The 137,394-nt window shown below is 44.3% G+C and overlaps 2 protein-coding genes and 1 long non-coding RNA gene across 5 annotated transcripts; all 3 read left to right on the top strand.

Annotated features, from left to right (window-relative positions):
- Nucleotides 1–18,581: 18,581 nt before the first annotated feature.
- CASP10 (caspase 10) lies at nucleotides 18,582–80,855 on the top strand. 2 transcript variants are annotated; one of them, XM_075284335.1, is made up of 11 exons: nucleotides 18,582–18,757; nucleotides 31,059–31,393; nucleotides 33,023–33,119; nucleotides 35,563–35,698; nucleotides 37,022–37,092; nucleotides 39,267–39,288; nucleotides 39,664–39,708; nucleotides 73,917–73,978; nucleotides 76,859–76,958; nucleotides 78,569–79,010; nucleotides 80,652–80,855. In XM_075284335.1, exons 2-11 carry the CDS (start codon nucleotides 31,098–31,100, stop codon nucleotides 80,836–80,838), a joined length of 1,458 nt encoding a protein of 485 aa, XP_075140436.1. In that variant the 5' UTR covers nucleotides 18,582–18,757; nucleotides 31,059–31,097; the 3' UTR covers nucleotides 80,839–80,855. The 2 variants fall into 2 exon arrangements, with proteins under 2 accessions (XP_075140436.1, XP_075140435.1); XM_075284334.1 differs by lacking the exons at nucleotides 73,917–73,978; nucleotides 76,859–76,958; nucleotides 78,569–79,010; nucleotides 80,652–80,855 and adding exons at nucleotides 42,974–43,035; nucleotides 44,185–44,284; nucleotides 45,947–46,433; nucleotides 46,953–48,613.
- On the top strand, nucleotides 66,874–72,925 carry LOC142216505 (uncharacterized). Its single transcript, XR_012717347.1, has 3 exons — nucleotides 66,874–66,941; nucleotides 70,286–70,391; nucleotides 72,809–72,925. It is a non-coding gene; the product is annotated as an uncharacterized LOC142216505 (long non-coding RNA).
- A 27,726-nt stretch (nucleotides 80,856–108,581) lies between the features above and the next one.
- LOC142216471 (caspase-3-like) lies at nucleotides 108,582–129,450 on the top strand. 2 transcript variants are annotated; one of them, XM_075284336.1, is made up of 9 exons: nucleotides 108,582–108,655; nucleotides 113,171–113,494; nucleotides 115,770–115,872; nucleotides 117,691–117,823; nucleotides 119,403–119,458; nucleotides 122,737–122,811; nucleotides 124,126–124,255; nucleotides 125,416–125,908; nucleotides 128,687–129,450. In XM_075284336.1, the coding sequence occupies exons 2-9, from the start codon at nucleotides 113,190–113,192 to the stop codon at nucleotides 128,853–128,855; spliced, it is 1,464 nt and encodes a 487-aa protein (XP_075140437.1). In that variant the 5' UTR covers nucleotides 108,582–108,655; nucleotides 113,171–113,189; the 3' UTR covers nucleotides 128,856–129,450. The 2 variants fall into 2 exon arrangements, with proteins under 2 accessions (XP_075140437.1, XP_075140438.1); XM_075284337.1 differs by lacking the exon at nucleotides 122,737–122,811.
- The last annotated feature ends 7,944 nt before the right edge of the window (nucleotides 129,451–137,394 follow it).

Here is a 137,394-nt window from a genome sequence, read left to right as displayed (position 1 = left end):
CTTGGTTGCCAATGGATAGTCCGAGAATAAAAGCTCCAGTATCTGTTGTCAGAATCCAGCCCTAAGGCCTTATTGTGGACAGGAGATCAGTCATGGGCACTACATGTATGAGAAGATAAACTTGACAGCCAGGTCTGGAAGAGCTCTGGTTGTCCCAAACTTCTTACATTTAATGTTTATGGAGGTCACTGTGCTCTTTGGAACCTCGAGTGCTGCAGAAATACTTTTGTAACCTTGGTGAGATCCATGCCTTGCCACAATTCTGTTTCTGAGCTCCTTGGGCAGTTCCTTTGACCTCATAATTCTCATTTACTGACATGCACTGTGAGCTGTAAAGTCTTATATAGGTGTGTGTCCTAATGAACTGTGTTTAATTAAACTAACTGGACTTGGAGTCCAATGAAGGAGTAGAATAATCTCAAGGAGGATTAGAAGGAAATGGACAGCATGTAAGTTAAATATGAGTGTCACAGCAAAGGGTCTGAATACCTATAATCGTGATATTTAAGATTTTTTTAAAAAAAATTTTTTCAAGTTTGTAAAAATATCTACATTTCTGGGGTTTTTTCCTCTGTCAAGATGGAACTTTTTTTTTTAAGCAAATGGCTGCAATGAAACGGTGAAAAAATAGTTTCCATACCTACTGTACCATGGGCTATACTGAGGACATGGGACTTGTATGTATTCCCTCCAGGGCCATATACTCTGGAGTCCCTGTACATTGTGTCTTGGTCTAAGGCAAAAAAAGTTGACAGTGGTCAGTTTCACAAATTGGTCATGGAAGGATTGTACATGGAGTAGTAGAAATGGAAGTGTCATGTTGTCTTTGGCAAGCTGGAGTAAGGCAGAGCTTTCACAGCAGTGTAATACTGTGTGAATTGATTTTGCTACAAGCAATGCTTCCTTATGCTCAGACCATGTCTGGAGGTATAATACACCTCAATCTGTCACTGTATACAACAGTTGGCATACAGAGGTACAGTAGAGGCCTTATGATCCTCCATAGAAGGCCTATTATGACTCCACATGAAGCTTTAATATGGTGTGTATGAGCCCCAAAGTGTAACCTCCTATAGGAGATCAGCTCTTGGTGTTACTCTATCTTTAAAGGGAGTCTATCATTTGTGTCGGTGGTTTTGAGATAAAGATATGCCTGAATAGCCTTTAAAAAGGCTATTATACTACTACCTTCTCTCTAGATTCTCCCTGCTGTTCTGTTGTCATCCTGGTTAATAACTTATGTAAATGAGCCCATGAAGCACCAGGGCATTCCCCAGGACCTCCAAACACCCCATGTGTCATGCCTTTCATTCTGCCCCCTCCAGTTTTTTTGCCTTCCTGAAGAATAGAGATGAGCGAGTACTGTTCGGATCAGCCGATCCGAACAGCACGCACACATTGAAATGAATAGATGTAGCCGGCACGCAGGGGGTTAAGCGGCCGGTCGGCGTCAAAGCGGAAGTACCAGGTGCTTCCATTCATCTCAATGCGTGCATGCTGTTCGGATCGGCTGATCCGAACAGTACTCGCTCATCTCTACTGAAGAACAATATTCATCTCCCACCAGCCCAGGAAGACTGGCATAGGTTGGCACACATGGACTGCCCATCACCACTCCCCTGAGCTGGTGAAGAAAGAAAAATTTTGACTGTAAATTCAACAAATTGTAACCGTAACAGTCTGTGACCTAAAATGAATCTGTAGTCTTGAGGAAACCTTTGAGCCCCAAACCCCCTGTATGTGGAATAGGGTTGTAGAGGACCTCCACATCTAGAACTGGTTAGAATTGTTTGATCTGCTACTTGGCTATTCTACAGTCTTTTCAGGATGTCAATTATCAAGTGTCTAGAGACACAGTGGTAGTCTTGATCGACAAACAAGGAATAATAGGCCAAAATTGGCAATAGAAAGTTAATCTTAACATGAATTCCCAATAGAAGACTACCTGTATACATCACTACAAAAAAGTGGCTGGTTTAAAGTGTTATAAATGATATGGCTTTGATATATTTAATGCAAAGGGTTTATTCAGATAAATGGGCTATAATATACAATATGCAGGGTACCTGGTGGTTGCCATGTGAAAGACTCTATCAATGAACTCCTAACTGAAGTCTCCTTAACTGAAGTACTGCATGATATAGAACAAATAATCCTATAAAAAAGATGAGGGTAACACAGTACATGATGGCAACCTCTTCTCTTGGGTCAGAATAGATACAGGCAAATAAAGAAAAGCATCCTAAGTCTGCTAGGAGGTGTCTACTGCCAGTCTATGATGTACTCTAGAAATTAAGGTTTCTATTCTTGCTGGTCCGTGTAAAGTAAAAGCTCCTACCTCCGGCTGGAAGGTAAGGCAGGGTTCACACTAGTGTCGGTGTCCGATGCTAATGTCCACGCAAAATCTTGTGCGGACATTAGCATCAGACACTTCCTGTGTCCGTTATATTTTGCATTGATTAATGGGACATGTAGGTTTTTTGCTGTCCGCTTGAAAAATCGGACATCTTTATGAACACTTAAGGATAGACACGGACTATAAAAGAATGCACAAGATGTCCCATTAAATCAATGCAAAATGTAACTGACACAGCTAGTGTCCGATGCTAATGTCCGCGCGATTTTGCGTGGACATTAGCATCGGACACTAGCTGTCGGAAACCGACGCTAGTGTGAACGCCCCCTAATAAAACAGTGGCTGCCTTCTATGGTTTTAGGACCTGCAACTCCATGAAGATGGGTCCCTGAAACCCTTAAGCAGTTGCCTTTAGTCAAATTTTTATGGCGAACTCCTGTCTTGTGGAGGGATGGAAAGTCACCACCTGGAATAGAGGGTTAGGACTATAACGTTAGGGTGGGGAGGATTGGGGTGTTCCTCTTCATCATGGTTCAGCACGGATGTACTCCAGAATCTTGTGTGGTATTGCAGGTACAATATAGAGGTATGCAGCTGTGGATTCTGGATTGTATCAGGTCTCAACCGGTTAGTGACATTGTAATGATGGACTTCACACTAAACCGTGCAAATGATATTTTTATTCATCACAAGTGTGTGCGTAGTAGAACAAAACGTTTCAGTTTACACAATTTAGACCTTCTTCATACTGTACGTAAAACACAAAATAGGTGGCATTACAATTAGTGTGATATGTGTAATACATGTATGTACATACAGAATAGGGTCATTATAGTTGTGGAATACAGGCAATACAACCTCTTCTCCTGTACAGTACAGTTATAAGATGAATAAGATGTATGATGTGCATGCAGTTGTGCTGTGCATCTAGTTGTATGATAGGCTGTGTAATTTGCAAGCAGCTAAAGGGATTCTATCATTAGAATCCCTTTATTAACGAAGCACACATCAGAATAGCCTTAAAGTCTATTCTTCTCTACTTTTTTTTTTTTTTTTTTTTCCTGATCCACGCCGCCGTTCCTGAGAAATTTCTTATTTCTTCCATATGTAAATGAGCTGAGAATGCCCTCTTAGAAATCATCCGTGTACTTACTGTCTGGTGCATTGACTTGGTACACACATGATGATTCCATTACTGGCCAACAATGGGAACTATTTAAATCTATATTGTGAGTTTCAATCAAAACTTCCTGAATTTTAATTTCCAAAAATACGGAAAATAAAAACGTAAATTTTTTTTTTAATAAACTGCAATTTACATTAATAAAAATTGACATCTTCCCCATAACAGCTTCCTTTTGCTGCTATTGTCAAAATCAATATAATTCACATTAAAAACACTTTTATTCAAACTATTACCTGTCCAACCACTGGGGCGAGTCTGCAGCATTAAACAGTCAGAGAATTAATCATATCTATCGTTGTATAGCTGACATGGCACAGAAGATCTCACTTCAGAAGAACAGCATCCGAAATCTCACACTAGTACACCTGGCTTTACTATGTATCGGGCAGTGTTCCTCTTAAGTGAGATCTATCACCAAGGCAATCGAGCAACAATGGGTGCACTTAAAGCTCTGACTAGAGATGAGCACATTTATTAACAGACATAATTTGTTATAAATCTCCCCAAAAGTTTGGATTCTACATATTGATGACATCACTGCTGAGGTCTGTGCTTGGTCTCATTCATCACGTGGGGGGAAATGCTCATCATGCTCTGAAACACCAGCATCATCACATCAACAGAAAGGTGCAGGAGTTTTGGGGCAAGATGATGGGCATTTCTCCCCATGTTACCATTGTGAGAGTCAAATCCTCTAATCTTGTATTTTGGCAGCCATCTTGATACGCTTTCACATATAAACTGTATAAGTATGTATTTTTCTGCTTAAGTCAAGGAGGCCCCTTGTTAGACTTTAACCCCTTCCCGCCGATGGCATTTTTTTATTTTCGTTTTTGACTTCCCTCCTTCTAAACCCCATAACTTTTTTTTTTTTTTTTTTTTTTTTTTTTTTCTCCGCTCCCAGAGCCATATGAGGTCTTAATTTTTGCGGGACAAATTTTTCTTCATGAGGCTACCATTAATTATTCTATATAATGTACTGGGAAGCAGGAAAAAATTCAGAATGGGGTGGATTTGAAGAAAAAATGCATTTCTGCGACTTTCTTACGGGCTTTGGTTTTACGGCGTTCACTGTGCAGCCAAAATGACATGTCCCCTATATTCTGTGTTTCGGTATGGTTCCAGGGATACCAAATTTATATGGTTTTATTTACATTTTGACCCCTAAAAAAAATTCCAAAACGGTGTTAAATTTTTTTTTTCTAAAAGTCGCCATATTCCGACGGCCGTAACTTTTTTTATATGTAAGTGTACGGGGATGCATAGGGCGTCTTTTTTTTGCGGGATCGGGTGTACTTTTTAGTTCTACCATTTTCGGGAAATGTTATTGCTTTGATCACTTTTTATTCAAATTTTTATCAGAATCAAAACAGTGAAAAAATGGCGGTTTGGCACTTTCGACTATTTTTCCCGCTACGGTGTTTACCGAACAGGAAAAATATTTTTATAGATTTGTAGAGCGGGCGATTTCGGACGCAGGGATAACTAACATGTATATTTCACAGTTTTTAACTACTTTTATATGTGTTCTAGGGAAAGGGGGGTGATTTGAACTTTTTATTTTTTTATATAACTTTTTTTTTTTTTTGCATTTATTAGACCCCCTAGGGGTGTTGAACCCCAGGGGGTCTGATCACTAATGCAATGCATTACAATGCTAATGCATTGCAAAAAAGCATCCTTTCTTTTGCAGGCTGCATAGACCAGCCTGCAAAAGAGGATTTGCAGACTAGCCTGGGAGCCTGTACAAGGCTCCCGGCTGTCATGGCAACGGGACATCAGCCCTGGAGCATGCTCCAGGAGCCGGCAATCCTGGCCAAAATGGCGGCGCCCATGTGCCGCCGGGAAAATGGTGCCTCCGGCGCCTTTGACCGCAGCGCCGGAGGGGTTAATGCCTCCGATCGGTCCGGGGACCGATCGGAGGCATTAGAGCCGGTTGTCTACTGCATAAAGCAGTAGACACCCGGCGGCTATGGCGGTCGCCATAGTTACAGACCCGACATGCGCTGTACTATTACGGTGCATGTCGGGAAGGGGTTAAGGAATGTGATAATGAACGTTAATGCATAGGTTGCTAATCCTTATCTCTCAAGGGCCTCATTTTGAGAAGATGCAGCTGACTTTGTATATCTCATCTCCTTTACATGATGTATGGACACATAACCAACAAAAGTATTAATCTTGTGGTATCTGGGCACTCTGTCATATTTTATGGTATATGAAGGTCACGTAGAGTGTGTATAGACACAGAGTCTATGTAGCTTATTGTTAATGAGGTTGAAGCATGTCATCTTATATCTTTTGCCATGATATATACATATAGACAGTCTGGGATGTTAGCTCACACAAGTATTTTGAATCCTTCTTTTTCATGGGAAAGTCCATCCCAGTGTGGAAAGCTATAATGAGATGCAGATTATAATGGGCCTCAGCCAATAGTCATGTGCCAGGCTTGTCTTATATCTCTATAACCAATCATGTTGTACTGATTAGAATAGCCAAGCCAGCTCTGTCTGTAATGTATTTAAACTACCTTTTTCTTACAATAAAATTAGAACTCTTTTGATACACCACCATCTTGTGTCTTAAAGGGGTTGTCCCACGTCGCATACTTACCGGTCTTCGTTTCTGTGAATTCTTCTGTCTTCCGGCTTTGTCTCGTCATTGGTGGGCGGGGTCACATATGCAAAGCCAAGCAGCGAGATGCTGCCAGCCCTGCGTGCGCGCTCATAGACCAGTCTAGCCTTGTGAAGGCTAGACTGGTGTATGAGCGCGTAAGCTTGGCTTTGCATGTGTGACCCCAAGCGGAATAACATCGCTTCTGCCGCTGCTGGCTTCATGCAGGACAGAAGCATAGCGATGTTGCTGGCTCACCTGTGCCGGCGTAGTCCCCAGCATCCGCCTCTCTATTACAGCGGATGCTGGGGAGTGTTAGACGCTGGCACAGGTGAAGCCAGCAACATCACTATGCTTCTGCCCTGCATGAAGCAAGCAGAAGCGATGCTGCTATTCCGCTCCTCCGCCCTGGAATAGCAGCATCGCTGCTTGCTTCATGCAGGGCAGAAGCATAGTGATGTTGCTGGCTTCACCTGTGCCAGCATCTAACAGTGTATCAGTGTATTGGCGGCCCCTTCCCCCAAAGAATAAACTACCCCCCCCCCTCCCCTCCAGGCTCGCTCCCGTGCACTTAGCCCCTCCTCCCTCCCCCCTGAGAGCAGGCAGACACATCACTTGACTCAGGAGCAGCTAGGTCAGGGCTGTGGACACAAAAAAATGAATAAAGTGATATAGTGCACAAACAAAGGAGTTTTGCTGAAGCAATGTATTTAGGAAAAGTCTTACATTCACATTTACAAGCAGTATAGATAGGATCCTTGTGACGGGACAACCCCTTTAATCAGTTCTCCAGGCCTAAAGAAGATGGCTGCAGTCCATCTAGGCCTGTTAATTATTTAATTAGGACCTCTACAACATACGGAGGGATCCATATGTCCCTATCATACCTGGCATCCCTGGGTGGGGCTTGAGAGATAAGGAGAAGGTTTGCTGATCTCCCGGACAACCAGTGATTACAGAAGTTCCTGGAACCGCAGATCTAAAAAGTCAGCAGCTGCAGGTAAGAACTTTTTTTTTTTTTTCTTACCAATCCGATCTGTGTTTCTAAGGACTTTGTACTCCTGTCAGAGTGAGGTAAAAACATATGTTCCTTATATAAATATCTCAAGCTTTTTGCAAGAACCTAAGAGCAGTATGTTGTATGAGTGTTAAGTAGATGGAAACTTGGGCTGAAATTGTTCTGCTGACTTGTTGTGGTTGTGCATTCATTGTATTCATTTGTGTTCTGTGGAAAGTAAGTAGTCACGTGACAAAGGGACATAGTGATCCCTAAAAACCCTCCATCTGACCTTAATTAGTCACTTTTGATTTAGATACAGCACACTATATATACTGTATCTTGGAAAAAAGGACAGGAGGGAATCCTCTAACTGATCTTTAAAGTCTCCATTGAATAAGATACTTTATATGTTGTACTGAGGAAATCTTATAGGAATTTGGGGCAGGATAAGACAGTGGGAAGGAGGAGAGAATTCACACAGAACAGAATGGGAGGGATACAGAGTCGGTCAGTTTGTAAATAAGCTCAAGAGATAGTAGAAGAAAGATAGTAGAAGAGATAGGCTGTAGCAAATTGTTGAAGTCAGAATGTGGTTGTACTGGACTTCTGAATAGTATTCATTGGTCAGGAACTGGCTCCACTCATGGATAGTTGGATAAAATTAAGTAAGGATGGTTTCAGAAATAAGGTATTGAGTGTTTGTATATTTTCCTTAGTATAAGGGAATGCATAGTGAGCACCCACTCAGTCCAGCTAAAGGGTTAATGTGGTCTGCATTGTGGTGTTAGCAGCTATATATGAGTGGTAACTAGATAAAGATATAGGGAGAGTCCGCTGAAGTATATTGTGGCAGACCACTCACCAAGGTAGTAGATTCTGGGTGAAATCAGGTCTATAATGCTTTGAAAAACACCATGATTGTTGAAGCATTTATACAAGGAAAAAAGAACGTCTGGAAAGATCAGAAGCTCCTGTGTGTCTGAGGTCAGGATAATCCACAATGAATGTCAGGCCCCTCCCCCACCTCCTATTGTCCTCGGTATATCCACAGCAGAGGTATACAGTATATACAGGTTTGGTAGAAGTCAGCGGGAAGGGGGAGAGGAAGGGGAGACAGCAGGTGGCTAAGTTGTCAGCTATAAGTGAGATTGTAACCATGTAACACCATTGGTATAATGTATGGACAATTATGAATCTATGGTTTAATGTGTAACTGTATAGGGTAAGCTGTTTTTTTTGCAATGTCAGTGTTTGATCTGTAAAAGACTTGTGTAAGATTATTGTGATGTGTTACAGTGGTAAAAACTTTGATTGGAATCTTGTAAAGGAAAGTGTTAAAGTCTGGCAGTTTGGCCCTCAAGGCAAATCTCACATATAGTGTAAGAGGTTCTGAGCATCTGTGGTAATTAGATGAGTGAGGTTTGCCATGGAAATATTCAAAAACTGCACAAAAATATTAATATGTAATGTTGGTATCAGTATTGGCTGTTTAAATCATATTTAATGTCTTTAGAATTGGATTAATGGCATAAATTTTAGATAATCGTTTATTTTTCAGTGATGCACATTGATGAGAAGATGAAGCCATCTAATGACATGTTTTGTTTGTTTTTTCTTCAATATCCAGCTGTGCAGGAATTATAACTAACCCTGTGATTATTTGTAGGAAGAGACAATACGTGAGATCATTGTACAAAATGTATGAAAATCGACAAGTTCTCTATGATTTAATGGATGTGTGTTGTCTGGAGCTCCAGTGTGATGTTTGCATGTATGTATGGAAGTGAATGGAACCATATGTGTTACATGTATTTGCTATATGCACATGCTCTGTTTGCCTATGTCTGTATTGTTACATTTTCAGTCTCCACAGGTAGCAGATGAAGGGGTGTGTGTGTGTGTGTGTGTGTGTGTGTGTGTGTGTGTGTGTGTCTGTGTCAAGTATATCACATAGGCTTTATACTGGTAATATAAATATTGGTTATGGGTTTATACTATAAATCCATGAATGTTAACAATCGGGAATTATTTTGAGAAAAAAGTTGAATCTAATACTTGTACAATGTTATTGGTCATTGTTATTCAGATGATCCTTCTGGTATGGGATCAGGCAATACATGTGAACTTTCTTACCACAAGGGGCACAGAACACTCCTAACATGTACACGCAGGTAAAGATAAATTGAAGTTCTGTAAAACTAAGGTGGTGTTTCTGGAACATTGTTTGTGATAAGGTGCTAGATAGCTGTCTAAGTAAATCAGAAGTCACTCACATATCTGCTCTGTAATGTTTTTTTTGTGTATAAATTTTTGATGATTGGGGGGATAGACTTGATCCCTTATTTAAAGCCTCTGCCTTCTCTGCTGATATATTTTGAGCATTTACTTACATTACTGAATTTTGTAAGTCTGGAGTATTTTGAAGTTTTAGAGAACTGAATTTATTTGGGATTGTATAATAAGCTGCTGTGATATGTAGTACTACAGCTATGAGAAGTTTGGGGAGAGCCAGCGCAGCTGCTTCCACAATAAGACGCTGTTTGCAAGGGGTAATAAATCTTGCATTGCAAACAAAAATGACAATGGCTGGATATCTCAGATTGCAGTGTGTCTTTATTTACGTTTTCTAATGTAAGCTTTGCATTCCGTGCTGCACTACAAGTCCCATCTAAACCTGTTAACAATAGTTTCAGGGGAGGGAAAGTCAGATAACTTAAAATTAATTTTATTTTTTGCTGATTTGGTTATGTAAATGATGAATCTATTAACTCAGAGTTCTTTTATTTTAGATGATTCTCGATTTGGGAATGATGGTGGATTCTGCACCAGATATGTCATGGTCACTGAATATGAGGTAAACCAAGGGTAAAACCAAGCACAAGTAGAACCATTATGGAACTGTATGGGTCTCAGCTCATGAAGCTGAACTAGAAGCCATCACTGAGACAGGGTACAAGGCCTGAGGGTAGGTGTTTGATATAGTGGGACTATGGTCCAATCTGGAGAGCGAGAGCTTTCTGTAGGGTTAATGTTAAGCCTAAAAGGATTTTCAGGCTGTTCAGATAGTGATGGACCCTGCTGCTGCCTCCACACAGGTGGGTATAGTCAGAAGTCAAGGCACACACCAAGGCTGATATGAGAGAAAGTAGAGGTAACTTGTGGGCAGACACTGCTACTAACCCAGCTGCAAAGGCCTAGGGGATATGCTTTACTGATAATTGGTCATTATACTAGACCCAAACCTTTTAGCTCTCTTTTCAGGTTTTACGACACTGATGCACCGAAAAATGGTCCAGGAGGAAAGGAGACTTGGAAAGAGGATGTACAAGTCCTGGTGTCTGGTGGTAAGAGAGTATGTACTGAGAACATTGTCCCCATTTATGGCATAAGCAGCTTCTTACTAAGTGTACTGTTTAGGAGAAGCCATGTGTGACCTGGTGAGCGGAGGATGGGCAGCTGCAGGATTTAGCATCACTACAGTCAGAGATAATATATATATATATATCATGTGTTAGGCCAAAGAGTCAGGCCTGGAGCCCTTGTACCTGTTCCAGAGATTGCAGGTTAACTATATGATATACCGTCTCACCTTTAGTAATTACTAAAGTTATAGTTATAAGTACGTGCTTGTGTGTGTATAGTTGTTTCTCTTCAGGATGGCCTGGGGCATATCTGGTGAAGAAAGCCATCACAAGTGGGCTGCAGATAAACGGCTATTGAAAGAAGTAGTGTGTCACTTGTATTTGTATTTTCTGTAAGGTACCCTCCTGATAGAAGAATTGGTTTTAGCCCATATCAAACTTTCTTTGGGTCAGCCCCTAGGTTAGAGTTGTATTATGGTGTACTGACTATGTGATGTCTTGGCAAAAACATTTGACTAATGTATAGCTTTGAGTTTTCTCCTCCCTCTTAGATTTTAAGTTAGTGGACAGGACCTATTTGTTTGAGACAAGAGATTGATGGTGATGAAGAGACACATGAGAAAAACCTTGGACCCAAAAGTTGATGGTCCTTCCAAGTGCTGCTAATAACCAGTATTTCTATGAAACTTGAAGGAAAACCTAACTGTATCCATGCTTCACATTGCAAGGAAGTATCTACACAAAAAGCGATGAAGATTCTCCTGATGTTACTGTTACAGATGGTCCTGGCAATAAGCCTGCATAGAACATTTGACAATGAGTGGGACAACAAGTTTCTTAAACATCATACGATCTTGAAGGAAGATTTGAATGTGTCAGATTGTAGGATATGTACTCATAGCCCCATATTAGCCTCAGTCATGTTATATATAGCTGTTTTCATGACACAACAGGAAATGTTTGAAGTATGTAGTTAAGAAGATACCACCTTATATTTTAGGATTGATACATAGTATAAGCAAGTGAATGTCAGTAAAGTTGCAATAATAAGCTTATGTTTCTTTTGCTTGTTTAAACTATTACAATACTCATGCAACCAGATGACAAATACAAGACTTGAGAGGCCAGACCCCTAATAAGGATTTTTTTTTAGATAAAGGTTGAAATGCAGAAAAACACATGTAGGGAATCTGGGAAATCCGGCAGTGGACATTAGGTCACTGAAGTACTTACATGTTAATTTCTGTATTCAACCATCTCAAAATGGGGGAACTGTGAGTCAAATCCTCTAATCTTGTATTTTGGCAGCCATCTTGATACTTTCACATAAAACTGTATAAGTATGTATTTTTCTGCTTAAGTCAAGGAGGCCCCTTGTTAGACTTTAAGGAATGTGATAATGAACGTTAATGCATAGGTTGCTAAGCCTTATCTCTCAAGGGCCTCATTTTGAGAAGATGCATCTGACTTTGTATATCTCATCTCCTTTACATGATATATGGACACATAACCAACAAAAGTATTAATCTTATGGTATCTAGGCACTCTGTCATATTTTATGGTATATGAAGGTCACTTAGAGTGTGTATAGACAGTCTATGTAGCTTATTGTTAATGAGGTTGAAGCATGTCATCTTATATCTTTTGCCATGATATATACATATAGACAGTCTGGGATGTTAGCTCACACAAGTATTTTGAATCCTTCTTTGTTTCATGGGAAAGTCCATCCCAGTGTGGAAAGCTATAATGAGATGCAGATTATAATGAGCCTCAGCCAATAGTCATGTTCCAGGCTTGTCTTATATCTCTATAACCAATCATGTTGTACTGATTAGAATAGGCAAGCCAGCTCTTTGTCTGTAATGTATTTAAACTACCTTTTTCTTACAATAAAATTAGAACTCTTGATACACCACCATCTTGTGTCTTAATCAGTTCTCCAGGCCTAAAGAAGATGGCTGCAGTCCATCTAGGCCTGATAATTAATTATTTAATTAGGAACTCTACAACCTACGGAGGGATCCATATGTCCCTATCACCATCGAGACCAAACACAGAATTCAGCAATGATGTCAGCAATATGGTGGACAAAAGCAAGAGGGAATCAGAAGTTTGGTGACTGCTACAGCGGGAGCTAGAACTGGTGCCCTCAGTCTAATATAATTTGAGATCTAACCAGATCTCTATAACCATTATAAACTTTTCAGGGCACATTAGATTCAGATCAAATTTATTAGGTCCAAAACTAATTTTACACCTGAATCAAGTGAATCTGTACAGAACAAATATTCGCTTATCTCAAGCCCTTTGTCCCTTGGGTTTGACAATGGCATGAATATGAAGCTAATAAAGAACAATCTAGCAGGCTGGAGGAGGTTTACAATGTAAAATAGAAGTGTGCTGTCTAAGGTTTTTTCTTACAGATAAAGAAATTCACATAAATCATAATGTGACTAGATAGAAATATAGGATGAAGATGACCGTCTGTGGCTTTGGCTCGACTGCCCCTTTCTTTGAGTGGTCCCTCAATGTTTTGGAATCGGGCGGAGGACATTGTCTTCATTAGAATGGGCCCCATGAGGTGCTGAATATGCAGTTTGGAGTCTTCCACGACCTGAAGGTCTAGCGGAATGGTGATTTCCCTGACCCTAGACCCGGTGAGGACTCTGTGCTTTAGCACCTCATGGTGAACTGTATTTCTAAGTTTAGATTGTGAGCCCTAATGGGGACAAGGAGTAATGTGAATGATGATCTGTACAGTATTGCAAAATGTTGCTGAAATGTTTAGGCTGTATGTGAGTCAACAAGGGTTGGACCTTGATTGTGATTGACTTACAATGTAATTGTTTAAAAGTTGATACATTCTCAAAACTGTTTAAATCTTATTTTTGTCTGAGCTGTATGTGAGCACTTAATGTAGCTTGAATTAACACTACGCTCATTCTGCACCTGTTTGCTATAACACGAGGAACAGACCATCACTGCTATGTACTGAAAAACTATAGTTGAAGTTCTTCCACTTTCTATCTAGGATTGTGTCGTAACCCCTGAAAGGGGTATTCCCACAATAATTTTTAAATATGCAGACAATTCAAAGTTAAAGGTTTTTGCAAATAAAAGTAACAACATTTTGCAGAGTTTTAAAGACTTTCTCTAAATATCTTGTGGTCAGTCTGTCTTGTTCGGTTTCCAGTGGATACAACCATGAATGTAGGACTTTTCTAAGGTCAGAAAATCAGCCATGATTTCCTTATTGTGGCCAGGATATTTTCCTCATACATGTACTGTCTCTGCCTCATAACCCAGGTACAATAAGAAAATCATAGCTGGGTTCCTGACAAGTCCCAGACAACAAAGTTTCTGCATTTGTGGTCGTATCCATTGGCAACTGATTAAGACAACAGACTCTCACCACTAAGAAAGTTAGGGGGCGTTCACACTACCGTCGGTGTCCGACAGGTAGTGTCCGCTCAAAATCTGTCACGGACATTAGGAGCGGACACTAGCTGTGTCCGTGACACCTGTCATTTATTTAAATGGGATCGGGTGCGTTCTTTTGCACTCCGTGCCCGTCCTTCCCTGTCCGCAAGTGAAGATGTCCGACTTCTCAAGCGGACAGAAGAACCCTGCATGTCGGGCTCCTAATGTCCGTGCCAGATTTTGAGCGGACACTACATGTCAGACACTGACAGTAGTGTGAACGCTCCCTTAGAGAAAATCTTTATTACTGCATGCTTATATTTGCAAAAATTCTTAACTTTTAATGATCTACAAATATAGCTATGACTATGTACATGGAATACCCCTTTAATACATGCACGTTTGTACGCTACAGTTTTAAGTATAGGATAGTAGGTGCTCATGTTCCTTGGCGCTTAGTATGAGACATGGTAAACAGTCAAGAACATAAGATAGGGGGAACAAGAGAAGCTCAGAGGGAGAAGTGAAATGACTAGTGTTACTGAACAAAACTCTGACCTGTATAGTAGTAATAAAATAAATGCAGAAGTATGGTACTATTATAATGGTAGAAAATTCTTTATTAAAGGTGTTGTCCAGGCAAAAATGGACAACCCTTTTAACATTTGATTCAGCTAGGGGCAGTGGAAAAAATGCATACTCACCTGTCCCTGTTGCTCTGGTTCCTCCCTTGTCTTCCAATTCTTCTGCTCTGTTGCTTCTCTTCCAGAGATGTGCTGAAGCCAGTGATTGGCCTCAGCGGTCATGTGACGAAGGCCAATCAACAGCTTCAGAACAACTCTGGGTGAGCAGGAAACTGGAGCAACAGGGACAGGTGAGTATTAGAGATGAGCTTGTGTTGCTGTTGTTTTGTCGATTGTTTGATTTTATGTTAAGAAAAATTTGTTAATAAAAATATCTGATTTAAAAAAAAAAAGAGATGAGCGAACACTGTTCGGATCAGCCATTCCGAACAGTACGTTCCCATAGAAATGAATGGAAGCAGCTGGCACGTACACTGTGCTGGCGGCCGGTCATTTTGGCTGCACAGTGAACGCCGTAAAACCAAAGCCCGTAAGAAAGTCACGGAAATGCTTTTTTTTTTTTCTTCAAATCCACCCCATTCTGATTTTTTTTTTTTTTTTTTTTCCCTGCTTCCCAGTACATTATATAGAATAATTAATGGTGGCATCATGAAGAAAAATTTGTTCCACAAAAATCAAGACCTCATATGGCTCTGGGAGCAGAGAAATAAAAAAGTTATGGGGTTTAAAAGCAGGGGAGTCAAAAACGAAAATCAAAAAATGCCATTAGCGGGAAGGGGTTAATAAAGAGTTGACCCTATAAATATTGTTGGGTGAAGTGCGGTGATCATGGAAGAAATTCTCCTGGTCCTCCTTGGTTCCATTAGCAGCCTAAGGAAGGGGCATGTGGTGTGCAGTCCCCTTCCAAAAAACCGCTTATCCAAGACAAACATCTGTGAACAGGATGAGGCATCAGCAATCACATTCTAACAGCCTGGACATGTTTTGCTTTAAACCATATACTGTATTTTGATGGAGACAACCATGTCTAAGTAGCAACAAGACCTGTATTGCAGAAGATAACTGTCTAGTCACCACCTGCACTCAACATGTTGTCTGACCAAAAACATATGCGTTTTAGGTGATGGCCTAGGAGCCACAACAGCGAAGAAAAGTGCCCTTTCCCTAAATACTGTACTTCACTGTGTGCAAGATGAATCCAAGCATGCTCAATCCCTCTGTCTCCGCTAGATGGCCCTGCCACTCTGTAAAAATACTGGTCTGTTCATTCCCTTTGTCTCCACTAGATGGACAGACACTGTGTGGGGGATTTTGGGGGATCTTATTACAAGATGAGGACACTAAAAAGATCATTACTCCGTATCCTTCCATTACACACAGAAGAGGCAGAAATATAGCAGACTGGGTCACTAGGAGTCATCTACCACCAAACCCAGCAGATGAAACATGGCTCTCCAAAATGCAGGTTGTGGGTACTTTTAAATGCGGATCGTGCAGGGCCTGTGCGTACGTGAAGAAAAGCATGGAAGTACTGGCTCATGGTACCGGAAAAGTCTATCAAACCCGACAGTTTATTAATTGCCGAAGTGAAGGCATCATTTATGCAACTACATGCTCTTGCAAACTTAATTACGTAGGCAAAACCAAGCGGGAGTTCCGCCGATGCATATTGGAACACATTGGGGATATTGTGCATAGAAGGGATACCCCAGTGGCGAATCACATCTGGGCCAAACATGCAGGGGATCCTTTTTCGATAAAATTTCAAGGAATAGAAAGAGTACCCCGCTCAATTAGACGAGGTGATTGGGAGAATTTAATCCTTAAAAAAAGAGACTCAGTGGATTTTTAGATTTAGATCCCTTAGCCCTGGAGGCCTCAATGAGTCTCTATCCTTTTTGCCGTTCTTGTGAGAAAATACCCCATAGTATTCTGCTCGATAAGCACGCGTGAGTTGTTATACTGTTTCCACGGTGCTTGTGTTATCTAACCCACAATCAGTAATATAAGAAACTGTTCCCGTCCATATATATGTGGTTTGTTACTAATGACAGTACAGACTGAATGTGTTCCAATTTGGAGTTTCATCATACTCTCCAATATAGAGTGATCAGGGGGTGAAAGGGAGACTAATTCTGCATGTGAAGGTAGAACAGCGGATAGACATAGATGTTTATTGGGAAAAAAACATAGAGCATTGGAAACTTTGGATACTGTATTGCAGAATAAATGTGGGATGCTCTTGGTTTTTAATTCCTCCTGTTCCATACTTGTGACTTCCTTTTGATCTGTATTGTGACTAGGGTCAGAGCCGAGTGATGGTAAATGCACATATAAAAAGTCCATCCCCCATAGGTGCTCTGGATATAGTAGATGATAACTCCGTAGTAAGTGCTCCACAGGATTCCAGTGGGGACATCTGTCACTGTCAGCATCTACTTGGCTACAGCAATAACTGTCTCCGTCCAGCAAAGGCAGCTCTGTGTTTCATTAAGTTCTCGCGCGTGTGCGAGGTCCCGGACTCAGCCGTCCCATGCCATCAGCCAAGCCTTCAGAGAGGTTCATCTCCCATGCGCTCAGGGATTGGAGCGGGGAGAAAGGAGGCGTAGAAGGGAGAGGTGGAGACTCAGGCGTCTCTGACTATTTAGAGCCTGAGTGTGTCAGCGGGCAGCGTCGATCCATATAAAGTAACAGGGCCAACCCTCATGGTCCCGTGAACTGCGGTTTTCACCGCACAACTATCTTATTAGCTATTGTGCTTATTTACATATCGTGCCTCCTGATGAACCATTGGGGGAAACGCGTAGAGGTCTTGGTTATAGTGAGGAGGGGGGGTAGAGCAGTGTCTGTAGCCTTACAGTCTCTCCCTAGGGGATCGACGGGGTAGAGATTTATTGTTTACAAGCTGACAGACCAGTCGAGTCTCTCCAGTTTAACCCCCGCTTTACCTCCTCACTGCTTGTAGTAGGGTTGTGAGTGTGGATACTGTGTCACTTTAATTAGAACAGCTATATAGGAGCAGAAGTCTATGATATTAAGGACAGGGTGGGCTAGAAATATTTGAGAGGGTTACTGCCCACTGTCACTCAACTGCTCAGGAAAGCTGTATCACACTGCCTCACTTTATAAACCCTTTTGTTTTTTATTTGGGTCCATGTTTTTTATCTATAAAGAAATAAAAGTTATATTTTATTTTAGATAGGGAATTTTTTCAGTGTACTGAATTTACTCTAGTCCCTATACCCTGTGTATTATGTGCTAAGAATACTGGCCTGGTCATTCCCCTTGTCTCCACTAGATGGCCCTGCCACTGTATGTAAAAAGAAAAATTTGAGAAGTCTTCAGTAGTTGATGGGTTTTTTTTTTTTTTTTTTTATGGCTAACTAAAAATGACATATTGAGAGTTTTCGGGACTACTAAAAAGGTCCCTTCATCAGTGGTCTATTACAAAAGTGTCTGACCTCTGCATAAGCAATGCTGCCCCTGCTACCTCTTGTGTCACCCCCTCTACCTCATAGATTGTAAGCTCTTGTGAGCAGGGCCCTCAGTCCCATTGTGTGAAGTGACTATTTCTTTGTAATGTATCTTTCTGTCTGTATTTGAACCCTACAAATTGTACAGTGCTGCGGAATATGTTCGCACTGTATAAATAACATTTATTATTATTTTATAGGCCGGGTCATTCCCCTTGTCTCCACTGGATGGCCCTACCACTCTGTACGTAAGAATACTGGCCTGGTCATTGCCCTTGTCTCCACTAGATGGCACTGCCGGCATATTAATCTGGCTGCGCTCCCTCTGCAGAGCATCTCTCCCTCTCCGCTCCTCGGACATGGAGTTACTTGTAGCTGATCCCCGGACTGTCCAGTCTGACAGAGGACCTGCAGGCCCGAGCCTGAGGCGCCCCCTGCAGCCTGTCTCTCTTACTAGAAGTAATGCCCCGAGCTCCTGGCCTGACTGAGCCGCTCCTCCCAGTGCGCTGTATACACCATGCGTTATTTCCCTGTATGTTACTCTGGTTGCCGCCCCCTCCTGTCTTCCGCCCTCTTTCACACTGGGCGTCTCTTGTGCTTTGGGTTTCGCTTATGTCGGAAGTGAGTGCTCGGGGCGGCCTCGGCTCCTCCGCGGACTTTCCAGCAGTGACTGAGCCGGCAGTGGCGGTGTAATGGCCGCCGGGGACTTGTAGGAGGTGTCGCGGCTTCTCCAGCAGTTCACACTGTCATCTCTTCAGTAAGTACCGCAGGTTGTTCCTGAGGGAGCCGCACTGTAATGAGGAAGTACCGGGACATGTCTGTACAGGGCTCTGCCGCCGCCTGCTGTGGAAGGTGCGGTTATTACGGTAGATACCGCAGATAGGAGACGTCTCACGTAGTGACAGTTCAGACACTTCTGATGTGCGGTAATAGAGAAGTCTGTGGCGGCCGAGAGCCTGCGGTAGTGTGACTACTAGTGTGTATACTGCCTTATATAAGGAGACGCCCCTAGTGCTGGATGGCCCAACTTGTGTCCTGTCACACCAATGTCCCTGAGTACAGACAGGTGCCGGCCGGTGTCACAAGGGCTGACAGAGAAAGTGACAACCAGTGGTCTTAGGAAGCCCCAGCCACATGGTTATTCTTAGTAGTGCCCGCAGGACCGTACCTATAGGTAGTGCCCGTCAGTGGTCTCATAGGCACAGGCTGATCCGTACCTATAGATAGTGCCCAGCGGTGGTCTCATAAGTACCAGCTGCACCGTACGTACCTATAGATAGTGCCCGTCAGTGGTCTCATAGGCACAGGCTGATCCGTACCTATAGATAGTGCCCAGCGGTGGTCTCATTGGCACAGGCTGATCCGTACCTATAGGTAGTGCCCGTCAGTGGTCTCATAGGCACAGGCTGATCCGTACCTATAGGTAGTGCCCGTCAGTGGTCTCATAGGCACAGGCTGATCCGTACCTATAGATAGTGCCCAGCGGTGGTCTCATTGGCACAGGCTGATCCGTACCTATAGGTAGTGCCCGTCAGTGGTCTCATAGGCACAGGCTGATCCGTACCTATAGGTAGTGCCCGTCAGTGGTCTCATAGGCACAGGCTGATCCGTACCTATAGGTAGTGCCCGTCAGTGGTCTCATAGGCACAGGCTGATCCGTACCTATAGGTAGTGCCCGTCAGTGGTCTCATAGGCACAGGCTGCACCGTACTTATAGATAGTGCCCAGTGGTGGTCACCAGCTGCACCAAATGTACCTATAGATAGTGCCCAACAGTGGTCTCATAAGTACCAGCTGGACTGTACGTACCTATAGATAGATAGTGCCTGTCACGAATAGTGCCAGCTAGAGTGACCTCATGAATAGTGCCAGCTACAGTCGCCTCATGAATAGTGCCAGCTAGAGTGGCCTCATGAATAGTGCCAGCTACAGTGACCTCATGAATAGTGCCAGCTACAGTGACCTCATGAATAGTGCCAGCTACAGTGGCCTCATGAATAGTGCCAGCTACAGTGACCTCATGAATAGTGCCAGTTACAGTGGCCTCATGAATAGTGCCAGCTACAGTGACCTCATGAATAGTGCCAGCTACAGTGACCTCATGAATAGTGCCAGTTACAGTGACCTCATGGATAATGCCGTTTACAGTGGCCTCATGAATAGTGCCAGCTACAGTGGCCTCATGAATAGTGCCAGCTAGAGTGACCTCATGAATAGTGCCAGCTACAGTGACCTCATGAATAGTGCCAGCTACAGTCGCCTCATGAATAGTGCCAGTTACAGTGACCTCATGGATAATGCCAGCTACAGTGACCTCATGGATAATGCCAGCTACAGTGGCCTCATGAATAGTGCCAGCTACAGTGGCCTCATGAATAGTGCCAGCTACAGTGGCCTCATGAATAGTGCCAGCTAGAGTGACCTCATGAATAGCGCCAGCTACAGTGGCCTCATGAATAGTGCCAGCTACAGTGACCTCATGAATAGTGCCAGCTACAGTGGCCTCTTGAATAGTGCCAGCTAGAGTGACCTCATGAATAGTGCCAGCTACAGTGGCCTCATGAATAGTGCCAGCTAGAGTGGCCTCATGAATAGTGCCAGCTACAGGGACCTCATGAATAGTGCCAGCTACAGGGACCTCATGAATAGTGCCAGCTACAGTGGCCTCATGAATAGTGCCAGCTACAGGAACCTCATGAATAGTGCCAGCTACAGGGACCTCATGAATAGTGCCAGCTACAGTGACCTCATGAATAGTGCCAGCTACAGTCGCCTCATGAATAGTGCCAGTTACAGTGACCTCATGGATAATGCCAGCTACAGTGACCTCATGGATAATGCCAGCTACAGTGGCCTCATGAATAGTGCCAGCTACAGTGGCCTCATGAATAGTGCCAGCTACAGTGGCCTCATGAATAGTGCCAGCTAGAGTGACCTCATGAATAGCGCCAGCTACAGTGGCCTCATGAATAGCGCCAGCTACAGTGACCTCATGAATAGCGCCAGCTAACAGTGGCCTCATGAATAGTGCCAGCTAGAGTGACCTCATGAATAGTGCCAGCTACAGTGGCCTCATGAATAGTGCCAGCTACAGGGACCTCATGAATAGTGCCAGCTACAGTCACCTCATGAATAGTGCCAGCTATAGTGACCTCATGAATAGTGCCAGCTACAGTGACCTCATGAATAGTGCCAGCTAGAGTGGCCTCATGAATAGTGCCAGCTAGAGTGACCTCATGAATAGTGCCAGCTACAGTCGCCTCATGAATAGTGCCAGTTACAGTGACCTCATGGATAATGCCAGCTACAGTGACCTCATGGATAATGCCAGCTACAGTGGCCTCATGAATAGTGCCAGCTACAGTGGCCTCATGAATAGTGCCAGCTAGAGTGACCTCATGAATAGCGCCAGCTACAGTGGCCTCATGAATAGCGCCAGCTACAGTGGCCTCATGAATAGTGCCAGCTACAGTGACCTCATGAATAGTGCCAGCTACAGTGGCCTCATGAATAGTGCCAGCTAGAGTGACCTCATGAATAGCGCCAGCTAGAGTGACCTCATGAATAGTGCCAGCTACAGTGGCCTCATGAATAGTGCCAGCTACAGGGACCTCATGAATAGTGCCAGCTACAGGGACCTCATGAATAGTGCCAGCTACAGTGGCCTCATGAATAGTGCCAGCTACAGTGACCTCATGAATAGTGCCAGCTACAGGGACCTCATGAATAGTGCCAGCTACAGTGACCTCATGAATAGTGCCAGCTAGAGTGACCTCATGAATAGTGCCAGCTACAGGGACCTCATGAATAGTGCCAGCTACAGGGACCTCATGAATAGTGCCAGCTACAGTGACCTCATGAATAGTGCCAGCTAGAGTGACCTCATGAATAGTGCCAGCTACAGTGACCTCATGAATAGTGCCAGCTACAGGGACCTCATGAATAGTGCCAGCTACAGTGACCTCATGAATAGTGCCAGCTAGAGTGACCTCATGGATAATGCCAGCTACAGTGGCCTCATGAATAGTGCCAGCTACAGTGACCTCATGAATAGTGCCAGCTACAGTGGCCTCATGAATAGCGCCAGCTAGAGTGACCTCATGAATAGCGCCAGCTACAGTGGCCTCATGAATAGTGCCAGCTAGAGTGGCCTCATGAATAGTGCCAGCTACAGGGACCTCATGAATAGTGCCAGCTACAGGGACCTCATGAATAGTGCCAGCTACAGTGGCCTCATGAATAGTGCCAGCTAGAGTGACCTCATGAATAGCGCCAGCTACAGTGGCCTCATGAATAGTGCCAGCTACAGGGACCTCATGAATAGTGCCAGCTACAGGGACCTCATGAATAGTGCCAGCTACAGTGGCCTCATGAATAGTGCCAGCTAGAGTGGCCTCATGAATAGTGCCAGCTACAGTGGCCTCATGAATAGTGCCAGCTACAGTGACCTCATGAATAGTGCCAGCTACAGGGACCTCATGAATAGTGCCAGCTACAGTGACCTCATGAATAGTGCCAGCTAGAGTGACCTCATGGATAATGCCAGCTACAGTGGCCTCATGAATAGTGCCAGCTACAGTGACCTCATGAATAGTGCCAGCTAGAGTGACCTCATGAATAGTGCCAGCTACAGTCGCCTCATGAATAGTGCCAGCTAGAGTGGCCTCATGAATAGTGCCAGCTACAGTGACCTCATGAATAGTGCCAGCTAGAGTGACCTCATGGATAATGCCAGCTACAGTGGCCTCATGAATAGTGCCAGCTACAGTGACCTCATGAATAGTGCCAGCTAGAGTGACCTCATGAATAGTGCCAGCTACAGTCGCCTCATGAATAGTGCCAGCTAGAGTGGCCTCATGAATAGTGCCAGCTACAGTGACCTCATGAATAGTGCCAGCTACAGTGACCTCATGAATAGTGCCAGCTACAGTGGCCTCATGAATAGTGCCAGCTACAGTGACCTCATGAATAGTGCCAGTTACAGTGGCCTCATGAATAGTGCCAGCTACAGTGACCTCATGAATAGTGCCAGCTACAGTGACCTCATGAATAGTGCCAGTTACAGTGACCTCATGGATAATGCCGTTTACAGTGGCCTCATGAATAGTGCCAGCTACAGTGGCCTCATGAATAGTGCCAGCTAGAGTGACCTCATGAATAGTGCCAGCTACAGTGACCTCATGAATAGTGCCAGCTACAGTCGCCTCATGAATAGTGCCAGTTACAGTGACCTCATGGATAATGCCAGCTACAGTGACCTCATGGATAATGCCAGCTACAGTGGCCTCATGAATAGTGCCAGCTACAGTGGCCTCATGAATAGTGCCAGCTACAGTGGCCTCATGAATAGTGCCAGCTAGAGTGACCTCATGAATAGCGCCAGCTACAGTGGCCTCATGAATAGTGCCAGCTACAGTGACCTCATGAATAGTGCCAGCTACAGTGGCCTCTTGAATAGTGCCAGCTAGAGTGACCTCATGAATAGTGCCAGCTACAGTGGCCTCATGAATAGTGCCAGCTAGAGTGGCCTCATGAATAGTGCCAGCTACAGGGACCTCATGAATAGTGCCAGCTACAGGGACCTCATGAATAGTGCCAGCTACAGTGGCCTCATGAATAGTGCCAGCTACAGGAACCTCATGAATAGTGCCAGCTACAGGGACCTCATGAATAGTGCCAGCTACAGTGACCTCATGAATAGTGCCAGCTACAGTCGCCTCATGAATAGTGCCAGTTACAGTGACCTCATGGATAATGCCAGCTACAGTGACCTCATGGATAATGCCAGCTACAGTGGCCTCATGAATAGTGCCAGCTACAGTGGCCTCATGAATAGTGCCAGCTACAGTGGCCTCATGAATAGTGCCAGCTAGAGTGACCTCATGAATAGCGCCAGCTACAGTGACCTCATGAATAGTGCCAGCTACAGTGGCCTCATGAATAGTGCCAGCTAGAGTGACCTCATGAATAGTGCCAGCTACAGTGGCCTCATGAATAGTGCCAGCTACAGGGACCTCATGAATAGTGCCAGCTACAGTCACCTCATGAATAGTGCCAGCTATAGTGACCTCATGAATAGTGCCAGCTACAGTGACCTCATGAATAGTGCCAGCTAGAGTGGCCTCATGAATAGTGCCAGCTAGAGTGACCTCATGAATAGTGCCAGCTACAGTCGCCTCATGAATAGTGCCAGTTACAGTGACCTCATGGATAATGCCAGCTACAGTGACCTCATGGATAATGCCAGCTACAGTGGCCTCATGAATAGTGCCAGCTACAGTGGCCTCATGAATAGTGCCAGCTAGAGTGACCTCATGAATAGCGCCAGCTACAGTGGCCTCATGAATAGCGCCAGCTACAGTGGCCTCATGAATAGTGCCAGCTACAGTGACCTCATGAATAGTGCCAGCTACAGTGGCCTCATGAATAGTGCCAGCTAGAGTGACCTCATGAATAGCGCCAGCTAGAGTGACCTCATGAATAGTGCCAGCTACAGTGGCCTCATGAATAGTGCCAGCTACAGGGACCTCATGAATAGTGCCAGCTACAGGGACCTCATGAATAGTGCCAGCTACAGTGGCCTCATGAATAGTGCCAGCTACAGTGACCTCATGAATAGTGCCAGCTACAGGGACCTCATGAATAGTGCCAGCTACAGTGACCTCATGAATAGTGCCAGCTAGAGTGACCTCATGAATAGTGCCAGCTACAGGGACCTCATGAATAGTGCCAGCTACAGGGACCTCATGAATAGTGCCAGCTACAGTGACCTCATGAATAGTGCCAGCTAGAGTGACCTCATGAATAGTGCCAGCTACAGTGACCTCATGAATAGTGCCAGCTACAGGGACCTCATGAATAGTGCCAGCTACAGTGACCTCATGAATAGTGCCAGCTAGAGTGACCTCATGGATAATGCCAGCTACAGTGGCCTCATGAATAGTGCCAGCTACAGTGACCTCATGAATAGTGCCAGCTACAGTGGCCTCATGAATAGCGCCAGCTAGAGTGACCTCATGAATAGCGCCAGCTACAGTGGCCTCATGAATAGTGCCAGCTAGAGTGGCCTCATGAATAGTGCCAGCTACAGGGACCTCATGAATAGTGCCAGCTACAGGGACCTCATGAATAGTGCCAGCTACAGTGGCCTCATGAATAGTGCCAGCTAGAGTGACCTCATGAATAGCGCCAGCTACAGTGGCCTCATGAATAGTGCCAGCTACAGGGACCTCATGAATAGTGCCAGCTACAGGGACCTCATGAATAGTGCCAGCTACAGTGGCCTCATGAATAGTGCCAGCTAGAGTGGCCTCATGAATAGTGCCAGCTACAGTGGCCTCATGAATAGTGCCAGCTACAGTGACCTCATGAATAGTGCCAGCTACAGGGACCTCATGAATAGTGCCAGCTACAGTGACCTCATGAATAGTGCCAGCTAGAGTGACCTCATGGATAATGCCAGCTACAGTGGCCTCATGAATAGTGCCAGCTACAGTGACCTCATGAATAGTGCCAGCTAGAGTGACCTCATGAATAGTGCCAGCTACAGTCGCCTCATGGATAATGCCAGCTACAGTGACCTCATGGATAATGCCAGCTACAGTGACCTCATGGATAATGCCAGCTACAGTGGCCTCATGAATAGTGCCAGCTACAGTCGCCTCATGGATAATGCCAGCTACAGTGACCTCATGGATAATGCCAGCTACAGTGACCTCATGGATAATGCCAGCTACAGGGACCTCATGAATAGTGCCAGCTACAGGGACCTCATGAATAGTGCCAGCTACAGGGACCTCATGAATAGTGCCAGTCAGAGGGTTGTCATTAAGAGTTCTAGCTAGAAATACCTCATGAATAGTGCCAGCTAGTGTCCACATGACTAATGCCAGCTGGGGTGTGCGCGCAAATAGTGCCAGCCTGTGCCAACCAGAGCATCCTCATAGAATGCATGTAGTAGTAGTAGTAACCTCTCAGGTGTAAGGTGTATTAGATCTGTACAACCCCTTCAGCTCTTATATGTAAAGAGGAATGTTTCCAGAAATAAATACATTCTATTACACCACTTAGGGTATGTTCACACAGGGATATTTGTAATTAATATAAAAGTCATTTTGTTCCTCAAAAACTGCTCAAAATTGAGCCGGAAATCAGCCTTCATTCATGTCAGTGGGAGTCGGACACATGTTTTTTTCAGCCAGCGGAGATAAGTGCCATGTTTGATCTTCAGGTGGATTCTGGAGAACTCCCATTGAAATGAATTGGAGGTAGAATAATTCTAGCTAGTGGCTTCTGTGGCAATTCTGCCGTGGATTTGGTAAAGCAGATCACAGGTATTAACCCTTCTAATAAAACTGAGGCACCATCTTGGCACATGGGCGCCGGTATTTTGGCGTGGATTGCTGTCTCCCAGAATAAGAAGCAGGGGTGGCAATCCATTACTGTCAGAGCCGGGAACCTATTGAAGGCTTTCAGACTTGTCATTATTATAGTTTCTACTACAGGCGGCGCTAGACAGAGCATTGTATAAGTCATCAGACCCCTAGGGGATTTAAAAATATAAGTTAAGGAAAAAAGTATTAAAAAATATTTTTAAAAAATATATCAAAAGTTCAAATCACCCCCTTTCCCTAGGCCCCAATGTAAAACACATTGGATATCGCTGCAACTGAAAATGCCTCATCTACAAACTTATACAGATCCTTGTTCTGTATGGTGAGTGCTGTAGTGGGAGGAAAAATCCAAATCAAAGAACTGAACCGCCATATTTATGTGAATAAAAAGCCATTAAAACCTCGGATATTCCCCAAAATTGTGTACATGAAAATTACATATGGCCCCACAAATAAGACACCCTATGCAGCCCCATTTACAGAATTATAAAAAGGTTACTGATGTCAGAATACGGGGACTAAGATTTTTTTTTTTCAAAGTTTTGGATCTTGTTTAGAGATGAGCGAGTAGTGAAATATTCGAGATTCGTTTCGAGTAGAGCCTCAATATTCGACTACTCCATTGAATATTGAATCCCGTTATAGTCTATGGGGAAAAATGCTCGTTTCAGGGGACTAAAGGAGGGTCACCAAGTCCACGAGTAGCAGGAGGAGAGTGTTTAGGAGGAGCACTGTGCAGTCAAAGCGCACGGACTCCATTATAGTCTATAGGGTCCGTGCGCTTTAACTGCACAGCGCTTGCAGTTGCGCTGATAAAAAGTAAGCTCCCTCGTAACCGCAAGCTGTCAGCTCTCCTGACTAGCAAAGATGAACCTGCGGCCAATCAACACTGGTTCTGCAGCAGGCTCGTCCTTGCTAGGCAGGAGAGCTGGCAGCTTGCCGTTATGAGGGAGCTAACTCTCTTTCTCATAGGAATGTATTGACCAGCGTTGATTGGCCAGTGTACAGCATTCGGCCAATCAAAGCTGGTCCTGCCGGAGGCTCGTCTGTGAGGAGGCGGAGTCTAATATCGGACCACAATGGAGACTGCTGTGGTCCGATCTTAGACTCCGCCTGCTCACAGACGAGCCTCCGGCAGAACTAGCGTTGATTGGCCGAATGCTGTAAAGCCTGCGGCTTTCCCGTAGATATAATGGGAAGAGAAAGTCCGTGGAGGAAAACTCTGTGAACTTTCTCTTCAAAGCGCTGTGGAAAGAACCGCAATGCGATCACACAGCGGTTCTTCCCACAGCGCTTTATCACTGTGTTTACGACCTGTGGGGCCTTAGCCTGAAACAGAATCCCATTGATTTCAATAACTGCTGGTTTTGTGCGTGCTACCCATTGAAATCAATGGGAGGCTTTTAAACCCATTGATTTTAATATGTAGTGCTCATAAGACCGGCATCCACTGAAATCAATGGGATTCTGTTTTACAGCGGTCACTCTGACACGTGTTTATGTGTCTGAATGAGCGGAGCATTACTCCGTGTGCATGCACCCTAAGTCATCACAGTCAGAAATGAGAAAATTAGGGAAATTCCCATTGCCAGTACTTCACTGACTCCCTATTCTCCTATTGAACACTACTGATCCATATTTTAGCATCCATTATCTTATTTTGGGAAATACAGCTTATGCTTCGTTCACATTTGCGCTTGGTATCAGTCCGCCGTGAATCCATCTTAAGATCAGAAAAACTGTTTATTTAAAAACCCATTCCTTTCGATGGCTTTTTGAAACAATCCATAAGTGTACATTTTGAGCCTTTCCGCTGTGTATCCGCTTTTTTGAACGGAGATCAAAGTTGGATTTGCAGGACTTTGTGTCCATACAAAAAATAAATATATACAACAGACTCCCTCAAAACCATTTCATTGAGGTCTAGGGAAGGCGGATTAGAACAGATAACAATCTGTGTCTGTTTTGCAATCCGTTTTTCCCTCTGCATGCTCAGAAAGAGGAAGGAAAAAGAAAAAAATCGGATTGGTCAAAAGCTGACACAAATGGTTGGGGTTTTTTTGGAGGACACTCATTGACTATCCATCTGAAAAGACAGATTTGGGTATTCGCTGTGTAACTGTTTGGAATCCTGTTTTTACCAAACAGATTTTTTTATTTTTAAATGATGTGCAAGCAGAGGGATAGCAGGCGCAAGTGTGAACGGAGCATTAGTAATAGGATGTACCAGCACAATGTATGTTATTAGTATTCAGCGGGTTGTCAAGAAAGGTGAAAATGGTTTACATTCCTGGAGTACTTTTTCTGCTTATTCAGCTTTCTGGACTTATTAGATAAGAGATATATAAGCTACACAAGCCTCTAAAGAAATATAGTGGGCCCTTCAATATACTGTATATACTATGCAAACCTATACGGAAGGAATTCAAAACTGTGCAAAATGATACAGCACAGAATGAACAGTATTAACTCCCTAAGGCTGAGGCCGCACATTGCAGAAAAGCTGCTTTTTTTTTGTTGAAGGTGGTTCTTTGTTTTTTTGAGCCAAGAAGGAATTGCTTATACTTCAAAGTGTAATTCCCGTTTCATTTATTCATTTATATTTTATATTTTTTACTATTGTGTCGGGGGTGGGGGGAGCTTGGTGAACATTTTTGTAATATAATTTATTAATCTATCAAACTTCCTTTTAATAACAAACAAGCTGTAAAGTTCTCACGATACACAGTCCAGTCTCATTAATGTGACCACCTGTCAAAATCCAGAATAAACCCCCTTTTGACAAAGCGGACCGCTGCGAGACCTGCAGGAAGAGATGTTGTGATGACGTTCACTGGGATGTTAAGCCATGCCGACTCCAGTGCCGTGGCCAGTTGTTCTAGGCTACGCGGTTGATCATACATGGCGCGAGCAACCCAATCGAGGTGGTCCCACAGATTCACAATTGGGTTCAAGTTGGGGAATTTGCTGGCCAAGGTAATACGGTAAACTCATCCTGGTGCTCCTCCAACCACGCACGTACACTGCAAGCTTTATGGCACGTCGCAATGTCCTGCTGGTAGATGCCATCATCCTGAGGAAAAACATTTCACATGTAGGGGTGAACATGGTCCGCAAGGATAGATGCATACTTGTGTTGATCCATCGAGCCTTCCACAATGATGAGTGCACCCAGATGGCTGATGACACGTGCCTTCTGCGATTGGTTATTTAACATTGACGTCAAAAGTAGGCCGTGGTCACATTAATATGACTGGACTGTGTATAACCAAGCATTGCCAGGATACTCTGTCCATACACATGTACTCAATGTAGTACTTAGAGCTGAAGGGGGGATGGTCAATTCAAATGGCTGTGTCTCCGGTTTTATATCACCTAGAAAAATAGTTCTTGTATAATAAGAACCATTTTATATGGCTGCATATTAATTTCAAATTCACGACTGTGTTGTTCACTAGTGATGTCTCTAATTCTTCTACAGCTAGTACTTAGAGAGAATCTTAGCTTTCTTGTGATAGCAAAACCATTTTTCTAGGTGGTATAAAACCAGAGATACGGCCATTTGAAGGGACCATCCCCACTTTGGTAAATGCTTCAGCTCTGCTTATTCACAACCCAACTATGTACAGACCTAGTAACAGCTCAGTTAGAGGGACGCTAAGGAGAATGTTACAGACTATTATATATGAAAAACAAATTTAGACTTAGGGCAATAAACTATATTACAAAAATGGTCACCAAACACCCCCAACACAATATCGAAAATAAAAAATGGGAGTTACGGTACATTTTAACCTTTTGCTGAATCTACTCCTGGCTTTAGCTCAACAAAACCACAGCAAAGCCTGTAAAAAAATATCAGCTTTTCTACTTGTCACTTTTTTTCGCCTGCATATAAGGGGTTAAACAGCAAGTAGGCTTTCTGAATGATAATGGGGATGTGATATCATGGACATGGGGGCATGAGAATGAATAAAAAAAAAAAAATCCTTCTCTCCCTGTACTGTCAGCTACTTGTGTTCTCTTGCACAGGGTTAAAGTGAAAGTGCAAGTATATGCAACTCTGCTTTAACCAGTGATATCTCAAAATCTACAGTCCTACAGACATGAGTCTTGTCTTATAGCCAATATACTTCATTGGATTGTGACTACAGAGGTAAGGTTCTGCTTCTAAAATATCATACCTTGCGCTATTACCTCCCAGCGCAGTCCAGTCCGTTGTTCTCTTTTGGCGTAAGTCCCGCCGCAAGTGACTGCTGAGCCCAATCGGTGGCCTCAGTGAAGAGCATGTGACATCCCTACCTGTGACATTGTGGGATCTCTTCCTGAGGCTGCTCATTGGCCTCAGTGGTCAGTAATGGGCTTCAGTACATGTCTATAAGCCCTAAGGGTAACTTCACATGGGGTTTTTTGGATCGGAACCTGAGGCGGAAGCCGCCTCAGGTTCCGATCCAAGAACTGGGTAGCCGTAACTGAAAGCCTAAGATGTGCCTATTATCAGAAAGATACCACTAAAAAGGGTCATGATCAAGATGCCTATTAAGGATTTTACAAAGAGAGCATTATACACACACACATACAGTACACAGTATATATAGAGAGAGAGTATACTGCTAAAGCTGAATGATTGTATAGCATAAATATCTTTCTTCTTTTTTCATTTAGGAAGGATAGGCACGTGCAGTGCCCTCTACATTCTCAGCAATGGATTTTAACACCAGGCTTATTAGTATTGAGTCTGAACTTACCCAAGAAGATCTGGAGTCTCTAAAATTCCTTTGCTTGGATTTGGTTTCAAGCAAGAAACTCTTAGCAATAAGATCAAATCTAGATCTCTTCAAAGAACTCCAAAAGAACAGTCTACTCGATGAGGACCAGTATGAACTTCTAGCCGAGCTACTGTATATTATAGGTCAGCACAGTTTGCTAAAACACCTGGGCACCGACAAATGGACTATGCAAAACACTTTGAAAAGGAAGAGGACTGTGTCTTTGTATAGGTAAGGTTTTTAATATCTTAACACATTGTCCACACATGCCCACAAGTAAAATGTATTCCCTATCCAATGACTAGTAGATAAGTTGAGGATCTGTGGGGGGGGGCTCTCCACTGGGATCTACAAGAACAGAGGTCCCTTATTCCAGGGGCTGCCAGAAGGCTGAGCACACAGTTCAGATTCCTAAATCTCCTCTTTACTTACCCTGAGGCTGTTCTCTAGTTATATTTTGTCTTCCACTGTATGCCATTCGTGCACAAAGTTAGGACACATTCACACGACCAAGTTTAAGCTGTGACATTCGGTCTGTGTGTTGGCTTTATTTATCGGCCTGCCTCCTAGCGACATATATTCCAGTACCATAGTCACTAGTGGACATTATGGCGTTGGGAGGCAGGAACTCCTAACATCATAAATAAGTATACTGCTGGGAGTATCTCTTCTGCAAAAGGTTCAGGTCAGTAAATCCTGCCAACACACAGACCCAGTTTCACAGCTGACACTCAGTCGTGTGAGTGCTCCCTCATAGCAAGAGATTTTATTTGTAGACAAAATACTCACCAGTCCTACTTGTAGGATAGTTAGGTGGCACTAGATAGGCAGTTTTCCTTGTGAGCTAAACATGACCTTCACATGAATCTTTCAAACTTTTTTTTCCCTCTAAAAAAAAATTAAAAATCACAAGTAAATGTAAGTCATTAAAGGGGCTCTATCAGCAAAATTATGCTGTATGAGCCCCACATAGGCATAAATAACCTTTAAAAAGGCCATTCAGGCACCGATAATATTAATAATATTTTAAAATAATACCCTAAAAAGGAATATGCATATGATACTGACCGTGCACGGTGGGCAGTCATGCACTGTCCGATGTCATCTTGCTGTCACGCCTTCCTCTTCTTTCAGTGACGCCCTCCTGTCCTGGCTCTTCCACGCCTTGATCATGTGTTCTTCCGGAATGAAGAGTTTTGCGCAGTACGCTCAAGTAGTTTTAAGGGGAACTTAGAACTACTACAAAAATGGCCCCGAGCGTGCACAGTAGCACGCCGGAAGAACAGACGATCAAGACGGGGAAGAACCAGGACAGCAAGACGACGTCGGACAGTGCATGACCGCCCACCGTGCACGGTAAGTATATTTTGCATATTCGTTTTTAGGGTATTATTTTAAAATGGGTGAGGGGGTTAAAATAAGATTAGCAGTGCCTGAATAGCCTTTTTAAAGCCTATTCACGCGTATGTGGGGCTCATGATTTTGCTGATAGAGCCCCTTTAAATGTGCTCTTGGTTATAGTTGTATTGCTTTTGGTTATATATCTGAGCAAGTTCGCTGATCACCATGATTGTGACAAAAGCTGCTCTCACAGGAGTTGTCAGACAGCATTTCCATACTCCTATTTGCAATGCTGCAGTATGGTGGAAATATAGATACATATTTTGGGGGATAGCCAAGTGACAATCCTTAGTGTGTACTCTGTGTAACGTTACCGCTCAGGAATTCTACAAATATTGACGGTAATTTCCATATCGTCCATGTGGTGATACTATTATATTATGTTATTGTCTTGTTATAGATGTACCACATAGTAAATGTCGCTAATAATATCCTGTCTCCTTGGCTTTACTACTACAGGCGTATGCTGTTTGAACTTTATGAGAACATTTCCTCCGAAGACCTGAAAACTATATTATTCATATTAAATATTCCAAAGAAGTACGAGGAGAACAAGGTGGTAATTTTACAAGAATTTGTTTAGTTACCTCTTAAATATCATTTGTTATGTTTAACAGTCTTATTTTGCCAGGTTTTTTTTTTCTTGTGACTGAAAAATATCTACCTTTAATTTTTACAAAAAAAAAAAAAAAAAGGCTATACAAGTTAGGGTCCGTTCACATGGAGGAAAATGGCACTTTATTTGGCGCTGAATTTTCCACGCTGAAAAAAAGCCTCCCATTGACTTCAATTGGTGCTGCTAAAAATTTTTTCCAGCGTTCCAGATAGCAGAACCCATTGAAACCAATGGGAGGCGCTTTTTTTCAGCGTGGAAAATTCAGCTCCAAATAAAGTGCATTCACGCAATGTATTTTGGCTCGTAATCTGGCACGTCTACGCCACAGGAGCTTTTGGGAGCCGGGATCGTATACGCGGCGCTATTTTGCGGCCATTGAAATCAATGGGAGCGTATACGGCCCGCAAAAGCTCCAGCGGCGTAGACGTGCCAGATTACAAGCCAAAATACATCGTGTGAATGCACCCTAAGAAAGCAGTGGAACCGCACACTCATATTTCGGATTGAGGTGCAAGCAAAAAATGGGTCCTCCGACCCTGTCAGTATCCAAAAAAGAAATTATCTGCTGCACACTCTTGATTCAGTGATGAATAAACAAATACATTTATTGTGAAGGTAACATACACTCACCGGCCACTTTATTAGGTACACCTGTCCAACTGCTCGTTAACACTTAATTTCTAATCAGCCAATCACATGGCGGCAACTCAGTGCATTTAGGCATGTAGACATGGTCAAGACAATCTCCTGCAGTTCAAACCGAGCATCAGTATGGGGAAGAAAGGTGATTTGAGTGCCTTTGAACGTGGCATGGTTATTGGTGCCAGAAGGGTCGGTCTGAGTATTTCAGAAACTGCTGATCTACTGGGATTTTCACGCACAACCATCTCTAGGGTTTACAGAGAATGGTCCGAAAAAGAAAAAACATCCAGTGAGCGGCAGTTCTGTGGGCGGAAATGCGTTGTTGATGCCAAAGGTCAGAGGAGAATGGCCAGACTGGTTCGAGCTGATAGAAAGGCAACAGTGACTCAAATAGCCACCCGTTACAACCAAGGTAGCCAGAAGAGCATCTCTGAACGCCGCACAGTATGTCCAACTTTGAGGCAGATGGGCTACAGCAGCAGAAGACCACACCGGGTGCCACTCCTTTCAGCTAAGAACAGGAAACTGAGGCTATAATTTGCACAAGCTCATCGAAATTGGACAATTGAAGATTGGAAAAACGTTGCCTGGTCTGATGAGTCTCGATTTCTGCTGCGACATTCGGATGGTAGGGTCAGAATTTGGCGTCAACAACATGAAAGCATGGATCCATCCTGCCTTGTATCAACGGTTCAGGCAGGTGGTGGTGGTGTCATGGTGTGGGGAATATTTTCTTGGCACTCTTTGGGCCCCTTGGTACCAATTGAGCATCGTTGCAACGCCAAAGCCTACCTGAGTATTGTTGCTGACCATGTCCATCCCTTTATGACCACAATGTACCCAACATCTGATGGCTACTTTCAGCAGGATAATGCGCCATGTCATAAAGCTGGAATCATCTCAGACTGGTTTCTTGAACATGACAATGAGTTCACTGTACTCCAATGGCCTCCACAGTCACCAGATCTCAATCCAATAGAGCATCTTTGGGATGTGGTGGAACGGGAGATTCGCATCATGGATGTGCAGCCGACAAATCTGCGGCAACTGTGTGATGCCATCATGTCAATATGGACCAAAATCTCTGAGGAATGCTTCCAGCACCTTGTTGAATCTATGCCACGAAGAATTGAGGCAGTTCTGAAGGCAAAAGGGGGTCCAACCCGTTACTAGCATGGTGTACCTAATAAAGTGGCCGGTGAGTGTAGGTTGATGCGTCATGGAAAGAACAGTATATAGATATACATGAAAATTGGTCCAATGTTAAGCAGGGACGTTTCGGTCCAATGACCTTTATTATGCCAGATCAATGTGTGAAGTACAGTGAGCCTCCATGCGCAGTCGGCTTGCCCGAGGCCTAGAAGTTAGAAGACACTGCCGGAAGAAGACGCAGTGAAGACCTCGTTCCAGAAGAAGATGGAGGCAGCGCTGGAGAGTTCTCTGGCAGCATTGGGGACGCCCCCAGTGCTGTTTGAGCGCTGCGGCCCGCCCCCAATGCTGTGAGAGAACTCATTTACATACCGACAAAAAACGGAATATCAAGTGAATGGCGGCGCGGAGAAGACAACGAAAGGTAGGAGGAGAATAGCCTTTCTTAAGGCTATTCGGTGTTAATGAGAAAAAAGTGTGATTGAATGATAGGATCCCTTTAATTGTTTGACTTTTCAAGGTTAATGGTTCTGCATAATGGTTTTACTTTTTATTCCACAATTTTATCTAAACACTTACTGTATCTTTGCAGACGTTCCTTGAAGTTTTATATTACCTTGAAAAAAATGATCAGTTATCTGAAGACAAATTGGACGTGCTGGAAAAAGCAGTGGCCAAAGTGTCACCTGATCTTCTTAGGAAAATAAAGGATTACTCAAGGATAAGAGGTGGGCATTGGTATCTCTTTGAAGATAGTTTAAAGACAGTGTATAACCTGTGTTCTTTTTATTGATAAAGGATACTGAAGCATACCTTATTTTTCACTTTATAAGACGCACTTTTTTTTCCTTCCAAAGTGGAGGAGAAAAGTCAGTGTGTATTATAAAGCAAATGCGCCGAAAATCCATCTGGCACTATTGCTGGATCTGCAGTCTGAACAGTGGGTCATGCTGCCATAAAATTGTGTCATGGCGGAAAAATGACCACTAAGATCGAATCACGGGCCTCAGCGGTCTCTGATGTTATTCATGGCGTCTCTGGAAGATCGGTCCCGGAGCCCAGTGCAGGTGAGTAAGACTGTTTATTATGTTTAATCACCTCTGCTCGTTATTCTCTGGGGTTTGAAGATACTCCAGAGTATAATAATGGTTCTTGGGTGGCAAACCCCAAAAATCTGGGGGAAGGGTCACTATGGGACACTAAATAAATATGTAAAATGTGAGACATTATACTGTGTGGAGACCACTGTGAGACATTATACTGTGTGGAGGGGCTACTATAGGGCATTATAGTGTGGGGAGGGGTCACTATAGGGCATTATAGTGTGTGGAGGACCTACTATAGGACATTATACTGTATGGAGACCACTGTGAGACACAATACTGTGTGGAGGACCTACTATTTGACATTTATACTGTATGGAGGCCACTGTGAGAGATTATTCTGTATGGAGGCCACTGTGAGACCTAATACTATGTGGAGGACCTACCATGAGACATAATACTGTATAGAGGACCTACTATACAAAATTATACTGTGTGCAGGGCATTATAGTGCATATGGGGGTTTCACTATGGAACATTATACTGTATGGAGGGCCTACTGTGAGAGATTATACTGTGTGGAGTGCCCACTTTATGACATTGTACTGTATGGGGGCCACTGTGAGACATTATACTGTGCACACTGGAACATTATTCTTAACCCCTTCCCAACATCCCCCTTACTAGTACGGCAGATGCCGGGTGTTTAACTATGGCGGCTGCCATAGCCGCCTGTTGTCTCCTGTTTCATACAGCAGACACCATGCGCTAATGCCCCCGGTCGATGCCCGCATGGTCTGTGGCTGTCCCCTCAGAGCGGGGCGGGAATCTAGGTGACCCAGGGCAAGGATGCCTCATTCCACCAGACTTCTTGTAATTTACATCAGTCATGAGTTATACCACAAATCTGCAGGCATGGCCTGATTGCTGATACGCTGTCTTTCCTTATCTTTGCTGTCAGCGTCATTCCTGCAGTGGAAGTTATTCACATGTTTTTTTTTCCTTTAGACAAAGAAATACAAGAAGCAAGGCTGCAGTGTGAAGATGAGTATGATGATAAGACTCCGCTTTCCATAGAGGTAGACCATATATCATATAGGTTCTTAGAAGATCATTCATTGTATTGTATATAATTCACAGTATATATCAGCAGAATGCATTTTATAAGAAGTTGGCCACCTCCAAAATTGCTGTTATTCTGACAACATAAACTTACCTTAATAGGAATTTAGCTGTATGATGCATCCAGGGCATCTTGGCAACTCCCCTTGCCCCAAATGCACCCCAAAGTGTCTGACAGTTCCGGCATCACAGCTGTCTAAACTAACACACAGAAATGGTCAGCACCCTATCAGTATGAACTATACATGTAGGTGCACAGGACCATGGCTGCAAACATAAGAAGTTGCAACAGCTCTGCTGGCACCAAGAGCGTTACTACTACTACCTACTGTATATGAAAATTAAGTTCTTGGTTATACTTTTCATCCAATTGTATAAGCCTACCTGCAAGTGACAAGGTGACCTCTTTTCGATGGGTCCCTACACTATAATAGTTCACCCATCTCTAGTTCTTAGCCTCCAATGAATAACGTCAAGTATACATCAGGCATATTATGCATAGCCAGAGCTGGCTTTCAGGCTAGAATATCCTTTAAATGGGGCAGGGGTTCAATACATTGCTGTTGCTTTGTATCTAAATACCCTGGTTGCCATCATTTCCCCTCAGTTATGTCCCTGGCTCATCATACACCACAAAGTCTCCTCTCTCTGAACCTCTGAATGTATAATAGGGAAATGTAATTCAACCATATTAATACCAGCCATGTACACAACCAAAATGGAGTCCAAGGCTGATTTTCATTAGAGTTGAACTCCACATGGAACAGGGATAAATGAATAAAATGCAAGTTATACTGAACCATTTCCCACAAAACTATATATCAGAGTGATCAGCCCCGCCTAGTCTTTAACATACTGCCAGCAGATCTGATATTCTGTTCTACGTGACCGGTGTTCTACGTGATCATGGGAATAGCCATCTTGACTGAGCTACTACTCTAATTAGTTACAGCAGCCACGTGGATTTGGTATCTAGAGATCATTCAGTGATTTATGTAAAAGATTATAGTGTACATACTTTGCATTTTGCAGAGGCAGATCGTATGTTATCCTTCCTTGACTATACTGTATAATAGAGGTGTTAGGGTGGGTTCACACCAGCACCCGGGGTCTCCATTTTGCAGGTTTCTGTTTCCTGCCTGAGAAGCTGGACAGGAGACGGAAACCTGCAGGCAGTTTTCATACCCATTCATTTGAATAGGTTTGGAAAGTGTCCGGCTGTGAGCACCTGTGAGCGTTTTGTGCGCTTTGTGGCAAAACTGTTTGTTTTTTTTTAACCGGACACAAAGTCAGACATGCAGGACTCTGTGTCCAGTTAAAATAAAAACTATTTCACTGCGGAGAGCACAAAACGCTCATGGGCGCTCACGGCCGGACACTGTCTGCCAGGTTTCTGTCTTCTGTCGGCACAAGACGGAAACCTGAAAGCGGAGGTCGGGGCGCAGGTGTGAACCTGGCCTTACCTGTTATTTTAATCCTGCCAGCACCAGTAATGTGATGACTGCGTAAAAAGGACCTGTCAGGTTCACTAACCCATTGAGTGTTATATACCCTTATAAAGATGCTGCTCCACTGAATCCAACTCTTTGTAGCTGTAGCCAATTATTGGTTCAAGTATGTATTATCTATTCCTCACTGTCCAACAATGACACTGGACTGCAGAATATGATGGCGCTTTATAAGTAAGCATAATAAATAAATACATGTTATTTCTGTTAATCCCCACTTACAGCCTAGCACTTTCTTCAGACATCCCTATTATCTTAGGGTGTCTGAATTTTTGGTACTTTTTACTTTGCCATTTAACCCTTAAGAGTTTTCCTTTGTTCCCATTCATAGGGATCTCTGGGATCTGTCTAATAGGGAGATGGCCATATCTATATGGTGTCCATATACCGGACATTGCCCACTGACTGTTACTCATACGCTTTTCATTTTCAGTCTAATCAGTCCTAGGGCTGGGTTTTAATTCATGTTAATAAATGTTAAGTTTTCTTTATTTTTTTGAAGATACTCAATTTATTTCGTATTCATGGTACAGACCTAGTTTACACTCCCAATTGTCTCAATTGTTTTGTAACTGTAACTCGGGTTATAGATGGACACTTAATATGTCTTTCTTTTGATGCAGGCTCAAGAAGTTCCATCTGAAGGTGAGTCTTGTTTAAAAGGATTTGTCAGTTCCAAAATGCAGTGTTATGTCAGAGCCTTTAATAGGAGCAGACACATACATTGGTACCTATACACCAATATAGCAGTGTAGAAACAATCTTTTTTTTTTATAGAAATGCAAATAATTTTTTACGTTTGCTCATTGGAATGATATGGGTACAACATAGTGCATACCTCAATAAGTTGTACCTCAATAAGTTGTTTTATATATATATATATATATATATATATATATATATATATATATATATATATATAGGCATATACTTCTAATGTATCACAATCGTTGTGTAAGCATCTAATTTATTAAGTTGGTTGCATTTGTGGTGTCTTTACTTACAGTATATTTATTTTAGATGCAGAGATTGTTCAACATATATCTGAGACAGCCAATGAAAAAGGTAATGCATTTCCTATGCAAATTGTATACATTACTTGTACATAGCTGTTTTTTCACTGTAAAGACAAAGTATATATAGCCCATATGTAAGACATATTATATCCAGTGTGTTGTGTGTGTATATATATATTATATATAATTTTTTTTTTTTTTTAATTATTATTATTACATTAAGGCTGAGGCCTCATCCGGAAACGTAGCTTTTTTTTAGTTGCAGATTTTGCTGTGGTTTTTTGAGCCAAAGCCCGGAGTGGATTGAGCAGAAGGTAGAAGTATAAGAGCTTCCTGTATATTTCCCATTACTTTTGTGGCCATTCTTGGCTTTGGCTCAAAAAAAACTTAACGCAATCTGCAACAAAGGGTTTTCCAATAAATATAACCATTTAACCCCTTATCGCTCTGGTCAGTAATAGTACGTCCTGGCAAGTAGTACGTTCGCGCTCAGGTCAGTACTATTACTGACCAGTAATGGTGCCGGCACAGAAGCTGTGCCTGCGCCATTACACCCAGCACTCGGCTGCATTACACAGCCGAGGGCCTGGACCAGCGCCGCACCACCCATGAGGCGACCTGAAGTGACCGCTTAAGGGGCCCCGGGGAAGGGCGGCATTTTTGCTGACCTAAGCCAGTCCAGGACAGGCTTAGCATCACCGTCTCGGCAGCCCGGCACGGGAAGCAGTCCTCTCCCTGCCTGCTAACACCGCCCCCTCTGCTCCGCCCTGCCCCCTCCGCTTGGCCCCGCCCCTCCTCCCGGGGGGGGGGGGGGGGCTGCTTTCTGATGTCTGCCTCAGGCGGCACAAACCCTAGGTTCACCCCTGGCCTGGACGAGCTGCCCCAGTGAATTGCCGGTCGGAGCTCCGCTCCGATCGGCGGTATTAACCCTCCTGATGCCGCGGACGCATGTCCGCGACATCGGGAGTGTTTTCGGTCACATCACCCCCCCCGGGCACCCCCCGCGGCGAGATCGGAGGGTGCCCTGATGAATTTTATGTAGCCCAGGGTCTGGTTAGTGACCCCGGGCTGCTAGGACCCCTGCTTACCTGCTGGATCCTTGCTGTCGTGCCGTCCTGCCCGGAAGTGTGTCTCTGCGTCTGCAAAAAGTGTAAAAAATAAATAAATAAAGTGTGTGAAATAAATAAATAAATTAATAAAGCCCCCAAATTCCCTTTTTCTATAGCAAATGAGTTATTAAAAAAAAACACCTAAATAATTATAAAAACAATGCATATTTGGTATCGCCACGTCCGTAACAACCTGTACCATAAAACTAAAACATTATTTCACCTATATGGTAAATGTTGGGAAAAAAATGGAAAAAAACGCCGGAAATAATGTTTTTTTTGCCATCTCACCTTAAAAAATATGCTATAAAAAGTGATCAAAAAGTCGTATGTACACCAAAATAGTACCAATGAAAAGCACAGGTTGTCTCGCAAAAAATAAGCCCTCAACCAACTTGTCAATCGAAAAAGAAAAATGTTACGCATCTCAGAAGATGGCGATGCAAAAAACATTGATTTATGTCCCCAAATGGGTTTTTGTTCGGCAAAATTACTAATGCATAAAAAAACCTATAAATGAGGTATCGCCGTAACCGTACCGACCCGCAGAATACAGTTCACATGATACTTATGCTGTACACCATGTGGAAAAACATTTCAAAAGTAAAATGCAATGCCAGAATTGATTGATTTCTTTTTCTCCAGCAAAAAAAGAGTTAATAAAAAATAGCCAATAAGCTATAGGCACCCAAAAATGGTGTCATTACAAAATGCATCATATCCCAGAAAAATAAAAGCACTCATATGGCCACATCAACACAAAATAAAAAAAATATAGCTTGAATAATGTGAAGACAAAAAAAACCCAAAATCGCCAAATGTGTCAGAAGGGGAATATATAAGCAGTGCGAGCGTATATCAGGGTACAGACCAGTTTTGCAGCTTACAAGAGAAAAAACAATAGAAGAGACCCCCAAAGTGACCCCCCCCCCCAATCATAGGAGCTACTGGGACATAATAGGGAATTTGGTGCTCCCAATGTCCTCCTCACTACACCCCCTGATAAATTCTTTGAGGGCTGCAGTTTCCAAAATGGGGTCACTTTTGGAGGTTTCCCACTATTGTGGTACTTCTAGGGCTCTGTAAATGCAACATGGTATCTAAAAACCATCCTAATGAAATTGCTGCCCGAAATCCCTAAAGGTGCTCTTTGATTTCTGAGGACACGTATTGAGTCATGTTGCATAGTAGGGCCACATATGGGATATTTCTACAAACTGCAGAATCACAGAAATAAATATTATGGTATGTTTTGCTGTTAACCCCTTCATTGTTACGGAAAAATGTGGTTTGAAATGGAAAATGTGCATAAAAAAGTGACTTTTGGAAATTTCACCTTCATTTTGAATTAATTCCTGTGGAACACCTAAAGGGTTAATAAAGTTCCTATATACAATTTTGAATAGTTTGAAGACTACCGTTTAAAAAATGTGATATACGGTCCATGGTCATGTGATGGACACACAGGTGCCGCTCGTTACAGTCACAGCACAGTAATCAGACACCTGTCATGTAACTAGCTGTGCACCTGTGTGTTCAACACATCACCATGAACCGTATATCACATGACCATGGAACATATATCACATGACCATGAACCGTATATCACATGACCATGAACCGTATATCACATGACCATGGAACATATATCACATGACTATGAACCGTATATCACATGACCATGAACCGTATATCACACGACCATGGACTAATTTTTAGCAAATGGAATTAAGCAATGAATGACAAGAGAGCAGAGATCTAGAAAACCATGAGGAATTGATACCGAAAGTATATTAGAAAATTGTAGAACTTTAAGACCCCTTTAAAGCTGAGTTTGTTAAGAGCAAATAAGATCACGTTTTTTCATTTTCAGTTTTGACACTTTAGGCAAAATAGGTTAAAAATGTCAGATCACTTGTGGCTGCATTTCGGGGACTTTCAGATCACTAGAAGAGCATTCCCAAGCACCCCTATACTATACTACAGAGCATTTACCCTGTTGTTCTATTTAAAGTCCATGGAGCCAATGGAAACAACCAAGTGCCGCACTCTCCGGTTTCTGTCAATCCCATAGACTTTGAATGGACAGACACCGCAAATGTGAACTGGTGATGTCAGTCATAGGAAAAACACTTCAATGACAAACATCTAACTTAGATTCTTAGACTTAGTTTGAGCTTTACCATTCATTTATTTATTTTGCAGATCTTATGGATGAAAATACTGAAAACAGCATGGCTGAGCTAAGTCTTACTGAACAGCCAGAGGTTAGTCTAACATTAATATTGTGGAACTGAGAACTCTTTTAGATTATTCATATAATTATTTATATACAGTTAATGTCATTATTTTAAAGGGATTCTACCATTGAAATATTTTTTTTTGTGGATAAGACTTCGGAATAGCCTTTAGAAAGGCTATTTGTCTCTTACCTTTAGACATGGTCTCCGCCGCACCGTTCCTTAGAAATACTGTTTTTTACCGGTATGCAAATTAATTATCTTGCAGCGATGGGGGTGGTCCCCAGCGCTCAAACAGCGATGAAGGTGTCCCCACTGCTGCCAAAGAAGTGTCTCCAAACATCGCCTCCTTCTTCGTCCACCACATCATCTTCAATGTCTTCTTCCGGTGCAGGCTCGTAACTTCTAGCAAAGCAGAGCAGACTGCGCAGGTGCACAGGTCACGGGAAAATGGCCGCTTGCACAGTATTGATAGATACACTTCTCTGGCAGCGGTGGGGACACTCTCATCGCTGTTTGAGCGCTGGGGCCCGCCACCATCGCTGCGGGAGAACTCATTTGCATACCGGTAAAAACCAGTATTTCTGAGGAACGGTGCGGCGGAGACAACGTCTAAAGGTAAGAGACAAATAGCCTTTCTAAAGGCTATTCCGACGTCTTATCCACAAACAAAAAAGTTTTAATGGTAGAATCCCTTTAAATACAATTATTACTGAATTACATAGGTCACAACCCGAAAAAGAGTCAATGAGCATGTACTTGGCACACGCAAAGTCATTCTTACCATAAGCCCTTAGAAGGATCTTGTATACAGTAAATATAAGTGAGACAGAGTTGGAGAGAACAGTATATAGTTACACATTTTATTAAAACAATGTATCTACCATATAACATTAATTATTTTCATTCTATATTGAAATAGGGTAATTTTTTACACAGATATAATTTCTACATAAGCACAATGGGGCAGATTTATTATGCCTTGTTATGCCAGTTTTCTGCATTTCGCAAAAAAAAAAAAAAATTGCACCTTTTCTAATTCTATTAATAGTGCCAGTCTTTACAAATCCGCGCCATAGTTCATATAGAGATTTCACAGAGCAGCCATCTTAATGACCAGTTTATGAAGGATTGTAAAATATAAAATAATCCTCTTTCATTCTTGGTGTCCTACAGATGTATTCAATGAATCGCAAATACAGAGGCTACTGCTTGATTATAAATAATAAGGAATTCATGAAGAGTGATGCAAGAGTAGGGACCGAAAAAGATGCAGGTAAGGACTATTTTGACTGGATGTATTGCTTTATCTAAGTATTAGAGAATCTATAACTGGTCCCCTTCTGTTTTGTAGCTGTCAGTTTTATTTGCCATTTCATCCTATAGTTTTCTATAAGAGGGGTTTCTATTACTACTTTTAATTTTGTGATATAGCATAATTTACTAATGTCATGCTTGTTAATTAATATATAGTATACATAACAAAAAGGAAAACTATCTCCAGGGTCTTACTGAACAGTTTTTTCTCTGACAATATAAGCCTTCATACATGGTATACTAACAGTTTTTCTGCTGCTTATATCCCCATTATGGCTGCAGCACATTTTATATTTGTCTCTGAGGTGGGGGGTGTACAATAAGTAGTATTCTGCCTCCCCTATCCATTATAACTATTACTGGTTTGTGTACAAGTAAGTCTGACAGGAGTAACTGTACAATAGTCAAGAAAAGGCTGAGAAGAGTCTAAGTGAACAGATTATAGAAGATCCAGGAACACTGCACTGCACATATAGGGCAAATACATACAGGCATGATGCTGATGTGAACCCAGCCTGAGATGTATATTTGCATTAAAATACTTTAAACTAAGTCTATCCGGCCCAAAATGCCTCACAATAAGAGTGCCATATAGTGGTCTGTAATAGGAACAGAAACGTGTGGCTACAAACCAATGAAGCAGTGCAGAGATAATCTTGTTCTGGCTATGGAAATCAGTCTTTAATGCATTAAAATGTAGTCTAATTTTCCAGGAATGCTAAAAGGATGACTTGATGCAACAATTCCAGAAGAGAATTGGGGAATAAATATTTAATGTATCCATAAAATAGATTTTCTCTCCATTGCTTCAGCAGTATGTGGCCACAAATCAGTAGTGAGACCCAAGTGCAGGCACCCGGCAGCCATGGTGCAGACGGAACGTCACTACTATTCCTCCCTCCCTTCCCCCTCCCATCCTACTTGCCTATCTTCTTCCTGTGGGATGGCTCCTGCTCTTGTCATGTCTGCCTGCACTATAGACCCTGTGTTGCTCTGTGTTGCCGATAATCCACCTCTACTGCACAGGCATGGGAGCAGCATCAAAGACCTGCGCAGTAGAGGATCATCAACTAGAGAGCAGCACTGGGTCTAAAGCAGTCAGAAAAGAAGGATGGGTGTCCCGCAGGAGGAAGACTGGAAGGAAGAGGGGTAAGTATATAATGGGGTCGGAGGTTGAGCTATGTAGGTTGGAAAGGGCTAGTAGTTGTGAGCAGGATAGCTAGAAAGACAAGGAGAGGGAGTATGGGAGGGAAGGAGGGGGGGAGTGGGGTGAGAGGTAGCTAGCGTGGAAGTTACATAGCAGGAAGCTGAACCATTTAAACAAATGCAGATGATACCAGGCGCTCCCAGAGACACCCAGAAATCACTCAAAACACTGCTAAAGGTATATGTGTGCATTTACTAACCCATTAATAGCACTAACAGACCTTTTTTAAAAAATAAAATATTGCCTGAAAAATCCTTGAAGAATTCCCCTTAAATTTCCTTCAGTAGATGAAAGTTCTGAGAAGTCACCATCAAAAGAAACATCAGAACAGAAAAGATGGTTGATTTTGTTACATTTTCTTTGCCATATATTGTGTCATGTTTATTTATTTTGTTAACATTTGCTATGTCGCAGAGTTTCTGACTAATGTATTCACATGGCTGGGCATGGATGTGGAGATTCGCAACGAGCTGTCCACACAAGAAATCCAGGATTGCTTAACTGAGTTCAGTAAAAAGGATCATACAGAGAGAGACTGCTTTGTTTGCTGTATTTTGTCCCATGGAAAATCACGAGCAGTCTTGGGGACCGACAGTGAAATTATACCGATAAGTGAAATAATAGCATATTTCTCACCGAAAAACTGCACAACATTGGCTGGAAAACCTAAGCTGTTCTTCATACAGGCGTGTCAAGGAACAATTTCTCAGGGTGCACACACTATTGAACAAGATGCAGTTTCTTCTGTCGAAGAGAGGAAAGTTGCAATAACCATACCTGATGATGCAGATGTTTTGGTTGGAATGTCAACAGTGGATGGCTACTACTCATTTCGTGATACCCAAAAAGGGACATGGTACATCCAAGCTCTGTGTGAAAATTTGACGAAAATGGTTCCAAAGTAAGTCAATTTATGGAAACAAGAATGTATCTGTGCGTACAAGATGTGTTGAGAAATAATATGCTAACATACTGTTAAAAATATGCAAATCTATTCTCCAGGATGTAATTAGGAGAACAGTGCCTCTGTATGCTGCCCTCTAGGGACAGCCCCCTTGACATCATGCATGACTCAGTTAATAAGCCTACTGACATGATGCGGGGTTTATTGCCAAATTAGTATTTCTATTCCAAAAGTAACAGATTCCCAGCTATGGACAGCGCTGTTTCGGTCTTTTGCACCTCGTCAGCATAGCGCAGGGATACTAATTTGGCAGAGTGAGAGACTATAGACCAAGGTCAGGAGATGAGCTTGCCTAATATATCCTCCATTATTGTATTTAATTGGGTGTTGTTAATTTTTAAAGTACATTTAGTAAACTTAGTTTTCTAGTGTCTATATCAGGCAGATCTACATGGTATCTACTGACATCATTGTTTTATTGTGACCAGTGAATAATTTTGGCATTTTGCTTTACAGAGGAGAAGATATTTTATCCATTCTGACTAAAGTTAACAAAGATGTTAGTGAGAAGGAATACTTGAAGAATGGCAAGACCAATTTGAAGCAAATGCCACAGCCATCTTATACTTTCCGAAAAAAGCTTGTGTTCCCTAAACCTCCCACTCCATTCACACCACCTGGTCCGCAAACAAAATAAGGTCTGAGCCAACTCGTTCTGGATTTTATCAGGATGAAGAATACAGTGCAGTAACGGCCTTGTCATCCGGCCTGGTCCAGGTGTCCTCGACATTCAACACTGGATTCACCAAAAAAAGGAGAAGACAAGTTACCTGTTATCATCTGACTTGTATCCACTATTCAATATTAATGTGAGAATCAAAGGACAACATTTATTCTATCACCAGCATTTTATACAGTACCAGAAATTTCACAATGATCTTCAGGAGTTTACAAGAAAAAAATTTATCCAGACAAGTGTGCGTGCTTATCCAATGGTGTGACATATCTGATAATCTGGAATCCCAGCAGACCTGAGGGTGTTTTATTAATGCTCATCTCTTAGCTTTTTTTTATGTAGATTGTGAGCCCCATATAGGGATCACATTTTAAAAAAATTTTTTTCTTCCTATCAGTATGTCTTTGTAGAATGGGAGGAAATCCACGCAAACACGGGAAGATCATACAAACTCCTTGCACATGTTCCTGGTGGGATTCGAACCAAGAACTCCAGCGCTGCAAGGCTATAATGCTAACCACTGAGCCACCGTGTTGCCCCGTCTCTTAGCATTTGATTGTTCCTGGTCATATTGCTGAAAGCTGGCCATATACATTAGATATTAGACTGCTGAAGTGGCAGATTTTAGTCCATCTGCTGCTGGTTGGTTGTACATAAACTATGACGGACGGTCTGTCCTAGACCGACAACCATCAACTAAAGTTGGACAGAACCTCAGTATGTTGTGTTAGATCTTTTCTGCCGCCTGTCTGCTGTGATCTGATGTGTGTGGCCTAGACAGACAGACCTGTGGCATGTGTTTGTACTTCTAAGGCTAGGTTCACATCTGCATTGGAGTCTCCGTAGGACTTTTCTCTCTACCTGTTCCAGATTCAAACAAGTGGGTAAACCCGGCAGACCCCATTATAATCCCCGACCATAAGTCCCTGTTATGGTTTCCAGGTAACCGCTTTATAAGTGGAAAGGCTCTCTGTCTTTTGGGTTCCCATGTAGACCCGAACGCTGCTGTGAACCTAATGTAATACACCCACACAGTCTCCGTTATTTGCTGTTTTCAGCATTTCATTAGTATTGAACGACTTTCATCTACAAATTTTCCAAGTGTCTGGGGTTATGGAACGCTCATTGTAAGGTTTGTGGTTGTTCATGTTTTTGTGTCAGTTGGTCGTACGACCAACCAACCACAATTTATCTCAGACGAGCGATGGCAGTCCAAAATCTAATGTGTATGGCCATTTTAAGATTAGTCTATTCCTGTGAAAAATGCTATACATGTTAGGGGGCGTTCACACTACCGTCGGTGTCCGACAGGTAGTGTCCGCTCCTAGTGTCCGTTCAAAATCTCTCACGGACATTAGGAGCGGACACTAGCTGTGTCCGTGACACTTGTCATTTATTTAAATGGCGATTGGGTGCGTTCTTTTGCACTCCTTGCCCTTCCTTCACTGTCCACATGTAAAGATGTCCGACTTTTCAAGCGGACAGAAAAACCCGACATGTAGGTTTTTTCTGTCCGCTTGAAAAGTCAGAAATCTTTACAAGCGGACAGTGAAGGAAGGGCATGGAGTGCAAAAGAACGCACCCAATCGCCATTTAAATGAATGACAAGTGTCACGGACACAGCTAGTGTCTGCTCCTAATGTCCGTGCGAGATTTTGAACGGACACTAGGTGCGGACATTACCTGTCGGACACTGACGGTAGTGTGAACACCCCCTTAGTAAGTAATTTAAGATTTTTACAGTGTCAGTAAATTTAGAAAGATATTCACACATGGCAGATTTGCTGCTGAAATTTCTGCTATTACGAATCAGTTCTATCTCTTTGAATAGGGTTTTTTTCAGCATCAGACACGTGGATTACTGTAACCTCTATCTAAATGAATGGACCACTCGCAGAGATTTCCTCAGCAAATCTGCTACTGATGAATTCAACCTAGGGTTAAGGACACAGCGGGTGTTTTTAGCAGAATTTTTGTGCCATTTATTTTATGTAGCTAGATATGACCTTAAATTGTATAGCGTGTTATGAAATGCATTACGGACAAAGTGGGGATTTTAGGTGTTTTCGCGCCATCTGGCTGCGTCTAATATTTTTTTCTACCAAAAACACTTTGCTTGATATGTTTTTTTATACAACTATAAAGCCGCATGGTGTTTTTTTCAAGAGGAAAAGTGCCAAAATAAAAATATGTCTTAGGTGATGACCCCAAATAGCGAAACGCAGCTGTGGAAAAAAAACTGTGAAAACGGATTGCATTTTCTTCTGAAGGATTTTCCTCTGCATTCTTCTTCCCCTATTAACCCCTACACGTTGCGAATCTGGCTATTTACGTTGCTGTATCGGATGCTCCTCGCTGCAGTCACATTCATTAAAATCAAAGATCTGTGATTTACAACTGATCTCGTAGGAGTGATAAGTTCTGACATCTCCACGCTGTAGTTGCTGTCCTGGAGTTACACTGTGATAAGGGAAGCTTTTAGGACTTTTTTTCACGTTTATCAACAAAATTTAACCCTTTGTAGTGATCATAATAAAGTAAGCTTGCTCCCCTGCCAGCCCCCGCCATCACCGACTTCCCGTACATTTGCTCAGTCTCAGCAGGGAGCCTAGCTAGAGATAACACCAGCAGTTTACAGCCCTCTACTGTACTAAACTACTGCTTAATTTACACATGGACTACGGGTCCAGAAAATAAACCATGCTGGATATAAAATTTCATTTTTGTTGAAAAACTATATAAATGTGTATCCTATGTGATCAGAAGAACTATTATAAAGTCTAATTTTAATATGTTTATATGCAATAGTATATATAAAAACTATTTTGTTTTAGGTAAAAGGAGCAGAAAATTTTTTCACATTTTATAACATTCTTCCAAAAATTAAACTTGGTTAACAAATAATGACAATAATGTGTACACCACTGGCATCAGATTACATTATACTATATAATATATAAGCGATGATATCCAGTAAGGACAGATCTGCTGCCATTTGTTCTTTATTGGTTCAATAGCTAAAACTCCCAGTGATCAAGTAACATGGCAGCGTTGAAGCTGGGGGTAACCATGTATTTCGCCCGCCAGCGGCAAATGCAGAATTATGAGCAAAAACTACTCAGGTTTATGACATTAACCCATTCATTGCTGAAAACAGATCATGAGTTTTTTAGTTTTATATATTTTCATAAAATATCATAAAGATTTTTAAGGAGCAGTATTTTTTCACTTTCCAGCAATGTGGTGACATACAAATAAAGTCTTGTACCTGCATTTTTTATGCAATCTGTGATTCTTTCATTGTTTGAGCCATACTATACAGTCCTATGAAAAAGTTTGGGCACCCCTATTAATTTTAATCATTTTTCGTTCTAAATATTTTGGTGTTTGCAGCAGCTATTTCAGTTTGATATATCTAATAACTGATGGACACAGTAATATTTCAGGATTGAAATGAGGTTTATTGTACTAACAGAAAATGTGCAATATGCATTAAACCAAAATTTGACCGGTGCAAAAGTATGGGCACCTCAACAGAAAAGTGGCATTAATATTTAGTAGATCCTCCTTTTGCCTCTAGTCACTTCCTGTAGCTTTTAATCAGTTCCTGGATCCTGGATGAAGGTATTTTGGACCATTCCTCTTTACAAAACAATTCAAGTTCAGTTAAGTTTGATGGTCGCCGAGCATGGACAGCCTGCTCTCAAATGATCTGAAAACAAAGATTTTTCAACATAGTTGTTCAGGGGAAGCATACAAAAAGTTGTCTCAGAGATTTAACCTGTCAGTTTCCACTGTGAGGAACATAGTAAGGAAATGGAAGAGCACAGGGACAGTTCTTGTTAAGCCCAGAAGTGGCAGGCCAAGAAAAATATCAGAAAGGCAGAGAAGAAGAATGGTGAGAACAGTCAAGGACAATCCACAGACCACCTCCAAAGAGCTGCAGCATCATCTTGCTGCAGATGGTGTCACTGTGCATCGGTCAACAATACAGCGCACTTTGCACAAGGAGAAGCAGTATGGGAGATTGATGAGAAAGAAGCTGTTTCTGCAACCAGCATTCCAAGAAAAACACTTGCTACCCACTGTAAAATTTGGTGGAAGTTCCATCATGCTTTGGGGCTGTGTGGCCAATGCCGGCATCGGGAATCTTGGTAAAGTTGAGGGTCGCATGGATTCCACTCAGTATCAGCAGATTCTTGAGAATAATGTTCAAGAATAAGTGATGAAGTTGAAGTTACGCCGGGGATGGATATTTCAGGAAGACAATGATCCAAAACACCGCTCCAAATCGACTCAGGCATTCATGCAGAGGAACAATTACAATGTTTTGGAATGGCCATCCCAGTCCCCAGACCTGAATATCATTGAACATCTGGGGGATGATTTGAAGCAGGCTGTCCATGCTCGGCGACCATCTAACTTAACTGAACTTGAATTGTTTGTCCAAAATACCTTTATCCAGGATCCAGGAACTGATTAAAAGCTACAGGAAGCGACTAGAGGCTGTTATCTTTGCAAAAGGAGGATCTACTAAATATTATTGTCACTTTTCTGTTGAGGTGCCCATACTTTTGCACTGGTCAAATTTTGGTTTAATGCATATTGCACATTTTCTGTTAGTACAATAAACCTCATTTCAATCCTGAAATATTACTGTGTCCATCAGTTATTAGATATATCAAACTGAAATGGCTGTTGCAAACACCAAAATATTTAGAACTAAAAATGATTAAGATCAATAGGGGTGCCCAAACTTTTTCATAGGACTGTATGTGAGCTGGGTCATACTAGCCAAACCAGAGACACCCTTCTGTAGAGAGCACTGTGGCTAGATGTTTGTTTCCAAATGATGCCCCCTATCAGTACAGAAGGGGATTACTAGATGTCCGGATGAAATGCCTGCCTTTAGCCATATTAAAGGGGCTTTATCATTGGGAAAAGTCATTTTTAACTAAGCACATATATGCATAGCCTTTGGAAATGCTATTCCACACCTACCTTTTGTATGTAAATTGCTTCAGTGGTTTTTGAATAAACTGTTTTTATTCATATGCTAATGAGCTTCTAGCCAGCACAGGAAGTTTCCAGCAGCACTCCTATGTGTCTGTGCAAACAGGAAGTCATCAGCAGCAGCAGCAGCCTGTGCTGTATACATACATAGGAAAGAATAGCAGAGGGGGTGCACGATCAGACTTCCGGGGTGCACCAAGAGGGTAATTAACATATGAACGGGCTCATTCAAAAACCACTGAGGCTATTTACATACAAAAGGTAGGTGTGGAATAGCCTCTCTAAAGCCTATGCAAGAGTGTGCTTAGCTAAAAATGACTTTTCCCAATGATAGAGCCCCTTTAATAGCTGACAGAGCAGACAAGACGCCAATGGCGTTCAGCAGACTCTATAGACTTATAATAAGCTTTGCCTGGTTCTGCTGATAGAAGAATGGTGCTACATAAACAATGCTTCTAACGCAGATGTGAGCAAAGCCTTATTGTTGCAGGATACCATCTGTTGCAGGTATATAGAAGACCTAGGAAGTAAAATGGTGAGCTGACCTTATCAGGTGGGGGTCTCTGAGTGCCCCATGTGAATTGAGTGGTGGTGCTCATATGCCAGACCTCTGCTCTATTAACTCTTATGGGGCTTTCACACTAGTGCCGCTGTCCACCCTTTGTGAGTCTGTCAAAAAGTCAAGTAAAACTGCATATGGACGGCTTGCTGTTTTATTGTGCACGGGCATAAAGTTGGACATGCAAGACTTTATGGCCGTACCAAATAAACTTTTTCATGGCGGATAGGCTGCATACGGACACCGGCGGTTTGCTTTAAAAAGCCTATTGAAATGAATGGATTTTTAAACTGACCGCCAGCAAGTCGTCCCTAAGCAGTTTTGCCTGGCTTTTCAACGGACTCACAAATGGTGGACAGTGGCGCTAGTGTGAGCGTCCCCTTATGGAACTGACTAAAATTACTGTTTCAAAAGTCATACTGAAATCAAGAAGTCAAGCGCATACACCATTCCTCCAATCACATGGGGCAGTTACGATTCCCATTCTCATGATCACCATTGATAACGAAAATAGGACACGGATTTCCTATCTTATGAATAAGAAGTAAGTGTCATTAGTGGGAATATGCAGAAATTGTGGGTCAAGTCCTTACAACTGCATCAAGCCAGCAAAGCACTGGAAACCCATGATCAGTATATACTACATTTACAACACAATATTTACATGCAATAATACCAAAATGTCTTAGATGATCCTCTGGATCTGTGGTGAATGTCACTGAGAAGCAAAATAATGTAATTTTTTTATTGTCTTTGTGAACCTTGAATTATTTAATAAAATGCAATAAAATGTGTTTGGTGTTCTGGAGAAAAATCAATAGCAACTAAACCCTTGTGTGGATTCTCCACCTGGGATCAGGCCCGCTTCACATCTGCCTTCAGGCCATTGCGTTCTCCTGTCCACATAAAATATGCAGAGAGAAAAGTCCTGCAAGCAGAGCTTTTCTCTCAGCATTTTTTGGGCAGAAACCACATGGACCCCATTATAGTCTATGGGGTCTGTGGGTTTCCTTTGGTATCTGCTTTTTTATGCGGATAGGTTTCCATTCGGGGTCCCCAAGCGGATGTTAACTGGATCTTAAACGGGTTTATACATTTAATGTATACATTTTCCATCAAATTATCCTGCTGGGTACCAAAGAGGTAAGACAAAGGATGGAACGTTGTAGGGCATAAATGAATGCAAGGCTGCCTGAGAGCCTGCCATAAACAGATTCATAGTCCTTGCCACCAACCAAACTGACTGCACAGGGAATCTGAAGTCAGGCAAATGAAGTTACCTAAGCAGGCCATACCTATATCTATTGAATATCATGCAGTTATCCCATTTCTAAGAGACTTTATGATGGGGTTCCCTGACCTACTAGGCCCATGTGCAGCTGCACAGGTTGACCAGTATGTCCGCCCATTTATCACAGCTAGGGTTACTGCAAATCGATTGTATTTGCTCTGATATTACATTGTGACATTTTCTTTTATCTTACATTGTTTGAGGACATTTACACTGCACTTCACTTATAGGCTGGAATATGCTCAGTATAGCAGATACACATATGCGTGAGCATATCTCCACACACCTGAAAAGGTGGTCTCTCCCTAAGGATGGACGTTATCTCCATAATCTGGTCTCTCAGCCTCTCGCTTCTACCAAATCAATTCTCTCTAGGCTGCGCTGATGAAGTCCAACGAGACAGAAACGGCCGTCCGTAGCTGAGAAATTGATTTGGTTATAACCCCGCATTATGCAGTAAAGACTTCTGGGAAAGTCTGGCATGATGTTCAGGGTGCTTCCCATAGAGGGCAGCATAACAGAGGCACTGTCTCCCTGTTTACATCTTGGGAGACAGATTTGCATATTCCTCCCATGTTCCCTTGCAGTGGAGCAACTGTGGCTGTATAAGTCTCCATACACCTGAGAAGGTGGTCTCTCCCTAAGGATGGACGTTATCCCCATAATTTATAATATTAGTAAGGATATATACCGTATATACTCGAGTATAAGCCGACCCGAATATAAGCTGAGACCCCTAATTTTTACCACAAAAAAACTGGGAAAACTTATTGACTCGAGTATAAGCCGGGGGGGGGGGGGGGGGGGGGCGGAAGGGGGGAAATGCAGCAGCTACTGGAAAATTTTAAAAATTAAAATGGTTGTAGTTTTTGGGTGCAGTAGTTTCTGGGAAAGGGGAGGGGGTGTTTTGGTTGTCTGTCCGCCCCTTCCCTGAGCTTGAGGACTGGGGTTTTTTCTCCCCCCCCCCCCCCCCCTCCCCCACTTGGAATTCAGCCTGGCTGAATATAGGGTATCTGCGTTGCTCCTATTAACCCTCTCCTGACAGAACAGGAGCACTGCAGATCCCCTATATTCAGTAGATCGGGCACTGTCAGACACAGGGATACCTAATGTGTATGTGTTTCACAGTCATTCTCTACCTTTGCATATATTCTAGGGAAAGGAGGGATTTAGAACTTTTATTTTGTTTATCTTTTTTTTTACTTTTGTTTTATATTTGCACTATTTTATGGGAGATTCTATACATTGATATTGTGGCTTGTCATAGACACACCCCCCCCCCCCCCCCCCTAAAAGAAAAAAAAAAAATTTTATATATATAAGCCGAGGGGGGCTTTTTCAGCACAAAAACTGGGCTGAAAAAAATCGGCTTATACTCGAGTATATACATAATATGGAAATAGGAGATATGCCTCTTTACTTTGTACGTAAATGTCCATACCATCTCGGTCTGCCAGCACTATTAAAGGGAACAGGACGAGCAGTATTGGGACATTACACTAATAAATACACTCACCGGCCACTTTGTTAGGTACACCATGCTAGTAACGGGTTGGACCCCCTTTTGCCTTCAGAACTGCCTCAATTCTTCGTGGCATAGATTCAACAAGGTGCTGGAAGCATTCCTCAGAGATTTTGGTCCATATTGACATGATGGCATCACACAGTTGCCGCAGATTTGTCGGCTGCACATCCATGATGCGAATCTCCCGTTCCACCACATCCCAAAGATGCTCTATTGGATTGAGATCTGGTGACTGTGGAGGCCATTGGAGTACAGTGAACTCATTGTCATGTTCAAGAAACCAGTCTGAGATGATTCCAGCTTTATGACATGGCGCATTATCCTGCTGAAAGTAGCCATCAGATGTTGGGTACATTGTGGTCATAAAGGGATGGACATGGTCAGCAACAATACTCAGGTAGGCTTTGGCGTTGCAACGATGCTCAATTGGTACCAAGGGGCCCAAAGAGTGCCAAGAAAATATTCCCCACACCATGACACCACCACCACCAGCCTGAACCGTTGATACAAGGCAGGATGGATCCATGCTTTCATGTTGTTGACGCCAAATTCTGACCCTACCATCCGAATGTCACAGCAGAAATCGAGACTCATCAGACCAGGCAACGTTTTTCCAATCTTCAATTGTCCAATTTCGATGAGCTTGTGCAAATTGTAGCCTCAGTTTCCTGTTCTTAGCTGAAAGGAGTGGCACCCGGTGTGGTCTTCTGCTGCTGTAGCCCATCTACCTCAAAGTTCGACGTACTGTGCGTTCAGAGATGCTCTTCTGGCTACCTTGGTTGTAACGGGTGGCTATTTGAGTCACTGTTGCCTTTCTATCAGCTCGAACCAGTCTGGCCATTCTCCTCTGACCTCTGGCATCAACAACGCATTTCCGCCCACAGAACTGCCGCTCACTGGATGTTTTTTCTTTTTCGGACCATTCTCTGTAAACCCTAGAGATGGTTGTGCGTGAAAATCCCAGTAGATCAGCAGTTTCTGAAATACTCAGACCAGCCCTTCTGGCACCAACAACCATGCCACGTTCAAAGGCACTCAAATCACCTTTCTTCCCCATACTGATGCTCGGTTTGAACTGCAGGAGATTGTCTTGACCATGTCTACATGCCTAAATGCACTGAGTTGCCGCCATGTGATTGGCTGATTAGAAATTAAGTGTTAACGAGCAGTTGGACAGGTGTACCTAATAAAGTGGCCGGTGAGTGTATATGGAAAAGGTTAATAAAACAATGAAGATAAGGTTATTTTGTATCAGTATATTTGCATATGTTTGCAAGTTATATCATTGTTCGCACATGCTGTTACTTTTGCACACTGTTTTGTAGAATATGCATTTTCTTTCAGGACAGGCGAGAACTCTGTTTTCATCTGATAGGATTGTCTAGATTAGATAGAGTTGTATCAAACTTTCCATAACAGAGGCAGTGTGTATAGGCATTTAACCTATGAGTATAACCAAACACTAGCAATGACACAAACAGAGAACACTTAAGTACATTAAAACACTTTTTTTAGATCTTGTAGAATGATTTGGTTTACTATTTACACTAAACTATAAAACCTCTTTCGGGAAACATTTGTGAGTTATCATCTATGTGATTCTCCATCTTGTCTGGGTTATGTATTACAGAGCTCCTAGAAAATACTATGAAGGAAGGATGAAGAACAGACATCATTAGAAGAAGGGAGGAGACGGATGTGACCTGTGGGGGCGTAAACACTGATACACTTTCACATTGTGTACAGGAGTTACGAGTCAGGAAGAAATCCTTACACTTCTAGGAAAAGTTATAAAAGTAAGTAAAGTGAAATAATAATAATTGCGTTAAACCTTTGTCTCTATAGCTTATATCTGGTAATTGTACAAGGGTTCTATTATGTTTAAGTGGAAAAACAAAGCAATAGATAGTGAAACTTATAGTCTGACAGTTAGTGAACAGGTCACACTCTCCCTGTGCTACAAAGTGTAAGCTGTGTGCTCAGAGAAGACGACCCCTTTTCAGTGTAATTTTTGGTGGTCTCAAAGATTTTGCTGTGTTTTTTTTCTCTAGAAAAAGCCCAGAATGGCTACAAAACAAATGGGAAAAATGTAGGAAGTTCTTATATTTCTATGCTCTGCTCAATACACTCCTGACTTTGGTTAAAAAAAAAAAGCAGCAAAGAAAGCTGCATATTTTGCAACGTGGGGCCTCAATCTTAAGGGGATTCTACCATTGAAACCCCTTTTTTTTTTTTGTAGATAAGACGTTGGAATAGCTTTTAGGGTCAGTTCACACGTGAAAACCGCCTAGCTTATTTGTGCGAGGTAAAAAACCTCGGGGAGTTTTTTTGACGCTGTTTTTTGCATTCCACGCGGTTTTTGACGCGGTTTTTGACGCGGTTTTCGCTAGCGGTTTTCGCTAGTTTTTTTTTTTCCTATATGTGCTATAGAAACTGCAGGCGAAAACCGCGCGGTTTTTTGCAAAAAACCGCGCGGTTTTGTGTGCAAAAAACCGTGCGGTTTTTTACCGCGCGGTTTTCGCCTCCCATTCACTTCTATGCAATTCTTCAGGCGTTTTCGCCTGAAGAAAGGTCATGTCGCTTCTTCAGGCGGAAAACGCTAGGAGGAAAAAAAAAGCTAGTGGTCTACATAGACCACCATGTTAAAGGAGCGGTTTTTGAAGCGAATTCCGCTGTCAAAAACCTCCCCTTTGCCCACGTGTGAACTAGCCCTTAGAAAGGCTATTCGTCTCTTACCTTTAGATGTGATCTCCGCCGCGCTGTTCCTTAGAAATACCGTTTTTTACTGGTATGCTATCTTGCAGCGATGGGGGCAGGCCCCAGCGCTGGAAATGCGATGGAGACGTCCCCACTGCTGCTCGAGAACACGCTCCAGCGACGCCTCTGTCTTCTTCTGGATCCTCCCCTTCTTTCTTCGGGGTCACCTCCGACGCCTGCGTAGTTGGCTCTGCCAGTGAGACACTAGTAGAGCCGACTGCGCATGCATGCAATTGCGGCATCGGAACTATGGCCGCGGGCATGCGCAGTCTGCTCTACTAGTGTCTCACTTGCAGAGCCAACTGCATAGGCGTCGGAGGTGACGCCGAAGAAAGACGAAGAAAGAAGGGGAGGATCCAGCAGAAGATAGAGGCGTCGCTGAAGCCTGTTCTCGAGCAGCAGTGGGGACGCCCCCATTGCATTTCCAGCGCTGGGGCCCACCCCCATCGCTGCGAGATAACTAATTTGCATACTGGTAAAAACCGGTATTTCTAAGGAACAGCCTTTCTAAAGGCTATTCCGATGTCTTATCCACAAAAAAAAGGGTTTTAATAGTAGAATCCCTTTAAAGGGGTTGTCTGTCTGAAAATGATTGTCTCACAGTCAAATTGCTCTCTTTTTGGGAAGAGTTGGGAGCAGTGGCGTAACTACCGTGGTAGCAGCAGTAGCAGCTGCCACAGGGCCCGGGACATTGGGGGCCCGGTGGCAGCCGCTACCGCTGCGTTTTTTGTTTTTTTTTAATAGGCCGTTACCGGCTGGAGTTACTCCAGCCTCTAACGGGCCCTATATACTTACCGATCCTGGCAGGGGCCGGGATCGGTAAGTGACACTGCGGGCCCCACAAGCACTATTATACTCGGGGGTCTTTTCGGACCCCCGAGTATAATGATCGGAAGTGCAGGAGAGGTAACTGAACATAAAAAACTGTGTTCCTTACCTCTCCAGGCTTCGCGCAGGCTTCGGCCTACTTGTGTGACGTCTCAGACGTCACATGATCGGGGCCTGCGTCCTTATGCGTCGCGACGCAGGCTCCCGGTCACATGACGTCCCTGACGTCATTGAAGATGGCCGCCAGCGGGGAGTCGGGAGACAGGTAAGTTACAGTGGGTTTTTTTTTTTTTTTATGTTGTTCTTCCCCTGGGTCTCCGATTATTATACTCTGGGGTCTGAAAAGACCCCAGAGTATAATAATTGTTAATGGGTGTCCACAATGGGGCATAATAGTGGGTGAAGGGGCCACAATGGGGGATAATACTGTGTGTAGGGGCCACAATGGGGCATAATAGTGGGTGAAGGGGCCACAATGGGGCATAATACTGTGTGCAGGGCCACTATGGGGGATAATACTGTGTGCAGGGGCCACTATGGTGCATAATAGTGTGTGCAGGGGCCACTACGGGGTATAATACTGTGTGCAGGGGCCACTATAAGGTATAATAATGTGTGCAGGGGCCACTATGGGGTATAATAATGTGTGCAGGGGCCACTATGGGGTATAATAATGTGTGCAGGGGCCACTATGGGATATAATAATGTGTGCAGGGGCCACTATGGGGGATAATACTGTGTGCAGGGGCCACTATGGGGGATAATACTGTGTGCAGGGGCCACTATGGGGTATAATACTGTGTGCAGGGGCCACTATGGGGTATAATACTGTGTGCAGGGGCCACTATGGGGTATAATAATGTGTGCAGGGGCCACTATGGGGTATAATAATGTGTGCAGGGGCCACTATGGAGCGTAATAGTGTGCGTAGGAATGCGGGGGGTGGGGTCGTGCGGGGTTTTCGGCGTCAGCCGGGGGGGGGGGGGGCCATGTCAAAGGTTCGCCACGGGGCCCCGCCATTCCTAGTTACGCCACTGGTTGGGAGATTTGTTGCTGCTGAACTTGTTCCTCAAGCCGTGCCTATGATTGTTCTGGCATCTAAGCAGCTTGCTGGCACGCCATATAATGATTGTGTTGTTGGTGCAGATGCTTGAGGAGAACTCTGTGACTTCTGGCTTCCTTCATAACTCTCGATGTTTTAGAATTTTGCAACAAATTAGATTTTCTTTTTCCCGACATGTTTAAAAGTAGCAAAATGCCAATTTGGATTAACCCATTTATGTCTAGAGTTCCATTATTGGAACAGCAGCCTCATAGCACTCAACTCAAAAATTTCAACCTCTGGCATAAATGGGTTAAAGGTGTTTTCCCATCCAGTGTGTCACCATGTTGCCTGGAGCAGATCAGATAATATGTACTGCATGTACACAATGGACTGAGGGTTAGCTGAGTGTTCACGTACAGAGATAATAGACCTGGCTTTATTAGAACCTGAGAGCAGTGTAATATACTGTATAGTGTAACCTATGTGTTAATCAAGGTTACAATCTATCTATGTGCCAAATTTCGTTCAAATCCGTTCAGCCATTTCTGTGTGATTGAGTAACAAACACACAAACATCCAAACACACAAAATTTCACATTTAGAATATTAGTAGGATATGATGCACTGAGCCCTAACAGAAGGCCCCCTTGCTCTCCACACAAATCTGTTTCATTTAATTCTAATCCATAAATAAGATTTATTTTATTGGATTTTAACCCCTCAGTGATTTAACTAGTTTTATCCCTAAAAAAAGAACTAAAGCACGCACGGTGGGCGGGCAGTCAGGGTCCGACGTCATCTTCAGCCACGCCTCCTCTTCCAGCGATGTCCTCGGGTCCCGTCTTCCTCCGGCGCTCGCGAACTGCCATTGATAAAAAATGGCACAAGTGCATGCGCAGTAGCATGCTGCTACTACTGCCACTGCGCATGCACCCGCACCATTTTTTATCAATGGCAGTTCGTGAGCGCTGGAAGAAGACTGGACCCGAGGACATCGCTGGAAGAGGAGGCGTGGCTGAAGATGACGTCTGACCCTGAATGCCCGCCCACCGTGCACGATAGATAAGATTAATATTCTTTTTTAGGGTTTTATTTTAAAACGGGGTGGGGGGGTAGTTTAATATAACTTTAGCGGTGCCTGAATAGCCTTTTTATAGGCTATTCATGTATATGTGGGGCTCTATCAGCATAACTTTGTTCATAGAGCCCCTTTAATCCTTAGAGACAGGACCGCTAACTATCGCCCTATTGCCCTCCTGAACACCGACCTTAAGCTCTTTACCAAACTTTTAGCTACCAGACTTAGCGCTTTGCTTCCTTCTCTCGTCCTCAAGGAACAGGTGAGTTTCGTCTCCTGTCACCAGGGGGGAGATAACACCAGAAGGGCTATGGACTTTATTGATGTTATAACCACTCGGCTACCCCTGCATTACTTTCGATCGCCTCATTTGGACTTTCATGCTAGGGACTCTTGAGAAATTTGTATTCACTGGTGCTTTCCTTACCGCAATTAGGTCTCTGTACTCGACTCCCTCTGCAATTGTTAGACTCTCTAATGCATCTTATCACCCTTTTCCTAATCGTAATAGTACTCTTCAGGGCTGCGCTCTGTCCCCTCTCATATTTGCCCTCTCTATTAAGCTGCTAGCATCCAAGATTTAGGCTATCCTGGATATCTCTGGGGTCGCGGTTCATGACAGGGAGTTTAAAGTTTGTCTCTATGCGTATGATGTCCTTCTAACTCTCACTAATCCCCAAACTTTTCTGGTTATAAAGTTAATCCTATTAAGACTAGAGATGAGCGAACACTAAAATGTTCGAGGTTCGAAATTCGATTCGAACAGCCGCTCACTGTTCGAGTGTTCGAATGGGTTTCGAACCCCATTATAGTCTATGGGGAACATAAACTCGTTAAGGGGGAAACCCAAATTCGTGTCTGGAGGGTCACCAAGTCCACTATGACACCCCAGGAAATGATACCAACACCCTGGAATGACACTGGGACAGCAGGGGAAGCATGTCTGGGGGCATAAAAGTCACTTTATTTCATGGAAATCCCTGTCAGTTTGCGATTTTCGCAAGCTAACTTTTCCCCATAGAAATGCATTGGCCAGTGCTGATTGGCCAGAGTACGGAACTCGACCAATCAGCGCTGGCTCTGCTGGAGGAGGCGGAGTCTAAGATCGCTCCACACCAGTCTCCATTCAGGTCCGACCTTAGACTCCGCCTCCTCCGGCAGAGCCAGCGCTGATTGGCCGAATTCCGTACTCTGGCCAATCAGTGCTGGCCAATGCATTCTGTTGGCGTGATGAAGCAGTGCTGAATGTGTGTGTTTAGCTCAACTACACCGGTGGAGTAGTTGAGCTAAGCACACAGATTCAGCTCTGCTTCAATCAGCGCTGGCCAATGCATTCTATTAGCTTGATGAAGCAGAGTGTGCACAAGGGTTCAAGCGCACCCTCGGCTCTGATGTAGCAGAGCCGAGGCTGCACAAAGGTTCAAGCGCACCCTCGGCTCTGATGTAGCAGAGCCGAGGGTGCACTTGAACCCTTGTGCAGCCTCGGCTCTGCTACATCAGAGCCGAGGGTGCACTTGAACCCTTGTGCACCCTCGGCTCTGCTACATCAGAGCCGAGGGTGCGCTTGAGCCCTTGTGCAGCCTCGGCTCTGCTACATCAGAGCCGAGGGTGCGCTTGAACCCTTGTGCAGCCTCGGCTCTGCTACATCAGAGCCGAGGGTGCGCTTGAACCCTTGTGCACCCTCGGCTCTGCTACATCAGAGCCGAGGGTGCGCTTGAACCCTTGTGCACCCTCGGCTCTGCTACATCAGGAGGAGGCGGAGTCTAAGGTCGGACCTGAATGGAGACTGGTGTGGAGCGATCTTAGACTCCGCCTCCTCCAGCAGAGCCAGCGCTGATTGGTCGAGTTCCGTACTCTGGCCAATCAGCGCTGGCCAATGCATTCTATTAGCCCGATGAAGTAGAGCTGAATGTGTGTGCTTAGCACACACATTCAGCTCTACTTCATCGGGCTAATAGAATGCATTGGCCAATCAGCGCTGGCCAATGCATTCTATTAGCGTGAACTGAGTTTGCACAGGGGTTCTAGTGCACCCTCGGCTCTGCTACATCAGATTGCTACATCTGATGTAGCAGTGCCGAGTGTGCATCAGATGTGTAGTTGAGCAGAACTGGCTCAACACTGCTAAGTCTCTGCATTCGCATAGGAATGCATTGGCCAGCCTTCGGCCAATCAGCGCTGGCTCTGCCAGAGGAGGCGGAGTCTAAGGTCGGACCTGAATGGAGACTGGTGTGGAGCGATCTTAGACTCCGCCTCCTACAGCAGAGCCAGCGCTGATTGGCCGAATTCCGTACTCTGGCCAATCAGCACTGGCTAATGCATTGTATTGGCGTGATGAAGCAGTGCTGAATGTGTGTGCTTAGCACACATATTCAGCTCTACTTCATCGGGCTAATAGAATGCATTGGCCAATCAGCTCTGGCCAATGCATTCTATTAGCTTGATGAAGCAGAGTGTGCACAAGGGTTCAAGCGCACCCTCGGCTCTGATGTAGCAGAGCCGAGGGTGCACAAGGGTTCAAGTGCACCCTCGGCTCTCCTACATCAGAGCCGAGGGTGCGCTTGAACCCTTGTGCAGCCTCGGCTCTGCTACATCAGAGCCGAGGGTGCGCTTGAACCCTTGTGCACACTCTGCTTCATCAAGCTAATAGAATGCATTGGCCAGCGCTGATTGAAGCAGAGCTGAATCTGTGTGCTTAGCTCAACTACTCCACCGGTGTAGTTGAGCTAAACACACACATTCAGCACTGCTTCATCACGCCAATAGAATGCATTGGCCAGCACTGATTGGCCAGAGTACGGAATTCGGCCAATCAGAGCTGGCCAATGCATCCCTATGGGAAAAAGTTTATCTCACAAAAATCACAATTACACACCCGATAGAGCCGCAAAAAGTTATTTTTAATAACATTCCCCCCTAAATAAAGGTTATCCCTAGCTATCCCTGCCTGTACAGCTATCCCTGTCTCATAGTCACAAAGTTCACATTCTCATATGACCCGGATTTGAAATCCACTATTCGTCTAAAATGGAGGTCACCTGATTTCGGCAGCCAATGACTTTTTCCATTTTTTTTCAATGCCCCCGGTGTCGTAGTTCCTGTCCCATCTCCCCTGCGCTGTTATTGGTGCAAAAAAGGCGCCAGGGAAGGTGGGAGGGGAATCGAATTTTGGCGCACTTTACCACGCGGTGTTCGATTCGATTCGAACATGGCGAACACCCTGATATCCGATCGAACATGTGTTCGATAGAACACTGTTCGCTCATCTCTAATTAAGACTGAGGCCTTCCCCCTTTAATGTTCCAGACCCAACACGACAATTGCTCAAGGCCAACTATAATTTCCAGTGGAGGGACCACTCACTCTGCTACCTGGGTACCTACATTCTTACGTTTTGGGCATCGATCTTGGCTTACACTAAATGGGTCGAAATAGAGAAGCTCTGGCTGGCCCCTGCACACCTGAATGCTTTTCTATGGTCCCCCTTACCATGCGACCTGGGTCACTTGCTCTAAGCTATTTTCTCTAGCTTCTCAGGCCTCCTCCATGATTTCATTTCTATAGAACCCGCTCCTCCTGGGTGGACTCTCTTCTGTTATGGTGCAGGTTTGGCCTGTTCCAAATAGTGGACCTAATTAATCCCTTGAGCTGGGAGGGCATGAACACAGCCAGAGAAATAACTTGCCTACTAAAGAAACAGAAAATCTGACTTGTTTCCCATTTGAATAGAAATGTTAGAAACAGAGAAAGCCCCCCCACAGGTGTCTGACTCAGGGGTGAACCTGGGCTTTCTGCCGCCTGAAGCGGCGTCAGAAAGTCGCGCCCCCCCAAGGGGCGGGGCTGGGGCTGAGGGGCGGGGTCGCACAAAAGGGGCGGGCCGAGCGGAAAGGGGGCATGGCCTAGCGGAGCGAGCGGCGTTCGCAGGCAGAGAGCAGGCAGGGAGAAGACCTGCTCTCTGCCTGAGTGTGAAGGGTGGCCACTGGAGCAACGCAGCGTCCAGCAGGGCCGCCCCAATACACCGCTCGCTTCCCCTGTCGGGCTGCAGACATGGTGACACTAAGCCAATCCAGGACAGCTTGTCCTGGACTGGCTTAGGTCAGCAAAAGTGCCGCCCTCCCGAGGCCCTGGCATAGCGCCGCCTGAAGCGGTCGCTTCAGGTCGCCTCATGGGAGGTGCGGCGCTGGTCTGACTGAACTAACAGTGAATATGAGGATACGCAAAATGCAGAATAGAGAATAAATTTGAAACATAGCAATACTGACATTTGCAAAGGATAGAGTAAACTGAAATTAGCATCACAAAAAACCCTACAAAAACCACTCTCCTGCGTCAGACAATTTGCACGCAAAATGTCGTCCAGACATTCAGCATATGGAACTAACAAGCTGAGACTGTAAAGACCGGGTCATAACAATGCCCCTAAGAGCCTCAACCACTTTCAGATGAACCCTTCAAAATTTCTTCAACAAATATATTCGTGAGGTTCAGCCCACTGGTTCATTTCTGTGTTATCATTGTACTCTGGGGTCTCTTCACACCCCAAAATATAGTAAGTGGAGGCCCAGGAAAGGTGAGAGAAAATAAAAATCAGTTATACTTCCCTTGCCTCTCCTCTCCTGGGCATCCTCGCGTTGTTCATCTATCACTGGTGTTATGACTTATATCTCATATCTTCAGCAGTGACCCCAGGGTTGAGTGACACGAGCCACAGGCAAGAAAAGGCCAGAAGATGATGCTGGAGAGTGCCACATGTCAGAGAGGTGAGTGGAAATGTTTGATATTTTTATTTATCTCCCCTGGGCAGGCTTCTATTGGAAAGGGGCCCAGTAGCGCATGACACCGGGCCCCTTTGTCTTAGTGATGTGCTTACCTGAGAATTCTCAGATCCTCCAGTGGACCAGTAAAAGCATTCTACATGCTGGGAAGTGAAATAGCTAATCAGGTGCTACCTGCAGTGCGGTCTAGCAGCTGAAATGTGCTCCCGAATCCCGGAAAAAAGAAGCGAGATGCTCATTCTTCAGGCCGAGTTGCCTCAGCCTTAAGACACTCCCTCCTCCAGACTAGGCCCATTTATTAGACCTAATCTGGAACGGATTGCATGACTGGATACCGGTGCAGTGCATCGGCTTTCAGTCGCAGTTACCCGGCTTTTGGATCGGAAAAAATGGGGCTACAAAGGTAAATTACAGAGACATATTTGAAAACTGTAGAATTTCCTCTACAAGGTACTGGGGTTAGGTTTATAACCAATTTACTGCTTATAGAAACCTTATAATATAAAAAAAAAGGTTAAATAAGCATGATTTCTATAAAATGTTTAATCTTATATATGATTTTACTTTGCTATAGTATTATATTCACACCTGAAATGGATGAAGATTTCCATATAACTCTAGTGAACATCAGTAAGGAACTTGATTCAAAGAACTTATTGGCCATGATCTTTTTATGTGGACAGAAGTTAAGTGAAGAAGAAAAGGAGAGGATAGAGACAGGGTTGGATCTGTTTTCTATTCTAATTGAAAAAAACCTACTCTCAAAAGACAAGTTGATTTTTCTTAAAGAGCTTCTGAGTAGAATAAGCAGAAAAGATATCCTAATAGATGAACTGAAGATTACAGACACTGAAGTGGATGGCCTTGAGAAGTCTTTGCAGCATATTTCTCCATACAGGTAAAGCAAAGTTCAACATTATATGAAGGCATTAACCACAATGCAGATCAATAAAACCATTAAGGCTAGGTTCAAAGTTAGTATCGGAGTCTCTGGGTCCATTCACATGGAGGAAGTAGGCATGGATTGAGGCGTCATAATCTGCGCACAAAAATAAGGCTCCCATTAACTTCAGTGGGTTTCCGTTTTCTGCGAGGAACCCATTGAACTCAAAGGGAAAAAAAAGCCCCCCATTGATGTCAATGGCTTCCGCTAGGAAAACGGAACACATTGAAGTCAATGGGAGCCTTATTTTTCAGCACTGATTCTGACGTGGATTCCGTGCCAGAATCAGCATCGACTTCCTCCGTGTGAATGAACCCGCTGTGGAGCAACCAGCACGGGTGTGAACCTAGCCTAAGATTTCTCTGCAAGGTGACATGCACATGCACAACTGTGGGCAATTAATTATAATTAATAAAACATTCACCTGCAAGCACTAGAATAAAATATCTGATCTTTATTACCCTTTATAATGAGCAGGACATAAAGGTCATTTAAGATCATCTGATTTTTCATATTTTCCTTGCTTTTCTCCTGACAATGGAGGTCTGTGTCTCATAAATCTTCCCACTCCAACTTAGCAGAAGGCAGGATGATACAGTACATTTATGATATACAGGCTGCAGGGGGGTTGGGGGGGGGTCATACTTTGCCTAAATAGCATTTGGCATTCTATACAATGCCTAGGTATTCTATACAATGCTTAGGCAAAATATGTAACAATTCTACCATTTCATACATTGCCTAAAAACGCTGGTCATTGTATAGAATGCCTGCTTTTCATACATGGCCTATAACATATATGTGGTTTTGAAAGAAAAAAAAGTTTAATAGAGGGCATTGCCGCTGTTCCCTGCTTTACAATACAGCGGATAGTCGGTGGCCTTTTGCATTAAATGTATCCAAGGTAAAAATCTTCTTGTCCTGTTTCCGAGTCAAAATTCCCCTTGAATTCCACCAAGAAAGTGGATCAAAATTTGACACAAATATAATACTGTGACAATCATGGTGAATACAAAAGTATCTGGGAATATTTTTCAGCTTTGACAGTTCATTCTCCCACATACCTAGCTGAATTTCCAACATATGCATAATTGATTGTAAGGGTGATCTTGTATTCCTTGTTATCCCTAGATGACCCCTGAGAATGATACAGTGCCTTGCAAAAGTATTCATTCCCCTGAACATTTTCACGTTTTGTCCCCTTACAACCACAACCTTAAGTGTATTCTATTGAGATTGTAAGTGATAGAACAACACAAAGTAGCAGATAATTGTGAAGTGGAAGGAAAATGATACATGGTTTTAACATTTTAATCAAATAAAAGTGTGACGTGCAAAAGTATTCAACCCCCTGTATCAATAGTATGTAGAGCGACCTTTCGCTCCAATTACAGCTACATGTCTTTTGGGGTCTGTGTCTACCAGCTTTGCACTTATAGAGACTTTGCCCATTGTTCTTTACAAAATAGCTCAGGCTCAGCCAGATTGGATGGAGAGCGGCCATGAACAACAATTTTCATGTCTTGCCACAGATGCTCAATGGGATTTAGGTCTGGACTTTGATTAGATCATTCTAACACATCAATATTCTTTGATCTAAACCGTTCTCCTTCCCAGTCTCAAGTCTTTTTCAGACTCCAACAAGTTTTCTTCTAGGATTGCCTGGTATTTAGCTCCATCCATCTTCCCACCAACTCTGACCAGCTTCCCTGTCCCTCCTGAAGAAAACTATAATATCTGCTACTTTGTGTTGGTTATCAATTAAAAGCTCAATACAAAAACATTTAAGTTTGTGGTTGTAACGTGGCAAAATGTGAAAAAGGGGTATGGATACTTTTACTACCACTGTAACCCCTTAGTGTCTGTGAAATTATATAATAATAATCTCTCAGTGACTCCCACATAATACAATGTCCCCTCAAGTGGCCCCCAGATGACAGAATGTGCCCTGAAGTGGCCCCCACATAATTTGATGTCCCCTCAAGTGACCCTTGCATAATTTAATGTCCCTGCCAATAATTTATTTACATAATTTAGAGCCTCAAGTGGCCCCTACATCAAAATATTTTTTTGCTCAAGTGACCCCACTTCATTTAATGCCCCCTCATAATTCAGTGTTCCCTCAAGTAGCCCCATATCAAAGCTTGTCCTCTCAAAGCCTGAATGGTGGAGCACGGACCTGAGGGCTCTGTGCTCCATCTTCATATTTAACTTTATCAGTGCCCTTTCCGTTCCAACTTCCAGGAACAATAGGATAGCACCCAATATGTGGTACTGTGCCAACTGATCCACTGGGCCTTATGTGGAGTTTGTTAAGGGGAAATTAAATTATGTGGGGACGTCCCATGCAGCCCAGTTGCAGTCACAATTTGGGTAAAACACCCATGTTTTCAGCATCAGTAGGGGTCTCAGCCGTCAGACCCTTACCAATCAGCTATTTATCCTTGAACCTATGGATACAGGATAAATATGTTTCATTCTATAACACCTTTAAAGGGATTCTACCATTAAAACACATTTTTTTCTCGTTGACACATAGGAATAGCCTTAATAAAGACTATTCTTCTGCAACCTTTAGATGTCTTCTCCGCGCTGCCGTTCAGTATAAATCCTGTTTTTCCTCTGTATGCTCAAACAGCACTGGGGGCGTGCCCAATGCTGCGAGAGAACTCTCCAGCGACGCCTCCATCTTCTTCAGGAACGGCCTCTCTGTGCGTCTTCTTCCGGTGCTGGTGGTCAAACCTCTAGGCCTTGGGCACAGTTGACTGCGCATGCCCACAGGCCACAAGAAAATGGCTGCTTACTTACTGTGTAAGCAGCCATTTTTGTTGTGGCCATGGGCATGCGCAGTCGGCTCTGCCCAAGGTCTAGAAGTTTGACCGCCAGTGTCGGAAAAAGATGCATGAAGAGGACGTTCCTGAAGAAGATGGAGGTGGCGCTGGACAGTTCTCTCGCAGCTTGGGGATGCTCCCAGTGCTGTTTGAGTGCTGGGGCCCGCCCCCAGTGCTGCGAGAGAACTCATTTGCATACCGACGAAAACCAGGATTTATACTGAACAGCGGCGCGGAGAAGACATCTAAAGGTTGGAGAAGAATAGCCTTTCTTAAGGCTATTCCTACGTGTCAACAAGAAAAAAAATGTGTTTTAATGATAGGATCCCTTTAATTGTTGTGAAATGTTTCAATACAGCCCAGGGAACATGACTTAATATCCATACCTTTTACATTGATTTTTTTTCATTAAAGTTGTCATTCTAAATGTATTGAAAAGTGGTTAATCCTATTTTTGTTTACTCACAGGTCCCTGCTTTATGATATTTCTAGCAATATAGGCAAAAAAAGCGCTAAGGAACTTTTATTTCTCTTGAAAGTTGAGTTTACGAACCTTCCTGAATTGAATGAAACTGTAAGATATTTTGGATTTAAAAAGTTTTATATTCACATAAATGCAAACACATAGTAACTAGAAATGAGAGAATCGATTCTGCAGAAGTGGAATTCGATCCGAATTTCAGGAAATCTTCGAGTCGCCAAGAATCCGGATTTCTTCACACTTCCATGCATCGAATCGCATTTTTTAATAAAATGGCCACTGCACATGTCAGGACAAGGGGCAGGGACCTCTGGGAAAGTGGGATCACCCACAATGTCAATCGTGCAGCTAATCAGCAGCCAGCCGTGGGGCCTCATCCTCATCAGGCGTGCTGGAGGCCTGGTCTACCACGGCCATTTGGGAGAGAGAGGGGGAAGCAAGTTAGGAGCATCCCCTGGCCCCGGAAGCAGGTTAGTGACTTGTACCTGCTGCCAGTCTGCTCTGTGTGTAGAAGCTGCATCAGGAACCTGCCGAAACAGCTCTTCTACTGTTGCCATGAGGGTCAGTTGGCTAATAGGGAGCTTCTGGATGTGTTGTCTCTACCTCATAGTAACTGCCACTCTTCTTCCCAGGCTTTTCCTTATTCAGCACATTGTCGGCTTTCCAGCAGTATATAAAACCACATGTGCCCCAACTCAGCAAAGCTCCTCTTTAAAGGGATCCTGTCATTAAAAGTCATTTTTTTCTGGGCACCACATAGGAATAGCCTTAAGAAAGGCTATTCGTCTCCTACCTTTCGTCATCTGCTCCGCGCCCCCGTTCGCCTACAATCCCGGTTCTTGTCGGTATGCAAATGAGTTCTCTCGAAACATTGGGGGCGTCCTCCGCACTCAGACAACATTGGGGGTGGCCCCAGTGCTACGAAATAACTCGCTCCAGCGCCGCCTCCATCTTCGTCAAGAACGTCGTCTTCTTCCAGCTGGTTCAAAGCAAAACGCATGCGCAAGTTGGTTCTGTCCGCGGGGCACGAGCAGAGTCGACTTCACATGCAGGCGGCCATTTTTTTGGTGGCCAGCCGCATATGCGTGCATGTGCAGTACGCTCCTGTAGGTCTGTTCCAGAGACCTACAGGAGCGTACTGCGCATACGCGCATATGCGGAGGCCACCAAAAAAATGGCTGCCCACATGTGAAGTAGACTCTGCTCGCGCCCCGCAGGCAGAGCCAACTTGCGCATGCGTTTCACTTTGAACCAGCTGGAAGAAGACGGTGAAGACGGCGTTCCTGACGAAGATGGAGGTGGTGCTGGAGCGAGTTCTCTCGCAACATTGGGGCCACCCCCAATGTTGTCTGAGCACAGAGGACCGCCCCCAATGCTGTGAGAGAACTCATTTGCATACCGACAAGAACCGGGATTGTAGGCGAACGGAGGCACGGAGAAGACGACGAAAGGAAGGTGAATTGAAGATGAATTGCCTTTCTTAAGGCTATTCCTATGTGGTGCCCAGAAAAAAATGACTTTTAATGATAGGATCCCTTTAAGACCCAAAATAGGCTGCATCCCTAAGGGGTTAATAAATGGAGTGTTCCAGGTCTTTTTTTTTTAACCTCTTATGGAGGCTTAAAATAGTAAACACTATGGGGCAGACTGGCCTAAAGTGCAACTCTGTGCAGCAGAAATACACCAAGAACTTTTAAAGGGATTCAATCATTAAAATGGAATTTTTTTCTCCCTAACATGTAGGAATAGTCTTAAGAAAGGATACTCTTCTCCTACCTTTAGATGTCTTCTCCACGCCGCCATTCCGTAGATATCCTGGTTTTCTTCAGTATGCTAATGAGTTTTCTTGCAGCACTGGGGGGCGGTCTCCAGCGCTCGTACAGACTGGGGTGTCCCCAGTACTGTCAGAAAACTCTTCTTCGACAGCCTCAGTCTTCTTCTAGCACGCCCTCTTCATGACGTCTTCTGATCGCTTCTTCTGACTTTAAATGGAACACATGCGCAGTCGGCTGCGCATGTTTGTGGCCATTTTTATGTGGCTGTTTACACAATACGCTCATGAGCACCGCCACCAGTGCTGCGAGTAAACTCATTAGCGTACCGAAGAAAACCGGGATATCTATGGAACAGCTGTGCGGAGAAGACTTCTAATGGTAGGAGAAGAGTATCCTTTCTTAAGGCTATTCCTACATGTTAGGGAGAAAAAATTCCATTTAAATGATAGAATCCCTTTAAGGTAACTAAGAATATGCCAGATTTATCAAATACTGTGAGATATCTGGTGCAGTTTAAGACTAGTCTAGTGTGAGTTTGCACTGTTTAGCTTTTAAACAGTATTAGTAAATCTGCCCCAGTGTTTATGATTTAATACCTTGCTAGGAGGTAAAAAAAAACCCAACTTCTTTAATTTCTCAAGAACAAATTAATAAGAGTGTGCACAGGTCCTAGGTCTTAGCACATTCTTGAACTAACTTGCACATTTCTGTTCTCTCATTTGTCCTCTCACATAGAAATGCATGATGGCCGTCTTTTCAGAAATGGAAAAACAAAAAAACCCAGAAGATATTTTGCAAATACTGAAAAGATATTTGCGTAAAATTGGACGAGCAGATCTTGCTAAAAACATTGAGACATATGAAGAAGGTATGTATGATTTATGAGCATACATGTATCGATGCATGACATCATAAGAGATCCCACTGACAGTCATGATCAAAGTGAACCTTACAAGTAAATCATGGAGAGTTGGATTACATGTTCACCATTAAAGGGATCCTATCAGGAGATTTATGCTCCCCTAGTATAATGCACCACATTAGCCCCACACAATGTATTGTGCTCTCCAGAAGGCTCCCTAGTATAATGCTCCACTGTGGCCCCACACAGTATCATATTCTCTCCAGAGCCTCAAGCCATTTCAGGCGAATCCCTTGAAAATCATGAGTTTTGCCCGTTCATTTCAGTGCTATTATTATACTCTGGTGTATCTTCAGACCCCAGAGCATAATAATTGGAGGCCCAGGGGAGGTGAGGGAAAATAACAAACAGATATACTCACCTTGCCTTACTTCTCCTGCGCATCCTCACGCTGTTCCACGTAGGTCACATCCAGAACACATGATGTCATCTACGGGCTAGAAATGGATGACAACAAGCAGAGACCTAGAAAACCGTGAGGATTTGCTACAGAAAGTATAATAGAAAATTGTAGAACTGTACGACCCCTTTAAAGCTGAGTTTGTGAAGTGCAAATAAGATCCCATTTTTTCATTTTCAGAGTTTTGATACAGTTGACATTTATGACTTGTCTACAAAATAGGTTAAAAATGTCAGATCACTTGTGGCTGCATTTCGGGGACTTTCAGGTCACTAGAAGAGCATTCCCAAGCACCCCTATACTATACTACAGAGCATTTACCCTGTTGTTCTATTTAAAGTCCATGGAGCCAATGGAAACAACCAAGTGCCGCACTCTCCGGTTTCTGTCAATCCCATAGACTTTGAATGGACAGACACCGCAAATGTGAACTGGTGATGTCAGTCATAGGAAAAACACTTCGATGACAAACATCTGCCTTAGATTCTTAGACTTAGTTCATTCATTTATTTATTTTGCAGGTCTTATGGATGAAAATACTGAAATCAGCATGGCTGAGCTAAGTCTTACTGAACAGCCAGAGGTTAGTCTAACACTAAAGGGGCTCTATCCAGTGGCGGATCCAGGCTTTGCGGGGCCCTGGGCAATTGTCTTTGCGGGGCCCTAGTTACCGGGGGGTCTGTGGGGTATGGAATACTCCCCAGGGCAACGGGGGGTCTGGGGGTCCTCCCCCCGGATTTTTTGAAAAAATTAGCCCTAAAAATGCGTTTTTGAGGCTTTTTTTTACCCCCACCCCACTGTATTATATGCGCCTCAGTACGCCCTCACTGTATTATATACTCCTCAGTACGCCCTCACTGTATTATATACTCCTCAGTACCCCCTCACTGTATTATATACTCCTCAGTACCCCCCCACTGTATTATATACTCCAGTCCTCAGTACAACAAACACATCATACTGTCATACACTGACTTACCCATGTGAAGAGCCACAGGCCACAGCCGAGCGTCCTCCTCCTTCAGACTGCACTGCAGGACTGGAGCGATGACGTCATTGCGCCTGCGTCGGCCTGGCTACACTGACAGCTTTCAGTTCTATGTCTGTGCATAGAACTGAAAGCACAGCAGCGATCCGCTCACTATAGGGAATCGAATCGGATTCCCTGTTATTTAGTGAGCGATCCACACAGTGGCGTAACTAGGAATGGCGGGGCCCCGTGGCGAACTTTTGACATGGCCCCCCCCCCCCCGAAGATCTCGACCGAGTCCCTCCTACGCTTTCCTGCGCGCTCTATTATGTCCCATAGTGGCCCCTGCACACAGTATTATGCCCCATAGTGGCCCCTGCACACAGTATTATGTCCCACAGTGACCCCTGCACACCGTATTATACCCCATAGGGGCCCCTGCACACAGTATTATACCCCACAGTGGCCCCTGCACACAGTATTATGCCCCATAGTGACTGATGCACACAGTATTATGTCCCATAGTGGCCCCTGCACACAGTATTATCCTCCATAGTGGCCCCTGCACATAGTATAATGTCCCTTAGAGGCCCCTGCACACAGTATTATACCCAATAGTGACCCCTGCACACAGTATTATGCCCCATAGTGGTCCCTGCACACAGTATTATACCCCACAGTGGCCCCTGCACACAGTATTATGTCCCTTAGTGGCCCCTGCACACAGTATTATGCCCCATAGTGGCCCCTGCACACAGTATTATGCCCCATAGTGGCCCCTGCACACAGTATTATGCCCCATAGTGGCCCCTGCACACAGTATTATGTCCCATAGTGGCCCCTGAACACAGTATTATGCCCCATAGTGGTCCCTGCACACAGTATTATCCTCCATAGTGGCCCCTGCACATAGTATAATGTCCCTTAGAGGCCCCTGCACACACTATTATACCCAATAGTGACCCCTGCACACAGTATTATGTCCCATAGTGGCCCCTACACACAGTATTATGTCCCATAGTGGCCCCTGCACACAGTATTATGTCCCATAGTGGCCCCTACAGGACTAAATACTGTCACCTCACGCACTGACCGCTATACCAGGACAATTGTGGATAAAAAATCTGGTCCTGTGCATTACAATTTAGTAACTCCATGTGCCTCATATTAATAGCAGTTAACCCCATCATGTCCCTCACATTAACCCCCTTTGTGCCTCACCATAAGAGTTACTAATATGTGAGAGACATGGAGGTAATAATAAAGTATCTTCATTACTATTACCCCCATATGTCTCACATATCAGTAACTCTTATGGTGAGGCACACAGGGGTTAATGTAAGGGACATGATAGGGTTAACTGCTATTAATATGAGGCACATGGAGTTACTAAAACAAAAGTAATCACCCCAAATGCCTGATATTAATAAGTAACCCCAGAATGTATCTGTGGACCTGTTTTCTTTCTTCAGTTTCAGTTTCCTGGATCAGCTTCTTCCTCTCCTTCTCTTGCAGGATGGCAGGTGCTCGGCAGGGATAAGCCCCGCCTCCTCCTCTCATTGGTGGGCAGAGGACAGGCAGAGAAAGGGAGGAGGGGGGGAGAGAGGGGGAACATCCTGCAGCGCTGACAGGAGCCAGAGCTTCAGCTCCTGTGTGTCAGCCGTTGCTGCAGCTTCGGGGCCCCCTGTTGGTGGAAAGTATTCCACCAACAGGGGGCCCCGATCATTATACTCCCCCTGTACCACCTCCCCCCTCTCTAGGTATCGCTGCGCACATCAGATACTTGGAGCAGGCAGCGCTGATGAGCTGTCTGTCAGTGTCTGATGCCGCGGGGCCTCGGGCTGCGGAGGTGGAGGAGGGAGGGTGCAGGGCGCTTCAGGGCTGGCTCGGGCCCGGATCTCTTGAAGGCCGGCTCCAGCCTGTGCTTGGCTGAGGCCTGTCCGGCCTGTGTCATGCCTCGTATGGCGCGGGGCCCCGCTAGGCGCGGGGCCCCGGGCGGTTGCCCGGCTCGCCCAGCCCTGGATCCGCCCCTGGCTCTATCACTAGATTTTCATGTTTTTAGCTAAAGATATGCTTGAATAGCCTTTAAAAAGGCTATTCAGGTGCTGCTAATTGTTTGTAGAAACCCACCTTCCCTGTTTTTGTTAATAACCGTGGAAATCGATATGCAAACCATGCACGATGGGCGTCCCGTGCCCCCCTTGCGTCATACCTTCTGGACGCCCACCACTGCCTCCAAGCCCTCCTCCTCCTGCTTATTCACCGCCTCCATTATCAGCGGTTTCTATTGAAGTCACGTACTTGCACAGTAGCGCTCCCTCTGGCGCGCTACTGCACATGCTCCAGCGTCAGCTCACAATGTTCTCTACAGGAAAATGAAGAGAAAGTAGTGCGCATATTTATTTCCTGCCTTCTAAGAAGTCTCAGACAGAGTTTGAGAGCTGGTTATGAAGGATTGTGAAATAATTCTTTTTTATTCTTGGTATCCTACAGATATATTCAATGGATCGCAAACACAGAGGCTACTGCTTGATTATAAATAATTCAGTATTCGTGAAACATGTTGTAAGACTAGGGACTGAAAAAGATGCAGGTAAGGACTATTTTGATTGATTGTATCTAGTTGTTATCTACTCCAAGTACTAGAGAATCTGTAACTGGTCCCCTTCTGTTTTGTAGCTGTCAGTATAATTTCCCAACCTATACAATATGCGCCAACACTTAAAGGGGTTTTCCAGTTTTATAGAAATGTGTGGCAGGGGGCTGTAAATAACTGAAAAACAAGAGATTATACTCACCTCCAAGGATTCTCTGCAACTGCTGGCCTGACTCTGCCCAGTTCCCTGCTGCAGTCCACTTCCTACATGTCTTGGCACTGCAAGAAATGGCTGATATGGCCAAAAGTACCAATACCTGGTTTAATAACCACAGTATCACTGAGCTTGATTGGCCAGTAAACTCGCCTGATCTTAACCCCATAGAGAATCTATGGGGTATTGTCAAGAGGAAGATGTGAGACCCCAGACCCAACAATGCAGACCAGCTGAAGGCTGCTATCATACAAGCTGGCCTTTGATAACACCTCTACAGTGCCACAGGCTGATCCTTCCAAGCCACATTGCCGCACTGATACCGTCATTCATGCAAAAGGAGCAATTTCTCAACATTTACTCACATGTAGAGATGAGTGAACAGTAAAATGTTCGAGGTTCAATATTCGTTTCGAGTAGCCCCTCAATATTCAACTACTCGAATCGAATATCGAACCCTATTATAGTCTATGGGGGGAAAATGCTCGTTTCAGGGGTAGGCAACGTTCGATCAAATTATACTTACCAAGTCCGCGAGTGAGGGTCGGGCTGGATCCTCCGTGCAGTCTTCTCCTTGCGGTGTCTTCCGGCTCTTCATTCACTCCGACTGCCCACACTACAAGCAGACATGCGCAGTCAGCTCTGCCCAGGCCCGATGCCTGGCAGAGTGAATGAAGATTTGGAAGACGCCGCGGCAAAGCTGCACGGAGAAGACTTCTAAAGGTAGGAGAAGAACCAGCGTTGATTGGCCGACTGTATAGCATTCGGCCAATCAATGCTAGTTCTGCATCGAACTTTTACATTCGAACAGCGAGTGGTACTTGATTGAGTACGAGTATTTCGAATACTGTAGTATTCGATTGAATACCTACTCGATCGAGTACTACTCGCTCATCTCTACTCACATCCTTTCCACCAAACCTCCATCAGAATAGTATCCCCCAGATCTCTCTCCCATTTACGCAGATATGACATTTTACAAGAAGATTCAATTGTATTAAGAGCTTTATAAAGAATAGACACACCTTTAAAGAACAACAGAGATCCCAAAAGAAACAGAGAACAGATACCTTCCTTTCTTAGGAATCTGAAGCAATGAGGGTCAGAGAAGTAGGTCTCTCCAGATGTTGAGTGTGCAGACTAGTCGATAAAGGGCTAGGTGACCAATTAGATTTCAGGTACACTTGATAAATTATTCACAGATTATGGCAAAGTAGACTCCAGGAAAACCTTGTTTAAAAATTCCTCTTATAAATTTCCCCCAGTAGATGGAAGTTCTGAGAAGTTACCATCAAAAGAAACATCAGAACAGAAAAGTTGGTTGAATTTGTTACATTTTCTTTGCCATATATTGTCATGTTTGTTTATTTTGTTAACATTTGCTATCTCGCAGCGTTTCTGACTAATGTATTCACATGGCTGGGCATGGATGTGGAGATTCGCAACGAGCTGTCCGCACAAGAAATCCGAGATTGTTTAACTGAGTTCAGTAAAAAGGATCATACAGAGAGAGACTGCTTTGTTTGCTGTATTTTGACTCATGGAAAATCACGAGCAATCTTGGGGACTGACGATGAAGTTATACCGATAAGTGAAATAATAGCATATTTCTCACCAAAAAACTGCACAACATTGGCTGGAAAACCTAAGCTGTTCTTCATACAGGCGTGTCAATATTCTAGTTGTGCTGAACGAGGAGCATCACCCATGCCTAATGATGCAGATGTTTTGGTTGGAATGTCAGCAATGGATGGCCACTACTCAATTCGTCATAGCCTAAAAGGGACATGGTACATCCAAGCTCTGTGCGAAAATTTGGTGAAAATGGTTCCAAAGTAAGTCACTTCATGAAAACAAGAATGTATCTGTGGATACAAGATGAGTTGAGAAATTATATGCTAACACATTGTTAGGTTACGTTCACACATTGGAAAATGAGGAGGAACTAATTTTATGCGGCCACCATCTAGCCGTGATGGGAGGCCGATGCAGATCATCGACATTCCGCTGATGATTATGGGAGAGAGTCTCGAGCCGTGGAAACCGAGGCTAGATCGAGCAGGCTGCTTATGGGTTTTGTCAGCATCCTGCGATGGTCTCTTACTTCCATTAAAAACAATGAAGGGCAGAATCTGGGTGGAATCTACCGTGGAATCAAGGGCAGAATCCACCCCTCAAATCCATGGCAAAATTCTACATGGGAATGTACCTTCAGACTATACTTTACACTTGATATCCAATCAGCTTATATTAGTCTACTGTTGAGAATTACTTATCAAAACTGGTTAGGGCATTTACTCATACTGTATACTTAGACTGACCTCGTCAACTCTTCTGGTTTACTAAATGTTCTCAAAGAAGTAACAGTTTAGAAGCAACTTTTCTTAGTACAGTGTAAGACTATGTAGGAGCTCATCCCATGTCTATGACAACCAGAAGCCTGTCATTCTATAATTTCCATTGTAGGCTACTTTATGTAGCCTGTAATAGAAATGCTGGGGGGGGGGTTGCAATGTATTGCATTAGTTATCAGACCCCCTGGGGTTCAAGACCCCTAGGGGGTCTAATAAATGCAAAAATAATAATAATAATAATAAAAATAAAATATTTAAAAAAATTAAAAAGTATTAACAATTCAAATCACCCCCTTTCCCTAGATATAAAAGTTCTTAAAGAGGACATTTCATGGGTTTGGGCACAGGCAGTTTTATATATAGCTGGAAAGCCGAACAGTGCACCGAATTCAGCGCACTGTCGGCTTTCCCGGGTGCCAGCGATCACAGCAAAAATGGGGGCGCCCAGGCATGGCCAGGAATATGGCATCTCAGTCAGCTTTGACCGAGGTGCCGGAGGGGTTAATATCACTAGGAGACAGACGGCCGCCATAGTTAAGCACCCGGCATGCACCATACTAGTACGGCGGATGTCGGGAAGGGTTTAATGGGTACAAAAGGAATACTAAGTCCTCATGCACATAAACATACTTTTGATCTGTAATTGTGGATCCACAGTTGGCTTTTCAATGAGCCTATACACACACAGCTGTAGTTTTTGGCTCAAAAAAAAAACAGCATAATCTGCAGTAAAAAAGCTATGTTTCTGCAATTTGGGGCCTCAGCCTAGGGTCTACACACACAGATTAAAATTGCACTTTATTTGGTGCTGAATTTTCAGCGCTGAAAAAAAAAAAGCCTCCCATTGACTTCAATGAGTGCCTCTAGTGGAATTTTCCACTAGTGGAAAATTCCACTAGAGGAAAAAAAAAGCTATCAGAACCCATTGAAATCAATGTGAGGGTTCCCATGAGACCCTCACAGTGGAGCGCTAATGGCTTAATAAGTCTCACACACCTATATGGTGGTCTCTCCCTAAGGAGCGACAATATCCCCCTAACCTACAATAAGTTATTACATGGTATCTACTGACGTCATTGTTTTATTGTGACCAGTGAATAATTTTGGCATTTTGCTTTACAGAGGAGAAGATATTTTATCCATTCTGACTAAAGTTAACAAAGATGTCAGTGAAAAGGAATACTTCATGAATGGCAAGATCAGTATGAAGCAAATGCCACAGCCATCTTATACTTTGCTTAAAAAACTTGTGTTCCCTAAACCTCCCACTCCATTTAAATCACCTGGTCAGCAAGCAAATGATTTCTGAGCCAATATGTTCTGCATACCTCCCAACCATCCCAGATTTTGTGGGACAGTCCCAGATTGTGGGTCCCGTCCCGCGGTCCTGGTTGGTAGGAGATATGTCTTGGATTCAACTTATCTAAGCCTGGAGATGTCGCAGATGAGTTGAATACAATGGTGAAGCAGGAGTAGACAGCTCTTGCTTCACCACTGTTCTCCTCTCTATGCCCCAGCCCCGGGAGCAATAGGCACAATGTGATGATGTCACTCACATCGTGCCTGTCGCTCTCTGAACAATCCAGGAGAAGAGACCTGAGACAGAGTCGCAGAGGAGCAAACAGAGGTAAGCATCAGTGATTTTGTTATGTTAAACTTTGGGAGGACATTAAACTGGGGTCAGATGAAGGGGGACATTAAACTGGGGGCAGGTGTAGGGGACATTAAACTGGTGGCAGATATGGGGGAGGCAATTAAACTGGGACAGATGAAAGGGGGCAATTAAACTGTGGGCAGATGTAGGGGGACATTCAGCTGGTGGTAGATGAAGGGGAGGATATTAAATTGGTGGAAGATGAAGGGGAACATTAAATTTGTGGCAGATGAAAGAGGGACATTAAGCTGGTGGCAGATGAAGGGGGACCTTAAACTGGTGGAAATTGCAAGGGGGAACAATTAAACTGGGGGTCAGAAGAAGGGGGGACATTCAACTGGCTAGCTGGAGGGGGACATATCTAGCTCTAATTGCCCTAATTTTAATATTCAACTTCAGCTGCCCCAGCTTAATGTCCCCTCTATTTGCCCCCAGTTTAAACTGAGGCACAAGGAGAGGGACTTCATACTGTGGGACAATTGGAGGGTAAAATTATAATGTGGGGTCATATAATGTTACGGTGACTGTAGGAGTATTATGCTGTGTGGAGGTACAAAGAAAAATGGCTGGGAATGGGCGAAGATAACGTAGAAGTGGCATAGCGCGCCACACATTTTGTCCTTTAAAGGTTGGGAGGTCTGAATTTTGTGATGATGAACAATACAGTGCAGTAAAGGACTTGTCATCCGGCCTGGTCCAGGTATCCTCTACATTCAATACTGGATTCACTAACGAAATGAGAAGAAAAGACAAGTTACCTGTTATCATCTGACTTATTTCCACTATTCAATGTTAATGTGAGAATAAAAGGAAAAAAAATATTCTATCACCAGCATTTTATACAGTACCAGAAATTTCACAAGGATTTTCAGGAGTCTACGAGAAAAAAAATAATCCAGACACATGTGCACACTAAAATTATCATGCAATGATTCTGAAAACGTGTCTTATCCTCCTTTTTTTTTTTTCTGCATTGTGTGAATGAAATGATAGTGTGTTGGTCCTGTTTAATGCAGGGTATTGGTTCCCACTATGTTTCCACGGCATCTAGTAATGCTGGACTGAACAAATACATGTACAGATGCCCTGTAGGAAATATAAAAAAAAACAAAAAAAACTTGATAGTCTTCAGTAGTTGATACCTTTTTAATGGCTAACTAATAATGATGACAGCTTACAACGTTTCGGCACTCTCGGCTCCTTTCTGAAGGATGCATATTTATATACAAAAGGACACATAGGGATAGAATTCCAGGAGGAAGGGGGGGAAGAGGGTTATTAGTAATTGGTAGAAACAATGTGAACAATTCCAGGTTCTTATCAGTTCTCAGGGTCTCAGGTCAGTGATTTCTGTAAGATGTAACTTCTAAATGGCAAAAATGTGAATTAAAACTCAACTTTTATTAGAAATATTAAAACTACATATATATAGTGTGATGTGATATCAACTCTTAAATTCAATAAACCTCACAGCCTAGTGTTTGAGATATCTTACACATCAATGAGGATTTTAGGAGTCAATTAAAGCACACCCATTCCTGGTTAGCTGTACCAGGAAGGGTGAGATGAAAAAACACTCTGATAAAAGTATTCTACTAGAGATGAGCGAACAGTGTTCTATCGAACTCATGTTCGATCGGATATTAGGCTGTTCGGCATGTTCGAATCGAATCGAACACCGCGTGGTAAAGTGCGCCATTACTCGATTCCCCTCCCACCTTCCCTGGCACCTTTTTTGCTCCAATAACAGCGCAGGGTAGGTGGGACAGGAACTACGACACCGGTGACGTTGAGAAAAGTAGGCAAAACCCATTGGCTGCCGAAAACATGTGACCTCTAATTTAAAAGAACAGCGACGCCCAGCTTCGCGTCATTCTGAGCTTGCAATTCACCGAGGACGGAGGTTTCCGTCCAGCTAGCTAGGGCTTAGATTCTGGGTAGGCAGGGACAGGCTAGGATAGGAAGGAGAAGACAACCACAACAGCTCTTGTAAGAGCTAAATTCCAGGGAGAAGCTTGTCAGTATAACGTGGCACTGACGGGCTCAATGGCCGCAACCCAGCTTTCCCAGGATCCTGAATGGAATACACTGTCAGTGTATTCCCGTATACCCGATATATACCCCCGATACCCGTTCCAACGGTGTGCCCCCCCACCTTCACCCCAGAAATACCCTGCAAGTCCCCTAGCAATAGAATTGGGGCTATATACACCCACTATTTTTGCTACTGCCATATAGTGCCATTGTCTGACTGGGAATTCAAAGAATATATTGGGGTTACGTGCACCCACAATTTTTACTACTGGTATACAGTGCCAGTTTCTGACTGGGAATTCAAAGAATATATTGGGGTTATAAATACCCTCATTTCTTGTTACTGCCATATAGTGCCAGTTTCTGACTGGTAATTCAAAGAATATATTGGGGTTATAAATACCCTCATTTCTTGCTACTGGTATATAGTGCCATTGTCTGACTGGGAATTCAAAGAATATATTGGGGTTACGTGCACCCACAATTTTTACTACTGGTATACAGTGCCAGTTTCTGACTGGGAATTCAAAGAATATATTGGGGTTACAAATACCCTCATTTCTTGCTACTGCCATATAGTGCCAGTTTCTGACTGGTAATTCAAAGAATATATTGGGGTTACGTGCACCCACAATTTTTACTACTGGTATACAGTGCCATTGTCTGACTGGGAATTCAAAGAATATATTGGGGTTATAAATACCCTCATTTCTTGCTACTGCCATATAGTGCCATTGTCTGACTGGGAATTCAAAGAATATATTGGGGTTACGTGCACCCACAATTTTTACTACTGGTATACAGTGCCAGTTTCTGACTGGGAATTCAAAGAATATATTGGGGTTACAAATACCCTCATTTCTTGCTACTGCCATATAGTGCCAGTTTCTGACTGGTAATTCAAAGAATATATTGGGGTTACGTGCACCCACAATTTTTACTACTGGTATACAGTGCCAGTTTCTGACTGGGAATTCAAAGAATATATTGGGGTTACAAATACCCTCATTTCTTGCTACTGCCATATAGTGCCAGTTTCTGACTGGTAATTCAAAGAATATATTGGGGTTATAAATACCCTCATTTCTTGCTACTGGTATATAGTGCCATTGTCTGACTGGGAATTCAAAGAATATATTGGGGTTACGTGCACCCACAATTTTTGCTACTGGTATATAGTGCCAATTTCTAACTGGGAATTCAAAATGCGCAAGGCTCCCGGAAAGGGACGTGGACGAGGCCGTGGGCGAGGTCGGGGGAATGGTTCTGGGGAGCAAGGTAGCAGTGAAGCCACAGGGCGTCCCGTGCCTACTCCTGTGGGGCAGCAAGCATTGCGCCACTCCACAGTGCCAGGGTTGCTTGCCACATTAACTAAACTGCAGGGTACAAACCTTAGTAGGCCCGAGAACCAGGAACAGGTCTTGCAATGGCTGTCAGAGAACGCTTACAGCACATTGTCCAGCAGCCAGTCAGACTCTGCCTCCTCTCCTCCTATTACCCAACAGTCTTGTCCTCCTTCCTCCCAAAATTCCCAAGCTTCACAGAACAATAACCCAACTGTCCCTGCTCCCCAGAGCTGTTCTCCGCTCCTTTCATTGTCCCTCAACCTGCCTCTCCACGTCACGATTCCACGAACCTAACAGAGGAGCATCTGTGTCCAGATGCTCAAACACTAGAGTCTCCTCCATCTCCGTTCGATTTGGTGGTGGATGACCAGCAACCCACCCTCATCGACGATGATGTGACGCAGTTGCCGTCAGGGCATCCAGTTGACCGGCGCATTGTGCGGGAGGAGGAGATGAGACAGGAGTTGGAAGAGGAAGTGGTGGATGATGAGGACACTGACCCGACCTGGACAGGGGGGATGTCAAGCGGGGAAAGTAGTGTGGATGTTGAGGCAAGTGCAGCACCAAAAAGGGTAGCTAGAGGCAGAGGCAGAGGTCAGCAGCTTAGGCGAAGCCAGGCCACACCCGGAATCTCCCAAGATGTTCCAGTTCGTACCCAGCCCCGAAAAACTCCCACCTCGAGGGCACGTTTCTCGAAGGTGTGGAGTTTTTTCAAGGAATGCGCCGAGGACAGATATAGTGTTGTCTGCACAATTTGCCTCTCGAAATTGATTAGGGGCTCTGAGAAGAGCAACCTGTCCACCACTTCAATGCGCCGTCATTTGGAATCCAAGCACTGGAATCAGTGGCAGGCAGCAACGGCAGGACAAAGGCCGCCTGCCGTTCACACCACTGCCACTGCCTCTGCCACTGCCTCTGCCACTGCCACTGCTGACTGTGCTGGCGATGCACTCCAGAGGACGAGCCAGGACACCACTTCATCTGCCTCCGCCACTTTGTTGACTTCTCCCTCATCCTCCCCTGTTCCTGTCTTATCTCCTTCTCCTGCACCATCAAAGGCACCATCAGGCGCTTCTTTACAACAACCCACCATCTCTCAGACATTGGAGCGGCGGCAGAAATACACTGCTAACCACCCACACGCGCAAGCCTTGAACGCCAACATCGCTAAACTGCTGGCCCAGGAGATGTTGGCGTTCCGGCTTGTTGAAACTCCCGCCTTCCTGGACCTGATGGCAACTGCAGCACCTCGCTATGCCGTCCCTAGCCGTCACTACTTCTCCCGGTGTGCCGTCCCCGCCTTGCACCAGCACGTGTCACTCAACATCAGGCGGGCCCTTAGTTCCGCGCTTTGCACAAAGGTCCACTTGACCACCGACACGTGGACAAGTGCATGCGGACAGGGACGCTACATTTCACTGACGGCACACTGGGTGAATGTAGTTGAGGCTGGGACTGCTTCCCAAACTGGCCCGGTGTACCTCGTCTCCCCGCCTAACATTCCTGGCAGGGACACGAGAAGAACACCCCCCTCCTCCTCCTCTACCGCCTCCTCCTCCGCCACCGCCTCCTCCTCCGCCACCGCCTCCTCCTCCGCTGTTAGATTGACCCCAGCTACGAGTTGGAAACGTTGCAGCACTGGCGTTGGTAGACGTCAGCAGGCTGTGCTGAAGCTGATCAGCTTGGGGGACAGACAGCACACTGCCTCCGAGGTGAGGGATGCCCTCCTCGATGAGACGGCAATATGGTTTGAGCCGCTGCACCTGGGCCCAGGCATGGTCGTTTGTGATAACGGCCGGAACCTGGTAGCAGCTCTGGAGCTTGCCGGACTCCAACACAGACTCCAACACATCCGTCACAGCTGGAGAGTAGGTCCACACATCTGTCCGCTTCATCACGTTTAATGGAGGAGGAGGAGGAGGAAGAAGAGTTGTCCGATGATGTGATGGTGATACAGGAGGCTTCCGGGCAACTTCGAATCGTCCCATTGTTGCAGCGCGGATGGGTAGACATGGAGGATGAGGAGGAAATGGAGATTGAACTTTCCGGTGGGGCCAGAGGAGTCATGCCAACTAACACTGTGGCAGACATGGCTGAGTTCATGTTGGGGTGCTTTACAACCGACAAGCGTATTGTCAAAATCATGGAGGACAACCAGTACTGGATCTTTGCTATCCTTGACCCCCGGTATAAAAACAACATCTCGTCTTTTATTCCGGTAGAGGGGAGGGCCAATCGCATCAATGCTTGCCACAGGCAATTGGTGCAGAATATGATGGAGATGTTTCCAGCATGTGACGTTGGCGGCAGGGAGGACAGTTCCTCCAGTAGGCGACCAAGTTCTCACCGGTCCACACAAACGAGGGGCACACTGTCTAAGGTCTGGGACACCTTGATGGCACCCCCTCGCCAAAGTGCCGCCACAGAGGGTCCTAGTGTCACCAGGCGTGAGAAGTATAGGCGCATGTTGCGGGAATACCTTTCCGACCACAGCCCTGTCCTCTCCGACCCCTCTGCGCCCTACACGTATTGGGTGTCGAAGTTGGACCTGTGGCTTGAACTTGCCCTATATGCCTTGGAGGTGCTGTCCTGTCCTGCCGCCAGCGTCCTATCTGAGAGGGTGTTCAGTGCAGCCGGTGGCATCATCACTGACAAGCGCACCCGTCTGTCAGCTGAGAGTGCCGACCGGCTCACTTTGATAAAAATGAACCGCCACTGGATAGAGCCTTCATTTTTGTGCCCACCTGTGTAAAGCACCCCAACATGAAACTCCATGTCTGTACTCAACCTCTCCAATTCCTCCGCATCCTCATACTCATCCACCATAAGCGTTGCACAATTCTGCTAATACTAGGCTCCCTCCAACATGATTTCCCCCAACTCTGCTGGTTAGAGGCTCCCTCCACCCTGATTTCCACCAACTCTGCTGGTTAGAGGCTCCCTCCACCCTGCTTTCCCACAACTCTGCTGGTTAGAGGCTCCCTCCACCATGAATTTGCCCAAACTGGGCTGGTTAGAGGCTCCCTCCACCATGAATTGGTCCAAACTGGGGTTTTTAGAGGCTCCCTCCACCATGAATTTGCCCAAACTGGGCTGTTTAGAGGCTCCCTCCACCATGAATTGGTCCAAATTGGGGTTTTTAGAGGCTCCCTCCACCATGAATTTGCCCAAACTGGGCTGGTTAGAGGCTCCCTCCACCATGAATTGGTCCAAACTGGGGTTTTTAGAGGCTCCCTCCACCATGAATTGGTCCAAACTGGGCTGGTTAGAGGCTCCCTCCACCATGAATTGGTCCAAACTGGGTTTTTTAGAGGCTCCCTCCACCATGAATTGGTCCAAACTGGGGTTTTTAGAGGCTCCCTCCACCATGAATTGGTCCAAACTGGGGTTTTTAGAGGCTCCCACCACCATGAATTGGTCCAAACTGGGGTTTTTAGAGGCTCCCTCCACCATGAATTTGCCCAAACTGGGCTGTTTAGAGGCTCCCTCCACCATGAATTGGTCCAAACTGGGTTTTTTAGAGGCTCCCTCCACCATGAATTTGCCCAAACTGGGCTGTTTAGAGGCTCCCTCCACCATGAATTGGTCCAAATTGGGGTTTTTAGAGGCTCCCTCCACCATGAATTGGTCCAAACTGGGGTTTTTAGAGGCTCCCTCCACCATGAATTTGCCCAAACTGGGCTGTTTAGAGGCTCCCTCCAGCATGAATTGGTCCAAACTGGGGTTTTTAGAGGCTCCCTCCACCATGAATTGGTCCAAACTGGGGTTTTTAGAGGCTCCCTCCACCATGAATTGGTCCAAATTGGGGTTTTTAGAGGCTCCCTCCACCATGAATTGGTCCAAACTGGGCTGGTTAGAGGCTCCCTCCACCATGAATTTGCACAAACTGGGCTGTTTAGAGGCTCCCTCCACCATGAATTGGTCCAAACTGGGCTGGTTAGAGGCTCCCTCCACCATGAATTGGTCCAAACTGGGTTTTTTAGAGGCTCCCTCCACCATGAATTGGTCCAAACTGGGGTTTTTAGAGGCTCCCTCCACCATGAATTGGTCCAAACTGGGGTTTTTAGAGGCTCCCTCCACCATGAATTGGTCCAAACTGGGGTTTTTAGAGGCTCCCTCCACCATGAATTTGCCCAAACTGGGCTGTTTAGAGGCTCCCTCCACCATGAATTGGTCCAAACTGGGTTTTTTAGAGGCTCCCTCCACCATGAATTGGTCCAAACTGGGGTTTTTAGAGGCTCCCTCCACCATGAATTGGTCCAAACTGGGGTTTTTAGAGGCTCCCTCCACCATGAATTTGCCCAAACTGGGCTGTTTAGAGGCTCCCTCCACCATGAATTGGTCCAAATTGGGGTTTTTAGAGGCTCCCTCCACCATGAATTTGCCCAAACTGGGCTGGTTAGAGGCTCCCTCCACCATGAATTGGTCCAAACTGGGCTGGTTAGAGGCTCCCTCCACCATGAATTGGTCCAAATTGGGGTTTTTAGAGGCTCCCTCCACCATGAATTGGTCCAAACTGGGCTGGTTAGAGGCTCCCTCCACCATGAATTGGTCCAAACTGGGTTTTTTAGAGTCTCCCTCCACCATGAATTGGTCCAAACTGGGCTGGTTAGAGGCTCCCTCCACCATGAATTGGTCCAAACTGGGTTTTTTAGAGGCTCCCTCCACCATGAATTGGTCCAAACTGGGGTTTTTAGAGGCTCCCTCCACCATGAATTGGTCCAAACTGGGGTTTTTAGAGGCTCCCTCCACCATGAATTGGTCCAAACTGGGGTTTTTAGAGGCTCCCTCCACCATGAATTTGCCCAAACTGGGCTGTTTAGAGGCTCCCTCCACCATGAATTGGTCCAAACTGGGTTTTTTAGAGGCTCCCTCCACCATGAATTGGTCCAAACTGGGGTTTTTAGAGGCTCCCTTCACCATGAATTGGTCCAAACTGGGGTTTTTAGAGGCTCCCTCCACCATGAATTTGCCCAAACTGGGCTGTTTAGAGGCTCCCTCCACCATGAATTGGTCCAAATTGGGGTTTTTAGAGGCTCCCTCCACCATGAATTGGTCCAAACTGGGGTTTTTAGAGGCTCCCTCCACCATGAATTTGCCCAAACTGGGCTGTTTAGAGGCTCCCTCCAGCATGAATTGGTCCAAACTGGGGTTTTTAGAGGCTCCCTCCACCATAAATTGGTCCAAACTGGGGTTTTTAGAGGCTCCCTCCACCATGAATTGGTCCAAACTGGGCTGGTTAGAGGCTCCCTCCACCATGAATTTGCCCAAACTGGGCTGTTTAGAGGCTCCCTCCACCATGAATTGGTCCAAACGGGGGGTTTTAGAGGCTCCCTCCACCATGAATTTGCCCAAACTGGGCTGGTTAGAGGCTCCCTCCACCATGAATTTGCCCAAACTGGGCTGTTTAGAGGCTCCCTCCACCATGAATTGGTCCAAACTGGGCTGTTTAGAGGCTCCCTCCACCATGAATTGGTCCAAACTGGGTTTTTTAGAGGCTCCCTCCACCATGAATTGGTCCAAACTGGGGTTTTTAGAGGCTCCCTCCACCATGAATTGGTCCAAACTGGGGTTTTTAGAGGCTCCCTCCACCATGAATTTGCCCAAACTCTGCTGGTTAGAGGCTCAATCCACCCTGATTTTCAAAACAAATGTTGGTGCCAACCTCAACTTACTACAAGGGCCAAATTCACTGCTGGTGACAAGCTCTCCTCACTGCAAGTGCCAAATACACATGTTTCAAGGTGTTTTCCTACTGTCAGAGAGGTGGTATTGAGTGTGTAAAGTGTGTAGTTGTTAGGCTGTGATGTTGGGGTAATAGAGGGTCTTTGGTGTGTTAGATGCCCCCAGACATGCTTCCCCTGCTGTCCCAGTGTCATTCCAGAGGTGTTGGCATCATTTCCTGTGGTGTCATAGTGGACTTGGTGACCCTCCAGACATGGATTTGGGTTTCCCCCTTAACGAGTATATGTTCCCCATAGACTATAATGGGGTTCGAAACCCGTTCGAACACACGAACAGTGAGCGACTGTTCGATTCGAATTTCGAACCTCGAACATTTTAGTGTTCGCTCATCTCTATATTCTACTGTATATCCACGTGGCTTGAGTGTTTGTGCATAGGGAAAGTTAAGATATCAGTCCCCTACCAACTAACTCTAGTCATAAAATCAGAGTCCGTAGCCTTAGGATAGGATACCACAGGAGTCCTGTATAGAGGAATTGATATTTTATCCTCTCAACAATCATAGGTCACATGCCTAACCTTCTTCCCCTGGCTGAATTTACCACTAAGGGCTCGTTCACACGTGGGCAAAGGGGCGGATTTTGACAGCGGATTTCGCTTCAAAATCCACCCCTTTACAATGGTGGTCTATGGAGACCGCCGGGCTTCTTTTTTCCGCTAGCGGCGGGCTGTTGCTAGCGGAGAATAGAAGCAACATGTCCTATCTTCAGGCAGAAACCGCGGCGTGCTGGGCCGCGGCTTCCGCCTAGCGGCAGCACCCTCCTATGTCGGCTCATTCATTTGAGCCGACATAGGAGGGGAAAGCTGCGACCGCAATGGTCACGGCAGGTGGGTTTTGACCAGAAAGAGACGCGGCTCGCCGCGGCTCTCTGTGTCAAAACCCGCGCGGGACTGTGAACGTGTGAACTTACCCTTAGTGAGTCACCTGCTCCCCTAGTCACAATATATTCTGCACTAGATAGCAGGTAACAATAGCTTTCACTGTGCTTTGTTTCCTAATGCATCAATAATGACTGCTACATTTTGCAGTGTAGTCATTCACTCACACGTTAGATATTATACAAAATAAGGGGTCGAATAGAGGTACAAAATTTCTATTCATCCCTATTCAAGAACACATAGTTCAGCAGTTCACATAGCACCAATACATCCCACTGACTATTAATATTCAAGCCTAGGTTAGTTCAGTCTATGCTCAGCTCATTGATGTCTCTATATTTTGATCTCTAACTATTCAACAATAGCATGGCAATAATTAGCTATAGAGATGAGCGAACAGTGTTCTATCGAACACATGTTCGATCGGATATCAGGCTGTTCAATGTGTTCGATTCGAATCGAACATCACGTGGCAAACTCCAAAAAAATTTGATTCCCCTCCCACCTTCCCTGGCGCTTTTTTTTGCACCAATAACAGCGCAGGGGAGGTGGGACAGGAACTACGACACCGGAGGCATCGGAAAAAATCGGAAAAAGTCATTGGCTGCCGAAATCAGGTGACCTCCATTTTAGACGAATAGTGGATTTCAAATCCGGGTCATATGAGAATGTGAACTTTGTGACTAAGAGACAGGGATAGCTGTACAGGCAGGGATAGCTAGGGATAACCTTTATTTAGGTAGGAATGTTATTAAAAATAACTTTTTGGGGCTCTATCGGGTGTGTAATTGTGATTTTTGTGACCTAAACTTTTTCCAATAGGAATGCATTGGCCAGCGCTGATTGGCCAGAGTACGGAACTCGACCAATCAGCGCTGGCTCTGCTGGAGGAGGCGGAGTCTAAGATCGCTCCACACCAGTCTCCATTCAGGTCCGACCTTAGACTCCGCCTCCTCCGGCAGAGCCAGCGCTGATTGGCCGAAGGCTGGCCAATGCATTCCTATTGGTAGCAGTGCTGAGCCAGTTCTGCTCAACTACACCGTGTGCCGGTCAGCCCATCTGATATAGCAGAGCCGAGTGTGCACACTCGGCTCTGCTATATCAGATGGGCTGACCGGCACATCAGATGTAGCAGAGCCGAGTGTGCACACTCGGCTCTGCTACATCAGATGTAGCAGAGCTGAGTGTGGATATAGGAATCCATAGGAATGCATTGGCCAGCGCTGATTGGCCAGAGTATGGAATTCGACCAATCAGCGATGGCTCTGCTAGAGGAGGCGGAGTCTAAGATCGCTCCACACCAGTCTCCATTCAGGTCCGACCTTAGACTCCGCCTCCTCCGGCAGAGCCAGCGCTGATTGGCCGAAGGCTGGCCAATGCATTCCTACATCTGATGCCGGTCAGCCCATCAGATGTAGCAGAGCCGAGTGTGCACACTCGGCTCTGCTACATCAGATGTAGCAGAGCCGAGTGTGCCGGTCAGCTCTGCTATATCAGATGGGCTGACCGGCACACTCGGCTCTGCTACATCTGATGTAGCAGAGCCGAGTGTGCACACTCGGCTCTGCTATATCAGATGGGCTGACCGGCACACGGTGTAGTTGAGCAGAACTGGCTCAACAGTGTGCACACTCGGCTCTGCTACATCTGATGTAGCAGAGCCGAGTGTGCACACTCGGCTCTGCTATATCAGATGGGCTGACCGGCATCAGATGTAGGAATGCATTGGCCAGCCTTCGGCCAATCAGCGCTGGCTCTGCCGGAGGAGGCGGAGTCTAAGGTCGGACCTGAATGGAGACTGGTGTGGAGCGATCTTAGACTCCACCTCCTCCAGCAGAGCCAGCGCTGATTGGTCGAATTCCGTACTCTGGCCAATCAGCGCTGTCCAATGCATTCCTATAGGAAAAAGTTAGCTTGCGAAAATCGCAAGCTGACAGGGATTTCCATGAAATAAAGTGACTTTTATGCCCCCAGACATGCTTCCCCTGCTGTCCCAGTGTCATTCCAGGGTGTTGGTATAATTTCCTGGGGTGTCATAGTGGACTTGGTGACCCTCCAGACACGGATTTTGGTTTCCCCCTTAACGAGTATATGTTCCCCATAGACTATAATGGGGTTCGAAACCCGTTCGAACACTCGAACAGTGAGCGGCTGTTCGAATCGAATTTCGAACCTCGAACATTTTAGTGTTCGCTCATCTCTAATTAGCTACAGTGACTTAAGACATTTAAAAAGCCCTGAGCCATTCCAGACACACTAAGCCTTGATATAGCCGCCTCTCTACGCGTTTCCCCCGGTGACATTCCCTCCACCGGGTTCATCAGGAGAGTTAAACATAAGGTGAGATGCAGAAACGACCCCAAAGTAAAACAGAAGGAGGAAGGTAAGTATGATTATGCACATTCCAGAGATCACTATGGAATAATACATCTACTAGTCAAAAGGCCAACAGCGGATCAAAAAGCAAAAAACACCGGACCAAAAAGATGCATCAGTCAGAATTAGGGTCTAAATTACCAACAATGCCATGCGAGCAAGATAGACAATAGCTCTTTGTCCATGACATAATCAGTAGACCAAAATGGAAAAAGCGTCTTTGTATACATTAAATTATTAATGCTGCATGGCACCTGCACTTAATGATCCACATGCGTTAATAATAAGACTCCCTACACAAACAAAATGGTCAATTATGAGGACTAAGAGAACATTCACAATAACAAGAAAGACGCATTAGTGTGAATTAAGCTCTAAGATCCCCATGATGTTATGTGAGCATGATGGAATGGCAGCTCTTTATACTGTACATGACATCAAACAGACCAATAGAAAAAACGTCTTAATGCACCATGGGACCTACATACAACGGTTAGGCTATATGGATAATAACACCCCTTGTCTTCACTTATGAAGACAATAAAAAACATCCACATCTCACTTGATGAACTGCAGGTATGCATACACCATGAGCGTCGGTGAGCGTTTTATGCTCTCCGCCGCAAAAACGTTTTTTTTTTTAAATCGGACACAGAGTCGGACATGTAGTACTCTGTGTCCGATTTTTTTTTAAAAAAACCTGTTTCGCGGCAGAGAGCATAAAACGCTCACCGGCACTCATGGGCGGACCTGGTCTGATAGGTTTCCGTCTTCTGCATGCAGAAGACGGAAACCACAGAACGGAGATCGAACGCTAGTGTGAACCTAGCGTTAGACGATAAGTCCATTGTGCCTCTCACTGGAGTAAGATCCTGTCAAGATCCCCTCCTCTGATGTTCAATTTTACATTTTCAATACCCTGAAAGGAGATACTCCTTGGGTCACTTCCGTGACTATCTGATGAAGGAGCCCCCAGTTCAAGACTCTACAAGACCCTGGATTAAAAAACTATATGTTCCTAATTTCTGAGATGTATAAAATGGCGTTGAACTAGCTGACTCATGGACCTTGTGGTAAAGTGTACGGTAAGGTGGTGGACGGAGTGTATATCTCGCCTGGTTTCCTCAGCCAGGCGAGATAAAGGAAAGCCAGAGCAATAATGTTCTAGCAGAGCATAGTCTGCTAGAGCTCTTGTTCCTTATTATGGGCTGGCTTTTCTGGACTGGAGGGCAGGTTGGTAGTGGGAGCCTTCCAGTCCACACCCTTACTCCACCACGGGTTTTGCCCTGAGTCGGGGCAGTCACAGGTGAGCTTCCTTAGGGCTATTTACTGGGGAAGGAAGCTCAGTTATGGGCCTGATACACACACGGAGTGTGTGAAGAAAACACTCCTGAGACAAACAGGTATTGTGTGGACTTTGACCTGCTTATATGGTGACTTAACCTGCTCTAAGTCAGAGAGGTAACCTGTTGTATAGGTAGAGCCGGACAAGGCTTAGGTTTTTGTTGTTTTGTTACTTTGCTGGCACAGTGTTTTATGCCGAAATCCCAAATAAAACACTCTGGACTTGTTTATTCTACTACCTGTCTGCATGGTGGCATTGCCGTTTCCAACCGTGTGAGCTGAACCCCTTACAACCTACATTAGCCCAGTAGCCTTATGTTTAGATAAGATAAGGGTATCTGTCAAAAAGATAAGGGTATCTGTCAAAAAGGGTATAAATAAACAAGGCAGCCCAACCCCTTTTTTGGGAATGCTGATTAACGTTGCATCGGCTTGTTGGCTTCTGTTATTCCCCCATTCACCTACAACATGCGATGTAATCCCCTGTGTGACAGACCTCCTGTGCTGGTCTGCCACTACACTATCCCAAATGTGTCTGCTTATGGGCTGCTCAAATGATGAAGGACGTCCATGGTGTCCCGGGCATAGGAGGGCAGGGCCAGCACAAAGGGGTGCAAGATAACATCAACATAAGTGCTAATGCCCACAGTCAGCCCTCTCATACCCGAGACAATTGGACGTCCCTGTAGCGGTTCGACCTTTGTGCACCTTTGGCAGTGCATAGAAAGTGGCCACCTTTGGATGACTAGGTAGGTTTCATAAAATTACCGTATTTTCCGGACTATAAGGCGCACATAAAAACCTATGATTTCCTCAGAAATCGTAAGTGCGGCTTATAGTCCGGTGCGCCTTATATATGGATGGAAGCGGCGGCAAAGTCTGCGTGCCGCTTCCATACATACATAAAAGGCACCGTAAGGGTGCATTCACACTACGGAACGCCGGCGTGTATCACAGCCGTACACGCCGGCGTTACAGCAGGGCTGCCGGACACTTCCTATTCATTTCTATGGGAGCCGGCATGCGAGCGCTCCCCATAGAAATGAATGGACAGACACTTCCCATTCATTTCTATGGGAGCCGGCATGCGAGCGCTCCCCATAGAAATGAATGGAAAAAAGCAGTCCATTCATTTCTATGGGGAGCGCTCGCATGCCGGCTCCCATAGAAATGAATGGGAAGTGTTCGGCAGCCCTGCTGTCACGCCGGCCTGAAACAGAACGTGAAACTTACCGAGTGGTGCAGGGCGGGCGGGCGGGCATTCAGGCCTCCTCTTCCTCTGATGTTCCGTCCTTCTCCTCCGGCGCTCGCTGATAATGGCCTGGGCGCATGCGCAATATCATAATGCTTCTACTATGGCTACTGCGCATGCGCCCAGGCCATTATCAGTTAGCGAGCGCCGGAGGAGGAGGACGGAACATCGGAGGAAGAGGAGGCCTGAATGCCCGCCCACCCTGCACCGCTCGGTAAGTTTCACATTCTGTTTCAGGCTTTTATTTTAAAACGGGGGGGTAGTTTAATGTAACTTTTACGGTTGGGCTCTATCAGCATGATTTTGCTGATAGAGCCCCTCCTCGCCTGCCGAGCGCTTCCAATAGAAGCGTCTGGCACGCGGGGGGTTAAGCGGCCGCTGGCAAAGTCTGCCTGCCGCCGCTTTCAATAACATATAATGCGCACCGGACTGCGGCTTATAGTCCGGTGCGCCTTATATATGAACTGAGACGGACTATAAGGCGCTCATGGGCAATGCGGCTTATAGTCCAGTGCGCCTTATAGTCCGTAAAATACGATATATTCACTATTTGTAATAAGACCACTTTCCGCTGCCCTATCTAGAATCTCATCCAGTTGTTGTTTAAAGAGGGTGGTTGGGTCCGATTCTAATATCCTATATGAATCTTCCTGGGAGAGAATATCCTCACACATTTTTATATATTTCTCTCTAGTCATCAGGACAATATTCCCACCCTTATCGGATGATTTTATGATTGTATTTCCATCTTTCATGATCTCCTCTACGGCTTTATTATTGGCTTGATCTAGATTTGATGGAGCTCTCTGTTTGGACAAGTCGGAGATGCCTTCAATGGCAAACCCATGAAACCCGTGTCTATATGTGGTGGGGTTTTCTTACTTTTGGGCCGTAGATTAGTAATAGATTTCGGTATTCTCTCACCACGGCCCTCACGAGAAAAAGATTCTAAAACCCTCAGTCCCTCTAGGTATTCCACATCAACACCTCTTTCCATGCTTTCTCTGATGTTATTTTGATGGCTAAATTTACTCCATCTCAATTTTCGACAGAATAAAGAGATATCCTTTACCCATTCGAATTCGTTAAAGCGTGTGGTTGGAACAAAGGATAGACCTTTAGTTAATACTGATTTATGTTCTGAGGTTAGAATCATGTGTGACAGATTGATAATTTGCAACTCATCATCAGTTGTTTTAGCCATGTCTCGTGTGGAATCATTCGCTCCTGGCTTCATATATTGCCCATCCCCCATCATCATTGTTTGCTTTCTCCTGTTTTCCCTCTCAGGAGGTACTGTGTGATGGGTGGGCCTTGAGCTAAACCCCCCACCCCACCCCAAGTCACTAGTTTGTATGTTTACCTCTGGATTTACCAGGTCCTCTACCCCTTCCTCTTGTGTTACTCGGAAGAGGATATTTCACTCTCAGCCCTAGTAGTTTTATCATAATCATAAGCTTTATTGTTCTTAAATTCAGCTAGGCCACGCTGAAACTGAAAGTGCTTACGGCTTTTAATTTGAGCCACAAATTGTTCTATATTCCCCTGTAGGGTTTTCTCTTTTTTAATGAAATCTGGATCACTATTGAATGCTTTAATATTTTCAATTTGTTCATTCAATTCTTTTGATATTTATTCAAAGTTCGATTTCTCCTCTTCAACTAATAAATTCATAAGTCTTTCTGTAAGATGCCATAAACCCATGTGACAGATTTAAGCCCTTCTCCAGTGTTTGAAGCAGGGTCATAAGTTTATACTCATAAATCCGTCGCTCTTTCCTTGATTTAAAATTCCCTCTTAAAACCAAAATTTTCATGTGATCGGTGATATTATGATCCTCATTGCAGAAATGTTTTGACACGGGAAGGTCCATTCTTCGGTCTCTAATTGTATGGCGATGTGAATTCATACGCATTCTAAGCTGCTGTCCGGTCTCTCCAACATACAGATTTTCAGTGGGACATTTAGTGCAGATGCCCTGTCACATGTTTTTTTTTTTTCCACTGTGGTTTTTAGCTGCGTTACCGCAACACATGGCCTTAGCCAAGATCTTTTACCATCACTCCATTCTAATATGAAAACCGTAACACTGGTCACTGTATTGTACAGCATTGTGTCGGTGACGTATCTGTTAAAATTTTACGTCTGCAGGTGACAATTGCGTTGAAATAGCCATTCATAATACATGATACTTTCTGGGGAAACAACGTGAGCGTCAAATACATCACAAACAAAATCACCATGGAGCAGTTGTATTTCCATTACACATAGGAGCACATTCAGTAAAACTGGCAATTGTACTCCACTGGCATCAGATACTTGACTGTTTAATTGTAGATCGGTGCTTAATGGGGAACACGTATCCATCCTGACCCACCTTCTAAATCACTTGCATACCGCAGAAAACCAGGAATATCACCAGAATGGAGCGGAGAAGAATTCCTAAGGTATTTTACATTCTTTAGAAATTCTAACATTTCTTAAGGCTATTCCTACATGTTAATATTAAAAAATTGGATTCTAATGATAGAATCCCTTTAAAGTGTAAGTGCCTTTTTTTGCATTGGGGATGTTTGGTGAGCATTTTGTAATATACTTAGTTAACCTATCTAACTTTCTTTTAATAGAACGTAGGCAACCCTGCAACTAAGCTGTTACCAGGGAAAATTTTAACACATTTGTATTGCCAAAGCTTTGGAATTTGCCAAGTGGGTAATGGTCACTGCAAGTGGTTGTATCTCCTAAATCCACCAAGAAAAGTGGTGGAGATCACTGTACTAGATATAAAAAACAGAGATATCAGTATTTGAAAACACAGTTGGGAATCTGAGTTTTATGTGCAGTAGTTCAGATACTATCAGCTTTCATTTGATACCTGAGGCAACTTTTCCAGGTGGTATAAAACCAGAAAAACAGCCATTTCAAGTGTCTCACCCTTTGACAAATGCTACAGCTGTACATACTGCATTGAATACAGGTATATGAGACACACTCTTCCTGGCAGTGTTTATAGTTAGAGCATTACTAGTGGGAACTTTAGCCTAGATTCAGACAACTAAAACAACTATGAAAATGAACATTTTTCACAGACATTTTCACAGATCCCTCTTGACTAGTAAAATAGTCAAAATGAGCTGAAGCCGACCTTTCCAACCCCCTTACCTTTTCTTTGTGTAACACCCCCTTTGGCCATACCCCCGGTTAGCGGGGCGTTCGGATAAGTATGAGTTGCCGTTCTACCTTGCTTAGCGCAGTGCCTCCACCCTTGTCGGTGATATTCTGGTGCTTCCGGGTTGACAGTACCTTTCTTCAGATCTCTGCCCGGGGCTTGACAAGGGAAAGCCCCGCCCACACCAACACGCCAGAGAGGATTGTGGTATAAACAAAGAAACTTTTATATGGAACTTAATAAAAGTAATGGTGAAGTACAATATGCAATAACATTCACAGCATCAGTAAGAGGTGATACTTTAAACGATAAACCTATCTAGAAAATAGCAGGTCTATATGGCAAAGCCCTAGGACCATGCATAGCAATCACAAAGCTCAGTCTTAGTACAAGGCCTGTTGTCGCGGTTCTGGAAAGAATCTTCTTGCGTTGGTGCACATGAAATATGTCAGAAATGAACAATGCTCCTTTAATTCCTAGCAGGGTAATATTCCTTAGTCCAGAAGATTTGGTACACTGCAGAAAATCCAGTACTGGCTACAATCATCTATCAGCAGCAGCAGACTCTATCCCGTACAATAGAACATGGCAGCACAGCAGGTGCCTGGATGCACCAAGTCTCTTTTACTCCTTCTGCAGTGCTCCAGCTTAAACAGTTATACTAGCCAAGAACAAGTTACTCCTGGATCATAGGATGCAGTCTAAATAAGAATGCTGGTGGTAGGTACACTTACAGTTCCAGAGGAATTAACGCTGTCCTGTCCAACAGGCTGCCAAAGGGTTAAGTCTGGAAGAACGTTCCGGTGTAGCAGGGAGGCGCCTCCGTCGGTTGTGGAGGGTATGGATACCCTGTCTATTCGGCAAATTGTCCTGTGGAGTTGGTAACCTTTTCTCTGAAGGAATTAAATCCTCTTTCCTTTTGCTTTCAGCCTCTGGGAGCTCAGGAGATCTTATTCCTGCATCCACCTGTGATCCCTCTCTCCTGCAGACTGCCTGAGCACATGGTCTCCCCTGCCAAGCAGCCCCTCCCATCCTCCAAGGCAGTGGCGTAACTACCACCATAGCAGCGGTAGCAGCTGCCACAGGGCCCGGGGCATTAGGGGCCCGGTGACAGCTGCTACCATTATTCTCGGAGGTCTTTTCGGACCCCCGAGTATAATGATCGGGGCCCCCTGTTGGTGGAATACTTTCCACCAACAGGGGTCCCCGAAGCTGCAGCAACGGCTGAGACACAGGAGCTGCAGCTCTGGCTCCTGTCAGCGCTTCAGGACGCTCTCCCCCTCTCTCCCCCTCCCTTTCTCTGCTGTCCTCTGCCCACCAATGAGAGGAGGGGGCGGGGCTTATCCCTGCCGAGCTCCTGCCGTCTGCACTGGAGGAAGAAAGGAAGAAGGAAAGTGAAAAAAATCAGGGCACTCACCAGCCAGTAGTACTGGCTGGTGAGTGCCCTGATTTTTTTTTCTATTTTTTTGCACTATATTGGACTATTTGTTTAACAGTGAGCACCACCTGAATGCCAGATCATCTAGTTTGAGATCCAGTGATTTGGTGTATGTTCACACTCACAGAACGGTGCCGCTGCTTTTGAACTTTTTTGCATAAGAAGGAAAGTGAAACTAAAGCTACACAGGTACGTACTGGGGTTACTTATTAATATCAGGCATTTGGGGGGATTACTTGTGTTTTAGTAACTCCATGTGCCTCATATTAATAGCAGTTAACCCCATCATCTCCCTGACATTAACCCCTGTGTGCCTCACCATAAGAGTTACTGATATGTGAGACATATGGGGGTAATAATAATGAAGATACTTTATTATTACCTCCATGTCTCTCACATATCAGTAACCCTTATGGTGAGGCACACAGGGGTTAATGTGAGGGAGATGATGGGGTTAACTGCTATTAATATGAGGCACATGGAGTTACTAAATTGTAATGCACATGACCAGATTTTTTATCCACAATTTGTCCTGGTATAGCGGTCAGCGGGTGACGTGACAGTATTTAGTCCTGTAGGGCCACTATTGGGTATAATACTGTGTGCAGGGGCCACTATTGGGTATAATACTGTGTACAGGGGCCACTATGGAACATAAAAGAGCGCGCAGGAATGCGTAGGAGGGACTCGGTCGAGATCTTCGGTGTCGGGGGGGCCCCATGTCAAAAGTTCGCCACGGGGCCCCGCCATTCCTAGTTACGCCACTGCTCCAAGGATTTGATAAACAAACACAATTGCTTTCATGCTGCATGCACAATGTTTGCAAACTGTTAACCCCTCGTTGCCTTGAACTGCACACAGGGGTTACATTTGTAACCCAATAAAGACGCTGACACCAGTACTGGAAGTAAAGGCCACAGCGACATTTATTTAAACTTACATATTAGATAAATAATAACTTAGAACCATATAACCATAAATATCACATAATTAACATATTAAAGGAATCTTATCATTTAAACTAAATTTTTTGTCCCTAACACGTAGGAATAGCCTTAAGAAAGGATATTCGTCTCCTACCTTTAGGTGTCTACTCCGCGCCGCCGTTCTGTAGAAATCTCAGTTTTCGCCAGTATGCAAATTAGTTCTCTTGCAGCACGGGGGGCGGTCCTCAGCGCTCAAACAGTACTGGGAGTGTCCCCAATGCTGTGAGAGAACTCTCCAGCGCCGTCTCCATCTTCTTCAGGAACAGGTCTTTTTCGTGTCTTCTTCCGGGGGTTGGCTTCAAACTTCTAAGCCTCGGGCCTAGGGCAAAGCCAACTGCGCATGCCTGCCGGCCACAAGAAAATGGCCGCTTCCAATACTGTGTAAGCGGCCGTTTTTCTTGTGGCCGGCAGGCATGCGCAGTCCGCTTTGCCCTAGGCCCGAGGCCTAGAAGTTTGAAGCCAACCCCCAGAAGAAGACCTTTTCCTGAAGAAGATGGAGGCGACACTGGAGAGTTCCCTCGCAGCATTGGGAACACCCCTAGTGCTGTTTGAGCGCTGAGGACTGTCCCCAGTGCTGCAAGAGAACTCATTTGTATACTGGCAAAAACTAGGATTTCTACGAAACGGTGGCGCGGAGAAGACATCTAAAGGTAGGAGACGAATAGCCTTTCTTAAGGCTATTCCTACTTGATAGGAAGAAAAAATTGAGTTTAAATGATAGGATCCCTTTAAATAATATTCAAATAAACATTCAAATAACCTACCTGTATAACAACAACCCTCATGGACCTATAACCATAAGGATACCTATCCCCATCAGTAACCGCTAGTTGCACCTAAAAGGAGGGGTCCCTAAAGGCACAAATACCAGACTACGACCCCAAACCTCCGTAATCCACCTGGCCCAGGGGCACAAACATCGGAGGGTATCTCCATCCTGGGTACCCTGACTGCAGGACATCGCTTACAACATCATCCTGAATATCCAGCAACCAAATGTCCAAGCCGATGGCATTGAGGTGCACACCATCCAGCCGGAACAGGTCAGCTGACACAACCTCAGGCTCCCTAGGCCGGACCACAATGCCCCTGTTCACAAACCCGGCCCACCACCTAATTAACCTAACAAGCCTTGTTGATACCTGCTACCAACCAAGCATGTCGCCACCGCTGCTATGCCACAATATCGGACCATACAATAAGTAATCCAGGGAAAGAAGCCCACAGTCTCAACAGCTCCAAGGTCATTTCCCCCGGCGTACACTGCCAGCATGTCAGGAGGATGATCCCGGTCCACATATCCCTGCAATTCTGGTAGCAAGTGGGACCAAAGCAGGCCACGCACCCACCACCACCTGACCTGAGCCACCTCCTGATCGAAGCCCAGCTGCTCCCTGACGGCCGAACATCCGCTCCGACACCGCCCCAGTAGACAGAAGAATGTCCCACGACTCAGACCAAACATGTTGACACACCTGTAAAACAACAAAGCATAATCAATAACAAACATTCCCCCGCCCACAGAAACCATGAGCAACCAGCACCAGTCCCCCCCTACAAGCCACTTCACAGAAGCTGAGGCCACACATAAATCCTGTACTGTTTCCCACCTCCCAATCCTCCAGATGACCACAGGCAGGAGCCCCCATTGAGCCATCTCCGTGGCCGCCCCAATCCGGAACAAATGGGAACTGTAATTTCGGGAAGAAAGACCCAATGCCTCCAACCCCTTCTGGAAACCCTAGATAAACTGAAAATGGGAAAGACAAGCCAAATCCCTGTGCACCAGTAGTGGCGAAACCCCTTCCGGTTGCAGCCACATAAAGGCAACAAAACAAGCCACCAGGCAAGCCGGAGACACCATGCCATAGCCCATCTGATCCATCTTAGACCATCGGACCCAACACACTAATTCACTGCCCACAACCGAGAAATCCACCACCCCAAACCCCCAGGGCACCGCCGGCTAGGGGAGACCAATTCCGACATCCAAAAGGTCCCGAAAAAGGCCAGCTGGAACAACTGCACCTCATAAGCAGAAGAGCACACCTGACCCAAGACCCTAGCAGATCCCCCAACAGGCCAAAAGAAACTATCTCTGGTCCCTGAGCCCTTCACTGCCTGCCACACCAGGAATGACTTTGTGCAGTCCCGTTAACCTCTCAACTTAAACCAGAAGGCCAGGGCAAGGCACCTAGATAACCCTGCTGGGGACATCCCCTAACCAAGCGTGGAGCCCACGAAAAACAGGACTGGGCAAGGGACCGCCTCTGAGTCTGACTCTAGCACCAGCTTCTGGAACCTGGTCCACTGAAAATGAGAAATGGCATTAGCAATAACATTCCTCGTCCCCAGGAGGAGCACTGACAAAAAATGTGCGTTCAGCTACAACCCCCTCAACACGAGCTTGCGCAGCAGCCGGACTATCGGTGGTGAATTAGTCATTTGAGAATTGTTGACCTGCACCACCCCCATATTGTCACACAAAAAACAACCCCTGCAGTCCCAGAGCCTGTCCCCCAAATTACTGTTGCAACGACTATGGGAAATAGCTCTAAGAGCGCCAAATTGCCCACCCAACTAATGACCCCATCACCAAGGACCGCTCGTTGTAACGCCAATAAAACTCCCTCCAATCTGCCAAGTCCTCCCTCAACTCCCCTTGCAACTAAACATAATGAAAGGGTTGTCAGACTCTGGCTAGGCACTGGCAGAACACTCGCCACATAGGCATAATGTGGCACACAAAATTGAGCCTACCCAACAAATAATGCAAATCCTTCAACCTGAACCAGGGGAGCCCTAAAAGACCGGCAAACCCCCTACATGTCCCTCAGCAGTAAGGAACAGACCCACGTATCCGGGGTCCTTCTTAGGGACCACCCCCAAAGGCAACACCCACCAGGGAAGGGCAAACGGCCACGCCATGTGTCCCAACTCTACCTCCTTCGCCAATTTTTGTCTACCACAGCAGGATGAGCCACTGCCGACCCCAAATTCTGTGGCTCTCCCCCGCTGCTCACATTAGGTGTAATCAATTTTTATTTGAAAATTTTCAAAAGGGAACAAATGCAAAACAACAGAGGAGAGGATAATACACCCCAAAAACAAAAATTAAGGCCTCACAGGGCCACAATACAAGGCAAGTGTCCAAGGGAAACCCCTGGTCGAAACGGTTGTGTGTGGCAAGAACTTAGACAAAAACTCAATAAAGAACACGGGGGACATAGCCCCTGACAAATGTCAAAGGAGAGGGGGACAGACAAAACAAAACACACAAGAGACAAAAGGGAGGAAGGGGAAATGGAACAAATGACAAATACGGGATAGGGGGAGGAGGTCATGAGCAAGGACAAATGGAAAAAGGTCAGGCCCTAGGGGCTTGGACCAACAGAGGAGGGAAATCAGCCGAACAGGGAGGAGAACTCCAACGACTCCTGGAACACCTCGCACGGCCGCCAGAGGGTTTCAAATTTGGAAGGATCAGGTGAGTAAACTCCCGCTGACTTAGCCTCTTTACTGTCATGTCCCCCTCCACTATCCCTTTCAGTCCGATGCGTGGGGATTCCTTACACTTTACTGTTTTGAAGGATCTGTGAAACAGACAAAAAGAGGACAGGACCTATTTTGTGACTGTCAAAAAAAAAAACTGGGCATGTGAATAGCTCCCATTCACATAAGGAGAATTTATTACAGCTGTGTGTGTGTGTAGGATTAGAGTCTTTTCTATATTAAAAGGTTAGATGGGTTAATAAAGGATGTAAGGGCCACTTCACACGGAGGTTACGCCTGTGTATTCTGTATGCGCTCAGTGTATTTTGTACATTTTACATATGTGAAAATACACTTGTAAAATGTAGTTAGCCACTGAACGTGTAGTTAGCCATTGAGCATGTTCGTATAGCGCGCGTCTTTTTGCGCGCTCATCTCTATACTTCTGACTGCAGTGAGTGAATTGTTACAAATGGAAAGTTTTTGGTATGTATCAATTAATTAAGAAAATTTTTGTTCTCTTAGGGTTTTTGTTCTTTGGGAGTCTGCAGACACATGAACCTCTTGTGCTCTGGAGGGCTAAAAAAAATTAAGACCAACTAAACCTCTGTGTGGATTCTCCACCTGAGATTGGAAAGGTTTATATGTTTAATGTATAAATTCTCCATCAAATTATCCTGCTGGGTACCAAAGAGGTAAGACAAAGGATGGAACGTCATGGGGCAGAAATTAATTTATGGCTGACTGAGAGCCTGCCATAAACAGATTCATAGTCCTTGCTACCAACCAAACTGACTGCACAGGGAATCTGAAGCCAGACAGATGAGGTTAAGGGACCTAAGCAGGCCATACCTATGCCTATCCTATCCTGAATATCATCCAGTTATTCAATTTCCAAGAAACTTTATGATAGACCTAATAGGTCAGAGGGCCCTATGTGTAGCTGCACAGGTTGAGCGGTATGTCCACCCATTTGTTACAGCTATTTGCTCCTGTACTACATTTTGACTTTTTTATCTTACATTGTTTCTCTAGGTTCATACCTGTGTTTGGGTTTCCATTCAGTGGATCCGCTTGGTCAGCCCCCGAATAGAAACCAAAACCACTTAAAAAAGCAGTTATCTTCGGAAACCCACAGACCCCATAGACTATAATGGTATCTGCAGAGTTTCTCAAATTTCTGTCTGAAAAGGGCGGAAAATGCAGAGAGAAAACACTGCTTGCAGGACTTTCTCTCCGCATTTTTAAAACGGAATGGGGAATGGAATCCCCAAGTGGAGACCAGGCACAGGTGTGAACCTAGCCCAAGAGCAAGTTTACACTGCACTTCGCTTATAGGTTGGAATATGCTCAGAAGTCAGGAGCCTTAGGGTCAGTGCACACAGAGTTTTTTGGCGCTGATTTTGACAGTGAATCCATCTAAAAAAAAAGCCTCCCAGGCGGATTCAGCATCAAAATCAGCGCCAAAAAACTCTGTGTGCACTGACCCTTAAACATATGCTTGAGAATGGAACAACTATATCTTCTGTGTTCTTTGTCAGTATGCTAGCCGTGTTTTTAATGGCTAGCACTCTCCCATTTTTTTTTTTTTATGACCCCATACACATGCCCTTGTATTCAGGGGCGTAACTACCATAGAGGCAGCGGAGGCGGCTGCCACAGGGCCCGGGCCATTAGGGGGCCCGGTGACAGCCGCTACCGCTGCGTTTTTTTCCTTTTTTTTAATAGGCCGTTACGGGCCCTATTCACTTGCCGATCCTGGCTGGGCTGGGATCGGTAAGTGACACCACGGGCCCCACAATGACTATCATTATACTCGGGGGTCTTTGCAGACCCCCGAGTATAATGATCGGAGGCCCGGGAGAGGTAAGGGAACGTAACAAACACTGTTACTTACTTCTCCACGATCCTGCCAGGCCTCCATCCTACTTGTCTGACGTCTCTGACGTCACATGAACCCGGCCTGCTTCCCGGGTCATGTCACGTCCGACGTCATAGAAGAGGGCCGACAGCGGACAAGGCAGCATAGGAGCCAGGGGACAGGTAAGTAACAGTAATTTTTTATGTTTTTCTCCCCCTGGGTCTTCAATTATTATACTCTGGGGTCTGAAAAGATATTAAACAAAAGGACAAATAGCAGCAAAAGATCCTTAATCTTGTTTGTTTGTTTTTTTGGACACCCACATACTATACAATCAACATCACAAAGATTCTTGGGAAAATGCTGGTGCAAATTGTACAAAGTTTGGTCTATAGAGTATATGGCACTGAATGGTCATACATAGACACAAATATGATAAGTGATATGTCACTTTTTTGATAACTTATGTTTATTTTTATTTGTACACCTCCAAATCAGGGCCATTTTAACACATCGGTGGACCCTGTGCAAGGGTTTCATAATCGCCCCCTCCCCCTCATTAGCACCAACTAGCAATACCTGACCTATTCTAATGCCTCCTCGAAGGCCCCCACATAGTATAACTCCCTTAGTGGCTAATGCACCCTTCCATGTTGCCCCCAAACTTTTATGCCCCCTCCAGGTTTCCCCCACAGATTCGTATCCCCCACCTCCATGGTTACTCCCACAGTGTCATGTATTCTCCATCCCCAAGTTGCCCTCACGCTGTCATGTCCGCCTCAGTTTGCCCCCACAGTATTATGACCACCACCTCCCAGGTTGTCCCTAGAGTATGTTCCCCTCAGGTTGCCCCCATAGCATCAAGTCCCCCCACCGTCCCGAAGACGAAAAACAAATCTTGAGAGGATCGCCCCTCTCTAATAAATATGTGGAAAAAGGTTAATGATAAAAATAAGTTGTTTTTGTATCAATATATTTGCAAGCTGTATCATTCTTCGCAGGTGCTGTTACTTTTGCGCACTTTTTTGCAGAATATGTGTTATCATTCACCCAAAAATATTTACTAAACATGGAAAGAAATAGGCAGTAACAAGAAGAAACTAAACTGCTATAGCAAACCATCAGGACAGGAGAGAAATCTGCGTTGCTCAGAGGATTATCTAGACTAGACACAGCTCCATAACACAGTGCATTGAGTGTAACAAAAATATTTGACCTCTAGCAAGAGGATAAACAGGGAACGGTTATAAGTACATTAAAGCATACTTTATTTTCTTAGATCTTGTAGATCTCTATTTACACTAAACCGTAACATCGTATTAGTGAAACATGTGTGAGTTATCATCTATGTGATCCTCCATCTTGTCTGGGATATGTATTACAGAATTCCTAGAAAGTACTGGGAGGAAGAACCATTAGAAAAAGGGAGGAGACGGATGTGAGCAGAAGGGCGTTCCTTCCACTTGTACAAACACTGATACATGTTAACAGTAAGCCAAGGACTTCCGAGTTAGGAAGAAATCCTTACACGTCCAGGAAAAGTCATAAAAGTAAGTAAAGTTAAATATATACTGTATGTCTTTGCTTGAAACATTACTCTCTATAGCCTATATCTGGTAAATTGTACATGCTTTACATTGTGTTTAAGTGAAAAACAATGCTTGTTAGAAATAGAAAGTGAAACTTGCAGGGCGACAGCATGTGGCAACTGTGTGGTCGGAGAAGACAACTTTTGATTGCAATTTTGGGTGGTCTTAAAGAGGCTTCACTGTAATGTATTCCTGTGTTACAGAGCGGAAAGCATTCATCTTTTTACAACACTCCTGCGTCCAGATATAGATGTCACGTAGTTGTTGTGCTGCCCTTGGTGTTCTTCTGATTCCAGACTCCTAAAATATGTCAGTAGACAAATACTGAAAAAAGACGACGTGAACCTTAATCTATGAAATGAGGAGGGGTGCAGATGTGGGTAGTATAAGACACAAGTGACTGGCATGGCGCCAATGTTTGGGTGCCCGTTTTAAAAAAAACAGATTGTATATTTTTCCAGGAAGTTATAGTCCAGCGAGAGGTTTGACCACACAGCTTATTCCTAATCCACATGAGAGAGGATACGTTGTAGATTTGTGGATGTCCAACCACTGGATCCTCCACCAGGCACAAACATTGTGCTACTCATTCATTTCTGAAGAGCCTAGGGCCCATCAGAAGAACTTGTTCTAGGAGCCCACCCAACATCTTCATACATCAAGGCTCCTTTACTTATTACCTTACATATGTGCTGACTATCTGGCCAGTATTTTCCCAGTATCATCACCCCTATAGTACTGTGCATGCCCCAATAGCTTCATAGCCGATTAATGCACAGTACTGTATGGAGAATGACATGGCCATGGGAACCCTATGTATGCACAAGATTTCAGTGAGAGATCTGTGGTTTAGGCATAGCACACAGGGCTGCCATTTGGAATATTGAGCCCCTCCACCCCACAGTTTAATGCTCCATAGTGCCCCCAACAGTGTAATACTCCAAAGTAACCACACACAGTATGAAATGCTCCCCTGTGCCCCCCCCCCTCCCACAGTGGCCTCACATGGTATAAAATGCGCCACCGTGGCCCACACATGATATAAAAAGCTTCCTAAAGTTTCACACCGTATAATACCTAACAATAGCCTCAAACAGTATATTATGCTGCGCAGAACCAGCTCCCCACCACAGAGTAATTCTCCACCATGGCCCCACACAGTATGATACTCCCCATAGTCCCCAGTATAATGCTCCCCAGAGTCCCCACACAGTATAATGCTCCACAGCATTTTTGAAAGATTCAGTTTTAGATAAAGAGAAGACATGATGACAATCACAGCAGAGAGACAGTCACTGGTCATCAGGGTCGGACTGGGGTGCCTAGGGCCCACCAGTGGGATTATTTCCAGGGGCCCACCCTACTGCCATATGTAATATCGCCCGTCCAGTTTTTGCCATTATACACGTTTAAAGTGCATTTTCATGCACAATACAGTGTGCAAAACAGCTATGGCTACACTACTACTTCCTTCATGCAACCAAAGATCGCAGTGTCCCTTTGGGACTCTTTCACATTAGTGAATGGAGTCGCATTGGGTCCCTCAGGTTGCAATGTGACTCCATTCACTAACATGAGTGAAAGAATCACAGGGCGACATCTTTGGTTGTATGACAAAAGTTATAGTGTAGCCATAGCCTTATGCTAGGTTCACAACAGCGGCAAGCTCTCCGTCATACAGGTCCACAATGGGACCAGAATGACGGAGAGGTGGACTATCAAAATGGCGGTTACACACAGACATTGGCAGACCTCATTAACATATTGAAGTCCGCCAGGTGTCAGCCATTTTCAGGCAGATAAGGGTATGTTCACACATCAGTATGCCATCCGTCCGTTTGAATTCAGTTTGACACTTCAAAACGGACTGAGGCACATACTGATTGTATACTGACACCTTTTTATGCTGATAGCAAACGCTCTCCGTCCCCTAGAGGACAGATAAGGGGATTACAAGTAGCAATTGTAAACAGAGTAGAGATCAGTATGTGTATCAGTCCGTTTTGAAGTGTCAAACTGAATTCAAACGGACGGATGGCATACTGATGTGTGAACATACCCTAAGTCCTCAGCGTTTCTGAAACTTGGATATTGTTATGCTGGAGCTCTAGAAAAGGGCACCAGCATAACAATAGAGTGGGACATCATCTATGGGGTGGGTGGACTACAACTCTCAACAGTTCCAGGGCATCTGGAGCTGCTGGGAGTTGTAGTAATTGAAAGATTTGGGGGCATCTTTCGATTGTCCACCTCAGACAGCGGGGGGATTGGGGGTGCTAGCAGTACCATTACAATAAATCACAACATTACAATAAATACAATGCAGTAATATTTTGTGCAGTAATACTCACAGGAGACGTCTTCCCACATTTCCCGTCTCTTCCCTTTGGACCGCCATGACCACTTCTTCCAGCTGTGACTTGACTCTGTAAAGTTTGAAACACAGACATCTTTGACTCCTCACTTCTCCACACCTCCACACCATATATATATATATATATATATATATATATATATATGTAATATATATGTATATATATATATATATATATATATATATATATATATATCACAGCAGCCCCTGCAGCCTATATTATGCCCCACGGTGGCACAATAGACTGTGGGGCATAATAGAGGTTGCAGGGGGGCCACTGTAGGGCATAATAGAGGTTACAGGGGCCACAGTGGACCTTTCAAGCTCTATTATGCCCCACAGTTGCACACCCATGAACTATTATTATACTCGGGGGTCTTTTCAGACCCTGAGTATAATAATCGGAGCCCCAGGAGAGGTGAGAGAACATAATAAACACTGTTACTCACCTCTCCGGGATCTGATGTTACTCCTAGCAGGCTTCGGGCCTATATGGTAATGTGTCAGACGTCACGTGGTCTGGGATATTACCATATAGGCCCAAAGCCTGAGCTAGCAGTAACATATAGGCCCAAAGCCTGTGGTAGCAGTAACAGCCTGTTACCATACAGGCCCAAAGCCTGTGCTCGCAGTAACAGGCTATTGCTACTACCACAGGCTTCGGGCCTATATGTTACTGCTAGAACAGGCTTCGGGCCTATATGTTACTGCTAGAACAGGCTTCGGGCCTATATGGTAATATTCCAGACCACGTGACGTCTGGGCATTAACATATAGCCCCGAAGCCAGCTAGGAGTAACACCGGATCCCGGAGAGGTGAGTAACACTGTTTATTATGTTCCCTCACCTCCCCTGGGGCCCCGATTATTATACTCGGGGGTCTGAAAAGACCCCTGAGTATAATATTAGCGGTAGTGGGATCGCGGCCTGGCCCGGGCCTATTCACTACCGCCCGCCACGGCCTAAAGTACAAGGGGAAGCGGGGGCGGCAGTGAGCAGGTCCGGGTTGGTAAATAGGCCGCTGCCTGCTGGTAGATACTCCAGCAGGCAGCGGCCTATTATAAAACAAAAAAAAAAAGTTATTATACTTACCGTCCGACCGCGCTCTGCTGCTCCCGCTGCTGCCGCATCCTCTTCTGTCAGACGTCTGTGTATCAGCGTAGGCGGCGTGATGACGACGCCTACGCTGGTACGTAGATGGCTGAACAAGCGCAAGGAGATCAGTAGCTCTCCTTGCGCTGGTTCTTAGGATTAGGGGAGGCGCCCTAAGCGCCTCCCCTAATCCTCCTCTGACATGGGCAGGGGCCTGATTGAAATCATTTTAGCATAGGCAGGGGCCCGATCGGGCCCCAGCCTATGCTAAAATGATTAGCAGTATAGTCCGGGCCCGGGGGCCCACCGGGGGATCCCCCGGTGCTCCGGCGGGCCAGTCCGACCCTGCTGGTCATCACCAGTCGTTGTAGGGCCCACCATCTAAATTCCTAGTATCAGTATATCTTTGGAGTGTGAGAGGAATCTGAGTATCCAGAAGAAACCCACACAAACACAGGGGAAACATGCAAACGCCATACTGATGTTATCCTTTGAGCGACTGGGCTATCTATAGAGGTGAACAGAGGCAGAGTTGCTATATGCTGCCGTCTCTGTTTCTCTGTATAGAAGCTGCTCTGTGTAACAGCTGATCGGTGGGGGCCCTGCAGTTTCCAAATATGCCTCTGTTATTCCGTTTTGGAGCCCTATTTTTATGTAAATTGTTATTGATAAGCAAATGAGAGTAAAAATGCTTTGTCTGGGAATTTACAGCTGATATTAAAACCCAGATAAACTAAGACATGCCCCAGAGCACTTCTCCCATTATTAGCATATAAATAATACAGTGCCTTACCTGAAAAAGGGGCTCCAAAGCTAAATAACAGAGGCATATTTGGAAACTGTAGACTCTCCTCTGGGATTAGGTTTATAATCAATGTGCTGCTTATAGACTCCCTTTAATAAAAAAAAAAACAAAAAAAAAAAAAAAAAAACTTTGAAGCCTTACGGTTACATAAGCATGCTTTCTATGAAATATTTAATATTATATATCATTTTATTTTTACTTTTAGTATTATATTCACACCTGACATGGATGAAGCTTTCCATACAACTCTACTGAACATCAGTAAGGAACTTGCTACAAAGAATTTATCGGACATGGTCTTTTTATGTGGAAAGAATTTAAGTGAAGGAGAAAAGGAGAGCATAAAGAAAGGGTTGGATCTGTTTAAAATTCTGATTCAAAAAAACCTTCTCTCAAAAGACAATTTGGATTTTCTTAAAGAGCTTCTGAACAGAATAAGCAGAAAAGATATCTTAATAAATAAACTAAAGATTACAGAAACCGAAGGGAAAGGCCTTGAAAAATCCTTCAAGCATATTTCTCCATACAGGTAAGGCAAAGTTCCAAGTTACGTGTAGACATGTCTTTCACACTAACCACTAGGCAGATCTACTGTATGAAACCATTAAGATCTTCAAGGTCACGTGCAAAGCTGTGTGCGTGTAGGTGGCCATTGATTAAGCGGCATGGACGCCACATAATTAATATCATATAGTGTCTCCTCAAAGCCTGAAAGGTGCTGAGGGCTCTGTGTTCCATCATTGTATTTAAAGGGATTCTACCATTAAAACCTTTTTTTTTTCTTTTTTTTTGGGGGGGGGGGGATAAGACGTCGGAATAGCCTTTAGAAAGGCTATTCGTCTCTTACCTTTAGACGTGGTCTCTGCTGCGCTGTTACTTAGAAATACCGTTTTTTACCGGTATGTAAATGAGTTCTCTCGCAGAAATGGGGCGGGCCCCAGCGCTCAAACAGCGATGGGGGCGTCCCCACCGCTGCCAGAAAAGTGTCTCCGGCGCCACCTCCTTATTTGTCCGCAGCGTCATCTTGAATGTCTTCTTCCAGTGCAGGCTCGTAACTTCTAGGCCTCGGGCCTTGAGCAGAGAAGACTGCGCAGGCTCACAGGTCACAGGAAAACGGCCGCTAACAATACTGTGCAAGCGGCCATTTGTAAATGTATTTTTATTGAGGTTGTGAGTGATAACCAACACAAGGTTGCAGATAATTGTGAAGTGGAGAGAAAATGATCAAAATTTTAATCAAATAAAAGTATGACGTGCAAAAGTATTCAGCCCCCTATATCAATACTTTGTAGAGCCATCTTTTGCTGCAATTACAGCTGGAAGTCTTTTGGGGTATTTCTCTACCAGCTTTGCACACCTAGAGACTAAGATTTTTGCCCATTTTTCTTTGCAAAATAGCTCAGGCTCAGCCAGATTGGATGGAGACGTCTGTGAACAGCAATTTTCATGTCTTGCCACAGATGTTCAATGGGATTTAGGTCTAGAATTTGACTGGGCCATTCTAACACAAGAATATTCATTGATCTAAACCATTTCACTGTTGTTCTGGCTTTATGTTTAGGGTCATTGTCTTGCTGGAAGGTGAATCTCAATCCAAGTCTCAAGTCTTTTGCAGCATCCAACAGGTTTTCTTCCAGGATTGCCTTGTATTTAGCTCAATCTATCTTCCCACAACTCTGAGCAGCTTTTTTGTCCCTACAGTGCTCCTTGGAAATGAACAGTACTCTTTGGGATGCTCAAAGATTGTGATACGATTTTATAATCTAACCCTGCCTTAAACTTCTCCACAACTTTATTTCTGACCTGTCTGATGAGTTCCTTGGTCTTCATGATGCTGTTTGTTCACTAGTGTTCTATAACAAACCACTGGACAGGTGTATTTAGAAAGAAACTAAATTACACCCAGCTGCAATCTATTAATTAATGAAGTGACTTCTGAAGGCAATTGTGCACACTGGATTTTATTTAGGGGTATCAGAGTACAGGGCGCTGAATACTTTTGCACGTCAAACTTTTCAGATTTTTTTTGATCAAAATTTTGAAAACCATGTATTATCTAAAATCTACCATCTATCACTTAAAATCTCAATAAAACATATTTAAGTTTGAGGTTGTAAGGTGACAAAATGTGAAAAAGTTCAAGAGGTATGAATACTTTTGCATGTCACTGTATGTGGTACTGTCCCACTTGATCCGTGGGCCTTATGTGGAGCTTGTTAAGGGGAAATTAAATTATATGGGAGGCCCACTTACAAAAAGCTCCTGCTCCCATTTTCCTTGAGGGGGAGTTCACACGGAGTATTCTGGCTCGTCATTTGGTCCGTAGACGCCGCGGGAGGATTTGCGGGCCATATACGCTCCCATTGTATTCAATGGGAGCCGGTACCGTACACGCGGCGCTATTTTGTGGCCGCCGCAAAATCACGGCCGCAAAATAGCGCCGCATGTATGGTACCGACTCCCATTGAAAACAATGAGAGCGTATACGGCCCGCAAATCCTCCCGCGGCGTCTACGGACCAAATGACGAGCCAGAATACTCCGTGTGAACTCCCCCTAAAGGAGCCAAAGTACAGCTCTCAGCTATCTTCGGTGCTCCAATTGATGTGAATTAGACCGCAAGGACGTCCCATCCAGCCCAGCCGCAGTCACAGTAAGGGTAACATATGTTTCAGTACAGACCAGGGAACCTATTTGCATTGAATGTCCATACCTTTTCCATTGATTTATTTTTTTCCCCATTAAATTTTGTTGTCATTTTAAATGTATTGAAAAGTGCCTAATCCTATTCTTGTTTACTCACAGGCTCCTGCTTTATAATATTTCTAGAAATATAGGCACAACACAAACTGAGGAAATTGTGTATCTCTTGCAAGTTAAGTTTGCGAATTTTGCTGAATTTAATGAAGTAAGATATTTTGGATTTTAAAGTTTTATGTTCACACAAATGCAAACACACAGTAACTACACATGCAGAGCTTGTGACAATGGCATCTGAGGTCTGCTATAATGTTTATATACTATATAGACTCTGGTCTTCTTTAGTTATTGTGATACCCGAGCCTTGTTTAACATGTTTAGAACCAGTGGCATAACTAGGAATGTCGGGGCCCTGTGGCGGACTTTTGACATGGCCCTCCCTCCCCGCATTCCTACACGCACTATTATTCCCCATAGTGACCCCTGCACACAGTATTATGCCCCATAGTGACCCCTGCACACAGTATTATGCCCCATAGTGGCCCCTGCAAACAGTATTATGCCCCATAGTGGCCCCTGCAAAAAGTATTATGCCCCATAGTGGCCCCTGCACACAGTATTATGCCCCATAGTGGCCCCTGAACACAGTATTATGTCACATAGTGGCCCATGCACACATTATTATGTCCCATATTGGCCTATGCACCCTGATGGCCCATGCACACAGTATTATTGCCTATGCACACAGTACACAGTATTATGCCCCATAGTGGCCCCAGCACACAGTATTATCCCCCATAATGGCCCCTGTATACAGTATTATGCCCCATAGTGGCTCCTGCAAACAGTATTATGCCCCATAGTGGCCCCTGCACACAGTATTATCCCCCATAGTGGCCCCTGTATACAGTATTATGCCCCATAGTAGCTCCTGCAAACAGTATTATGCCCCATAGTGGCCCCAGCACACAGTATTATCCCCAATAGTGGCCCCTGTATACAGTATTATGCCCCATAGTGGCCCCATCACGCAGTATTATGTCCCATAGTGGCCCATGCACACATTATTATGTCCCATAGTGGCCCATGTACACAGTATTATGTCCCATAGTGGCCCCTTCACACAGTATTATTGCCTATGCACACAGAACACAGTACGGTATTATGTCCCATAGTGGCCCTTGTTCACAGTATTATGCCCTGTTGTGGACCACCCATGAACAATTATTATACTCTGGGGTCTTTTCAGACCCCAGAGTATAATAATCAGAGACCAAGGAGAGGATACAAATATTACCTCTCCTGGGCTCCGGCACACTCCCTGCTGATGTCAGCCATCTTCAATGATAGAAGAGACGTCACTTGAGCATAAGGACGCAAGCCCAGCACATATGACATCTGGGACATCGCACAAGTAGGCCTGAAGACTTCTGGAGGCAGGAGAGGTAAGTAACTGTGTTTTTTATGTTAATCTCACCTCCTCTGGTCCTTCAATCATTATACCCCAGATCATTGCTCCACACGGAAACCTAGTTAACTGAATTATAAAGATATTCTTGCATAAAGTAGCACATCAAATATCGTGAAATAGGGTTGGGCCTTAAGACCCGAAATAGACTGAATTCCTTAGGGGTTAATAAATGGGGTGTTTCTGTTTTTTTGGGTTTTTATTTTATAATAAACACTATTGGGCAGATTGGCCCCAGACTGGCCTAAGTTGCACCTCTGTGCATCAGAAATGTGCCAAGAACTTTTAAGGCAACTAATAGGATGTATATAGGAATATGCCAGATTTATCAAATAGCATCAAACACTGTGACAAATCTGGTGCAGACGAGTTTCGTGACAGTTTGCGCTCTTTAGCTTTTAGCCAGTATTCCATAAATCTGCCCCAGAGTTTATTATTTTATGCCTTGCTAGGAGGTAAAAAATTGGACAGATTGATAAGTGTACATGGGTCCTAGGTCTTAGCACATTCTTGAACTAACTTGCACATTTCTGTTCTCTCATTTGTCCTCTCACATAGAAATGCATGATGGCCGTCCTTTCAGAAATGGAAAAACAAAAAAACCCAGAAGATATTTTGCAAATACTGAAAAGTTATTTGCATGAAATTGGACGAGCAGATCTTGCTAAAAACATTGAGACTTATGAAGAAGGTATGTATGATTTATGAGCATACATGTATCGACGCATGACATCATAAGAAACCTTACTGACAGTCATGAACAGGGGTGAACCTAGCCTTTTTGCCGCCTGAGGTGGACGACAGAAAGCTGCAGTCCTGGACTGGCTTAGGTCAGTAAAAATGCCGCCCCTGATGGGGCCCTGGTGTAGCTTCAGGTCGCCTCATGAGAGGTGCGGCGCTGGTCATGAATAAAGTGAACCTCACAAGTAAAACATGGAGAGTTGGATTACATGTTCACAGCTACAGTTAGATGAAGCTGTATGCACTCGTCCCTCTGAAAGGGAAATGTAGGATGTACTATGGTCACTGAAATACCTGAATGGGTTATATTCTTTCTAATTTGCTCTGCCTCATATGGTAGAAACATCCTCTTCATCATTATGTCCTAACAGACTATGTGGATGGATATTAGTAACTGTATAGCCAAAGTAGTAGTAATAGAATTTCCTGGGGCTACTTACCATCCAGTTTTAGTTAAAAGGAATATTTCTGGAGTGAGGGTCAGGCTTTTTCTAGAGGCTGATTTAGAGGCAGATTCAAAATCAGCTCCAAAAAAAACTCTGTGCACTGACCCTGATGGGGAAGGAAGTCATGCTTAAGGGCTAATTCACACGGGGTTCCGCGTGAACATATTTCGTTGCTGCGATGGGATACCGGTGCAGTGCACTGGCATCCCGTCGCGGCTTTCCACTCCAGATTAGGCCCAATGAATGAATCTAGTCCGGAGGGTGGTGTCGCAAGACCATTTTGCCCCATGTGAACTAGCCCTTAAAGGGTTGGCCCAAGTTTATTAGCATGTTCTGAGGGATAACATTAAAACTGGGCCAACCCCTTTAAAGGGAGACTATCATTGGGAAAAGTGGATTTGAACTAAACACATGTCTGAATAGCCTTTAAACAGGCTATTCTACTACTACCTTTACTCTTTATGTTGACCCGCCGTTTCTTTTCAACCTGCTTTATTTAATTAACCCCACAGAGCACCCTGGGCATTCCCCAGGGCCTCCAAGCCCCCCCACATCATAACTTTAATACCACCCCTCCAATTCTTGTGCTCCCTCTGCCCTCCTCCTCACAGGATATGGTGAGCATACTGCACATATTGCTTAGTACTCGGTACTACACTTGGTACTGCTTAGTATGCTCAGTTCTCCAGAGAACTACACCAAAATGGCCACTCAGATATGCACAGTATCACATGCCCGAGCGGTCATTTTGGTGTAGTTCTCTGGAGAACTGAGATTTGAACTTGAACAGCGCGGCACAATATCCGGTGAGGAGCAGGGAAGACAGCACAAGCAGTGGAGGGGCGATATTAAAAGTATGATGAGGGGGTGCTCGGAGGCCCTGGGGAATGCCCAGGGTGCCCCGTGGGGTTAATTTAGATAAAGAAATAATGCGGGTTAAAAAAGAAATGGCAGGGACAACATAAAGAGTATAGGTAGTAGTAGAATAGCCTTTTCAAATGCTATGGCCTAAGCGAACATGCAGACAATAGTGTTATATTACAACTTTTTTCAGGTTATCTAACTATGTATTTTTTCTTCTAGAAGAGTCAAGAGGTGGTGCGAATGTAAGTGGCAGCCAACCCGACATACAGAATAATGTAAGAAACTTTATTAGTTATACTACCAGTTTAATCGGCAGTCCAGAACGACAGAGGGTGTGAACCCAGTCTGAGCCACAAAAATGAACCTCTTCTATTATTATTTATATTAGATCTCCATTTATTCCATCGTGTTTTACAATTGAAAAGGGGTTTACATACAAAACATAAAATGCACAAATATAAAACAAATGCAATAGACTAATGTAGCAACCAAATGGTACAGCAGGATAGAGGACCCCGACCATAAGGCTTGCAATTTATCATTATAAGCTATTTTCTTTGCTTCAATGTTAGAAAAAATATTTACATCATATTGTCACAATCGTACCGAGCTGTTGAAAAAATATAATATTTACACCACACGATGTAGAGCGTGCAACACCCCCTTGCCAAAAAACATATTTTTTCCTCAATCCCCCCAAAAAGTTGCACATTTATCAGTAAATTCAATTTAAAAAAAAACAACTTATTCTACTTTACTTTTCAATAATTCTGGTTCTAGGAATGTGACAACACATAAAATATATTTCTACGGTGTGATAGCGCGAAGCAACAATAAACATAACTATACACATTTGCTATCGCAGTAGTCAGGTCAACCTGTAGAATGAAATGAAAGTTATTTTTACAGGTCTATAAACAGTGTAAAAATTAAATGTTCTTTCTGTTCCCTATTAAAAAAAAGTCACCCCAATATTGCAGATAAAGATTAACAAAAAAAAAAAAAATCCTTGCAGGGCTTCATATAAGGTTTTCCAAACTGCCTCTTTAATTACAGACCGCCGCTCCGATATTCTGACTTTTATAAATACGTAAATGAACTGAAAGGGGCTTTAGGGGGTGTAATCTGCAGTTTGGGCCTCAGTCAGCGGTGCAATTTAGTGTCAGCCCTCTGTCCTCAGTTCTCTTTCCAAAACAGTACACACTGGTGCACATGCATAGATTGTAAGCCCTTACGGGCACGGCCCTCTACCCCACTGTGCCAGTCGGTCATTGTTAGTATTATATCTACCTGTATATTCTGTGTACTGTATGTAACCCCCAAATGTAAAGCACCATGGAATTAATGGTGCTATATAAACAACAATAATAATAATAATAATAATAATAATAATGCCTGTTGATGTCACAGTGGATGGTGATCATCGAGTGTGCCCTGGAAAACCTTATTTCAAGCTGTGTTTATCTTTATATCCAGTTTTGAGCATAAAGACCCCATTTAACCAATACATTCTAAAAAGTTGAAAAGCTGCGACTGAAAAATATAATTTGTCATACAAATAAGTCCTCTTCCTCTTCAAGTAGCAAAGAACAGGATATTCTAGATTCCACCCTAGTACTTGCCTGCCAGGAATTATTAAGAAATGAGAATAATGATCTACCGGTGCTCTAGGCAAGTGAAGATTGCCTTTATTTTTGCACTTTGGAAGACTTCACTGAGCGAAAACGACACGGACCCATTATAATTAGAGATGAGTGAACACTGTTCGGATCAGCCGTTCCAAACAGCACGCTCCCATAGAAATGAATGGAAGCACCTGGCACGGCGACTGGCCGCCGGCAAAGTGTACGTGCCAGGTGTTTCCATTCATTTCTATGGGTGCGTGCTGTTCGAATTGGCTGATCCGAACAGTGTTCGCTCATCTCTAATTATAATCTATTGGGTCCGTGGGTTTCCTTAGGTAACTGCTTTTTTATGCAGGTCTCCGTTCAGGGAGAACGCTTGGGCACACGGTTTTGCACTAGCGGAAAAAGGAACCCATTGAAGTCAATGGGAGGCTTTTTTTCCACGTGGATTCTGACGGTGATTCAGCGTCAAAATCAGCACCAAAAACTATATATCAATGGACCCTTAATCTTATACTGAGGGCAGAATACTGAGTCTTGTTAGGCATTAGTTAGCAGATGTGATTCTGGCAGGCAGGGTCGGACTGGCCCGCCAGAGCATCGGGAATCCCCCGATGGGCCCCCGGGCCCCGACTATACTGATGCTTATTTTAGCATAGGCAGGGGCCCAATCCATCCCGATCCAGCCCATTGATGGGGATGGATCGGGCCCCTGACATTTCAATCGGGCCCCTGCCCATGTCAGAGGAGGATTAGGGGAGGCGCTTAGGGCGCCTCCCCTAATCCCAAGAACCAGTGCAAGGAGAGCTACCGCTCTCCTTGCGCTTGTTCAGCCATCTACGTATCAGCGTAGGCGGCGTCATCACGCCGCCTACGCTGATACACAGATGTCTGAGAGAAGAGGATGCGGCACCAGCGGGAGCAGCAGCGCGCGGTCGGTGAGTATGAGAACTTTTTTTTGTTTTATAATAGGCCGCTGCCTGCTGGAGTATCTACCAGCAGGCAGCGGCCTATTTACTAACCCGGACCTGCTCACTGCCGCCCCCGCTTCCCCTTGTACTTTAAGCCGCAGCGGGCGGTAGTGAATAGGCCCGGGCCAGGCCGCAATCCCACTGCCGCTAATATTATACTCAGGGGTCTTTTCAGACCCTCGAGTATAATAATTGGAGCCCCAGGGGAGGTGAGAGAACATAATAAACAATGTTACTTACCTCTCCGGGACCCGATGTTACTCCTAGTTGGCTTCGGGGCTATATGGTAATGCCCAGACGTCACGTGGTCTGGAATATTACCATATAGGCCCGAAGCCTGTTCTAGCAGTACCATATAGGCCCGAAGCCTGTGGTAGTAGTAGTAATAACCTGTTACTGCGAGCACAGGCTTTGGGCCTGTATGGTAACAGGCTGTTACTGCTACCACAGGCTTTGGGCCTATATGTTACTGCTAGCACAGGCTTTTGGCCTATATTTTACTGCTAGCACAGGCTTTGGGCCATATGTTACTGCTAGCACAGGCTTTGGGCCTATATGGTAATATCCCAGACCACGTGACGTCTGACACATTACCATATAGGCCCAAAGCCTGCTAGGAGTAAAATCGGATCCCGGAGAGGTGAGTAACAGTGTTTATTATGTTCCCTCACCTCCCCTGGGGCTCCGATTATTATACTCAGGGTCTGAAAAGACCCCTGAGTATAATAATAGTTCATGGATGTGCAACTGTGGGGCATAATAGAGCTTGAAGGGTCCACTGTGGCCCCTGTAACCTCTATTATGCCCCCCCAGTCTATTGTGCCACTGTGGGGCATAATATAGGCTGCAGGGGCTGCTGTGAGATATATATATATATATATATATATATATATAATATAGGGGTTGGATGTGTGGAGAAGTGAGGAGTCAAAGATGTCTGTGTTTCAAACTTTACAGAGTCAAGTCACAGCTGGAAGAAGTGGTCATGGCGGTCCAAAGGGAAGAGACGGGAAATGTGGGAATACGTCTCCTGTGAGTATTACTGCACAAAATATTACTGCATTGTATTTATTGTAATGTTGTGATTTATTGTAATGGTACTGCTAGCACCCCCAATCCCCCCGCTGTCTCAGGTGGACAATCGAAAGATGCCCCCAAATCTTTCAATTACTACAACTCCCAGCAGCTCCAGATGCCCTGGAACTGTTGAGAGTTGTAGTCCACCCACCCCATAGATAATGTCCCACTCTATTGTTATGCTGGTGCCCTTTTCTAGAGCTCCAGCATAACAATATCCAAGTTTCAGAAACCGCTGAAGACTTAGGATATATTCACACATCAGTATGCCATCCGTCCGTTTGAATTCAGTTTGACACTTCAAAACGGACTGATACACATACTGATCTCTACTCTGTTTACAATTGCTACTTGTAATCCCCTTATCTGTCCTCTAGGGGACGGAGAGCGTTTGCTATCAGCATAAAAAGGTGTCAGTATACAATCAGTATGTGCATCAGTCCGTTTTGAAGTGTCAAACTGAATTCAAACGGACAGATGGCATACTGATGTGTGAACATACCCTTATCTGCCTGAAAATGGCTGACACCTGGCGGACTTCAATATGTTAATGAGGTCTGCCAATGTCTGTGTGTAACCGCCATTTTGATAGTCCACCTCTCCATCATTCTGGTCCCATGGTGGACCTGTATGACGGAGAGCTTGCTGCTTTTGTGAACCTAGCATAAGGCTATCTCTACACTATAACTTCCGCCATACAACCAAAGATGTGTTGTCCTGTGATTCTTTCACTCATGTTAGTGAATGGAGTCACATTGCAACCTGAGGGACCCAATGCGACTCCATTCACTAATGTGAAAGAGTCCCAAAGGGACACTGCGATCTTTGGTTGCATGAAGGAAGTAGTAGTGTAGCCATAGCTGTTTTGCACACTGTATTGTGCATGAAAATGCACTTTAAACGTGTATAATGGCAAAAACTGGACAGGCGATATTACATATGGCAGTAGGGTGGGCCCCTGGAAATAATCCCACTGGTGGGCCCTAGGCACCCCAGTCCGACCCTGCTGGCAGGATGAACCAATATTCATGTTATGTGTAGCATTAATTGAATAACTATCTAATTGTTGGTTCCAATGCAAGGACAGGATGAAGGAAACATTAGTAACTATTGTTTTTTGTTATTATTTATTTTATTTCTTGTATTCTTTGAACGTACAGAACGTCACATGTAGATACAGAAACATCCTGTAATAGTTTTCTAAATTCTTCTGATAGCCCATAGGAAACTGTAGCATCTAAATTTATTTTATTATATTTCATGTTGTAGCAATCGGAAGAATACAAGCTGGACAAGTTTCCTCATGGTCGGTGTGTTATTGTGAATAATTACGATTTCAATAAAGCCAGATCAAGGAACTACAATTTGAAAGACAGGGATGGGACAAAAAATGATTCAGGTAAAATAATGCTTTAAAAGGAGCCTATCAGGTCACAAACTGATGAGGCCAGTGGCGTAACTACCAAGGCAGCAGTGATAGCGGCTGCCACAGGGCCCGGGATATTAGGGGGCTCAGCAGGCCCCTGATGGTTTTTTTGTTTTTAAATAGGCTATTACCTACTGGAGAAACCCCAGCAGGTAACAGGCCCTCTTTACTTACCAATCCCCACTCCTGCTCACGGATTCCTGCACTTCCCCTTCTACGGATGTGGGTATCCGTAAGTAAGGCCACGAACCCTACAAACATTGCTATCATTATACCCTGGGGTCTTTTCAGACCCCGGAGTATGAACGGAGGCCCAGGGGAGGTGAGGGAACATAAAAAACACTGTTACCTATCTCTACTGTGCTCCAACAGGCTTCGGGTCTGTTTGATGATGTCTCAGACATCATGTGGGCCGGGCCTGCGCTGCGAAGCAGACCTGGCTCTGAGGCCACAATGGGGCATAATAGTGTTTTCAGGGGCCACAATGGGGCATAATAGTATGTTCAGGGGTCACTATGGGGCATAATACTGTGTGCAGGGGCCACTATGGGGGCATAATAGTGTGTGCAGGGGCTACTATGGGGCAAAAAATTGTGTGCAGGGGCCACCATGGGGCATAATAGTGTGCGCAGGGGCCAAAATGGGGCATAATACTGCGTTCGGGGGCCACTATGGGGCATAATATTGTGTGCAGGAGCCACTATGGGGCATAATAGTGTGTGCAGAAATGTGGTTTTGGGGGGAGGGGGTGATATGTCAAATGTTCACCTTGGGGCCCCGCCATTCCTAGTTACGCCACTGGTTGAGGCAGTTCTCTGTTTAACCCTTTAATCCAAAGGCTATATCAAGAAATATTACACTTTCAGATACTGTAAGGCTACAACAGTTTGCTTACCCCAACTATGAGGATGACAAAAGTGTTGTGACCTACAGGAACAAAATGCTGTGGAAACACAGTGGTTACCAAAGTCCCCAAAACTCTGTATTTTTAACAGCTTTTTGTATCTAAAGCTGAGGTCGGAAAACTTCTTTAATCAGACTATTGATATGACTCTTAGACTACTCATATATGTATTAAATCTATATTTTTTAATAATTTTCTTTTATCCATTTTTCTTGTATTTTTCTAACAGATAAGATAAGCAGAATTTTTGGCTCACGAGGCTATGAAATAAAGAAACATAATGATCTTACTAGTATAGAAATCCGTTATACCATAGAAGCTTATGCAAAAGAGGATCACTCCAAAAGAGACAGCTTTGTGTGTTTTATACTAAGTCACGGTGGTAAAGGGGTCGTGTATGGGACAGATGGAGAAGCTGTGTCAATCAAAGAACTAACCTGCTATTTTAATGGTCAAAAATGTTCATCACTAGTTGGGAAACCCAAAATTTTCTTCTTCCAAGCATGCCAAGGAAATGAATCTGATACTGGAGCCCAGTACGTCAGTGACAGCAGCTCATCCGTGTACGATGAAGATGCCACCATGGTTAAAAGCCTTCCAATAACTGCAGATATCTTAACAGCTTTTGCCAGTGTTGAAGATTATCTATCATTAAGGTCTCCGATATACGGCTCTATATATATTCAGAATCTGTGCAAAGTCTTGCAGGACCCTCAGTTTTTGTAAGTATAATACGGAAACTATGGTATAGATCTTTCCTTCCATAGTATATTCACAGATATTTCAGCAGAAACAGTAAGCAAATAATATATATTCCAATCTTTATTTTCTAAAAAATCTGATCTGAAAAAGCAAGATTGCAAATAGTCTTGATAAAAAATGTCACTTTCTTTTTACAACTCCTATATGTTTCCATAATAACATACTACACCAATCTGTCGTCACTTTCACACTTCCATTTTGCAACTGCTTTAGGGGGCATTCACTTAGAGGAAGTTGGCGATAATTCGTGTCAGAATCAGCGCTGAAAAAAAGAACTCCCATTGACTTCAATGATTTCCATTTTCACGGAAAATAGAATCTACTGAAGTCAATGGGACGCTTTATTTCCGCGTGGATTCTGACGCGAGTTATCCTGCCAGAATCAGCGCCAACTTCCTCCATGTAAATGCCCCTTAAAGAGGACCTGTTACCGAGTATAAAATACACATTTCATTCTTGCTGTAAACCTAAACAATTTGGTGTTTTTCTTTTGAAAATCCCTCCAACTGTTCAGAAGATATGGCCCCTGGACGATTACATGATTCCCAATGTAGGCGGGAACCTTTATAGGTGGATGGACAGACTATAACGCATCACAATTTTTCCTGCAGTGTTTTTCACAGAAAGTCTGCAGAGTTTTCCTCTACAGACTTTCTGCTTCCATTATACCTATAGGGAAACCACCAGCGTTTCCGTAAGTATAATTCGCATGCTGCGATTTACAAAAGCCCGAGCATTTTTGAAATTACAGCATGTCCCTTGCAGATTATTTTCTGCAATGTGTGAATGGGATTAGCCAGTTAATGTAAAACGCTGCAGTTTTTGCCACAGCGTTTCCAGGACAGCAAAATCGGGGCCACAGCGAGAATCAAATGATGTATGTATGGCATTTAACATTTTGTACTTGCTGACAGATCCTCTTTAAATGGAGATTAAATTAAAAGGCGTTCCCATCCCAGACATTGTTGGCATATGCGCAGGATGTACCAAAAGTCACTTACAGATAAGGGTCCTATTTCTGGGACGCATGCCTATTTCGAGATTGGGGCAATGAGTAAAGATGGGCCATGCATGTGCGCCTTTGATAACAGTGTAATAAGTGCGCTCACATACAAGTGATAAGAGGATTGCATGGCTACCTCTTCATTCACAGCTGCTATGGCATAAAGGTCCCGGATCACGATTCTTAAAATATGTTTAGGTCCCAGAAGTGGGACCCCAGGCATATCCAGGGTGTATATCATTCATGTCTGAAATGGGAAAACACTTTTAATTAAAAAAAAATAAATAAATAAAAATTTCAAATATACTGAGAATAGATTTATTATAAAATATTGGATTTGTTTGTGTCTAAGGAGCTCGGAGTCTAAGAGGAATATGAGGCATACCTACACCCGCTCTTTCACATCATTTGGCAAGTGAACAGAGTGGCTCCTAGCATGTAAAAATTACAGGGAGTTTTTCTGCTATCCTGGAACAGCTCAGCTGTAGGAGTCTCCGATGTCAGATCCACATAAATCTAATATTGACTATCTATCGTAAAGCCATTAATATAAGATAGGTGGATACGACATTTAACCCCTTCCCGCTCTGTGCCATACTAATACGTCACACTAAGCATGTAGTTAACGCCTGCAGCATTACTTCCAGCACTCAGCTGTATTGTGCAGACAAGACCTGGGAATAGCAGTTGTAAGATACTCCGACTCAGGTGGATTAACCCCTCACATTCTATGATCAACGGAATTCAGGGGGTCCTGGGGCAAGATCGTTCCTCCTTCCACCACTTGCATCCTGCAATAAGATCACAGGGTTTGAGGGGTTGCCGTACCTATGCCCATTATACATAGTGAGCCCATGTGCAATGTGCTGCAATACCATAGTCTTCTGTCTACAGGACAGGTCCGTGCACTGATCCGTCTAATAAATGGTCACGTGTGTGGGCCGATACAATGAGTGGGTCAGTGTGCTATCTGGGAAAAACCAGGGTAGCACACGGACCTACCCCACGGTCATCTGCATGGGGACTAAACCTGTGTAGCCACATATATATTGGAGAGATTTATGAAATCCCCTGCACCACTTGTGACTATTTAATGCCACTTGCAACTAAAATCACTAAAACTAAAGTCACAAGTGTCGTTTTTGTGCCAACCTTGGCACTTTTCCAAAAGTGAGTGCGAGAGCGAGACCACCAAACTCAGTAAAGGTAATTCTCGACAATCACTTTAAGGCTAAGGCTCCATGTAGTGGGCTACAGTGGAAAAACACTGCGGGAAAGACTGTGGCAGAAACACATTGCGTTTTTTCTCGCAGTGCTTTTCACAGAAACTCAGCAGAGTTTTTCCGTATAGACTTTTTGCTTCAATTATATTTATAGGGAAACCGCCAGCGATTTACAAAAACGCAACGGTTTTGGAAATTGCAGCCTTTCCGCTGCGCATATTTTAATACAATGTGTGGGCCCCAACCTAAGATAGTGTCATTGTAACTGCCTTGTGTATAAAGCATTGACTTCTAATAAATAGGGAAGGGAACATCTCTGATATGGAAATGAGGAATACATTGGTGTACAGAAATGTATCAGAAGGCAGCCAGGAAAACAGAATAACTTGCCTATGTGAGCGCAGGTCATTGACTTTAGATGTGGCTGTGACTTTAACCTTCTCAATAAGTAATGCATGTCTTATGTCCCCGATGTTGTAAATTAATATTTGCATTTTCTCTTTATTTTTAAGCAAAACTGACTTAACAAGAATTCTTACAGAAGTGCAAGACATGATATCAAAAGAAGATTATCAAATAAAAAAAAATAAGGAAATAATGATCGTGAAGCAGATGCCAACCTATCAATCTCAATTACGTAAAACTCTGATTTTACCACCTCCAACCAGCGGACAACAATGAAGCAGATCATGTGATGTATAAGAAACATTCCTTAAGAATGCCCATACACAATGTGACCTGGCTGAATCTGGCATGAGCTAATAACCTGCTATGTAAAATAATACAGGCATTGGTCATCAAACATGGTGGCAGCCCAGCAATTATATGCCAGATACCGCCGACCACACTGTATAAGGGAACCCTGGTAGATAATGTAAATTTCCTTCAAAGAGAGTCTATTACCTTGTCCAAGTATATTCAATTGTCACGACTTTGTTATAGAGCACATTACAGTGATAAACAGCAGGGACGGATTGGGTTGGATTACCCGTGGCGCAACTAGAATATGGGCTGCTGTGCTGTCCCAGTGGCCATTACATTGACTATTGCTGCAGAATGTAGCCCAGCAGATCCCGCTCTATACTGTGAGAGTGGAGGCCGCCAGCGGCACTGAGACTGTGTGTTGGACAAATCTTGTGAAATACATCGCATGAGGTTCATCCAGCAGTTTCATTCAGACCACACAAGCCCTAACCAAAACTGCCATTATACTCTGGGGTCTCTTCAGACCAAGCAATATAACATGCTGAGGCCCAGGGGAGATGACAAACCTAATAAACAGTGTTACTCCCCTTACCTGGGCTCCGATTCGGCTCTTCCAGCCTCTTCTGGTCTTAGAGATGTCATGAATAACATCTAAAACTAAGACTGCTGAGGCCTGTGATTGGGCCTCATGACGCAAAATGACGCTTGCGTTACCCACGTGATGTTATGCCAGCGCTGAGGTCATTCATGAGGTCTCTTAAGATATAAAGATGTCCGAAGATGGGTGCCAGACCCAGAAAAGGTGAGTAACACTGTTTATTATGTTTTATTACCTCCCTGGGCCTCTCAGAGTATGATAATGGTTGGATGGCAAATCACCACAAATTTCAGGTTTGTAAGGGCCACTATAGGGCATTATAGTGTGTGGAGGGACCACTATGGGACATTATACTGTGTGGAGGGCCCTCTATAAGGCATTATACAGTATGGAAAAGCCACTATGAGATATTGTACTATGTGAAGGGGCCACAGTAGGGCATTATAGTGTTTGGAGGGGCTACTATGGGGCATTATATTGTATGGAGGGGCCACTATGGGACATTATACTGTGTGGAGGGGCTACTGTAGGACATTATACAGTGTGGAGGAGCCATTATGAGATATTGTACTATGTGAAGGGGCCACGATAGGTCATTATAGTGTTTGGAGGGGCCACTATGGGATATTATACTGTGATGAAGGAACCACTATAAAAAAATTACGCTATGTTTTTTTTTTAAATGTAGATTCTGAGCCCCATATAGGGATCACAATGTACATTTTTTTTCTCTTATCGGTATCTTTGTAGAATGGGAGGAAATCCACGCAAACACAGGGAGAACATACAAACTCCTTGCAGATGTTGTTCCTGGCAGATTTGAACCCAGGACTCCAGTGCTGCAAGGCTGCAGTGCTAACCACGGAGCCACCGTGTTGCCCCTGCCACTATGGAACATTATGTGTGCACTATGGGATATTGATTCTCCAACTGCTATGACATCACTCATCTAACTTAAGCATCAAAGCAATGCTCTCAGGGCTGAAGTCCCGCCCCCAGTGCATCAACTGCCTCATTTGCATAAGAATTCAACATTGTTTTTCTTCAAATCTACAAAACTGACACATAACAGAAGTATGATGTTTATCATTGTAATGTGCTCTTTAACATGGTGAAGACAGCTTACTATTCTAAGGAGAAGTGATAGATTCCCTTTAATCCAGTATCAGAAGTCAGTTTATATAGCTGAAAATAATAGGGTGGTGACATACGGGGAAGACAAACTAATAAATATTCACCAGAATTCTGACTTAAATTGCATGCGTTACACCTCAAAATACACTTATATGGCCTTCTTCCATTTTTACCCTGCCATTTTGTTATGGGACTTTTCTTACTTTTGGAAAATAAATAAAGAACAATGTATTTTGACTAAATAAACACTTAAAGAAAATGTGAGACTAATGTCTTTATTTTAATTGTGTTGCTTTCAACCCATTATTTCTGTATTTATTATAATCTTCTATTAAATTGTAATATCAAACACTTCAGGCCGCTGCTACCCTTTTATTAGTATATACAGTCCCTTTAGCATTCTCCTGAAACAACGTGCTGAACAGTTATACTGTATATCTTGCTTGAACCCATTGTTTCCGGTCATCTCCACATATGTTACAAAGTATAAGGGGTCCAACCTTACTAGGATTTTTGGCCAGTGAGTGTTTTTTATGGTCCTTCACTTAAGGATCAGAAAAAGAGTAGCCAGACTCTATAATGATTACTCAAGAGTCTCGTAAGAACAACTGGTTTAGTGGTTCTAGCAGGCTTAAAGGGGTTATCCATGATATTGGATTTTATGGCCTAGACAGAAGTATGTACTCATAGGACAGGGATGTTCAGTACTTGGCACCAGTTCATAAGAAGGATGACCTGAAGTTATGCTAGGATCACACTAATTTTCAGGTTTCTGTCCTTTGGGTCCACGTGGTGACCGTAAAGACAGAGATCCCGTTTTTTGAAAATGCACTTACGTTCAGAAACCCGCAGACCCCATAGACTATAATGGAGTCCACCAGGTTTCTGTCGTTTTAATGCTAAGACCGGCAGAGAGAAAGTCCTCTTTGCAGGACTTTTCTCTCCGTCAATTTTAAGATTAGAAAGGTACAAAAGAGAGCCACAAAACTGATAACCATTATGTACAAATATGATATGGATGATACATATGAAATGGATACTTAGATAAATAGCCCAAACAAAAAATATGGTGAAAAGCTGTACCATGTAATATCCACTGAAAAGTCAAGGGTGTGTGTCCTTGTTCATAGAAAAAAAAAACCTCCATCTCAAGAAGCTTCTTTACCATAAAACCCAACCCCAAAGGCCCAACTTCTCCTTAAGCTGTTGGCTCCTCAGGTGTGACATCTAGAGCTTCTATTTGCACAAGTCACCTTCTACTTCCGGGGTAATGCATACCATTGTACATTTGCAGATAGACTCTCCTAATCTACAGCATTGGGGTTGCAACCAGGCTGTTGTCCACTGCCACAGGGTCAATGATAACCCAGAGCAACAACCAAGGATATAACCACTAAGTCGTGAACAGTGGGGTCCAGGTAATGCCCTTATTGTAAGAGCAGACCCAGATTCTCTAACAAGCTGATATTGTTTAAGAAAAACAGATAAGAAGAACTCCAGATAGATAGATAGATAGATAGATAAAAATACAAAAAAATGCAGGGCACTCTGCACACAGCACAAGGGCATGGAAAATCCCTAAAGGGCAATACTAATGTAAAAACACCTAATATGCTAAATAATATAGAGGTACTTGGTTATACAAACTTGATTAAATAGTATGAAGCCCACCTGCCACGACAAGGCGACCTCATTTAGATGGGAACCTACACTAAACAGACATACCTCTCTTGGACCTGGAACAGGTCTACAGTGTGAACACAGGGTGAGTAGGGTCCAGAGCACACTCTACTATTTGATCAAATTTGTATAACTAAGTACCTCTATATTATTTAGCATATTAGGTGTTTTTACATTAGTATTACCCTTTAGGGTTTTTCCATGCCCTTGTGCTGGGTGCGGAGTGCCCTGCATTTTTTGTATTTTTACATATATTGCTTCGCAGTGAGCACCTGTTCACACTGGGATGTGCAGTCTTAACCATTTTTTGTGATAGATAGATAGATAGATAGATAGATATTTTACATAGTTGCTTCCTAACCTACTTTTCACATTCGGATTTAATTTTACGGTCACAAACCCTGTAAAACTGTTGTGGGAAGAGCTGCATTTTTTGTTGCAGATTTTTCTTCTTTTTTTATTGCTGCTCGATCCACTCCTGACTTTGGCTCAAAAAGCTACAGCAAAATCTGCAACAATACCAGCCCCCCCACAATAGTGCCTTTAGGGGAAGACTTAAGCGTCTCTAACAGACAGGCCCTAATAGAAGTCCACATAGATAAGTTTATTCCATCTATTGTTTGTATTACCTGTGTTGTTCTAATAATAAAGAATTTTGTTGTGTAATGTCAGCTTGCTACTGCTCTGTAAGGGTATATTCACACAATGCAATTTGCAGCCGATTTGAGGTGGAGTGCACAACAAGATTAGCTCCAAATTCCAGCTGTAATTTCCATACATTGACATATCACTGGCTGGCCCCGTTGTTTCTGAAGTTAATCAGCAAGAAAACCTGCCGTGGAAAAATGAAGTTACATAGAACCGGAATTTAAAGAGGAATATGGGACGGAAAAACCTCACAATTTCCTCTCCAAATTACATTGTGCTAACCTAACCTAATACTGAATTATTGTATGGTGCTGCTGTTACTTTAAATGCCACTGCTGCGTCATATTTATATTCTAGCATGTTTTGGAGGAGAGGAGTATAGGGATCATCCTACAGACGGAATGCTGTTGCGCCTATAAGTAGCGCTGTGGGTTGTGCTTTATGTTCTCTCCCTGGAGCGTACACGTACTACTACTCACTATAAATAGGATTCAAAATATAAAAAACAAAAAAAACTTTGCAAGTCTTCAGTAGGTGATACCTTTTTTAATGGCTAACTCATAATGATGACAGAATATGACGTTTCGAAGCTTTCCTCTGAGCTTCTTCAGATATAACTAAAAAACACTTTCTAGAGGCTGCATATTTATGTACAACAGGACACATAGAGATGGGATTACAGGAGGGAGGGGGGAAGAGGCTACTTATAACAACAAACAATCAATTGCCAGATCCCCCAGTTCTTATCTTAATGGCTGTCTTAATGATGTGTATAAAAAGACATAAACCCACGTGAGATGTTCATCCCATTGTCCAACGTCTGGAATAGGGTCATGGCCTTGTACTCATAAATCAGTCGCTGTTTCCTTGATTTAAAGTTCCCTTTTAAGATCAAGATTTTCATGTCATTGGTGATATTATGATCTTCCTGGCAAAAATGATTTGGCACGGGAAGATCAGTTCTCTGTTGTTTGATTGTATGGCGATGTGAATTAATTCTCATTCTGAGTTTCTGACCAGTCTCTCCAACATACAGATTTTCAGTGGAACATTTGGTGCAAATGATCAAATACACCACATTAGGTGTGTTACAGGTGAACACACCTGGGATTTTATATTCCCTGTTAGAGTTTGGTATCTCTATCCTTTCAGTGTTATATCTGAAGAAGAAGCTCAGAGGAAAGCTTCGAAACGTCATATTCTGTCATCATTATGAGTTAGCCATTAAAAAAGGTATCACCTACTGAAGACTTGCAAAGTTTTTTTTGGTTTTTATATTTTATAACCACTGGCTAACACGGTACCAAAACAAACATTTTCCTTTTACCAAATGGAGGATACCAGAATCTACCGGAAATTTAAGGACCTGAAAACACTTCTGAAGAAACGGGCACAGCTGGACAGCGATATCTTTTTCCTATCTAATTGCAGAAAAGAGAAATTAATTCCTAAAGGACTCAGGCTCACAAACCCCATCGCATCTACCTATAATACTCACTATGCACAAAACTTGTGTTATAGAACTTCAGAGAGACTGCGGAATCACCTCATACATCACTTCTACAGCATCAAGAGTAAAATCCAAATGGAGATTAAAACAAAATGGAACAATATCGAGGAGAGCTCCAGGATAACATTACTACAATACTATGAGAAACTGCAGAAATCTCTGATCCTCAATAAGCGAAAGAAACTCCACAGACTGAGACTTGCTGCAGGATTGCACACAAAGCAAAATATATATCTAACAACAACCAGGACCACTCACATGTGGATTTGGAAACACAGAACTGTGTTATCAATCTCTCCACCTATGAACCCACCAAAGCAGAACTTGGGGTACTCTCCAGGGGACTCTCATTTTGTCCTTCTAAAACCATGGATAAAATTGAACTGTGCAGCGACATGGAGGATTTTTTCAGGAGACTGCGCCTGAGGGAATATTTTCATGACACAGATGACACAGAGGAGACTCAACCTACCCCTTCAGAGATTCCAATCTTAGCAAAAAAGGAGACATCTGATTGGACACCTCCAACTGGACGAAATTTTGATTTGGATAATTACATAGACTGTTTCAGACACATGGTCAAATCCACTATACTGGATACAAATAAAGCCCTGCCGTCTAACATCAGCGCCCAGGAAAGAAGGGCCATAAAATCTCTGAGAAATAATAACGACAACATAATTAAACCAGCGGCCAAGGGTGGCGCTATAGTCATGATGAACACATCAGACTACATACAGGAGGCACACAGACAGCTGAATGACACACACTACTACTCCAAGTTGGATTCAGACCCCACAGTGGAGTACTCCAAAAAACTAAAAAAGGTTATCTCCGGCCTATCTGATGGAGCAATAAGCCTAAGCAGCCTCATACCAGCAAGTCCAAGGACAGGGACTTTTTATATGCTTCCAAAACTGCACAAACCTGGGAACCCAGGGAGACCGATCATCTCATGTGTTGGGACTCTCACTGAACAAATCTCTGGATGGGTGGAGGGCACTCTGAAACCCCTAGTGAAGGATACAGCCAGCTACCTACAGGATACTACAGACCTATTAAACAAACTATCCACTATAGGTCCCCTTCCAGATGGAACCATCCTGGCCACCATGGATGTAGAATCCCTGTACTCCAACATCCCACACCAGGACGGTATAAATGCCTGCCAGTTTTTCATGGAAAAGCGAGGTATGAACGCTGAATCGGTGGTGAAACTGACAAAATTCATCCTCACTCACAATTACTTCTCCTTTGGTGACTGCATCTATTTACAACGGACCGGCACCGCAATGGGGAGCAAAATGGCGCCACAGTACGCTAATCTCTTCATGGCCAAGCTTGAGAGTGACTTCCTATCCACCTGCACCATTAGGCCTCGGGCCTACTATCGCTTCATTGATGATATCCTAATCATTTGGACCGGGTCTGAGGAACAGCTGAAAACCTTCCATGAACAGTTCAACCAGTTCCATCCCACCATCAACCTGACGCTCAATCACTCCTTCTCCGAAATAAACTTCCTGGATGCAGTCATCAAGATACAGGACAACAAAATTGAGACATCTTAAGATGAGAACTGGGGGATCTGGCAATTGATTGTTTGTTGTTATAAGTATATAGTAATAAGCCTCTTCCCCCCCTCCCTCCTGTAATCCCATCCCTATGTGTCCTGTTGTACATAAATATGCAGCCTCTAGAAAGTGTTTTTTAGTTATATCTGAAGAAGAAGCTCAGAGGAAAGCTTCGAAACGTCATATTCTGTCATCATTATGAGTTAGCCATTAAAAAAGGTATCACCTACTGAAGACTTGCAAAGTTTTTTTTGTTTTTTATACACTCACCGGCCACTTTATTAGGTACACCATGCTAGTAACGGGTTGGACCCCCATTTGCCTTCAGAACTGCCTCAATTCTTCGTGGCATAGATTCAACAAGGTGCTGGAAGCATTCCTCAGAGATTTTGGTCCATATTGACATGATGGCATCACACAGTTGCCGCAGATTTGTCGGCTGCACATCCATGATGCGAATCTCCCGTTCCACCACATCCCAAAGATGCTCTATTGGATTGAGATCTGGTGACTGTGGAGGCCATTGGAGTACAGTGAACTCATTGTCATGTTCAAGAAACCAGTCTGAGATGATTCCAGCTTTATGACATGGCGCATTATCCTGCTGAAAGTAGCCATCAGATGTTGGGTACATTGTGGTCATAAAGGGATGGACATGGTCAGCAACAATACTCAGGTAGGCTTTGGCGTTGCAACGATGCTCAATTGGTACCAAGGGGCCCAAAGAGTGCCAAGAAAATATTCCCCACACCATGACACCACCACCACCAGCCTGAACCGTTGATACAAGGCAGGATGGATCCATGCTTTCATGTTGTTGACGCCAAATTCTGACCCTACCATCCGAATGTCGCAGCAGAAATCGAGACTCATCAGACCAGGCAACGTTTTTCCAATCTTCAATTGTCCAATTTCGATGAGCTTGTGCAAATTGTAGCCTCAGTTTCCTGTTCTTAGCTGAAAGGAGTGGCACCCGGTGTGGTCTTCTGCTGCTGTAGCCCATCTGCCTCAAAGTTCGACGTACTGTGCGTTCAGAGATGCTCTTCTGGCTACCTTGGTTGTAACGGGTGGCTATTTGAGTCACTGTTGCCTTTCTATCAGCTCGAACCAGTCTGGCCATTCTCCTCTGACCTCTGGCATCAACAACGCATTTCCGCCCACAGAACTGCCGCTCACTGGATGTTTTTTCTTTTTCGGACCATTCTCTGTAAACTCTAGAGATGGTTGTGCGTGAAAATGCCAGTAGATCAGCAGTTTCTGAAATACTCAGACCAGCCCTTCTGGCACCAACAACCATGCCACGTTCAAAGGCACTCAAATCACCTTTCTTCCCCATACTGATGCTCGGTTTGAACTGCAGGAGATTGTCTT

This window comes from Leptodactylus fuscus, chromosome 8 (assembly GCF_031893055.1).
Source record: "Leptodactylus fuscus isolate aLepFus1 chromosome 8, aLepFus1.hap2, whole genome shotgun sequence".
Taxonomy (NCBI): Eukaryota; Metazoa; Chordata; class Amphibia; order Anura; family Leptodactylidae; genus Leptodactylus; species Leptodactylus fuscus.
This window is presented reverse-complemented; position numbering and strand designations above follow the sequence as displayed.

Coding starts and splice junctions, on each gene's coding strand:
- CASP10 (XM_075284334.1), top strand. CDS start 31,098: ATGGATTTTAACACCAGGCTTATTAGTATTGAGTCTGAACTTACCCAA. Junction 43,036..44,184: donor GTCTTACTGAACAGCCAGAG/GTTAGTCTAACA, acceptor GGTGTCCTACAG/ATGTATTCAATGAATCGCAA. Junction 44,285..45,946: donor AGGGACCGAAAAAGATGCAG/GTAAGGACTATT, acceptor GCTATGTCGCAG/AGTTTCTGACTAATGTATTC.
- LOC142216471 (XM_075284336.1), top strand. CDS start 113,190: ATGGATGAAGCTTTCCATACAACTCTACTGAACATCAGTAAGGAACTT. Junction 117,824..119,402: donor CATTGAGACTTATGAAGAAG/GTATGTATGATT, acceptor TTTTTCTTCTAG/AAGAGTCAAGAGGTGGTGCG. Junction 124,256..125,415: donor TGGGACAAAAAATGATTCAG/GTAAAATAATGC, acceptor TTTTTCTAACAG/ATAAGATAAGCAGAATTTTT.